The sequence below is a fragment of the Calliphora vicina genome, chromosome 3 (assembly GCF_958450345.1).
Source record: "Calliphora vicina chromosome 3, idCalVici1.1, whole genome shotgun sequence".
NCBI classification, from domain to species: Eukaryota; Metazoa; Arthropoda; class Insecta; order Diptera; family Calliphoridae; genus Calliphora; species Calliphora vicina.
The window spans coordinates 77,073,562-77,217,740 of NC_088782.1; the positions used below are offsets into that span (position 1 = coordinate 77,073,562).

Below are 144,179 nucleotides of genomic sequence, written 5' to 3' on the forward strand. Positions count from 1 at the left end.
GAGAGTGATCGATGTTTTCTGGTGTTCTTAACGGTATGTTTTCCGAGCAATGTGTACAGCGGTATTTTTTTATTTGAGCCAATTTATTCTTGTGCCTGCCATCGCTAAATTACCAGTCGGGGATACAATTTCTAGGGGGCTCAATAAAGTAATAATAGTGGGTGAGTGATCTGAAGATAGTTCAGGCGAGGATTCAACTTGAATCATTTCTCTAGGGATATTTTTCATCACGCTAAAATCAATAACATCAATAACAAATAACATGCAAACCCATTTTCGAAATTGACTCGAACAAAACACGACCTTTAGGGGTAATCAGTCGTGATCCCCAGAATGTGTGCTTAGCATTATAATCGCCAGCAGCCAGGAAACGGGGGTCTAGTGATTTAAAAAATCTATTATATTGACTTTCTGTAATTGAGAAAAATATTCGAGTTCTTTTTGTGTTGGCGTATGCCGTTTGCATTCCAAAAACATATTCCTAGGCAGTTCATGGTCTGTTAAGCACAGCCTGCAATAACATTGATTGCATCTTAAGCATTTCTTGCATCATGTTACTCATTGAGTTTGTAAAGTTATTTACCGATTGCACAAGAGTTTCTATTGTAGATTCTAGTCGGGTAAAATTTAAAATTGGCGTTTGCTCTCTTACCTCTGGGTTCATATTTTGGTTTTGTTTTTGACGGACTTGCGTCTGAGTTTGGTTGTTTCTTAATATATTTGCATATGTTTCTTTGTTGTCATTACGAGCCCTTAGCGCCAAATTATCGTAAACGACATTTTTAAAATTTTTGTTTTATTGCAGAAATTAAAATTTTATGGACCGACTGATGTTTTAGCGTTCTCAGAATATCAAAATTGTTAATAACATTAAAAATATAGGGGGTAAGATTTTATCGTAAGTCAATGTTTATATTTTACAGTAAACAAATTTTATCGTAAGCGACACATAGTGGTATAGAAAAAAAGAGGGAAATAAATCTGTAACTTCTAAATGGTTAGATTGGTTTGAATGAAGTTTTACGTGCGCAAAGAAGTGTTTAAGTTTAAGTTTTGAACGTGGACCTCATGGGCCCACCAGGGGCGCGACCAAGGGCCCTCAAAGTAGGAGACCTCGGGTATGTTACATTTTTAAAACAATATTATTTCTTGGTTTGAGTTCCGATTTCAAAAACATTATACATGTAGAATCTTCTCATCGAGCACTACAAAAAACCTCGTCGTAGCTATCAATTATATATTATAGCTTAGGGGATATTCGCATTTGAAAATTAAATTTTCAACATTTTTACCCACCCTACTCCAGTTTTTTGAGAACAGCGTATCCAAATATTTCCCGATTCTCTCCAGTTCAAAGTTATATGCATTTGAATTTAAAAAATGTTTTAAAAGCTATTTTTTGGGAAAAAATAACTTTTTTTCTTTTTCTAAGAGGATGATAAGGCATTTCGACTTTCTGAAAGCTTAGTCTTCATAAAATATTTTAAAGGAAAACCAATTTCAAAATTGTTGTTACCGAGGGGACCAGGTCCTTTCAAAAAACACATATTTTTTATGTAAAATAAAACTTTAGGCCAAAAATTCTCAAATCGCGTATCCGATATCAAAATATAGTAACCGGCTATAGGTGGATCAATATGTTTCTAATTATTTTGTAAAGGGTTCCGATAACCCCGACCCTGGTATGGATATTATAGCCAAAAAACTAAAAATTTGCATTTTTGGAATTTTTCAACACTTTTTTGGGAATTGCGGGATTGCTGATAATAAATTTCAAAATTCTTTTTTATTTTTCCATTGTAAATAGAAAAATCTACATAAGACCCCTTTCACACTAGGCAATTTAGTTGCGCAAGTCTCTTGTCCAACAACAAAATAGCATGCAAAATTATCGTCTCCTTAACCCGACATTACCTCTGGCATCAACAAACACAAGAGACTTGCGCAACTAAATTGCCTAGTGTGAAAGGGGTCTAACTGTGAAATTTCATTAAAACCTGTTCATAAATAAAAATTTAATTTCAATTCGAAAAATTTGTATCTATGCAAAAATTCAATAAAAATAATTTTTTGTCATGTTTTTCTATAAAGTATTCCATGAATTTTTAATTGTCAAAAGTTATAAATAGTTTTGAAAAATAGACAAATAGCTTGAACGAAATTATATTATATCGCATCATAACATTTTTAATTCTATGTATAAATTTCAAAATAATCAAAAAATAACCTTCTCCTGTAAAATTTGTGTTTTGTCGCTTACGATAATTTGGCGCTAAGGGTTCGATATGTCTGTTGCAATGGGGGGTAGTTAAAATTTATGTTATTTAATGGCTGAGCGGGGAAAATCTTCGGTTTCTGGCTTTGTGATTTTTTAACAATGGAGTAGACAGGACAACGCCTGTAGTTTGCTGTGTGGTTACCTCCGCAATTGCTGCATTTTTTTATTTTAGGATCATCTTTGGATTTGTTACATTGGGATGTGTTATGCAACTCCCCGCAAATAACACATACTGGTGGCAATTTGCAATATGCCTTGGTGTGTCCATATTCTTGGCAATTCATACATTGGACGGGGCCAAATCGTTTGTGTGGTTCTTCTACCGTAATTTTACGATGTAATAAGTACTTCCTTCAGGTTATATATGGGATGTGTTTCATTTTTTCAGGTTGAGGTTTTTATTACAACTTGTAGACCCTTGCTTCCTTTCAGCTGATAAGTGTAAAAACTTTTCTTTTGAGTTTCAAATTATGTTACAACCTTTCTATAATCGTTTTCACTATTGACCTGTATTTTAGTTTCATGAATCGTGCCTTTCTTGATTGGGATAACGTAAAAAGAGTTCTCTCCTATTAATGAGATCAGGCTCACTGGTTCAGAGTGATTTGAATTATTTTCTCTCAAGTAAATAGGGGTGGTTTTGTAGAGGTAATTTTATTTACTGGTTCATCTGTTTCACATTCCAGAATAGAAAAACGATTTTCATTGTTTAGTCTAGCAGGTTCACTATCCTTATTTATATAATTTAGCCAAGGGTGCCGCTTTCGAAGACTTGGGACTTCGTGCCCGTTTTAATACTGTAACATACCGGTCCATTCCAACCTGTATTTGGGATTTATTATCTTTATTTAATGGTTGACTAATCTTGGGTATAGCGCCGCTTAATGGGTTAATTTTAATTGTTGTCGCTGTGGTGGATTTCGTTTCTGAAGCTGATATTGCTAGTATACTTTCAGGCGTAAATAAAGTATTTGTATTTTTTGGTAACTCCAGATTAACAGCTGTTGGGTTTTCTTTTGTTTGACAATCATTAGTTGTTTTCAATGCGGGGGAACAAGAACGAGCACGGTTAACAGGCTAGGCGGTTAAAAACAAGTTGTCATCTATTCTTCTGTTTGTTTTGTTTATATTTTTTTCATCTACATTAACTGTAACGTATGCATTTCTGCCGTTTACACTTAACCTTCGCTCACTGTTTTCGTTAAAGAGACTCATTAACCCAGATATGCCGACTGTACTACATGTAGTACATGTAGTTCTTGTTTACAGGATACGTCACGTTTATCAAAATACTATTTTTTTTGTTCACATACTTAGAACTCACCAATACCTTATGGGAGATTTTGTGATCGCATTATTTTTTCTACTATTTTTGAGTTATTGAATTTTTAATTTGTGATATTTTCATAATGGCTTATTCAGTCATTATGAACATATCTCGTTTGTACGGAAAGTAACATTTTGTACATTTACAAGTGAATAAATACTATATTTTTTGGAATTTATATTTATGAAGAGTATCTTGATTGTTATATGCATGAATGTTTCATTACTGCATTTTAGTTTTGTTGTTGTGACCCCAATGTCCTGTATATTGGACGACTTAAAAAACCACTTATTTCAACAAATTTTAAAAAAAAAACTCTAATTGCATTGTTTTTTATTTTTATTTTCATTTGCTTCCAAAATAATATAAAAGTAATTTTAAAATGATCAAGCTCAAGCAATCGGCATATCTGGGTTAAAGAGTATTTGTAATTACTTTCGTTAACACTCTTGATCTTTATTTAATAGTCAATGCACAAAAAAGGTTCAAAAAAAATATAAAGAATTTTCTTTACTTATTTGTCTTTTAGTTGTTGTTTTGATTTTTTTATTTAATAATATTATTAAAATAAAAGCGTTCTTTCGCGTAAATAATAAACAGGTGATATTTATAATTATTTTCCGATAGATACATTAAAATAACGAATTAACTCGGAGTAAAAATAAAACACGTACGGTTTCAATCACGATCAATTTAATTGGCATAAATGAAATCTAAATAATTAATTTTTATTAAAGTGCAAAACACTCTATCTGATCATTTCGTACATACACATTGAATATTTTTGAAAAGCAAAACCCTCTATCATAAAGTCCACAATAATGCAAAATTTTAAAAACCAATTGTATGTGAGATTCAGTAGTTGCTTTAAAAAATATTGTAGAATACCGAATTTTAATAACTCAAGTAATACGCGAAAAAACTGTTTTTTGGCTCTCCTGAAAAGTTGTGTTTTTCAAAATAGAGGGTTTTGATTATAGGCCCTCGATATGCATTTTTAAATTTTGTATGTTTTTTTATTTTAATTACTAACAACTACTTTTTCAAACTAAAAAAAGGTACTTCATTAAATTTTCCTAAAGTAAAAACGATTTATTAATTAATTACTCAAAGCGTATACGTTATTTTGTTTAAGAAAATCATGTACTTGATGATACTTTAGTTTCAATTTTGGTTATAACTTGGTTAATTATGATAGTAAAAGTTTAAAATTTTGTACACATATGAAATATGATGTAGAGAATCATAATCAATAATAAAATCAATTTCGAATTTTATGATACGTTGTTTTGCATTTTAGGTGACGATATATTAATGCAGAATGCTATGGTTTACAGTATACTTCCAATTGTAATAAAGTTCTAAATTAAATGTCAAGAGTCGTAAATATTTATTTTAGGCTAGATTTCAATATAACTTTCAACTGTTCACTTCTCTGCCATAGTCTTACTTTTTCTTGTTGGTAAGAATCCAGATTTCAAATAATTTAATAAATAATTAGAAAATTCCTAATCCTTTTGTTTTATTCATTCCTTTTTTTATTCTTTAGCTAAACATTATTTGATAGTTTCATTGTGTGTAACTGGCAAATTCATCGCCCTCTTCTAGTTAGAATTATTGTAATGGTTCAAAATTTGTGTCGAAAGAACTTCATATATCATAAGTTTAGATGTTAAATCAGACCAAATGTTTGATATTGTGTGTATAACAATAAATATAAATGAAAAAAATCACCGAAACATGAAATTCATTGATTTTAGTGCCATATTTAAAAATCGGTTAACAGAATGATAAAAACCATGTTAACCGAAAATCAACATTTTAAATTAACCGGTTCACTTAAAATAGAAATTTTAAAATCGTTCGGTTAGTTTCCTTCCCAGTTTTATTTCAGGAATATGTAAGCCCTTTCAATGGATAGCCGATATCATAGAGAATTATACATACAGGATGTTCTGCATATCACATTTTATAAAAGTGGTTTGAAATCACATAAAAGGTGTTCTGTGTACATAATTTTGTGATTTTAAAACGTTCAGCAAAGTCACTAATGTTGTGACTTTGTCTAAAATATGTATGTTCAATATCTTTAAATTAATTATAGAATTCATCATAAAATTTATAATATTTGTTAGATTATATTATAATTTATCAATATGTGTTAAGTTTTTGCGCTAATTGGAAAAAAAACTGCAACAAAGTTGAAGCACGGTAACCAAAAGCAATTGTGTACAGTGGCAGCATTGCTGTTTTGTTCTATTTTTGACATAGTGGTTGAGCTTGCGCCATAGTTTTTGCAAAATTTTTATAAAACGTAATTCCATTCTTTTTAATTCCATTAAAGATATAACAGAAGCTCCAGACAATTTTTATTTTCACTTTAATATTACTACAAAATTATTTGCAAAACAAAACATTTAAAATAAACGAATCAGCTGTTTTCCTGTACTTTCGAAAATTTAACCCAGTAATGCCGACTGTACTAATGTAGTTCTTGTTTACAGGATACGTCACGTTTATTAAAATACCATTTTTTTTGTTCACATATGTAGGGTGGATTCCAAAATGTATGTATGCAATGCAACCTTAAAAAGTCGAGCGATTTTTGACGCAACCGTGTAAACTTTGATAATGTTTCATATCGCAAAATGTATGAAAAGGTGAAAACAGGCAGCTTTGTCTTGATAAAGTTATGGCTGCATTGCATACATACATTTTGGAATTCACCCATACTTAGTACTCACCAATACCTCATGGGGAATTGTGTGATCGCATTATTTTTTGCTACTTTTTTTGAGTTATTGAATTTTTAATTTGTGATATTTTCATAATGCCCATATTCCCTCATTTGGAATTTATTATTGCGTTTTGTTTTTGTGACCCCAATGTCCTATATATAGGACGACTTAAAAAACCACTTTTTTTCAATAAATTTTTAGAAAACAATAATTGCACTGTTTTTTATTTCTCATCTGCTTCCAAAATAATATAAAAGTACTTTTAAAATGATCAAGCTCAAGCAATCGGCATATCTGGGTTAAAATCACACCGAAAAATACAATAACGATGTAATTTACGGAACAGGCACAAATCACACGTGTGTTTTTTGAAATCACGTGGATTACAGAACATGCCTGATAGACGAGACACGCCTAATTGTCAAACAAAAATACAACAAATCATACGTCAATCTAGAGATAGGTTTTTGACAACAGGGGCCAAATTACCGCATTCGTGATCGAATGAGCTATCGTATCGAAAAATGATTACGATATCGAAATTATGATAAAATGTACTAAATTTCTAGCTCGATATCGAATGCCATAATCTCAAATAAGAAAATTACGATCAATTTTACTCGATATCGAATGCCGTAATTTGGCCCCAGACTTAGGTTTTCAAAATTACGTCTCGTCTCTATGTTACCCTATGGCCGATATTATATGTGTTGTTTTGGGAGAAAATACAAATATTTTCAAAAAACTGGGATAACAAAATCACTGTGAGTCGCTCTAATATACATAAATTAACTTAAGTTTAAGTGTTCACCTAAATTAACTCGTTAGTATTTAATATTTAAAATTGTGTTAACACATGTATGTATAAATATTCTTCAAACATTGTCCGAATAGCTCTCTTTAGATTATTTGGATATTTTGGCGTAAAATGGTCGGTATTGAATTAGTTATATTCATTAATTTGTTTATAAAATCCTTTCACATTTTTTTATTTCTATACGATGGGGTTAACAAAGACAAAGAGCATCGGGTTAAGCTAGTAGAATATAAAAATGAATAGAAATGTTTTTTATAATGATAACTTTGCAAGAATTTATTTATGTTTTAAATAAAAAAAGATAACAATTCATGCATATGTAGGTAAGATGGTGTTTTATACACATTAGAATAAATTTGTATTAAATAAACCTAAAATGTTATTTAACGAAATGCAAAAGTTAAAACAAAAAAATTATAACGAATAAATCCAAAAACAAAAATAAAAAAAATAGTTTATACAAATTTGAAGAAACATATAATTATTTAATGGCCCTAATGATAATAATCGAATGGATGAAAATGACAATAATTCAGTTTTTATATCAAAAGAAAAAATCAAGTTAATTTACAACAGTTAATCGAAATAAATATCGACATGCAGTTATTTCTAAATTTATGAATGATCTCAATAAGATAAGGAATTTTTTATATTGTATTTTTTTTTTATTTAAATTTTTTTTATATTTTATTTTTTATAATTTCATTATGCTACCTTAGGTAACTATAAATAATAATATTATTTAATTATAATATGTATATATATATATAGATATATATATGTATATATGTCTATATATTGTATGTATATATAGTAAATTTCATTTCTTTAAATACTATAAAATTAATATATTTTATAGGTTTTGTTGTTTTTGTATGTTTGTTTTAGCATTTGTGTTTATGTATAGAGTTAAATTATGTATTTAAGTTTGTTTGTTTGTATATATATATATAATATGTGTGTGTGTGTGTGTGAGTGTAATAAATAATTATAATTACTATAATAATTAAGTTAATTGTTTTATATATTTATAAATAAATAAATATATATGTTTGTGTGTATGTATGTGTGACTGTGTGTGTTTATGTATATGAGTGATTAATGTTGAATGTGAGTGTTGTGTAAATGTGGGTGGTTTCTATGTGGAGACTGGATGTGGGTTTGTTTGTGTACATATTTTATTCTTTTTTTTGTTCTTTATATTTTAAATGACTGACTTTTTTCTTTTCTAAATGGCACACAATTGCTGCTACGCATCTACTAGTTGTTTCTCATTCTCAATGCTTACAAGATTTCTTCTTTATCAAGAATCCTGTACTTCTTTTTGCAGTTTATTCTTTTGAATTGATCCTTCGATTGCATTATTGTAATTCCGATTGAATCGTATAGTTTAACTGATAGAATTTTATAGAATATATTTTCATTTGTCGACCTATGGATACATGTATGTTTGTATTTATATGAAAGCGTTCGTACATGTATATGTATGTATTTGATGATGATGATGACGATTATTGATTTAAATTTGTTGTGTATATGAGTGTGTGAGTTTCTTTTTTTTTCTCTACCTATTAAAGCCAATTTATTCGTATTAAATTAAAATTAGTTCATTTTATATGTTTTGTATGTCTCCCATATTCTATTCTTGTAATGTTTTGGGGAAAAAATAGGCCGGAAAATATAAAATATTGAATATACGTTTATCTGATTTTCAGTTTTCATTGTCCCCATTGAGAGGAAGAGATTTTTCTTCATTGATTTCTTTTACCGTTGTAGATTTTCTTCTATTGTTTTCTGCTGGTTGTATGGTTGTAATTTTGTATAATTATTGTTAACTAAACTTAATGTATTTTCTAGATTAGTTACATATTGTTTTTGTTTTGTTTGTATCTTTTTGTATTTCTATAGTTGTTTAATTAAACTTATGTTATTCTATATTAAGGTTTTTGGTATAGCGTCATTGTGTTTTTAATCCTCGATATTGTTGAGACAACCACGTCCTCAATATAAACGCGTGTATCAACGGGGCCGTGTTCCTTTATAATTGGGATTTGGATGTCGTCCTGGATGTCGCGGTTGAGCTGTTTATGTGTAAAAAATAATATAGTTAATAAATGTGTAAATTTATCTCAAACAAATATATATATATATCATACCTGGTATCATCATATTGACTGTGGGGTACATGCCAGCCATTTGTGCAATCGGAGGCCTCAAATCTGTCGATGGAGAACGGCGACTATTTGGTAAAGCTACGGAAGGCTGTGAATGAAACATAAAATATTTTGAGTACAATTTTCATACAAACAATTTCTTAACAGTCAGTATAAATTTAAGTTACCAAAGTTCTTTCCTGAGGAAAAAACTTCCGGTTGATCTAAAATACCATTGATTGATTGTTGGTTATATAAAAGAACATGTATCATCAAACATGTATAATTAGAGCCAAAAGTTTTATACAGACCTATAATTGATTCATTATTACATTTATTAAACAACACAAGTCCTGACATTACTGTTGCTATGCATTCAGCAGGTGACGTATTTCAATTAAGAGAAGCAACTAATTTACGTTGAAATCAAAAGCAAGCAACTATGTCTTCAACAGGAGCTGGTCATGCTTCATTGGCTGAAGCTAGTTACTCAAGAACTTACATGCTTGAAAATATTATTTAAAGATCATAATTTTAATATTACCGATATTACAAACTTGCTGAAATTATTAGACATCAAAAATATCCATTCTCGCACAAAACATTTTGATATGAAATTCTATCTTGTTCGTGAAATCAAAACTAAATATTGGTAGATCTTTTAACAAAACTATTATAAAATATCAAGATAGAAAATTTACAAAACGGTCTTTGGTTTTTTAGGTGTGTTCGCGTACTTTCTAGTAAAAATTATCCAGTAACTTTTAGAAAGTAAAAACAAATTTACACTTAATCTTGTATGTTTCTGTTTGTAAACATTTGATTAGTAATGCCCATTTCAAAAAACTAAAACGCTGTTGGATCTCAAAGAAACAAAAAGTTAATAATAAAATCATTTTTGATCAACAAATGCATATATGCAGTAAAAATAGCACTAAAAAGTAATTACAAATTTATTTTTGCAGTAAAACTATAAATTACAATTTTTCTTTTGTTTACCTTCGAAAATATATAATCATATGTTTTAAATATATGTTTCTGAAAAAATTGTCCAGAGACAAATATAAAGTTCTCTATCAACGACATTATGTTGAACTCTCGTTACAAGTTTAAAAAAAAACGGAATCGCCTAACTTCCAGTAATAATGTATACATATTATTATATATTATCAATTTCGCGAACACAACAAGTATCTGTTTAAGTTAGATTCGTTGTGAGTTCCTTTTTAGCGAAGAACTACTTTAAATAAGTTATACTATTTTTATCAACGTGTTAATGTGTATTGCTTCCCTTATTTGAATCGATTATTTCAAAAACCGTCTAGCAACAAATTAATGACTTTGAGTAAATCAAAGAAAACTTCCTAGCAACCTCAAAATTACTTTTACAAAATTTATATTTTATCCTATGAAAGTTATTCATCTGTGTAACTGCTTGGTAAACACAACACTTTTTTATCTATATTAACGTATATTCAAAAAATAATATTAATTTTGCATTTAACTGTTTTCTGAAACAAACAACCATCATACGAAATATTCAAATTTTAGTAGGAACTTCAAAAGTAAAATAGCAAATTAACTTTTTAAAGCGTTTAACATAATATTCGTATATATGGGGGATTTCAAGTAATAAGTTAAATGGATGAGAAGAAACACCAGTTAGCCAAAATGTCAAATTTTGACCCTCTTCTAACTCAGAGAGTTCTTGACCGATCATGTTGAAAAAATTTACTATCCAATAGGACTAACATTGGTGCTAATTTCATCTCGATCGGAAGACATCGATTTCAGTTGGTTCACTTGACATGAAATCCCTCGTATATAAATTTTTTCTGAAATAACTATTAGTCATCATACACTCGTTCTATAGTAAATTTTTTTGTTGCTTGATTGATTTTTGAAATAAAAGATTCATTTATGCAACTTATAGGGCCCATACACAACACCATATAATTGTGCAATCAAGTGCTTGTGCCAGCTGATTGACCGTGTATGAGCTTGTGGTGTGATTGTACCAGCTGCTGGTGCTTTATCATAAAATTAAAATCGTCATGGCAAAAACATCAAAAAAATAAAAAAATTTAAATATGAATGCCAAAGAAAAAATATTTTGGGGAGCATTTCTCGAACGTAAACAATGCCTAGCCTATGGGATGTTAAAAGTACGGAATGGTAGAACAATTAAAACAGGTGGACCAAGAAGCAGATAGAGAAAAAGAGGTAAAAAGAACAAATTTCGAACAAATTACAAGTTTTTCGACCAAAAAAGTGAAAAATCTGCTGCAGGAACAGGTGATGTATTTGAGTCTTCGTTGTGGTATTACGATAATCTCAATTTTCGGAAGATCAGGAATGTTCCAGAGAAGGAAAATGTACCATCATCACCTTCTGCGCTGATTGTCAATTCTTTTAGAAGTTTAGTATGTTCTAGTTCCCCTTTGTTTTCTATCCATTTCTTTATCCAAATACGATTTTTTTGCTCATTTTTCATTTTAGGATAATAGCAACAATAAGTTCACCACAAATTTTATCATTATTCATTATAACCGTTTCCAAAAAATTTAAAAAAAATTAATTTTGTACTAGCATGCACAATCACTTGATTGCTCAATAACGATGGTGTTGTGTATGGGCTCTATTAGCTGGAAGTTTTGACACATATTCTAGCAAGTTTTTCGTTAAAGTTTTATTTTCATAATCGAAATGTAAAAGATTTGTGGAGCATGAAAATTAAATGGAATGAATTCAAATAAAATTTACTTTTTCGTAAAGAATAATTGAAACATTTTTATTTTCAAATTAAACGCCGTATTTTTTATGTTTAATTTTTAGGAAAAAAAAAACAATTATGTATATTTTTATAAATGAATACGTACATGGGCAAAATACGTGTGTCCGTATTTGAAATACAATCCTGATGCACCCGGATTATAGGTACCCAACAGCGGTTGATGATGATGGTGATGAGCAACAGTAGCAGCTGCGGCTGCTACAGCGGCAGCATTTGCCACATCAGCAGCTGCTGCTGCAGCAGCAGCTCCACCTAAAGCAGCTGTAGCTGCTTGTTGGGGTACGCTAGCGGTAGCTGCCGCAGCTGCTGCCGGTAGAGCAGCACCATTTGCTGCTGCTGATTGTAAATGGGGTGGAATGTGTGCAGGTCCTCGAGCTGGTGCAGTTGTTATATAAAGCGATGTTGGATGTGTTGGAGCTAGTTCGCCTCCATTATTTTGAGCATTAATCATGTACGATGGTGCGTAACATCCAGCAGCAATGGGTGTGGCAGCATTGGAAGAATTGTGTATACTGTTGGGCGAATTGTTGTTGCTGTTGTCATTACTGCTGCTGGCATTTGTACCAGGCGAATTGCGCTGTGATGCCGGATTGCGACGATATTCCACAGCGGAGCCGCCGCCACCACTTGTAGTAGAGCCCTTTTGGCGGAACGCTGCAGCAGCTGCATTCAGCCGAATCGGTGGCTTAGAAACATTAACTATAGGAATATTTCCGGTGCCTATGTCGGCATTTGGAATAGCCTGATAACTGTTATTGTTATTAGTGTTCTGCATATTGGCACTACCAACAAAACTGGGCGGTCCACTTAGTAGCGGAGTCTGTGGTTTGTCATTGGATACTCCTCCGCCTCCTCCACCACGTTTTATTGAATGCGGTCGGGAGTTAGTGCTACTGCTTGGCGAAGCTCTAGTATCGTTGTTGTTATTATGCAAAGCAGGTGGCTTGCCGTTACCATTGTAACCACCACCACTTGTTGAATTTTGTCTGCTTAAACTGGCGCTCTGATACGAAAGAGGCTTCTTTCCTCCTCCACTGTTAGTGTTGTTTCGCTTTTCATACGAGGATGATACGTATGAATTGTGAGGGCTGTTGCTATTATTGCCTCCACCTGCATTTAGGGTAGCTTGATGCGAAATTTCAACATTTCCATAGTAATGAGGCGTAGAATTGCAACTACTGTAATTGCCTCCATTGTTGTTCATTATGGGTGGTGTGGAAAACACAGAAGGATTTCGCTGTGAGTGGTGTAGGGTCGACGAAGAAGGCATCGAATGCGGAGTGCTAGGAGCAGATTGAGAGGTACCTGCAGTGTTTCCACCGCCAACACCTCGACCACTGTATACCGAATTGTTGGCCGGTCCAAGTTGCGCTACGTTTGTAATCGTCGCCGGGTCCACTATGGGTATGGCAGACGGACCAGGAGCATGTATTGTGTGACCACCGGATTGTATTCCCGGATGCGGTGCATGATGATGTGTTGTGGTGTAGAAGGGCGTGATCACAGTATTTGAATGGTGAGGATTATGAATGGCGCCAGCTGTGGCATTCGCTTGACCAGCTAGACCTCCTGTAACATGACCTTGTGGATTGACAGGTGGTTGGATAATAGTTGTCTGAGGCGCCATGTTAGCGCCTGACTGCGGACCAATGGCTTGCGCAGCGGCATTTGTGGCATATGGGAACATATTTGCTGGAAATATTGTAGCATGTTGTGGTAAAGCGTACATGGTCGCGGTTGTTGGAGCTACACCACCGCCACTGAGATCTGTTGTTGTTGGGGCTCCGGCTGTGGCTTGAGGAGCTGCTGCCGCCAACGTGAGTGTAGGAACTGCATGTCCTAGTTGGTATGTGGCTGTCGTGACACCATTGGGTATAGACGCAGCAGCTAAAACCTGATGACCACCATTAGTTCCTGCACTAGTGAAGTGTGGAGGAGTGGGACGCTTGATTCGACCAGTGCCATAATATGTTGTACCACCACTGTGGCTGGAACCTACACCACCGCCAACTGTATGTACATGTGATTGGTATCCTGTTGTAAGGGAGCCATTCTGATGACTGGTATTCGGTGTGTTACCGCTGCCAGCATGGCCTAATGAATTATTCGTAGTATTCGAGGAATTGGTTGACGGTCCAGCCGTCGAATTGCCTCCATTCGGACCAGTCGTGTTCACGCCGCCTGCGACGTGACTAACATTACCAGGTGCTGATGGAGGTGGTGCAGCTAACAGTGAGGTGGCGGGAACAGCTTGTTGAGGTACATAGTATGTCATGGTTTGGCCCCAGTATCCTAGATTACAAGTGTGAAAATAACCAAAGAAATATACATCCAGGTATACATACTTGTATATATAAACTATTAGTTAGAAATATAATGCGGTTTCACTTACCATTGTATGGATATGGATATCCAATCGGATAAGTTGTCATTGGTATTTGCTGCAATTGGGCTGTAGCAGATGCTGGAGCTGTTGCCGTCAACGGAGCTGGTTGAAATTGTTCGCCGGAGTATATCACTTGACTGGGGTAAATCGGAGCACCATTAGTTGTGGCGAACTGTGTGGTCGGGTAAGCAGCTACGGGTACCATCGTTGTTGCACCACCCGCTGGATATATAGCTTGGGTTCCGGGCTGCAAAAGACCGGTGGTATCACTACGTTGTTGAGAGGGATCAAAAACTGGCATAAAATATCCTTGAAATTCCCCTTCAACTGGTGGAGGATAAGCGTAAATCATTCCTTGTGGCACTGCGTAAATGCTTCCATCAGGCTGAAAAAACATATAGACATTGCGAAAGAATAAATATAAATATTACTATAGAATATCACAACACATACCCCTTGCTGATATGTGGTAGTACAATAAGGATTAGTGGCGCTGCTATTGGGTGTGGCTGTTGTATGGAATACCGTAGAACCATCAGGAGCCTGGTAGCTTTGAGTCCAACTTGTCGCCCTCGGTTCTTCGGAAGAACGTTTTGTCAATGTATCACTATTGCTAAATGGCGTCGAGCGCGAAGAGTGTGGAGTTTCACGGTTCTGCGTCTGAGATTGCTGTGGAGTTTGTGATTGTTGCAATTGTGATTGCTGTGTTGGAGTCGCATTTATCGGAGTCTGGCTTGAATGCTAAAGATATAATTATTGAACATGTTGTCATACAATCAAATGTGTAATGTTTTATTTAATACCTCCCGTTTTACGAGATCATCCTTTTCATTAATGGGTATATTAGGACTAGTTGCTTGATTCTTAAACTTTTGAACTTCAATGCGATCGTAATTTTTAGTTGATGTAGTTGTAGTTATACTGAGACAACCATTGACCGAATTATCACATTCATCATTTTCATCCGGGTTACATAAATCTGAAATATGTTACAGCCATTAGTTAATGTGTTCAAAACTGACTACTACTACTATTCGCACTTACCGTCTTCTTGATAACTGACATCCAAGATGTTATTTGATGGAATTACTTCCTCACCGACGTTAATTGTTTGGGTCGATGATTCCGATACTGATTCGCCGCCACTATTTGTTGCTCCTGTAGTTGTTGATTCCATCTTGTTATACTGCTGTTGGGGCTGTGGTTGCATTGTATGTCCCTTGTGCTGCTTCTTTATGGGGTTGTGCATTGAATGCTGTTGTGGGGGCGAATTATTTTGATTTGTATGATAAATACCACCCCCACTGTTGACGACATTGCCACCACTTGCCAGCGCTTGTGCCGGCGGCATGTTAGACGGATCGTAATGATAAACAGTACTATAAATATTCCAAAAAAGTAAACGCAAACATTAATCTTGTTGTACAATTGCAGATACCAACTTTGAAAGGATTAATCTAAATTTTTTTAAGGATTTTAGTTTGAGTTTTATAGAAAAATACTATTCGAAGAAGAATATTTGGTCCTAGTATTGTATAATATTTAATAAATGAAGTCTAAGACGAATTTATTATATTAGAGTGACAATCATTGTATGGAACAAATGTATGTTCGAATTTTGAGGGCGGAATATTGTGACACTAGGTCTAAAACTTCAGTGCCGAAACGGACAATGCTTTGGGGGTGTGCATTGAGCTCAAAGTTCAGATATATAAAAATTTTACTATCTATAATTTGCATCAAATAATAAAAAATACTAAAGAACAAAGGAGATATAAGGGTTAATCTCTAAAAGATTTATTTTACTATACTTTTCATTGAAATAAATAAATCTAATCTGTAAAATAATGCAAAAAGTTACCGATTTTTACAAATTTATTTTATATAAATAAAAAATTTGCATATAGGTCAAAGGTCAGAACCTTTGACCTCGAGGCGCACTTAACAATGTCCCACTCGGCACACTTTGAAATCTAAAAAAAAAATCGGCTGTAATGCAGTACGCATGGAAATAATAGAGTACGTACTGTGAAAAGACTTTAAAGATAATCATTCATTTTATAGAAAGGCACAATTGTTATATAAGCAAGCACAAATAAAACCAAATTATACAAATTATCTCAAGCACATCTTTACTGTAATCGTTTTACTAAAAAGTCTTATTTTCCAAAAAACTGTTTTCAAAATAACCATAACTACCCAGCAAAAAATAATGGAAGTCATACTATACAAACGACATCTTAATTACATCCAAAGTAGCTAATGCATATATCTTTGCTTTGTTTGAAGTGAGCATTGAATCAAGGAAAACCAAAAATACATACAAAAGGTGATTTATGAATCTATCTATATTATAATTAATGTATGTTTCTTTATTTGTTGGGTTTGTACCTTATAGAAGGCCAAACCACTGAAATTTTTAAAAAAGGTAGGGTCTTCAAAATTTATCACCTCATAGCATGCCCGAAAAACTTAAAGTCCGCAAATTTTTTAGAAAAAATATTAACAGCTTTAGCCACAGTAGCCCTTTGATTTTTCAAGGGTTAATTGCTTTTAGATTTGTTTTATGAATTTTTGAAATAAAATATTTCAGTATGAAAATTCGTTTGTTTTAAACAATTTTAGTTAATTTTTATTCCATTTTAATTCATTTGAATTATACACTGAAAAAAAAACTAAATTAAAAAGTTATACAAAGTTATATGCGCGATATTTTTCGGGTATGTTGCAATCTAAACTGTTTTATATGCTTATTTTTCGCTTCAGCATCTTCCTCCGACAATTCACCTATTGACACTACTACATGCTTGCTTACCTCAGCTCCATGGATCAGATTTTTATGTACCGATGCAAAAATAAGACGGCGCACAGAGGGATTTTGGTGTCAAAAAGTCAATTTTTCAAACACTTAATTTCAACAATCAAATGATGCAGTTTTGTAGAGAAATGTTTAAAGATGAAATGTACACTTATAGTTTTAAGAAAAAATTTATTTTATTTTTAAAAAAGTCCATGCTAGTAAAGTCCTTGCAAGGGTGTTAAGCAAAAATTTACTTATATTTTCACGCAATTCAGTGGTTTATATACCATTTACCTTTAACATATTTGAAAAATATAACATTTCCACATCAATAAAAAAAAAAAATTATGGGGATACCATAACAGTTAAGAAGATATGCCCAAATCTATAAGTCTCTAATAATTATTGTATTTTTGATTTTCCATGGAGAAAAAAAATGTAGCCCCACTTTCCCCCAAGCTCTTTTTTTAATAAAATGAAAGGTGGGAGTGTCTTGTTTCGATTAATAAAAATAATTGTTTTCGGAAGTATTATTGAAACTCAGCATGAGTTCCTTTTTGGTTTCAATAAATGTATGTACCAAATTTCTAGACTTTTGCTTGGATATAAACAATTTTATGCGAAAAAATCAATTTGGATTGTATGGGCAGTGGGCGTTGGGGGTGGACGATTTTGATAAAATTTCATTTCAGCGCTCTACGACCACAGCTTATAATTTTTGCAAAAAAAATTTATGAAGCCATCCCTCTGTAGGGCGAGTTAGTATATTAAAGATTACACGCCCATCCGCAAATTTCCGCAACTAACTTCAGCACTTTTATTATCTTAAGAATCTGATAAATACAATGAAAAAACCCTACGGGGGAATATTGGGGGAACACATCTAAAACTTTAAGTAAACATAATGAAGTTATACAAAAAAGTAACAAATATATAGGTTAACTAAAACATTAATTTCACAAGAATTACAACACAAGTTAGTTTTATTATTTTCTAAAGATAAAATAAATACCTTTAACTTCAAAATTCATTGAAAATACTTTAATTTTGTAGACTACAGCAATTGCAAGACCGTTTTGAAGTGCATGTTTGCAAATCCAGCGTTCAGCTGCGCTTTGCAAATGAATATTTGCTCATGCTTTTAATTTTATTTTTAAAAAGTCCCGTTAGATTTCCAGCAAAAACCGGTTTGCCATTTAAAAGATTGGATATCTGAGAGACAATTTTTATGCATTTTGTCTAAATATTTTGTCATCGTTTTATTTATTTTTGGCCTATGGGCGGATCCACTGTGCAATGGGACGGATGGGAACGGGAGTTTTTGCACCTCCCATACAAAGTAAAAAGTTAATTTCGAATATCTGGAGAACTATAATTTTAAAAGTATTTAAACTTTGTATCAATCAATTTCTTATCACTGTACGGTTTTTATATTGGATTTGTGCAGATGTTTGTTACTCCCAAAAATATTAGTCTACCACCCACCTTAAAGTATACCGATCGACTCATAATCACTTTCTGACTACAGACAGACAAAATGACAAACTTATATATACCCTTCGCACGAAGGTGAAGGGTATAATAAATGCAAATGTATAGTACATACATACTCAATTTCACGGTAATAATTCGACTTGAACCAAAGATATTTAAAAAAACCTTCCATGTAAAATTTGAACTGAATGAATGAATATAAATAAATGAATATATATTATCAAATATCTGGATGTTGTTGTTGTAGCAGCTGTGGTTGATGAGGTGACAGCCCTTGGCGAGTGAACTTGAGTCATTCCGGTGCGTAGAACCGACTGACGTGGGAATGTCAAATATCTGCTTAATTGTATTAGATAAATACGTAAAACTTTGAGGGGTTTATTTCGTTAATATTGCAAGTAGGTTGACTATGTGCCTAATTGGCTTAGTTTCACCTTCCATACAATATATCGTCACCTTAAATGCAAACGATATAATAAATCAATAATAATAAAGTATACTTTCCAATTTTTTGAGTTTGAATTTCTTTAATAAAGTTGTAATTTTTGATCGCAGGGGTCTAAACATTTGTGTGAGCATGGAGTATGAGCATGATAAAAATAACCATATTTGTTGTGTAGTTACGTCCATTTGCATTTAAGGTGAATATATATAGTTATTTTCGAATATTTGGAGAACAATAATTTTGAAAGTCTTTAAGCTTACCACTGTACGAAGTTTAGCTAAAAATGTCCGAGATCGGAACAGGTTGGGTAACCCGTCCTACATTCGGTTAATTGTTTAATGGATATCTTGAATGTTTGATTCTCAATACTTTTCATTTGTTATTTTGTACATTGTAGGTAGTTGGTATGCAATTTGGTGGTATCAGAACTTACAAAGTAAATATATATGTACATAGTTATTTTCGAATATTTAAAAATTGTCATAGCTAGAGTCTTCTAACTTTTTATAAATTACTTTCCTATAATTTTAAGTAGTTTGACTAAAAATAAGTTGGATCGAAATTTACCCACTATATAAACATACGAAATTATAGCAGAGCGAATGTCTTTAGAAAATAATATTTATAATTTTATTCAATGTAAAGAGATGATAATTCCAATTTTTTTATAATTCTTATGTTGTATTACTTTTTATCACTGTAAAATAATAGATCAACTCAGAAAGTGAAATATTGATGGCTTTCACTCTGTCCATTTGCTGGCTAGTTGTCCGTTTAAACCTTATGGTCAAACTGAAGGTCGGAATTTACAAAATACATACAGGCCTGTCGCAGAATTCCATTCCGATTGAAAGTGGAATTAATTCCGTATTTCGCTTCTTCACAAAAAGTAATACGAAAATTTCTTTCGGAATGAAACCACTTTCAGTTTTCAAAGTGTAATTGTTTTTTCGTTTTAATAATTTATTTTTGTAACATTTTTAATCAATTTCTGTACCAAAATCTTCACTTTTTTAATATTAAAAACGCTGTTATAATTTCACTTTTACAAAGTTAAAATTTACAAAAAAGTTATGTACGCAGTTGCTTTTTTTATAAAAAAAAGTATTGCCATATTTATATGAAAAATTTTGAGGAATGCACAAGTGATTTAACTGAAAAGTATTTCAATGTTAAGAAAATTTACAATTCGTAATCAATTAGTGAGAAACACAATCATTGCATTGGTTAAAGCCAGGCAAAATTTGTTTAATTTTTAACTTAACAGAGTGTTAAGCTATGTCTAAATAACAAGAAAAAAACTAGCTCAGAAATCCGTAACTATCGCTTGTGACAAACAGCCCAGTTAGTCAGTCATGCCAATACAAAAAGCCGATGATTATTGAAGTCCCGAAGAATCCGAGATACGCATCACCAGAATCGTCTGCATCCGAACGCAATATCGTAGCTGTCAATAAGAAAGATATTATCGACCCCAGAAAGGGTAAATCAATTGTGTTATTTAAGTCTAACTGGACTCGACTGAACTGTCTCAGCCGACGACAAAACCACGTAGCTATACTATTTTCTGAATAATAACACTGTCCAATAGCATTTTTGGAACTGACTAGCGACCCTATAATTCTGAAAGGGCATGTTGAGTAGATAATTTTTGTAGAATAAACTTATAGTCCAGCTGGTCTGAATTTTTTTTTACAGTGGGTCAAAGTTTTAATTTTTTGATCGAAGGTAGCATTATACTAACTGAAAAAAATGTTGTAAGTTAATATCTGAGAGAATTCTTACTGTCAGAGTTATATTGTGGAATTTTATGGGGATCAAAGACACAAAAGTTAGAAAAAAGAGCCCTTTACGCTTAATTAGCAAAATTACACACTATATCGGGTCTCACATTTTTTAAAAATATCTCCAAAAATACAAGTATGATCCGAATGAGCTGAAATTTAAAATGTAAATAGTCCATATAGAGATCTACAAAATATATGTAAGTTATCTCTTTTAGTTCAAGAGATATTTAGGTTTATTTGTTTTTTTTTAATTCTGCTCGAAGGTTCGAATTTTTTTTTTAAATATTATCTATATTTGCTATAAAATTTCGAAAACAATAAAAAAAACATGCTAACAGTTATCTCATCCCTATAAAAAGTTACAAGCATCCAAAGTTGGAACATGAAAAAATGGCAATATTTTTTACGTTTTTTCAAAAACACATTTTGCAGGGAATGTATAAAAAAAATTTTAAAATATTTCAAAAGGGCGCAAGGTTTGTGGAGCTCCTGGTGAATAAATATAAGCTTTTTGTATAAGTGGTTAGTATTGTTGAAAACATTAGGACTTGAAGCTTAATAGTTTGGTGAAGTGAAACAATTTTATGAATTTTTCGGACGTCATTTACCTTAGAAACTAAAAAATTATAAAGTTTGAATTAATTTAAAATTTCAACGGTTAAAGATAATACATCAAAAATTGGAAATAGTGTAGATCCGAATGTCCTTAAATCAATGGCGTTACACTTTTTATTTTAAAATACCAAAATTCCTAAAACGGGGAAATTGTATTCCAAAAACTGAGTTTTTTAGAAAATACCCTATTGCGATGATATTTACCATGTGATAGCAAAATAACTTTGCACGTATTTGAGTAATATATTGGGCTATATAAGCATGATGCCTTTTTGAGGATCGGTGCATTGCCTTTTTATAATTTTTTACTGAAACCAATTTTTTTTTTTAAAATGTAAAAGTTTGGATAAGTCTGGAGGTGACTAGGTCCACTTAAGAGAGCCAAGTTTTACTTTACACGCTTTTGCATTAGGTTCTCTTTTCGGGTCATATACAAATTTTATATAGTCCCGAAGAAAATTTTTTTCTACAAAAGAAAAAATATAGGGACTTTTTTGGGAAAAAACTTAAAAAATATGGCCATTTTTTCATGTTCCAACATTAAATGCATGTAACTTTTTATAGGGATGAGATAACTGTTAGCATGTTCTTTTTATTGTTTTCGAAATTTTATAGCAAATATAGATAATATTTAAAAAAAAAATTTCGAACCTTCGTAGGTCCGCCATATCTAAAAAACCAAAAAAAGATCGAGCAGAATTAAAAATAAATAAATAAACCTATAACATATATTTTGTAGATCTCCTTATGGACTATTTACATTTTAAATTTCAGCTCATTTGGATCATACTTGGATTTTTGGAGATATTTTTAAATAATGTGAGACCCGATATGGCGTGTAATTTTGCTAATTAAGCGTAAAGGGCTCTATTTACAACTTTTGTGTCTTTGGTGACCCCCAATGAAATTTTACGGCAAAAAGTTTCGTAGAATATTTTTTGAAAGGACTTTTTTCGATTTTCTCGAAAAAGTGGTCAATTTTACCCCTAAAGATAGGAGATAGGGTGTTAAGATCTTCCACAAAAATTATCCCCATAAAATTCCACAATATAACTCTGACAATAAGAATTCTCTTAGACATTAACTTACAACATTTTTTCCAGTTAGTATAATGCTACCTTCGATCAAAAAATTAAAACTTTGACCCACTGTAAAAAAAAATTCAGGCTCAAAAAATTCTACTCAACATGCCCTTTCAGAATTATAGGGTCGCTGTTCTGTTCCAATCAAAAAGTATCAATTTGTTGGACAGTGTAATTGGCACTAAATTCCTAATTTCCGGGACTTTGTTCTTTCCCGGGAGGAAATTAAAAAATCGTTTCATTCCCGGGAATTTTTTAACACTAAATTAACCAAAAACCAGAAATTTTTTTCGAATAAATAAACTTATAATTTTACCAGGGTTTTAAAAGATGTATAAAATAACTATATCTGGTTGTTGATCCAGCCTTTATAAGGGTTTCTAATTTAATAGTTGCATTTGCTCGGTATTGTCACAGTCGTAGTTTTAATCAGTATAAAATCAATAAATTCTTTGTTTAATTAAAAACCTTAAGAATTTCCAACATGTTAATTGTATAAAAGATGCGTATTAAGAGAAAATTTTCAAATCTGATTGTAGATAAACAAATTTGAACGACTATTATTATAATTTTCTCTAAATATGAATAATAATCATTGAATATCCCTAAAAGTTGTAATGTTAGGCATCTTAATAATTCGTTTAAATTTGGTTCATCCTTAATAACGAAATTTTTCTGCTGTGGCTTGAGTTGAGTGAAAAAAATTCGGTTATTTCAACAGTAATATTTCTTTGCCAACTGACTATCTGTTGTTAGAACCGAAAAAATCTATGGATATGAATATTGTAACTTTTAGAAGAAAACTATTGAAGAAATTCCCGAAAATTTCCGACAAACATTACCCGAAAATTAACAAAAAAAACTTACGGGATGGCGAAGGTGAGAGAAAAAAATATTAAAAATAATTATTCTATCAATTTGGAAACCAGAGAATATATTATCTGTTGTTATATTAGGTTACAAAGCCATAGAATTATATGTATACTTAGGTAAACGGTTCACGAGTCATATACTGGGTGAAATTTTATTTTTTATTAATGGAGGTGGGTTAATGCATAGTAGAGCCGTTTTCATCGGGGGTTAGATATTTATTTACACATGCGACATACCTATTCCTGTTTATATCATATTCTAAAGAGAATCAGAACGAATGCTGAAGATCTCTGAGTTGATGTGTACTTTGTAACCCATCCTACCTATCCCTAAAAATTTTACCCTTCATTCGCAATAAAATGTTTACTTTATTTATGGTTTATAAAACAAATTCGGTATGGAAATTTAGCTTTTTTATCCTTTGATAAAATAAGAGTTTTATAATTAATATTGTCTTGAAACACTGTTCAATAACTTTTAGTATTACAACTAGAAAATTGCTCTATACATTTGTATTCCTTGCGAGTGTGGATACGTCATTAAGATAAAAAAAAATTAAAGTTCGAAAAGATATATATTATAGTACAAACATATGCAAATATTTAAAAGGTTGCTTTGTTGTTAATGCCGTTCGTTTATTTAGTGAGTATACATATATAAGCATGAAGATTTTTAGTAAGCCAAAAGCAGAATAAAAAATATATGTATTTTGTATTTATTTTGTATGTATTCATATGGAATGCAGTACTTAAGAAACAGATAATTTACGAAAACTTGTGAACAAACAATTTAATTTAATTTGAATATGCCAATTAATGTTAAATATTAAAAGAAAACATTGTAAAAATAATAGTTTGCAAAGAGTTTATATGTGAGTGGAAACATTAAAAGATTTGGATGTCTTTAAAAGTAGCAGGTAATGATAAAAGAATGGACCAAGTACATACAATATTAATGTTTGTACAAATTTAATAATTTGTTTATAGAAGTATTTGTATATATATTTACAACTATATTATGAATATAAACAGACATTTTTAAATGTCCAGCAGAGTGAAATAAACCAAAAAAAAATGTAATAAAAAAAAAGAAAAATATAAATTTTCCAGACTATTGCAAAAATGAACAAATGAATTGAGAAATTTCTGTGCCCAAAAGTATACGTATGTATGTATTTTAATATGTGTTATATATATATATGAAAATCAAATTAGACATTATAATGATCTTGTAAGCGTTGACGGGTTTGGAAAGCTCGTAGTGTGTAAGATAGAAAGAGAGAGGGAGAGAGAAAGAGTTCGAAAGAAAAATAAACTTTTTTTGCAAACTATGTATTTGAAAACTATTTTTTGTAATTAAAATTATAACAATAGTAATTATAATAAAAGTAACACAATAACAAAAGAAAAGTTATAAATTTCGACAATGTTGAAATGCGTATGCATATTCTCAATCGTCCAAATGTATAAATTGATTAGTGATTGATGAAAACGGAAGAACAGAACAGAATTTTGATTTCTTTTATTTTATTGTAGTGATTGGTTGGTTAAAGTTTTGTAAATTACCCGTCTGCATTTAGGATTGGCTGTAAGGTTTGCGGATTTATTAGAATGCTGCCTTTTGGCACATTCGAAATATCTGTGACGGCCCACACTAGTCCACTAGGAAGCGATGTTGTATCTTCACTGATCTCCCTGTTTGCGATGACTGAAGGATGATCTGGCAAATGGGGTTCATCACTGCCATAACCACCGGTTGGTGATGGCGTAACAGAATCGGAACGAATCGATTGCGTTTGGGTTTTATAGCTAAACAATTGAGTGTTTAAAAATAAGAATTTTATCTTCTTAGTTTATTCTTTATTCCTCAGAAATACAAAGAATGTGTAAAGTTGTTTTTACATTGAGTCATGAGAGAGGGAAGCTTCCAAATTTAAAAAAGAACTTACCCACTGCTTGATGGAGATAATCGCCACGATGTATTGGAACTGCCGGCCGAATCTTGTTTAGAAAATATCCGTGTTCCATTTCCACTGCCGGTGCCCATACTTTTATTGGAATTTGCCGAGTCACCGCGTATAAGTGGGGCTCCGCCCTGGCTGGGAGCACCATAATTGCCAAAGTTGTTATTCGATTTCTGAACAACACTGCCGCCACGGCCATCTGGAGACTGTATATATTATGTATGATATTACAATACAATTATTTAGGAATTTGAAAATATTTTGAAAATCCACTTACATTTTGAATCTTCAACACTTTTCCACTGGCACGTCCACGTGAAAATTGCTGCTGATCAACAGAACTGGTCCAACTAATGTAGTTGTTGTCATCGTCCGTACTACCTCCTCCGCCAGGGCATGATTCGGTTTGGCTTCGATTAAATATGCGCGATCGGGCACGATCGTAATCTTCTTCGCGTTCTTCAAAACTCTTTGCTTTGCGATCAAGCATGCCACCTCGGTCCGGGCACAAATAACTGCTCTGGCGAGCCTCATCAAAACTGTGCGTGTCGCGTTTCAATATAGACTTTCGTGAATCATCACGATTATTAATGACCAGTGTCTTAAATCGAATCTATAAAACATGATAGTAAATATTGCTCCTGCCAATCAATAACTCATTATTTACTTTCACTACTTACTTCTGGTATGCGAGTGTTTTTAGTCGGCGCTACAATAACGCATTGTTGAGTCTCGGTATCCACATTATGTTCCATGCCAAAAAAGGCAGCCGTTCTATGGATCAACATACGATTGTATGAGGAGGCTTGAGGAAAACGTATTTCACCTCGACTATACAAAATAAAGCAATCAATACGACCTTAGTTCAATGTATTAATATATTGTTTGAATACTCACTTTCCTTCCTGCACAAATTCAATTAAATCCTTTTCGACTTTCAACAAAAATTGACGATCTTTGACGTTCTTGTTTAGGGTCTCTTTGAAAAAACTAAGCAAATCGGTACCACCGTGATCTGTGTATTGTTCGTTGGAGTTTTCTGAATTTGTGAAGACTAAAGAAATAAAAATAGATACAATTTTTTATAAAACGAGTCGATACAAACCTCTTGAAATGAAGCCTGATGTATTGTTACTGCTATTTAGACTGCCATCAATGCTGCCGGATGCTATACCACCAGCAACAACACCTCCACCAGTACCCATGTTAGATACGCTGCCGCCACCTCCTCCACCACTGTTGGTGCTGCCCATATTCTTCAATCGAGGCTTGGATCCTTTTGAATTTGAATTGGTGCGATGTTTTTTACCGCCACCCGAACGTTGGTGATGCTGCTGTGATTGGTGTTGCTGCTGCTGTTGATGTGGTTGTTGCTGCTGCGTCTCATAATGCATTTCATCATTAGAGTTCATACTGTTCTGGCTGTCATTGCGTGGACAACGATTTTCCTTATCGTAAACGATATACGATTGTTGTTGCTGCTGCTGTTCACGGTTGACATCATTGGGATGCAATTGATAGTTCATAGGAGAATTGTAAATTGGAGTAGGCTGTGTATTATCAGTGACATTTAAAGCTTTCTGCAGTGCATTGCCAGCACTGAATTGCGGCTGTTGCGTTTGATTGTAATTTTTATTTACAGTCCCAGCGTTCATATTCACATTGTTAGTGCCTTTATTGTGCGTTTCATTACTAACACCTGCAGTATCACCGTTTGTCTTTTTATTGCTACTATTGTTGTTGTTATTATTATTATTAGTATTATTATTGTTATTGTGACCTTCCAAAGCATTATTAATACGTTGTTGGTTGCTATTGCAGTTTGTGTTTACACCAACACCACCACTACCACCGCTGCTACTACTAGAACTATTACCAGATCCTACTCCAGATCCCCCACCAACAGCACTACTGTTACTACCGCTTTTGGATTTGGGGGGGCTCAATTTTGGAAATTCAGTTTCATTACATAGAGCAACATTTGATTGTTGCTGTTGCTGTTGTTGTGGTGGCTGTTGTTGCTGCTTGTGTTGACTAGTTACAATCACAGTTGGTGTATCGATTATTGGTGAATTGCCGCGAGTGGCTGATGATTGTGTATGCAATTTATTATTGCTATTATTGTTATTGTTGCCCTCATTAACATCCATATGTTGCTGCTGATGTTGCTGTTGCTGCTGATAACCATTTGGTGATATTTGCGATGAAGACTCTGACGCTCGTGGTGTTGGAGTACGTGGCGGCGAAGTCGCCTCTCTCATAGCATGACTCCTCGTTAAATGTTTTCCTTTCATGTTGCCCTAAAATAAAATTAAAATTCATTTATTAATAAAATAATTACTGGTTTATTTAAAATAAAAATAAAACAAAATATTTTACAAAATATAATTTATTAGGCATATGGTAGGTAACATATGAGTAGGTGAAATGCAAAACTCGCTCTTTACACATAAACCGTATTTTGGAAAAACACGAAAAACATGAAACGGCTGATTAAATGGACCAAATTAGTGGAATGTTTTAAATTCTTAGATGTTCAACCATTCTTGACTAAAACTCTACAGTTGAATAAATTAAATAAAATAATTTTGGTAAGGAACGCATCTCACCTACTCATTCATATGTATAATTCTCTATATTATTAGGGTTTACTTAAAAACTATAGTTATTTAAGAAGATATCCATTAAGATATAAACAAATTATAATAAAACAAACAAGGTATTCATTTAACTATTTAGGCAATACATACATATTAAGTTTCCCCAAAATTATACATGTATGATAAACTTTTCTGTTTAAATATTTATTTAGTTTAAATGGGATCGTAAACTGATAGTGGATCAATAAATATATACATAAAACAAATGTAAATAGAAAAAATACTAGAGAAATATTATTTCATATGGCCCAACACCGTAATCTCTTCGGAACACATGGCCATCTATCATTGGTAATACGAAGAAAAGTTTATTTATACCGTCAATGAAATAACGAGTTTAAAAATTGACATTCCAGACATTTGTGAAACATGGCGACCACATTCAATCAACTAATTGTAATATGATTTATGATGGTAATGATTCTACGCATGAGGATTTGGTGTAATTGTATAAAAGAAACAAAGCGTTGAACAGTTTTTTATTCCATAATCTTACCGAACTCAAAATTTAATGCTTAAACTTATAATGATCAACATAACACAAATATAGGCAACGACTACTGATAGTGATCTCGAAAAAATTTAATAATTTCTATTTAAAACTTAACAATTTAAAAAAATTTAAAAATTTGGCAATAACGTAATGTTGAATGTTTAATCCAATTCCGCCAGGAATAAAAATCTGTCTACCAAACTATATTTTGAACATCATAAAATCTCCCCTAGAAGGTCATATACAGTTTGTTAAAATCTAGCTTCATAGTAAACAAATTACCCTAGAAAAACTCAAGAATGAATTAATCGATTAAAAATAACGATCATATTTTTTACACAACTGAAATATTAAACAAGAAAGAAAGTATAGTCGTTGAACCCGACCATATGATACATTATACCGAAAAGATAATTATAAACAGTTCTCTTTTTAAATTTATATGGGAGCTGGACCAATCTGGACCAATTTATTTGTATAAAATTTTATTGGAATACCAACATTTTTAAGAGTTTTATACTCGTTAAAGTGATTTTCGGAAGTGGGCCTTATATGACTAATTGTGGATCGATCGGCACAAGTTCGGTGCGAGTTCGGCTTATATAAAACTTATTTGTGCTGAATATAACTAAGATAGAATTTTGTGTGTATACCAAGAGATTAATGCACGTTAAAGTGATTTTTGGAAGCGGGTCTATATGGGAGCTATGACTAATTATGGACCGATCGTAACAAAATTTGGTGACATGAATTTCGTATTTGTAAAACTTATTTGGAGCGAAATGTAAAATGTAGTGTAAATAAAGTCCAATTTCGGGAGGTCATTTGTATGGGGGCTAGATGAAATAACGATCCGATTTCAGTCATTATAAAATCGACTCAGAAAGTGATTACAAGTCGATCGGTATACTTTAAAGTGGGTGTTAGATTAATATTTTTGGGCGTTACAAACATCTGCACAAACGCATTATACCCTCCCAACTATGGTGGTGTAGGGAGGGAGTGGAGATGGACACTAGGCTTGAATATGTCAGGTAATACACCATTTTCAAGTGTATTTCAGAAGTTTCTAATTGTATTTCAGAAGAAGAAAGTATTTGTATTTCTATTAGAAATTTCTGAAATACAAATTTAAAATTCTGAAATACAATTAGAAATTTCTGAAATCTAATTGGAAATGGTGTATACAGCTATAGAATTTGGATAAAGTTAGTATTGGGGTCATCATTGGTAATATAAAATTTGCCAAAATTAGATTAGTAGATGGTATAATGTCACTCCGGACTATTGAAAGATGTGAGTTGACGAAGAGGAGTTAGTAATTGACCACATAAATGTCACTGGCAGGGGTTGCATTGTCAAAGAATTTAGATAATTTCACAATAGATTGGAATATATCGTTGGCTGTAGGTTGGAGAATATCATTACAGTTAGAAATGTTCTTATGATATGGTAGTTATGTATTTCGGTTTTGGTGGCACCACCCATATAAAGTAAATAGTTATTTTCGAATATCTGCAGAACTAAAATTGTGACAGTCTTCAAACTTAATACAAATCAATTTCTTATCACTGCAGGAAGTTTAACCTGGACTACGTAAATATATTGCAAATCATATTTAAATTTTTCAATTTTATGAGAAAGAGATGCCTTTCAGATGGGAGTTTCAGCAGGACAATGGTCAGAAGCACTCCTAAAAATTGGCAAAAGACCGGTTTGCTGTCAACAAAGTACCTCTTATGGAATGGCCTTCGCAGTCACCGGACTTTAATCCAATGGAACACCTTTGGGGAGTGCTCAAGAGGAAGCTAGAGGGTTTCAGTCCGAAAAATAAGGACGAATTATGGGAACAAATCCAGGAAGAAAGATTTGACATTGACAAGGACGTTTGCATAGAAATTGGTTGATTCCATGAGCCGCAGATGCAATGAAGTTGTGAAAAACAAAGGTAGAGCAACAAAATATTAATATAAGATAGTTTTTAACAAAAAAAAAATAAAAATATGCCTCTAAAAGTAGAATCCAGTAAAAATATTGACTCTTTTCATTGTTAGTCATATAATGTATTAAAATATAAATGAAAAGAGGAATGATTATGTTTTTTCTTATGCTGTATGTCTGATAAACAAAACTGCATATACATTTTTTTTAACAAAACTAAACTTGACTAATACTTACAAAGTTTAAAAAAAAACCATTCGTTTCTATTATTTTTTCCAACACTGTATGTATAAAAGTGCAGTACCACCCGGGTGGGTATTGGTAAACCATGTACATAAAAAGCCTTTGGTAAAGCGAAGGTTAAATTTATTGTTAAGCTCTTCTTTTAACATTTTTTACATGTCCAGCCCGCTGCACATTTGGAACCTATTACGAAAAAAATGCCAGGTAAATTTACAGAGCAACAGATTGTTGACCTGCTCATGGAAAGCGATATTGAAGATATTGCTGATGATGAAGAAAATTAGGTGGAACAAAACTGTTTGACTTTTGAAGAGGAAAAACGGAGTACCATTCCTAATCAATCAATTTTCATCCAGGAGTATAATTATTTTCATGAATTTAAATACGTTTTTTTATTTCATTTGTTTACGAATGTCCAGCTGGCTGCACGTACAATATCTCAGAATCCTTTCGTCCTGTATGTACTCGAACAAATTTTTTATTCTATTGTTTATTCCAGAAGCATAAAAAAAAACTTTTTAGAGACTTCCTAGCTTGTTTTTTCCTTGGGACTATGGAGGATATGTAAGTATGTATAATCCGTAATCCGTTAATATCTGTATTATATTAATACATATTTAATCATTTTATATAAATCAATTATAATAACTTCGATCATTAAAATATTGTCTCATTTATTGTGTGTATTGTGTATTAGGTACCTACTCACTCCTACATAAGTATTAACATTCATCAAACATTCGCCCAATACCAGTAATTACTGGTGATGGTGACCTAATAATAAAAATTAAAACCAACTAGAAAAACCCATAGTTCTAGGTTTAACCTGATTTTCAACATATGTATGTATGTACCTATGTATGCATGTAATAACACAACGTCACACTGAGGTGACTAAAGCTATTTTACGATATCGAAAATGACGGTAAAGCTGTTCATATACAAAACTTACTTCCACATACATCTTAGCATGCTCACATGTACATACATATATTCGAAATTCGAATATAAAATATGCACTATTAATATACAAAAACAAAAAAAGAGAGAAAAATATAAAAATCAAAACATGAACATATTAAATGGAAAATAAAGCAACTAGCAAAGGAAAAACAAAGTCTAAATAATAAATAAACCTTGAACTCGAAAAGTACAAAATTGCGTAATTAAACGAAATAATAGTTTCTAGGAAACCCGTGTTGATTGACATCGAATTTCCAAGAATAAAATAAAAAAAATTAAAAAAAAACAAGAAAAAGGTATTAAATTGTTTGTTGCATGTGCACGAATATTGTATTTATTTGTAAGTTTCGTGTGTAGAGGAGACATGTCTCCATTGTAGAACAACTATTATTTCTCATATAGAGTTTCGATTGCTAATTTAAAAAGGATAGAGTAGTGGAGTAGAAGTTCAAACTGTATGCGTGTGTGTTCTTACCCAACAGTTCTTGATGACCGTCCCGAACTAGTGATTTTATCACATGCGATGACAACTAGTTAAATAAGTAGTCAGATGACTAGTTATTTTAACACGTGCACATGCATTGACCCTTTTTGATTACAATAAGCCCCATTATTTTCTCGAATCTGTGGTTATTTTTTAGGTTACTTAGATACACTAAAGTGACAACTGACTTCATGCTAGGTTACATGTGATGTATAAAGTAGCCAACTGACTTCTCTCTGCACTACATAGAACACATACGTATCCAATGGCCCAAAATATATAAATTGGAATCAGGCAAGTGATCAGACATTAATGACAATTACTGTCTACGAGGAATGCATTTACTACATGCTTAACTGGTGTGTAATCCTGTCACTGAAATCTTTTATAACATCCCAGCAGTTTTACAAGTTGTCAGTGTACCCTTAAGCTAGGTACTCTGTTCAAAATTTCGTGTGAATGCTGTCAAACTACATATAAAATATTTGGAATGAAATATATGCGAAATAATTTCGCAAAAAGCAGTACCCTGTTTTTATTGTGTGAAATACATCTGGCAACCTCCTTTTGCACGAAATTAAAACCAACAGGTAGCTGTCAAACAGCATGTAAAATTTTTCCATAACCATAATTTTTCGCAAATATGAACAGAGTACTAGGCTTTAGAGACAGTAATTGACAATACCGTGTTGCCAATTCTGGATGAAAAAAATTTTTAAATTCGTTGGAAAAAAATGGCTAAAAATTTATTTTTTAATTAAAGAAAAAAACAATAGAAATATTTATATAATCCTTTGTGATAGCTTAGGAATTATTAGAGCTTATTTGGATAATGGAATATATGGTGAATATGGCTCTCAAATAGTCCAGTAAAACTATTACTAAAAATAACACACGTCGTCACAGGCAAGAATACAACATGGAATTTTAATGCATTTTTGTTGCAAATAATATTGGGTGTATGACTTAAAAATGCGGAATTTTTTTCCAAATTTTCAGCTTTTATTTTGATACATTAGGTTACTCTGTTCTTAAGTGAAGGGTATACCAGAGAGATCGTTCTGCATCGATCAAAAAAATAGTAGTCGGACGGAGCAAGTTCTGGACTATAAGGCGGGTGAAGCGAAACTTCCCATCCACTTCATTCTAAACGGTTTTTTAACAGATATTGCAACATGTGGCCAAGCGTTGTCATGATGGTATATTACGGTTTCATGTCTGGCCGCATATGCTGGGCTTTTTTCGGCCAATGCTCGCTTCAAACGAATCAGTTGCTTTCGGTACAGGTTCCCTGTGATATTTCACATACGATCTTTACGCTTCGGGCTTTCGGAATGGATCCATTATTCATCGCAAGTAATAATTCAGTGCAAACATGATTTTCTTTTATAGCGTTCAAGCAAGTATCTCGGCTTCAATTCGTATGGTACCCAATTTCCCTGCTTTTGGGTGAATCCAGCTGAATAGCTCCCAATGATTTTGCAAGCTCTTGTTGAGTTTTACAACAATCTTAATGTAGTAATGACTCTAATTCTTGGTCTTTAAACTTTTTTGGCTGGCCTCGGCGATCTTTGAACTCAAATTTGACATCTACAAACACAAAAATTGCGCAGAAGGCTTGCACAACTAATTGCCTAATGTGACCCCATGTGCTGAATCCATTATTGTTTACTAATTCAACCTATTTAGTTAATATTTTTCATAATATTCCCAGGTAATCTAGCCTGAAATCAATTGTCACTTAAGTGTCTCTAAGTAATCTAGAGTGTAGTCACATTGATGTAAATTACATTGATTTTGTAATGCACAACAAATTGTGTTGTTATAATTTGCATACAGTTTATTTACATTTTGCTTACGTATACTTACATTCCAGGAAATCTAGAATGAAGTCATTTGTCACTTTGGAGTCCCTAAGTAATGTAGAAAGTAGTTATATTACCCAGTAGTTATCTTGAACTGTCTAGGAGGAAACTATTTACTCAACTAGTGGTCACCCTAAATTATATGTAAATTCGGGATAGTCACCCAGATCTACTGGGATGTAATTAGTTTCTACCAATACAAAACACACGTATACAGTTTATTTTTTTAATCGCTTACTTCATAATTTCAAGCTAGTGAAATAGTTATACCTACATACCATAGAGAAATTAAATAACTTGCTACTAATTGATAGAGAAAACTGGAGTCATAGGTCAAAGTTCATAAATCCTGCAAGTGAAGCACACACTTCATATAAAGTATTACGTAAAAAACGTTGAGGTTAATTATTCGATTTCCAAAAAAGGCACTACAAACGTGAACGGACACTTTAATCAGAAAAAACAAATTATTATATTAAATTTCGATTTCAAAATCAATGAAATCTTGCTAGCAACATAGTTTTCATACAAATTTGAATTGTACCCAGTAAGCTCCAAAGCCCCAAACATTCAAGCACTTGAACATTTTGTTGGAATTTGACTTGAATGCAAATATAAATATGTTTTAAACTTGAAAACTATTTGAAAAAATTAAATATTTTATGTTTCCTTTTTACTGGAGATTGCTATTGATATCAAATGTAATACAACTATAATTCAATTGCTTGACTATAATTCAAGGCTTGAATTACACTGGCTTTCAACTTGAATTCCAGTAAAAATGCTTATTGGGTATGGAAGTGTAGTGAACAAATGTTTATAAAGAATAATTTTAATTTTGTGTGTTTTTTTTTGGTCAAAATGGTCGCCGAAAAACGCACGTGAAAAAATAATTAAAACTTTTCAAAAAAACCAATATGGACTTTTAAAAAAATAGCAGAATATTTGAAGGTTCATCGTCAGCCTGTTTCAAAAGTCATTAACCTTCGCTTTACCAATACCCACCCACCCGGGTGACCAATTCGTTTTTATTGGTTTAATATTTTTTTTATTTTATATAGTTATAGAAGTGTAGTGTCACCCGGGTGGGTATTGGTAAACCATGTACATAAAAAACCTTTGGTAAAGCGAAGGTTAAACAATATAAGGAAGACTTGAAGACTAAGAGAAAACCTGGATCAAGTAATGCAAAAGAAGACGAACAACTCTTTCGAAGAACTCCGAACACTTCTTGCAGAAAAAAAGAAACTCGAAAAGTAAAATGCTCTGATTCGTTTGAGCGCAGAGCCAAAGCTAATGCTGGGTTGAAGTCGTATAAAGTTCCAGATCGCAATGCGGTAAAGAACTTAGAAGCAAAGAATGAGCGAAAAATTGAGGTAAAATTTTATAAAAATTATGTACTGGCAGACCTTTCACAACTTCCAGGTCAAAATTCCCATATTACAGAGTGTCCTCAAAAACGGCTTTTATGTTTCTTAAAACAGCACAGAGTGCCTTCATATTTCTGGAATGCTCTTTAAGGGAGGATTTCCGGAAAAAGTGAATAAATTTATAAATACCGTGTAATATGCCAATATTTTAATGCTTAATATTTGAATAAATGTACGTATTTTTGAGAATTTTTGGTATTGAACGGTTTAAGTTTTATTTAACTTAATTCAAGTATATCTTTTCTTCGACACACTCTTTAATATATTATATATTAAGGGTCCTCATGTAAACGCTTAAATACCTCGTAAACTGTGAAATCTTTGCATTTTTACACTCTCGCAAATGAACTGTCAAAAAATGTATGGAAATTCGTTTGCACAACTCCGATAAGTTTGCAAGACAATTTAGAGTCGCAAACTTGAATTTATTGTGCATTTGATTATTCAGCTGCTTTTGTTTACTTTTATTTATAAGAAATAAAAATCAAATAAAATACATACAGTGACTCAAACGCAAAATCGGACAAGAGTTTGTCTGATATAAATGTGCACTACACATAAAAGGATGTACCAAAAAATTTGTTATATAATATCTCTAAAAAATAACAAAAACTAAAATTTGCATAATTAAAACTGTAAACTTTTGCACAAAAACCAAAATAACTCAATTTCTTGCGCCAAACACAAAATCGGACAGAGTAAAAGGTATTCAAAAGTGGGCGATAAATATTTAGTTGCATATCCTTTGTTTTCTCGAATGACCTGTAATCGTCATGCTTCCAGTAAGAACTGTTGTCGCAGTATGCAATTTGCATTTTATAGATGGCAAAATGGACAAATTTGTCTATCTCAACTTTTAGAAGCAAAATTTAGAACAAAGTGCGAAAAAGTGGGACTTTAATGCAATTGAGCATATTTGGGAGGAATTAGCTAGGAGAGTGCATCAAATAAAATTTAACACATTAGTTCAGATAAAAGAGTCCTTACTGGAAGCATGGAACACGTTGCGCAAATTTGCAATTTTGCACAAATGAGAAACATAAGCGTTGAAATGAGTACCCTTATTATTATTTAAATAAAAGTAAACAAAATCAGTTCAAGTTTGCGAGTCTAAATTGTAGCGGAAATTTATTAGAGTTGTGAAAATGAACAGATTTTCATGAGGACCTTATATGTTTGTATTCATAATTATTGCGTGACTTACCCTCCTGTTTAAACCAAAACTATTTTGACGGCCCAACGGTTCTTCTGTATTATAATCTTTTTGTTGCTGACCAGATGATAGATTTGGAATATTTGTAGCGACAGCTACTTGCGATTTTGTGGAACTCATAATCACAGTCAATATATAAAAAATCTGCAATAAAACAAAAAAAAATACAAACTTTAACTCGATGTACATAATTGAATAATTCGTATATTTGGATATTTTTTTGTTTGAAGCTATTTTTAAAACAAATTATTCACCTTAAGGAAACTACTGCATTTTTGCCGTTTTTTACAGATAATTTAAATTTAATATATGTATATAAACTAAGAAAATAAGAAGTTTTTCTTATCACTTAGATTTAGATTTATTTTTGTAAAAAAATTATTTTTTTTTTTTAATATTTATGTCTTTTTTTCAAAATTTTATTATTGTAGAATTACTTGTTGATTTTGTTGTAGTTGTTGCTGTTGGTATTGTTGATGATGTTCTTTTGCGAAAGTTTAAAAGTAGTTTTTTATTATATTTGAAGAAAATCATTTTATTTATTAATAGTCTGGCAGTGCAATGAACCAAAATTTAGTCACTTTTGTTGTAAAAACACTTTTGTGCACTTCTTGTATTTTTTTATTTTATTTAGAATTTTTTTGTTTTAAAGTTTAAAAATCACATATTTTAGATTAGAAAATTGCTTTTTCAGATTAAAATAATTAATACATATAAAACGGCTAAATTAAGAGATCATTATTATTATTTATTCCAGAAGATAAACAAATTTGTTATTTACAGTATTTATTAAACATTATTTATTAATGAAATGTATTTTATTTGTTTAAGTATACAATAGTTTTAGATATCAAAGAACAAAATAAGACCCCCCATCTACAACAAAATTTGTTTAAGGGCAGATCAAATGTGTGTAGTTCTATATTTTAGGAACTCTTATACAGCGAATTCTATCTGCAGTTACCTCTGAATAAAGGCCCTCAATATATTAAAGAGTGACGCTACTGACTGCCTTATTCATCATTGCACACCCCAAAGGCCTGAAGCCAAATACCTGAAGTAGGTCCATCTCCCCCAAAAGTAGAACCACTGAGAAGGGAACTCTGGAAATTCGAATGTTCAGAGGGTAAATTTATATCTTCTAAACTAATTAGGTACAAAAAAAGTCAAAAATATTTGGTACTTTTGTGTCGAGCTATGTATCACAATGACTGATATCAGAATAAAAAAAACTGTCAATGCTGGCTATCGCCTAAAAGTTATATTGTTCCAAAAAAGATATTTAGTGCATTTCACTTGTACAATAAGCCAAATGAGTTTGAATCCTCAGCCAGGAAGTCTATGACACGAAATACCACTCCAGCAGTAGATAGAATTATTTGTAGGGCCATTAAGACAAGTGCATTTCTGTCTTCGCGATAAATAAAGGATACAATTGGACAGCAAATATTGTAGACATATCGACACGAGTCGAAAATTCGTGGGTGCATTACACAAAAAAACACATGCATAAAAAAACACTTAGTAAATGAGCAAAAACATTTTTTCTTTTAAAATTTCAATAATTTATATTCGTGAGTGATTTTCGAAATGGGCCTTATGTGGGAGCTATGACCAATTATGGACCGATCACCATGAAATTAGGGAGCTATGACTAATTATGGATCGATCATAATAAAAATTGATGACATGAATTCCGTATATATAAAACTTATTTGGAGCGAAATTTGTGTAGATATCTATATGAATTAAACATTTATCACGGATAAAATCCAATTTCGAGAGGACATTTGTATGGCGACTAGGTGAAAATAGGCTCCGTCCCTGGGCCGAAAAAATTTCATGTACCAAATTTTATCGAAATATCTTCAAAAGTGCGACCTGTACTCTGCACACAAGGTTTACATGGACAGCCAGCCAGCCAGCCAGCCAGCCAGCCAGACAGCCAGCCAGACGGACGAACGGTATACTGAGTCTATCGGTATACTTTAATATTTTTGGGCGTTACAAACATCTGCACAAACGCATTATACCCTCCCCACTATGGTGTGTAGGGTATAAAAATATTAAGATTCGAATACGGTTTGCAAAGGAAATGTTGGAATTTAGTTCTCTGGAGCGACGAATTTTAACTTGTAATTATAAGACCACTACAGTATGTTTCTGAGTAAGTTGGAGGAAACAAAAATTTAAAGCAAGGAGGAAGTGCGAATTGTGTTTCATTTGTGAAAAGATTTGCAATACGTTGTTTAAATTAATTAGTTAGTGTTTTGAACTGATCTGTCCACTATAGTGGAGTAGGGGATATACAAAATGTTTACGGGAAAATGATTTCCATTTTAACTCCTAGAAAACTTCGAATGTATCTAGATGAACATTAATATGTATAAAACAATAACTACACGAACTCTTCATGTATTGCGTCCGAAGGTCGAATAATATACATACAATACAATACAAAATACATGCTCGTATACATACTGACATACTAAAATTGACCCAATTGAAGTAAAAGAAAAAGAACATTTTCTACATACATAATACATCTTTTTATTTGAGGCATAAATAGAATTTTAAATAAATAAATAAATATTAAATTCAATTTTGCTATATCAATAAAATTATCAACAAAAACACGTGTAATATTTTAAAAAATTAACTTAAAAATCTGTATTTGCACTTTTCATTACTTTGTTATTAGAACTATAATATAAACAAACACATAGATAGATATTTTTATTAAATGTCAGTAAATCGATTTGTTTTAGTTTGTTGCATCAAAGAAAAGGTAAACAACTAAATCTATTTTGTATATCCGCAGTACATGTCTCTATGCATCTAATTTGCACACGCATCTGTACATACATACGTACACACGTATTTATGTATGGATATCTGTCTACACAGATACAAACATCCATACACACATAGATACATTCATGCATATTAAAATCATAATAAACATTTCAATACATACGTAAGTAAGTACGTACTTAGTAAATAGATACATATGTACATACATACGTAATGCAAAACAGGCCAGACGACCGACTGAATGATTTTGTATGTGGATATTTTTGTTGGTTGTATGCATGTGAAAAACTTAAAATGGGTGGACGAAACAATACTGGCAGGCACTTAAAACAAAAAAGCCAAGAGAACGACCAAAAACAAAAAAAAAAAAAAAGAATTTTAATAAAGAAAACGAAGAAAGAAAATATGTATGAACAAGTAGGACACTTGTACGATGACAATTGCAAAACATGGAAGCAAACAAAATGACCTGGCCAGCAGGAAGAGCGAAATAGTAACGGCACAGCAAATGTCAAGAGATAGAAATGCAATCGTTCAGCTGTGTGTGGCGAGAAATGAAATTCTACATATTAAGCAAACTGTCAATAAGAAAGGACTTGCGCTGTAAACAAATCGGAAGTACCACATTTAAACGGGGAGAGGGGGTGAGAAAAAGAGATTTCGAGAAATAGTGAGCAAAAGTGGCAGAGAACTAGATGGTACAAGTGCATTTTACTTGATGTAATTATTTCCTAAAACGGGGAGAGCTAGAATATTGGGGTAAACGGAGGAAAGAAACAAATAACGAAGAGTAAAGTTTAAAATTGAGCAATAAACAAAATCCTATTACTGACTCTCATTGTCTGAATGCAATTATTATGATACGACTAAACGATTTATACACTTCCTGATATCATTTCATTTGTATGTGCTTTATTCAATAAAGAAAATTGGGGAAATTTTATGATTAATATGTATAATCCATCCATCCATTCATTCGTACTGCAACAACAACGAAATCAAACGAAAATCGAATCTATTGGATACAATTTTTATGACGTTTTGATTTATTATTATGTAGCTGTTATAACATTTTTAAATGTTTTGTGTTGAATCACTATAAATAATCATATAATAGAATTTTCAAATTTCTTTTTTTTCGAAATTTTAAATTTTTTTTCTTGTTTTTTTTTCATTCTTGATAAAACAGGGCACTTTACGACGTCCGACGAGAAAATTTACGACATTAAAACAGCCTGTTTTGATGGCTGGCTATTGTTAAAGCACATTAACGAACGAAGAACACGAAAAACACGACATTATAGGTACTCGTATTTGAGAAATCATTCGCCACAGAACGTGTGGTTAAAGTTAGTGTGTATCTATATGGGCGAAAATTCTATATGTACACACACACACATACACACGTTTTCAGATTCACACACACACGTACACGTACACATGTAAATATATTCATATACATAGGTATATGTATGTGTGTATTTGAAGAATTTTAAAAATTTTCAATTCAATTTTTCATTAAAATTTTTCACAATCGCACCTTTTTTAATTGATTTCAATACACATTGATGATTTCGTAGCGTTATTTTTTGCATATTATACACAGATTATTTGCGAAAATCATAATTTTATTTGGCTTAAATTATTTCTATACTATACTATTCCATTTTTATATTATTTTTTCTTTATTTTATTTTTTTCTTGATTGGAACTATTTTTGCTGTTGTTCTTCTACCGTACACGACAACGACGATGATGTCCACGTATCTATGGCAGACATTATGGGAAAACGTACAAATTGATACTGGGCCAAGTATTTCTGGGTTGATTTCGTTCTTGTGCTACTAAATGGATTTAACATACAAAAGAAAAATCATCATCGTACGCTCGCTCTCATTGTCATCATCGTGAAAACATTTTCTTTCACACATACACGAACTTGCTCTCTTTCTCTGTTTTTGCTAATTCCTTCTAAAACTAAAAAAAAAACAAAAAAAACACGAAAATAACATAAAGTTGAGTGTGAGTTAAAATAAATGTAATGATGCCCCCATCCATCCATCGAATTAATGTATTCTTCTTTCCTATAAACAATAAATAAACAACTATCAAACCAACAAACAAACAACCAACAGAACAACAATTTGACACAAACAACAACCAACAACAAACATTCGCATAACATAAAATTGTATCGTTGGTACGACTGTTGTTGTGCGTAAAAGCTTAACTGGAACAGGTTAAGGTAAACATCGTATCGTATCGATGTTATTTTCGTTGTTGTTGCTGTTGTTATTATTGTCGTCCTCGTTCATTGTCGTAGTCGTAATAACAATAACAAAATAATATGTAGTATGCAGCGTTGTTGTAGTAGTATGTACGAGAATAGTCAGTCTTTTGGGGTGGAAGGTAAACATTTAAGGGTTGAAATAGACAGTGATGCCAACTTAGTACTCTTTACTTATTTAGTGCTTCTTTTTTGTGGTACGACAAATTATAAAATAACACTGTTATAGCCATAGAGAATTATTTATAGAGACAAGATTATATATAGAGACAAGACACTCCGATTTGTCAAACAAAAATACAACAAATCATATGTTTGATACAACAACAAAATACATTGACTAGCATGTATTTTGTTGTTGCTTAGGTTTTTGTCAATTCAGTCTCGTCTCTATGTTACCCTATGGTTATAGCGCTATATAAATATCCTAGTTCATCAATTGGTTTTCCGCGAGCATCTTGGAACTATCGAGCAAGTTAACCGTTTAACTGGAGAGTTGAGAAAATACTTGCTGCTTCCTAGCACTCAGAAATTACTAGAGTCTTACCTATCATTAGAAAAAAATCTAAAAAAGCTATTATAAACCAGTACATATTAATAAATTGAAATTTTAAAATGTATACAAGTATGTACATCTTTTCCATTAAATTATTCTTCTTTAAATAATTTTATTTGTATTCATACAAATTAAATTTTTAATTTCTGTATTTACAGTATTTTCCCAGCTTGGATTATATCCATAGATTTTTTCGATACAATAAACTAGAGTGATCAAATATTCGACACTAACAAAAAACCGGGTTTCGAATAATTCGAAAAAGCGTAATTTTTAAAAACCGGTTTTAGGGTTTTTCTTTCAAAAACCGGTTCGAATAACCTGTATTTGGCTTTTTTTTTTGTCAATTTATGAATTGAGCTTAAATATTTTTTTTATTAAAAAATAACTTAAACTTAGAGGGTGCTGTGGCTTAATTGGTTAGCGCGTTTGATCATTAAGCATGATATGGTATTTGTGGCCTGGGTTCGATTACCAGCCGCTGCCAATCAACAACATCAGTTTATAATAATTATTAGTTTACTAATAACTTATATTTATCACAGCGCCCTCCTTCGGTGGTATAACACTAAAACGCCACCGAAGTAAAATAATTAAATAAAGGTTGTTGGCTTGACTAATGTGCCATCTCACCACCACAGGCGGTGCAACCTGCACTAATAATAAACATAACGCGCAATTGCAGAGTTGTCAATTAAAAAGCTTTTCTTCTCCTTTCACCACCTTTTCTTCTACTCACTATCCCCTTTCCAAAGAAAGTAACACAATTATATATAGGCATATAATTGCCTGAGTGTTACTTCTCTTTTTAATTTCATATTTCTGGGTCCATTATTAAAGAAAATGCAAAATAAATCATAACCCGTCAAGTTTGAATTTTAAATTTGTGTAGCCTTTCCTATATTTGCGGTTTTGAAATTCTTTGGTTTTTTGGAAACTCTGGGTCCATTATTATAGTAAATTCAAAAAAGTACCTATGAGAACAAAGAAAAAGTACCAAGAAGTATGGCCTTGAATTTTCACTCACTTGGGACCATAGACGCCTAATTTCATATTTCTATGTCCATTATTGCAGAAAATTCAAAAAGTACCATTAGAATATATAAAAAGTACCAAAAAGCCCCCACTTGTGGTTTCCCTTAATTTCATGGTTTTAGGTTAATTGGTGAAGAAATTGCAAAAAGTCGAATAAAGAAAAAGTACCAAAAAGTCTCCCCCTAGAATTCTCACTCACTTTAGAACATATACGATTAATTTCATATTTGTATGTCCATTATTACAGAAAATTCAAAAAAGTACCAAAAATCAGGCACTTGTGGATTCCCACTCACTCCGGTCCATTTAAGCTTTATTTCATGTTTCTAGGTTCATTGGTGAAGAAATTACAAAAAGTACCATTCGAATAAAGACAAAGTACCAAAAAGTCTCCCCTACAATTCTCACTGACTTAGGACCGAGTATGCTTAATTTCATGTTTCTAAGTCCATTGTTATACAAAATTAAAAAAAAGTACCATTATAATAAAGAAAAAGTACCATGAAGTATCCGCTTGAATTTTTACTCACATAGGACCATTTATGCTTAATTACATATTTCTAGGTCCATTATTATAGAAAATTCAAAAAGTACCATTATAATATAGAAAAAGTACCAAAAAGCAGTCACTTGTAGATGCCCACCAAATCTGGCCCATGTAAGCTTTATTTCATGTTTCTAGGTTCATTGGTGAAGAAATTACAAAAAGTACCATTCGATTAAAGAAAAAGTACCAAAAACTCTCCCCCTAGAAATCTCACTGACATAGGACCGTGTATGCTTAATTTCATGTGTCTAAGTCCATTGTTCTAGAAAATTAAAAAAAGTACCATTATAATAAAAAAAGTACCATGAAGTATCCGCTTGAATTTTCACTCACATAGGACCATATGCGCTTAATTTCATGTTTCTAAGTCCATTATTATAGAAAATTCACTTGTGGATTCCCACCCACTCTGGCCCATGTAAGCTTTATTTCATGTTTCTAGGTTCATTGGTGAAGAAATTACAAAAAGTACCATTCGATTAAAGAAAAAGTACCAAAAAGTCTACCCCTAAAATTCACACTCACTTAGGACCATATATGTTTAATTTCATGTTTCTAAGTCCATTGTCATATAAAATTCAAAAAGTACCATTAGATGAATAAAAAAGTACCTATAGTTCAGTTCTCACATTTTGGTACCTAAATATTGTACCCTATTCCTAACACAAACTTCACTCAGATACATATCAGCTAACTTTAATGTCGATAAGTGAAATAATTTAAAATATTAAAAAAAGTACCATTAGGAGAAAAGTACCAATTTCCCTTTTCTTCCTTGAAACAATCAAGTTCGAACTTTAAAAATATTTCATTTTGCCAAAATTGTTTATGCTACAGACATGTCTCAAACGATTGAAATCTGTGTTAATGTGCCCAAGAAAAAATATGTTTTAAAAAAAGTACCAAAATGTTTACCCGGATTTGGCCCAATATACACCTATTCACTCGAGTTCCAAATAACATCCTGTTAGTTAATTTTTAATATTAAAACAATTATCAAAATTGGCTTAATAATTTCAAATAAAATGTATTTTCCCGATTTTATCCCCTTTTTGGTACCATTTTTATCCCCATTGCGGTGGTAAAATTTTATTCAAATAAAAATCTGCGTCGTGGTGGGAGTTCATAATAAAATATTCGTATGTCTATGTCAAATTATAGAAAAACATATTTTATGAAAAAGTACCAAAAATAAACACAATTTTTACCCTTAAGGGTTCGAATTTCCAAAAAGTACCAAACTTATATTTTTTTTATTTTTTGTTAATTAAAGAATACGATTTAAAATTTGTTTCTATGTTTATTGGTTTAAAATATACATAGGGTGCAAAAAAGTACCAAAATACAGTTTTTACCCGTTTTCTCCCCTAAAAGTTTCGAATTTCCAAAAAGTACGAAACACCTGTGTTTATTTTTTAAATGGAGTAACATGCTATTTTAAGTTTTTTTGTATCTTTATTAGTTTTGAAGATATAAGGTTACCGAATTTACGTTCGAATTTCCAAAAATCCCTTCTTATCGGATCGTTTTGGGGAGGGAGGAACCCACAGTTAAAATTTCGTGATTCTAGCTTCAGCCGTGCGATGATGAATCAGTCAGTCAGTCATTCAATCATTCAGTCAGTAACGTTACTCTTTTATATATATATAGATTAAAAATGAAACAGGACTAACACATTCAGTTGAAGTGGGATTAACTTTTATTTTAACTTTTTGAAAATTTTTCCAAATAATCAAAATCGTGTTTTAATTCGCTAGTTGTTGCAATATTAGATCTTTTGTGTGGATTTTGAACTTCTTTTAATGTTTAATGTTAAACTAAGCTGAGCTTTTAAATCAGATGAACTTTCATTTAATTCTGACTGTTTAAAATTTCCAAAAAGTCTATTAAAAAGTTTTATTACAGGTGAATTTGATATGTTTTCTATCTGCCAAAGTTTGTTTTTTTAATTTAAATATAAAATAGATTACTAGGTTATCCCACGTCGACGCAAGAAATACCCTAGTCGACATATATCTTCGTATAGGAAGCAAGAAATCTTAAACCTTGTCAAGAGTTATAATGGTATTCCACCAGTTCATACATCGATAATTGGTATTCCATCAGTATCAATGAGTTAACTTATGAATAAAAAATATTCGATTTTCTCGAATAATTCGAGACAAAAAACCCGGTTTGTCGAATACTCAAAAACCGTCCTTTTGAAAAAATTGGTTTAAAAAAACCGGAAAATTCACCACTCTACCTCCAAGGAACACAAAATCATTTGATTAACAATAAATTCCGTTACAACTAAAAAAATTATCTATCGAATCATTGGATTGGCAACAAATCACAATGAATCTGTGCTGAAATAATACAGAAATACAGAAATTTCCAAACTAATATTCCCGACAAGTTTTTCCCGAATAGGAAGCCTAATCGGTATGTATATATGTATGTATGTATGTATGTATGTATGTATGTATGTATGTATGTATGTATGTATGTATGTATGTATGTATGTATGTATGTATGTATGTATGTATGTATGTATGTATGTATGTATGTATGTATGTATGTATGTATGTATGTATGTATGTATGTATGTATGTATATGAAAAATGTATAATGCAAATATTTTTCATAAACAAGCAAATGGTCACAGAAACCATTGCCCAAATGGCAATTTTAGAAATGTATAGGGAAATAGTTGGTCTTTTGCTTATTTTGTAAATTTTTTATAAATTTTGCCAAATTTTTATATGAGCAATCCCATTATATCGAACGGGACCGTCGCACAGTGGCTCAGAATGGTTTTTCATCGGCCAAAACTCTGTAACTTTTGAACCGATCGATTTATTTTAAAAGTTTTTTAATGGAGAGATATTTTATTGATTTTATTATTTATTTCTGTTGAATTTTAGGTTTATATCAACATTTTTAAGAGGTCACATGTCAACAAGTATACAATATATATTTATATTGAAAAAAGTCAAAATAAATCGGAATTTTATTTGGACAAAAAGCTTAATTTATAATTTTGGACAAGTTTTAATTTTCATAAGTAATTTTCGCAAACAACAATTCAAATGCCAATTTCAGAGTAACCTGAGGCAATATTTCAATGTGAATAATTTTAGAATATTGTGCATTGATGTCTCTTAAAAATGTTTTTTATTTTACGCAAAAATTAATTATACTTTTTTAAATTAATTTTTATCACTGTCATCATGATATTTATGTAGTTTCTGCTGCTTTTTTAAATTAACAAAAGTATTCAATGTATTTACTTCAATAAAATATCATCAAACTAAAAACTTAACAAAAACATTTAATTTGAATACTTTTCAAATATTTAGCATACAAATAAATGACGTTTGTTTTCAACACAACAAGAAATGCTTTTCAATCTGATCAGACAACATAAGATGGTGTTGTGCATATTAATATGATTTATTTTATTTATGTAAGAAAAAATACGTTTTTTCTTCAGGAGAGACAAAAAACTGTTTTGTTAAAGCTTAAGAAAGTTTTCTTTAACGGCTAATACTAACATCTCATTTTGCACAGATGTTTTTTTCTTTTTTGGCAGAAGTACCTTTCAAAATATTTGATTTCCTTTTTGAGGATGTTGGAAAGTAGGTGCACTCAGTCACACTATCATCGCTATCACAATTTTCCACTATCATTCTATTTACACGATACATACCTTCCAAAATGAGGTGTCACTGTGTATATTTATTATTCGTGTTAACTGATCACAAAATGCAAGACTATTTGCAATACTCCTTAGTTGTGAGAAAATTCTGGTAAATAATCCAATATTTCCTGCAGCTTTTTTCAGATAAACTAGCGGAACCGACGAACTTCGCATCGCCCCAACTTTAAGCACTGAATTTCAATTGATTGTAATGCTTTTATCGTATATGGATATAATGCGTGATTTACGACAATCCGCAATCAGTTTAACAATACACAAAACTCGTATAAATTGCAGCAAGAAAAATTACAATGCCAAAATGACACCTGTCAGATTGCGCAAAGTCTAAATCAACGTATAACGCCATCTATCGGATTATGGCTGAGAACTTTCTATTTTTCATTTGGAAAGCCATTAAGGAATAATTTCACACAAAATTTCATACAAAAACTCGATTTTCGATTTTCCAAAATTTTCGTAAAAACCTTCTCCTCGAAAATACGAACTGACAAAAATGTTTACAGAAATCGGCCCAGTCGTTCTCATTTTATGAATTACTATACATTTTTTACACCATTTTTATATATACAGTTACGGACAAAAAATAGGGTCAGTAATATTACACATAAAATTTTCGAAATTTAGAACAAAATTATGATGTTATTACGAATATTTTTTTTAACAATGATTAGAGGTTCTAAATTAGCATCTGACAATGCTTTGCAAATGAAAGCAATATGATGTATCGTTTTACATTACAAATACCATTCGTTAGTACAGACAAAAAAATAGGGTCAGCTGTATCCTACAGTTATAAAAGCTTAAAACCTTCAAAAATAAAACGTGTTTTTGTATAATAGTGCTTTGTAAGTAGTAATTTCAGAATTAAAAATATAATAAAAGAAATATATCTCTAAAAATATCCGTTAGTCAAAATATGGGTCGTGCAAAGCATTGTACATACGCTGAGCGTTCCATCATTAAAAATTTAAAAAATAAGGGGCACAGTCAACGTCAAACTGCCAAAACTATTTAATGCTTTAAAAGGTAAAGAAAATCATTCAATTAGAGGCAGACTACGAAAGACTTCCGCAAAAGAAGATAACTATATCAAGCTGTTGTCAACTCCGGATCTGCTGCAGCCATCAAAACTGAGGTAGGAGTTGAAGTTTCCACTAGGACTGTGAGACGGAGGTTAGTAGAAAAAGATCTATTCGGAGATCTTCTAGGAAAGTCCCTATTTTGAATTGTGATGATTCCATACTAGAAAAAAAAATCGCGTAACGTCTTATGGTCAGACGAAAGTAAAATAAATTTAATTGGTAGTGATGGAAAAACGTGGGTTAGACGTCCCAAAAATAAAGAACTTTGTTTCCGTTATACAACAAAAACTTTTAAGCATGGAGGAGGTAGTATTATGGTTTGGGGATGTTTCTCCTGACATGGCGTGGGACCACTGTACTGGATTAAAGAAAACATGGACAAAAACTTATACTGTCACATATTAAACGAAGTGATGCTACCATATGCCGAATGGGAAATGTCAGTCAAATGGATATTTCAGCAGGACAATGATCCGAAACACACTTCGGGTCTTGTGAAAAAGAGGTTTCTGGATTACGGTGTGAACGTAATGCAACGGCCAGCACAATCCCCGGACTTAAATCCAATAGAAAATTTATGGAAAATCGTAAAACAAAAAATTGGACCACTAAAATCAAAAAATATGGAAGAGTTGTGGGAGAAAATAAAAGACGCTTGGAATTCTATTCCAAGATTTGGTGGAATCAATGACAAGAAGGTGCAAAGCTGTTCTTAGAAATAATGGTTACAGTACAAAATATTAGCTTTTGAACCAAGATTTTAAATGCATTTTAAGTTTTTTTAATCGTTTTTGTTAATGACCCTATATTTTTGTCCATTAGAAATCAATGAAATTTACAATATTTTTTTTTTTATTTTTTTATAAGAGAATTATTTTGAGTTTTTAGTATAAATCTCAAACGAAATTGTTTTTATCTCAGTTGAGGACAGCGTTGCCACTCATAAAATATTTTTCCTACCAAATTTCTAATTAAAAACTACCAAAACCTACCAAATTTAAAATATTTGAGAAATGCTATATGGATTCGTTTCAAAATAAATAGTTAACTTAAAATTATATTATTGCTGCTATAAAATTATCCAGAGGAAGAAAGTTATTTACTTACACTACAATCATAAATATGTTAAAATCGTTCAGTTTTCGAGATTTTATTTTTGAGTCGATTTAACGATGTCCTTCCGTACGTCTGTCTGGCTGGTTGTCCATGTATTTCACATAGCCCCCATATAAATGTCCTCCAGAAATAAGACATTATCCGTCATAAATGCTTGATTTATATAGATATTAAATAACATTTTTACAAATAAATTACACCTAAAAATTCAATTCATAATTGACCATAGCTCCCATATAAGGCCCCCCCGAAAATTACTTAAACGAGCATAAAACACCTAAAAGTGTTGGTATCCCGAAAAAATTCAACACAAATAAGTTTCATATAGAAAAAAAGTACGCGTTCTAATTTCCATATTTGGATATTTAAAGTGTCAGATGAAACTGAAATATTGAAGCAGAGTTTAACACATATTATTAGAAAATAAAAGTTTTGAGAGCCCATTTTGGCATTTTTTGAACTCAACACTACTAAATAAATACACATTTACCTGACTAAACTAAATATTTAAGAAAAAGCGATCTTCATATTTTGCAAATATGTAGTTTTATTATTTTAGCATAACATAAGTAGGTTTTTCGTTATTATTTTAATTATTTTGTTCTTAAAAAAACTTATGTATTCAGCAATATCGTAGCCTACCAAAATACGACAAATATTGGAACAAACCAATCAAACTACCAGAAGTCAATTTGTTAACTTGAAACTACCAATTTTGGTCCAATTGGACCAAAGCGGCAACGCTGGTTGAGGAGCTCGAACAAAATGAAAAAAAAAATCCCGGGTCGGGATTTCGGGATTCTTTACCAAATCCCGAACCCCGGGATTTTCAAAAATCAGTCCCGATTAGCATCTCTAACCATGGTGCACCCGTCATGGTCCTAAGAACCTTCAATAGCACCCTCTGTATAAGTTCAATACTGGAATTACTTGCCGTTCCCCACAAATGGATTCCATATGTCCAAAATGGGTTTAAAGCTCTTTTATACTGGATGACTTTATAGTTAAGACTTAATTTTGATTGGTCATTGATTAACCAGTGATTAACCAGTGAAAGAGCCTCTCTTAACTTCATGTGAAGTAAGACGTCTATCCAAGTAAATACCAATGTATGTAACAATAACAGTCTGTGGAATGTTAATGCTATTTAGTGTGATAGATGGACAGTCACACCTTCTGAGAATAAATGTGACGTGTTTGCTCTTGAGTTCATTTACTCGTATTCTCCAGTTGTTCAACCATATCTCCACGAGTCCTAGAAAATTGGCCAATTTCATAGAAGCTACCTGTGGATTTGTGTGGGAGCTAAGTATTGCCGTATCATCAGCGAATGTCGATATGGTAAGTCTATCGCACACAGGCAAATCAGAAGTATATATCAAATAAAGTGTTGGACCGAGAACACTTCCCTGTGTAACACCAGTTTTAATTTCAAAATCTCCTGTTACATAATCGCAATACTTTACTCTAAAAACTCGATCTGATAAGTATGACTCCAGCAATCCATGGGTACTTGGTGGCAGTTCCTTGTCGAAGGACTGGGCAACGTCCAAAAGGATAGCACAGCAGTATTTTTTATTTTCAAAAGAATATCATATATCTCCAGTCAATCGATTAACTTGCTCAATGTTTCCATGTTGTTCACGAAAACCAAATTGATGAACTGGGATAACATTTCGGTTATTTAGGTAATTGTATAATTTTCCATTGTAATACTTTCTCAAATAACTTTGATAAGCAGGGCAGTGACATCATACATACATGGGTCTGTATGAAGATGTCATTGTTAAATCTTTTCCTGGCTTAGGTATCATTATAATCTGAGCAATTTTCCAATTTGTTGGGAAGTCGCCTAGTCTTATGATCGCAGAAAACAATACAGACAGCACGATTATAGCTATATTAGGAAGATTTTTAATCATGGATGGTGTGACCTTGTCATAACCTGGAGATTTTTCTGCATTTATGTTATTCTTGATGACTTTTCGAACGTCTTCGTGCCTGTACTTTGAATTTTAAATCAATTAAAAATTATATTTTTGGCATATATGACAAGTAGGCGTTACTTTGATCCGATTTTTTCTTAACTAAGGTATTTTATATTGGCTACCAAATTTCCAAAGTCTACGACAACTTCTATTTGTGCACCATCGTTATATAGGGACAAAATACAGTGCGTCATACGTCGCGACGTACGATATTTATTTTTTAAATTTCTGAAATCGTATTCAACTAATATTGAATCCTATGGGATGTCTATCTCAACTTTATTTATTTTGTTAAAATAATTAGCCAGATTTTCATAAAAAATTTCATTGTATTAAGAAAACTTGTGGTAATCCATTGTATAATTTTTAAATTTTACTTCTCAACCCTGATCACTTATATTCTCATACATCTCATATGCCAATGCATTGAGAGAGCACAAGAGCAGAAAGTTGTATAAATAATTAAATGTTAATCTCTATTCACATGCATTTGTTTATTTGAAAACAGTTTGATTTTGTTATACACACATGCATATCGCACTTGATCAACAAGAGGGTATTAACTCAAAATTTTTTAAAATTTCACTTTTTGTAAGAAATCAACTAACAACATCAATATCTATCTGCTGTAAAAATTTCAACGTATTCTGATTACTCTTTCATCTCGAAAACCACATTTGAGACCATTTTCGTGATAATGTAGTGACTACCTTTTAGGGTATTCACTCGACTAATGATCGTTCGATTAATCGAATAATTTCTTACGAATAATTATTCGAACAATTTAAAAATTGCCATTTTCGAATAACGAATAATTCGAACAATTTTATGTAGAATAATCGAATAAAACGAATAAATGTTCATATATATTTAAATTTATTAAATTGCTTAAAATTTTTCATAATTTCAAATTTAACTAAGTAATAATGACTCACAAAACTTGTATTGTTTCTGAAATTCTAGAAATAACTAAAGACAAAGGGACTTTCGATCACTGTAGATAGCTCCTTCTATAAATATATAAATATTACTGCAAGAAGTTACAATTTTAAAAACTAATTTTTCCAAATTTTTTATCTCAGGACTTGAACCAATGAAAAAAAAGGTACGGAATAAAATATTTGTTATTTAGCTGATGGTCGTCGAAAGTGATATTGAGGATGACATTTATAATGATTACATTGAAATAGATGAAGGCATGATCTTAAGTGATATTAATAATAAAATCGAATGATAAACACAAATATTGCAAACTAACGTGTTGTTGCAAGAAAAGCATGGAGTTCGTCTTATACATGATTTTGACCATCGTTGAACATCTTTGTCTAACATGGTAATAAACTTTTTGCGTATTTATAAATGCGTCAATCATACACTCTCTGACTTCAAATTAGTGATGTTCACTGACAATGATATCAAACTTTGTACAGATTCCCTTTATTGTGTAATTCTCCAAGACCACTTTATTAAGCAAAGATTCGGCAACGTTGATAGAGCTTGTGGGTATAATACAATTTGTTATAAATAATTTAGAAAACGTGAATAGTTCATTTACTAAAGAATTAGTTACTCAATTTAGAACCCGAATTAATGAACGGAATAAAAATGTTCTTAATACGTACTTGAATTCAGGATCATGTCCAACTAGCTCAAATTTTTTAAAGCATAGCTCCAGAAAAAAATTTAAAAAAAAATTTAATTAATCGAATAATTCGATTAATTTTAAACGTGTGATCGAATTATTCGAACAAGTTAAAATCTCTTATTTGAATTATTCGTTTTATTCGAACAAGAGAAAAATCGAATAATTCGAATACCCTACTACCTTTATATCTACAAAAAGCTATTATTTTGAGTTAATACAAAAGTTGAAATAGAAATGCATCGTATATTTCCATAAAAAAGGTATTATTTTGATTTGAGCCTTTATTCAAGTTAAAAATACTCAAATTGTTTTATTTAAATTTAGTTGTATTTTGAGTTGAAACTGTTTTGTTGATAAAATTTGTTTTAATTTATTATTTTAATTCGAAATGTGACTCTTTTTATAATAAAATTATTCACATTTTTTTTTTTCAGAAAAAGGGTATACTCAAAAAATGGATTTTTTTTTGCAATAATTGCAAAAATTTAAAAGAAAAACAATGTAAATATATTTTTAAATGGAATTAGCTTACTATGATGTATTCGGATTTTCAAATTCTTATAAAATGTAACCACAAACAGTTTTTAACCTCTACTGAAAATTTTAAAATTTTGAGTTAATATCCTCTTTTTGATCAAGTGCGATATGTACATTGGAGAGCGAATTTTGGTATTGTAGAAACACGTTGTGTAAAATTTTAGGATAACGTTAACTGGTGCCGCAACGACGCTGAAGTTTTGATGTGCATTTACATGGGGAAAAATGCAATTTTTTAAATTTTTGTAAAAATGTTGCCATTAAATATTTACCTTTGCAATTTAATAAATATGCACGTAATTATCGTTATAATGTTAAAGTTATTAAAAATTCCGCAGGCCATTAACTAGTCTCTGGCCACTAGAACAAGAAATGTAGGAACAAAATTGATATATTTTGAGAAATATTAAAATAAAAGCTCATTTTTACTTAAAATATGTTCATAGTTAATAGTATATGAGTTTTTGTCTTCGTAGGATACCGTTAACCTATTCTACGGCAGTTTCAAAACTCCATTTTAAAATTTTTAAAAATTTTGTTAAACAAATTTCAGAATTTTTTGATCATCTCATTGGGATTTATTGAGAATATAATAGGGAATAATAATATGAAAAAATTATGAAAATATCTGCTATAGTTTTTCCGTACCTGCGATTTAAATTTTGAAATTTTCGATAAAAACTAATTTATTCAGAATATTACAATACAAATAATTACAAATATACTCTGAAAGTTTTACTAAAATTAGAAAACGTGAAACCTTAAATCGTGAAGGTCAATTTTTCAATATTTGGAATTTCTCATAGAAAAATAGCGAAATTTTATATATTTTTGGGTCGAAATTCACCCTTAAGACACTTGGGGGGGATATATTTTAACCAATATATAACCAACCGATTTACCTAAAAATTTTTCAGGATGATTTTTTACCAATGTTTACCAAACATTCGTTAAGTAAGGGCCACCCTAATGTATACACTTTGCATCTAGCATGTTTACCGTTGCTATTTTCTTCCTAGACAATAAAATCCAGCGCCTTCTAAATTCACCGTAACATTCTTAGTAATCAGTACAAATGCGTATACATTGGGGGAAATTTAATAATCCAAAGCTTTAACACTTTTGCTTTTTGGGTTTTGCAGTCAAAACTTTTTCCTTTCCCGATTATTATGAACAAAATCAACATACATCCAAATATTTGTAATGTACAGTGGTGGCCAGGTAATTAAGACAAAAATTGTTTGCTAAATTCCATGTAATTGTCAATTATTTTTTCAAATATTTCCACAAATATGTATGCATGAGGACTGTTTTAACACACAAGTGTGTTTTATTCGACTGTATCAATTCATACATATTCACCACGAACTCATAAGATTTTTCTACAACTTGACCAAAAAATTTTTTTTTTAAATAAACATATTTTCTCACATTTATATCATTATATTTTTATTATTATAAAATATTCTGACCAAATTTCGTATTTTTAGTTCCATTAGTTTAGGTCATATCATGTTATTAACAGCGGATGTTCGCTGAGGTGGGTCAACGTATTTCCACATATATTTGTCCATATATGTTTTACCGATTTTTTAAAACATTTTTGAGAAACTAGAAACATTAATAATAAATTGCATACCCTTAGAAGTCCTTTTATTTTGGCTCTAACGCACTTAAAATTCAGTTGATGAAAAAAATTCAAGTATTTGTCTTAAATTGGTGGCCACCACTGTATATTACCGCAGTTTATTTACATTTTTAATTTTTTATTTATTTTTAAATATTTTATTTGAGAATTATTAGGAATTTATGAACAAATTTACATTTTAATGTGAAATTTATTTTTTTCTATTGTAAAATGTCATAATTAATAATAATAATAGCTATGTTCAATAACTAAAAGTTGTTACTAGTTAGTAACAATTGTTACTGGAAAAGCGTTCATTAGCTCAAAAACTTGCAAGTAGAGAAAAAATTAAGAGCGTATAAATTTTAGAGAGTGTTCTCTCGTTGCAAACTATTACAAGTTCTATTTTGAACTCATAATAGTTAGCAGCTTATATTTCATATGTTTTGTGTTATTGTTTATTTATTTAAAATTTTATTTTTGTGGTGAAAAATGCCAAAACAAAAGAATTTTCAATAAAATTAAAGAAAATGTGAGTAATACATTTTAAAAGGAATAAAATAAGAAAATTTTGTGTATAAAACAATTGTTACTGGAAAAGCGTTCATTTACTTTTTACTATTTTTGAGAATTTAAGGGAGTAATTTTGTAAATTTTGATTTTATTCTCTCGTTGCAATTATTTACTGGGAAAGTAAATGAACAGACCTAATAATAATCTACCATTTTTTCAATTGCTATCACCGAATTTAATTTACATTTTACACAACGGAATTTTATAAATTTTCATAATAACAAAATGATTACTGTAACTGAAAATTTATTTTTATTAATAAAGATTTGATGATACAAATTTTGATAACAGGGGGCGTTGTTATGATTACTACAGTTTGTACCGATTTTAGTTGCCACTTCTTTATATAGAATTAAAATCGGTTGTCTATGCCGAGTCTGTTAATTGTTTTTCATAAATGTATAAATTGGTTAATACAACGACTAATTGCATTATGATTATGTTAAGTTTTTTTTAGTTTTAAATATGGGGCATTTCACGTCAAGTGAACCAACTTTTGAAATCGATGTCTTCCGATCGCGATGAAATTTGCACCAATGTTAGTTCTATTGGATAGTAATTCGGACACCATTTTTCAACTAGATCGGTCAAGAACTCTCTGAGTTATAGGAGGTCAAAATTTGACATTTTGGCCAAACAGGTGTTTTTTTTTATCCATATAACTTATTACCTATTGTTCTTAGCAAAATGTGTCCCAAATAGTTTAGATAGCTATTTATGCAATCTTTCGAAAAAAAAATTAAAAAAATTTAATAAAATATTTTTGATTTTTTTTTTTTAAATCAAAAATATTTTTGACTTTTTTTTTCAAAATGGGCCCTTTTTATTTTTTTTAAGAAAGCTTAGGTCTTTTCCTAAGCGACCTATATGGTCGCTTAGTGGGATGCGAGTGGGATATCTATCAAAAAAAATATTTTGTAACTCAAGATTTAAAATTTTTGATTTTTTTTTGCAAAATCAAAAACTTTGTTGACTTTTTTAAAAAAATGGACCCATTTTTTAATTTGTAGGTTATCTCCTTCAGTTGAAGAGATATTTAGGTTTATTTATAACTGATTTCCGTATGTCTTCAGAATGACAATAAATAGTTTTTTAAGATCATATAGGTAGTACGTTTTAATGAATGAGTCTAAAATCTTTTATTAGGGTGCAAAATCAAAAACTTTGTTGACTTTTTTTAAAAAAATGGACCCATTTTTTAATTTTTTTTTGCTCAGAAGAAAGCTTATGTGTTTTCCTTTAACACCCTTTTTGTCGCTTAGTGGGATGCGAGTGGGATATCTATAAAAAAAATGTTTTGTAACTCAAGACATACAATTTTTTACTTTTTTTTGAAAAATCAAAAACCTTTTTGACTTTTTTTTCCAAAATGGACTCTTTTTTTATTAATTTTTTTTCTCAAAAGAAAGCTTAGGTCTTTTCCTTTAAAACCTTTTTGGTCGCTTAGTGGGATGCGAGTGGGATATCTATCAAAATAAATGTTTTGTAACTCAAGACAAATGTTTTTAAATTGATTTTTTTCATATTTGTGTGTAAGTGTTTCTAAAACCTTAAAAATAAAAACCACAACAACTGACCGATAATAGCCACTGGAGGGGTGCAATATGAGGCCGACCGCTATTAATTTTCCACCCCCAAAATTTGTCTAAGTTTTGTATCTTGCGGCTTTTTTAGTCAATCCTAGAGGTAGTTTTCAGCGTACGTGATTTTCATTGTTAAAATATCAGGTGCCCCAGAAACAAATTTTTGGAATCAAGTGGAAATATTTTATGGCCCTTCTCCGAAGTACCAGTTTATTTATTATTTTATGACATTTGACTTTAAGAAGTGGGTGGAGAGGTAGAAGTTGACAGGTAGGTTATTTATATGGTGGTTTATTTTTATTATTATTTGTAACATTTGGTTAAACTAGGTACTTTAGTATGTAAGCCCTTCTTGACCCTAATAAAAGATTTTAGACTCATTCATTAAAACGTACTACCTATATGATCTTAAAAAACTATTTATTGTCATTCTGAAGACATACGGAAATCAGTTATAAATAAACCTAAATATCTCTTCAACTGAAGGAGATAACCTACAAATTAAAAAATGGGTCCATTTTTTTAAAAAAGTCAACAAAGTTTTTGATTTTGCAAAAAAAATCAAAAATTTTAAATCTTGAGTTACAAAATATTTTTTTTGATAGATATCCCACTCGCATCCCACTAAGCGACCATATAGGTCGCTTAGGAAAAGACCTAAGCTTTCTTAAAAAAATAAAAAAAAAAAATAAAAAGGGCCCATTTTGAAAAAAAAGTCAAAAATATTTTTGATTTTAAAAAATCAAAAATATTTTATTAAATTTTTTTAATTTTTTTTTTCGAAAGATTGCATAAATAGCTATCTAAACTATTTGGGACACATTTTGCTAAGAACAATAGGTAATAAGTAGGGGGCGGATTTTCATGCATTTATTATTGGAAAATATGCGCCTAAAATATGCTTCAAAAAAATCAAAATATGACCTAAAAATTTAAAAAATATGCACTTATATTTTTGTGCAGAAACATAAAATAATTAAGTATAGATTTCGAAATGTCTTAAAAATACACAACACTGTTGCCAGCAGTTAGAACTCTTTAAATTATACTAGGAATTAAACAATTAAAGTTCTAAAACTATTTTTAACATAACTTTAATTCTAAAAAACGATGGATATTTATATTAATTTTAATATCTTGGTATAAATACTTGTTTAAAGCCATAGAGCTTTTATATTGTGACTTTCCCTTTAAAATCATCAATATTTTGATCGTGCTGTAAAGTAGCATCCAACCTTAATTTTTATCTCGTCAATTGGTTACTTTATATATCCCATGTAATCTAACATAAAGACAATTGTCACTTAAGTGTCTCTAAGTAATCTATAGTGTAGGGACTTTAAACGTTAATTGTGTAGTGCATTTGTCTCTAAGTTATCTAAAATCACTAGTTTACGACAGTCTCGTAGAACTGCTTGGAAATGACTGTCAGAAGCGGTTACTGTGTAGGTGAAGTTACAAAATCTTTCGATAACGAAATCTCTTATAAATCGAATGTGCAATGAAAACAAATATGAATGTTTTCGACACATTTAATGAATTTTTGATACTAAAATTAAACTTTTTTGAAGAAAAATGTTTTGAAATGATAAATTTCAATTACTGATACAGAAATGAAGAACTTAATGCCAGTTTCTCGATGTCGAAAGAAGTTAGTCGATAAAATTTACTGATATTTCTATAACAAATTCGACAAAAAAAATTTTGTCGAAACAATGTATTGCCCATTAACTACAAAAAATTATATTTTTATTAAAAATTGGCATAATATGCATATAAATATGCATTTTGAAGTAAAATATAACAAAATATGCATTATCAATAAAATATGCAAAAATATGCACTAACAAATCGATGCCATTTTGCAGCAAAATGTGCGATTCGGATAGACAATTAGTCTACATTGTATTTGGACGTTCGAGAAAAAACATGCATTTGCATATAAATCCGCCCCCTAGTAATAAGTTATATGGATAAAAAAAAACACCTGTTTTGCCAAAATGTCAAATTTTGACCTCCTATAACTCAGAGAGTTCTTGACCGATCTTGTTGAAAAATGGTGTCCGAATTACTATCCAATAGAACTAACATTGGTGCAAATTTCATCGCGATCGGAAGACATCGATTTCAAAAGTTGGTTCACTTGACGTGAAATTCCCCATATATAAAAGCTAATCTCCAGAATTTTAAAAGTTGCCTTTTCTTGTTTTGATATTTTACATTAGGAAATGATTTTATCATACAAATTGCTTACGCTTCCAAACGTTTCGTTTTACAAAATGAGGCGCTAACAAACAATAATTTTATGAGCAGACTAAGCTGTTTTAGATAACCCAATTGTTTAACAACAATTCGCATAATTTTGTGTGACAAAACTAAAACCGATGTTTTACTTTACTGAAGGTTTTAAAAGATTTGGTTAATATCAGGAGATATAGCTAAACAAAATTTAGTGGGTGTGAAAAAAAAATAAGTTAATTAAATCGTAATTCTTCTTTGTCAACTGTCTTTCTGTTGCTAAATAAATAAATTCTTTCTTACTGATGTCAATTATAAAGTGATAGTTTTCTTACAGACCACAACTTAAGAATTTTATAAGAATAAGATAGCATTTTCGTCGACGCACCCGTTACAAGTTCGATGTATTTTTATATGGGAATCGTGCCAAAAAAGTAATGTAAACTATAACGAAATGAACGAAAACAACAAAGTTTCCCGGGACGGACAGCAAACAATAGAGAACGAGATACAGAAATAGAGAGGGAGAGTGATCTATATAAATCAAATACGTAAATATATAAACAACAAAAAACTATCAGTATCTGTATGATGATGAAGAATGTGATGATGTCGTCAATATGTATACGATATTAACACATACAGTTCTTTACCACATTCACAGACAAACACTTACACACCGACTTAATAAAAACAAACGGTAAAACTAGCGACAAAATCGGAATCAGGTTAAGAATCTGAAAATAGAAAATACTATGTGTGCGAATAATTCAAAGAATTTTACACACAGAAAAAAGATTAATTTTGAAATTGATTCATATTACTAATATTTAATTAATAAGACGAACCGACAGTTAATAGTTTTTCAGTAAAATACTATAAACGTTTCAGATTTTATATATTTATAATTGCAAAAGCATAATACGTATTGTATTAGTTGAAATTATGTTTCAACAATTGCAAAATTAGTTCGCTTAATAGAATATAGCTTTTACTAAAATGTAGTATGTTATTAAATCGTCTATTGAACCAAATGGAGTTCAGTGTTGACTGCTTCATTTATAAATATGTATGTATGTATTGGTATTTGTAATAGAAAAATTCAATTATAATATAACATAGTAAAATTCGGTATTCCCAACCGACTGCAAATTACGTTTCGGTTAACTTATTTGACGCTTGTAAAAATATTTATTTCAAGGTTGGCAAGCGAAACGAATAACAGTATTAATTTTATTATTATTTCGTATTTAAATTATATCGGTATACCGATAAAAAACTAATATATCGGTATTTATACCGGTATCTTCTTATATATAAATAGGCCACATGTTTTTTGTGGTACACTTTTATATATGTTATTGTCCACCAATATTGATGAAACATATATGATTTAAAAGGTTATTTTCTCTAGATATGCACAATATAAAAAATTGTTTCCATAAAGTGGTCGAGTTTCGGCCACCGGTCGATCCTAGTTTAAATTAAATGCAACAAACCTAACAAAAAGTTTAAAAAATCGAAATTAATAGTAATTTCGAATATCTAGAGAACTTCATTTGTAAAGTCTTCATACTTTACATGATTCAATTTCTTATCAGTGCCATGAGGTTTAACATAAAATGGGAGGGATCGCAACTGTAGGTGAGTAACCAACCTCCCATACAAAGTAAATAGTTATTTCTAAATATCCCGAGAACTGCATATAATTGCTATATTCTTCAAACTGTCCGAATAGCTCTCTTATCATTTTACATAGTTTGGCTCAAAATGGTCGCGATTGCATTAGTGGGCGTGGCACATCCCATTCAAAGTAAATATTTAATTTCGAATATATGGATAATAATAATTGTAAAAGAATTTAAATTTTGTGTGAATCAATTTATTATCAGCACGGAATTTAACTAAAAACGCATTTTTTCCTTATCACTGTACGAAATTTAGCTAAGAAATAGCGAGACCGGAACAATGTGTGAGGGACCGCCATTGCACCAAGCAAATTGTCTTTAAACTTTGTCTGAATCACTTATACTAGAACTTCCGTGCATAACAACCGATAATGGAGTATCCTACATGTAGTTGTTCGTGGGAGACTAAGGTTTAATGCCATGTAAAATTTGTTTGCAAATAATTGCAAACTCATGACTTAATGCTGCTTTTGCAAAAGATAAGTTCATATGGGAACCCCACGAAAAAACTGACACAACTTTCATAATTTTGTCCAAGGATTATAGAAATGTATCTATCAAATTATAAAGGGGGAGTTTTAGAGAGTAAGCATTAATTTTTTTTTCGAAAATCCCCCTGATGGACGACCCTCTACAAAAAAGGGGGGCGTGGACTGCACATTTTTACTCAAATTGAATATTGGTGATGTTTCCTCCTATACAAAGGTAATATTCATTATCGAATATTTAAATTGATTTGTTGACAGTATCCGTTGTTTGTATTTAAGTGTTATTAATCCTTAACCGTTGTCGATATTTCCGTAATTGGTATCGGGGTGCGCAAATAGACACCATTGAAGAAATTAAATATTTACTGTTCTAAACATATTTTTAAAATTAGTTTGTTTATATTTTATTAAACAACATTTTCTTATATAGAAATGAAAGTTTTATTAAATCATTTTGTATAGAACATAACTTTTTTCTTATATAAATAGTAGCCTTTTGTTTTTAAGTTAAAAAATACAAAACCACCCCACGATACCAGTTAAGGGTTAAAGGATATCCGGAGATATATAATAGTGTGATTCTCAATATTTTGCTTGAGTTATTTTCATACCATTGCTGCACTATAGGTCCAATGACCACTTTTTCTGCTCAAAATTAATAACGACTACAAAATCATGGTATTCAAAGCAAGACCTTAAAGAAGTTCATAAGTAAGAATAACTCTATTAAAAAATGGAATTTAACCCACTAACGACCCTTTTGCAACCATTAATGCAAACTTAATACATTATTTTTTATTATCTTAATCACACTAAAACTTTTAGTAAAATTTAAATCAAAAAGGTCCTCTTCACTTTCATTAAATTCAGCGTCTTGGTGGCTAAAAAGAAATTCTTCCATGGGTTCACTGCAACATAATAAAGAAGTGGCCACTTAAAATCCGTACGGATTAAAGAGAGCATAACTTTTAAATGAAATAAGGTATGGTAACATTTTATACATGAAATTAAAGGTAATTTATTAAAATATAACGGTGGGTTTATGTGTCTTTATTGCGAATAAATTTTCTGACTTTTCTTCTTATGCCTCCCATTAATAGTTGCACGACTTTTCTTCCCACTTCTACCGTTATTCCAGCATATTTATTCCACTTTGTTCTCATCAAAATCTGGTTATTTACTGTACCTGCACTCTTTTTCCATTTACGTTTAACAATTGCCCAATATATCTCGATTGGACGATGATTTGGGCAATTTGTTTAATTGATGGGTTTTGGTAAAACATCAATATTATTCTCATTATACCACTTCATAGTTGTATTTGAGTAATGACAACTTGTCATTGAGTAATGACAACTTGGCTAAAACTTTGTATCAGATGTGTGAAGTCTTATAAATGACATGTCATTGTCAACAATTGCTTTTCCAAACTCTCTTTTTATATATAATTCTGAAAATTCTTTAAAAACATGTCTGAAAAGCTTGACTCTTCAAACCGCAGCTGCGGATTGCCTGCCAAATTAATATTTTTGTTCAATTTTACGTATTCATATTTAAAGGCCACACAACATCGAGCTGCCGAGACGTAAAATTTTTCATCTGATATCTGTCGAAAATCAGATTTCGGCTATTTTATAACCCGACAAAGTCGGATTTTCTAGATATTTGTGCATAATCTTTTCTCTAGCTTTTTTTTTCCATTGTGTGTACACTTTTTAAAACTAAACATAATGACTTGCAATTCATTGTAGAATAATGGTAGATTTGTTGTTAATAATATATGTAAATCTTTTTCCATTTTGATAACAGGGGCGTTGTTATGATTACTACAGTGTGTACGGATTTTAAGTGGCCACTTCTTTAGTTGAATTACTTCAGGTGGAAATGTGGAACGTTTCCGCTTTTGTAAGCGCCTATTTAAAAATGATGTGGAAATTAATGGATCTGAAGTATCGACAGCTTAATATTAATTCGAAGCTTAAAAAAATAATCTTCTCCGCTTCCATTACAGCTAGAAAAACGTCTATAAAAAGGATTGCAACGAAACTTTGGCAAGGGTATCATTTGCTTTTACCATTATTCTATTAAAAATTCAATAATTTATATTTTTGAGTGATTTTCGGAAGTGGACCGTATATGGGAGCTATGACCAATTATGGACCGATCGCCATGAAATTATGTCGTGTGATTAATTGCTATATGAAAGTTATTTCTGTTAAATTTTATGTGCATACAAACATTTTTAAGAGATTTATGCACGTTAAAGTGATTTTCGGAAGCGGGTCTTATATGGTAGCTATGAGTAATTATGGATCGATTATCATAAAACTAGGTGACATGAATTCCGTATATATTGTTACGAAATTGTACTTGAATTCAAATATAACGATTTTAACGGCTGATTTAAAAGTTGCATAATGCTTTCAAATAGCAGTGCCCAAACTTTAACATATCTGTGGGCATTATTAACATTGAATAAAAGCTTTCAGTTGACCATTGATCGTAAGTATGGCAACGCTGTTTGCTGCGACCGTATATTCGAATTCGAATATTCAGTTAAAGAACATTGTAGAAAGTACACCACATATGGCGTATGTATTAGAAAGCTCTAGAATATACGAGCTTTGACAGTTAAAGAGCAATCTAGAGTGCAGATGGCAGTGTTATAAATAGTGGCAGAGGTTGCAGTCGTTAGTGAGTTTATCAGAGACGCTATTTGAATAAACATCAACTGAATGCCTGTTTTTCAAGTGAATTCGTGTACATCTTAAAGTGTGTCTGTTTTTTTGAGAATTTATAAGCGTGTATAAAAAACATTGAGTGACTATTTAATTCTGTGGTTGTTGTACATTTTAATAAATAAAGAGTTATTACAATTTTTAAACTACTAAACGGCTTTTATTTGCAATCAAAAGTATCCTGTTTATTTAAAGGAAATAAACCAGCGTTTTAAAAAGTTTAAAACGTGTAGGTACCTACAGTGGGGAGCTCAAATGAGTACATGTTTCAATTTTGTGCACTTCTTATGGAATAAAAATAAAACTAATAAAGCAAATCCAAAAATTTTTTCTGCCATTTATTTTATGTTTAATATGTAACAAAATGAATTACAATTCAAAACAAAAAACATCCAGTTCTAAATAAAAAAACAGACAAAACTAAAATAACTCGCATGTACTCAATTTTGCACCCCACAATAACTTTAGGGAAGAATTGCATTTTTTAAAAAAAATTTCAAAATCCTTTATTACGTAAATCAAATTTTACACGCATTGGCATATTTTCTATAAATTTTTCATTAACTTTTTTTGGAATACTCTCTCTCTCGTGCTCAATCCGCTGTTAAAGCTCGTACAAATTGGTAGGAGTTAATCGGTATTGTTTCAACCGCCAATTCACGATTCACTAAAAATTCTCAATAGGATTGAAATCAGGACATTGAGCTGATAACTGCATTAATAAGAAATTTTTCTAGGAACACCATTCTTTACGATTTTTGACGTGTGTATTGGGTCACCATCCTATTGAAAAATTACTTCTTCTGCAGGATAAGCATTATAATTTACAAAGCCAAAAGATGAATGTGAAAAATACAAAGATGATTACGTATTGAGGTCGGTATATCGAACTGGACACTATTTCGGTAGAAATTTTGCTCACTAAACCATTTTTCAAAGTTTTTGAGGAGTGCTTTAATTCGCCGTCCTGCTGTAAAATAACTTCTTCGACTGACTGGTGCTCTTATCTACAAAATCGGTATGGCAAGTCTATAAATTCGGTGTGATTAGTCTTCAATATACGCAGATAGTCTTCTTAACTCATTATTTCGCCGATTTTTTCAAAATTGGTGACACAGTAAGGAAACAGTAAAACACGGTAATGATATTGGGTTGCTTTATATGGTGCCACCTTGGACCAATGCAATGAATCAATGAAATAATGGGAAAAGAAAACCATCTGCGTATTTTGCAGACTCACCATACCGATTTTGTAGTCTCATCATCACGTTTTTGTATATAAAAGAGGAAATCCTGCAGAAGAAGTAATTTTTCAATAGGATGGTGACCCAATGCACACGTCAAAAATCGTAAAGAATGGTGTTCCTAGAAAAATTTCTTATTAATGCAGTTATCAGCTCAATGTCCTGAGTTCAATCCTATTGAGAGTTTTTAGTGAGTCGTGAATTGACGGTTGAAACAATATCGATTAACTCCTACCAATTTGTACGAGCTTTAACAGCGGATTGAGCACGAGAGAGAGAGTATTCCAAAAAAAGTTAATGAAAAATGTATAGAAAATATGCCAATGCGTATAAAATTTTATTTACATAATAAAGGATTTTGAAATTTTTTTAAAAAATGCAATTCTTCCCTAAAGTTATTGTGGGGTGCAAAATTGAGTATATGCGAGTTATTCTAGTTTTGTCTGTTTTTTTATTTAGAAAAGGATGTTTTTTGTTTTGAATTGTAATTCATTTTCTTACATATTAGACATAAAATAAATGACTGAAAAAATTTTTGGATTTGCTTTATTAGTTTTATTTTTATTCCATAAAAAGTGCACAAAATAGAAACATGTACTCATTTGAGCTCCCCACTGTATATAAATTAAACATTTATGACCGATAAAGTCCAATTTCGGGAGGACATTTGTATGGGGGCTCCGTCCTTGGTGTTAGACTAATATTCTTCGACATTACAAACATCTGCACAAACGCATTGTACCCTCCCCACTATGGTGGTGTAGGGTATACAAAATGTATTGTTTGCGTGATATACTTCTCCACTTCATCTGAAAATATGTTAACTTCAATTTTGTCAACTACATGTTGGAAAACATCATCAAATTTTTATTTTTTCGTTAAGAAATTGCTTTATAATTTTTTAAAAATACATATTCATTTGTGATTGCATTCAATCCACCGATCTTCACCGAAATTTTGAAAGCTTCCACGAAGTTACATTTTGAATACAGTCGCAACACTTTTAAGGTTATGTTAAAAAAGTGGCCTTATTTCAAGAAAGTCAAACAAATTTATCACATTTTTTAACAAAAAATATTAACAGCTTACTTAATTTATTGTTCTCCAATTTCACTTTCTTCTTTATAGCTCGCGAAATTATTTAACCCTTAAATGCATATTGTGGCCAATTGTCTACATTCCAGTTCCACTTAATTTTAGACGAATATAAGCTTGATACTAATTCAGATTCTCATTCCGAAAAATCAAATGGATTACAATAAGTCTCAGCTAAAGAAATTATAAATCAAATTAAAGCTATAAGAAATATAATAAATAAAAATCAAATAAATATTTGATAATTTATAGAAAAATAAAAGAAAAAATCATGCATTTAAGGGTTAAACAAGCAATTAAATCTTTGAAATCAACAAAAAAAAAAAAAAGAAAAAGCTTATTTAGTTAGTTTGACTCTTCTTTATAAAATGGCATTAAGACAAGTGCAATATTTGCATTTGAAAAATTGGACTTTAGCACAGTTTTGGTAGCCGTTGTGCACTGTACGAAATTTAGCTAAAAAATAGCGAGACAGGAACAATATGTGAGGGATCTTTAAACTTTGTCTGAATCACTTATATTTTTACGATGTTTGGCTGAAAATGGTCAGGATCGGCTTAGTGGGAATGACCCATTTCATATAAAGGAAATAGTATGTAGTTATAAATTAAGAATTATAGTCGTTATAGTAAAGCTTGACATGAGTTATTTTTGGACATAAAATATATAGAAATGGGTGGGATCAGCACTGTGGAGTGGTATCTCACAAACCAAGTTAGTTTCTTAATTTCGAATATCAAGAGAACTGTAATTGGGAGAGTCTTTAAACTTTGTGTAAATTACTTTGATGCCAGTTAAATCACCCAGCTCAGTCATTTGATCTCAACCAGATTGAGCATCTATGGGACCACTTGGAAAGAAAGATTCGGCAGCACAATATAAAGAGGAACGATCAGCTAAAAGCCGTCATAATGGAAAAGTGGTATAAAAGAGATTCCCTGACCACAACAAAGCTAGTCCATTCCACGCACAGCCATTTAAATGCTGCAATTGCTAAGAATGGAGGACCTACCACATATTAAATGCAAATAAGTTTTATATTGGGATTCCTTGCCTTAAAACGGTTAACTGTACGGAGACTTTATTGGTGATACTTTTCGTACAATTTTGAATTTATGTAAATGTTTATGTTTTTAATGAAAATGTTTGTAGTTTTTATACCCTACACCACCATAGTGGGGAGGGTATTATGCGTTTGTGCAGATGTTTGTAACGCCCAAAAATATTAGTCTAACACCCACCTTAAAGTATACCGATCGACTTAGAATCACTTTCTGAGTCGATTAAACGATGTCCGTCCGTCCGTCTGGTTGGCTGGCTGGCTGGCTGGCTGTCCATGTAAACCTTGTGCGCAGAGTACAGGTCGCAATTTTGAAGATTTTTCGATGAAATTTGGTACATATTATTTTTTTGGCTCAAGGACCAAACCTATTGAAACTGGCTGAAATCGGTCCATTATTTCACCTAGCCCCCATACAAATGTTCTCCGAAATTGGATTTTATCGGTCATAAATGTTTAATTTATATATGTATCTCCACAAATTCCGCTCCAAATAAGTTTTATATACACAAAATTCATGTCACCAAATTTTGTTACGATCGGTCCATAATTAGTCATAGCTCCCATATAGACCCGCTTCCGAAAATCACTTTAACGTGCATAAATTGCTTAAAAATGTTGTATACACACAAAATTCAACATAGTTAACTTTAATATAGACTTAAATCACACGACGTAATTTCATGTTGATCGGTCCATTATTGGTCATAGCCCCCATATAAGGCCCACTTCCGAAAATCACTCAAAAATATAAATTATTGAAATTTTAAAAGAAAAATGTTTTTGCTATTTTACTTAGTGTAGGGTATTATATGGTCGGGCTTGACCGACCATACTTTCTTACTTGTTTTATGTTGATTTCTAGTTTACAATTATAAAATGAATTAAAAAAATTGTAAATATGTATTGAAAAGTGACCATAAATAGTTATATTAAGAGTTTATATTAAGAGTATGTCTGTACGGAGACTTAACCCTTTCAGACATTAAATAGAATTAGTTGAGATAAAAAGCTGAAATTTCAGTGTTGGCTAATTTGAGGCTGCTAACTAAGAATATGAAGTCGAATTACAGGTAAATCGTCACACGTGCCTGTCAGATGAAGTCAAATATGTATATTGGGCGAATTTTCTTAAATGACATGTATCTCATAAATAAAATTTAAAAAATTAATTACTGAATCAATTAAAGGGTTAATTGATTCAGTGTATAGAATACAGTAATTTTGACTTACCTGCACAACCAACTTTGCAAGATATTTTGTGCAGGTAAGTTACAAAATTTCGTCGTGGTTATAATACCACTTCACTTTTATTAGGTCTAAAAGATTTTATTAGAAAGATTGTTGATAGGAATGATTTGGTTGTCTTAGTATCGCTTGATTTGTCTAAGGCGTTTGATCGTGTTAGTCATTCAATGGTAATATGGAAACTCTGTGATTTTTTTAAATTATCTTTTGCTGCTTGTAGGTCGATATTTTCCTACCTTTCAAATAGAAGTCAGTTTGTTCAGTGTGGTGAGCGTCGTTCTATATACTCCTTGGTCACAAGTGGTGTACCGCAAGGTTCTGTGATTGGTCCGTTGTTATTTTTATTGTATATGAATGATCTTATGATTGTTGTTGAAGGATTTTCTTGTCAGTTGTTTGTTTTTGCTGATGATATTCAGTTATTATTTCCTGGTGAACATCAGTTTACGGATGTCCTAGAATGTGTTGTTAATACCGTATTGTCTTACATTTCTGACTGGATGAATTGTGGACTTTGTGTTAATCCTGATAAAACCAAGGCGATGATTTTTAAGTCACCTAGGACAGATGTGAATCTGTCTATTATGATTGAAAATGTAGGTATTGAGTTTGTGGTGTGTATAAAATGTCTTGGTGTCTATATTGATTGTCATCTTAGTTTCGAAAAACATGTTGATTGGTTATGTAACAGAATTAATTATAAACTTCGGAGAATCTTTACTTACCTTTATATGTTAGAAAGAATGTTGCTCATGCATTATTGATGTCTAACATGTTGTAGAGTAACTTCGGGTATTGTGGACTATGCGTCTAATGTGGACCAGTGTCTTTTTTCAGAAACTATTGAAGGTATGTTAACACTGATTTGTCGTACATTTTACAATTTGTTTTAAACGAAAATTGCACATGAGCTTTCATGAGTAATTGATATGTTGGCTATTTATTCTTGTATTGAAATTAATGCGGGAGCTCAACATTTTTTTCGGCCCAAGTAAGAAACAAAATTTGGTACAGTTACTTGGTAGAATTTAATGTTTGGTTGTTTTATATAGTTAAAGTGGACACATTTAGATTATTAGGTAAAAATAATTGTTTACCACTGTAGCCCAAGTTCGTCTAATGTGGACCACTTAAATTACTTGAATATGTACTAATGATCCACATTACCCGACAATAACTATGTACTTTGTAAGCAATCTATCTAAGCCAAGAACGCGAGTTTTTAGTTTGTATTAATAATTTATTAAAATAAAATTTTTTAATCATTCATGATTAGCTGGTTCATGAATTGTATGTATTAAATACTAGTCCACATTACCCTCTTATGGTTCATGTGGTCCACATTACACTCAAATTTTTTTAATGCTGGTTTTTGAGTTCCTTACAATATTTTCTCATAAATTTTTTATCCTTTGACGGAAAAAATTTTCAACAGCAAAAACAATTAGAGATTACATTAGCTAATTTATTGCTTCACAACTTTTTTAATATCCATATATATTGTGACCGAAATTTAGAAAATACAAAACGGTAGTCCACATTACCCGAAGTTACTCTATTGTGCTGCAGTTTTTACTGGGTTTTGTGGTGTTTTGATGCGTAGGTATAATCTTCTATTCAATAGAATTATACGATTTGTTTCTAATCTTAGAATTAGATCACATGTTTCTGATTATGTAATTAACATTTTGGGGTGTAAATTTAGTAGATTTATAGAGATTAGGCTACTTATGCAGTTTTATAAGATTATTGTAGCGGATACCACTGAGTACTTGGTAAGACCTTTTGAATTTTCGAAATCTTTAAGGAATCCACAAATAATTTATCCTCGAATTAACAGTTCAATTTATGAGAGATCATTTCAGGTTCGAACTACAAGGATTTGGAACATTCTACCCAAATCCTTAAGAAGATTTATTTTATTAGATAATAACTATAGAAACAAGCTTGTAGAATATTTTTCCGTTAATGATCATTAAATTGAAGATAACTAAATTTATAAATATTCCTATTTTGAACGTAATTTATAACATATCTTATTTAATTTATTATTATTTTTTTTTTAATTTTCATGTTTAATTTAATATCTAGTTTAGTGTTTCATATCCAAATTGTTTTAAGCGATTGCAAATTTATGTAGCCATATTTGGGCCATATTTGGCCCAATGGGCTTGGTTAATAAAATTGTATTAATTTAAAAAAAAAATGTAAAATTGTTCTTTTTTACATACATCCATGTTTTTATATTATTTTACCGTTTTTAAATTGTTCCAACATATTAAAAGCTTACGCTATCTGATTATTGTAACACTTTATGGGAACGCAGGATAATTATATTTTTTCAAAGTATTAACACGTGAAACTCACTAATATAACTAATATAAATATTGAAAACATTTTACATGAAGTAAATTGTGTAAATCGTATCATATCAATATTTTAATTGCGATTCAAGCATTTTTAGTTATTTCTGGATGTAAATGTGTTAAATTTTTTATTAATTATTTAATTTAAAATTCTATTTTAAAGGCCTTATTCATAAACAATTTTTAAATTTAAACAACGTTTTAAAATTAAATTTTGTATGGAATTTTTGCTTTAAAACATTGCACTATGAGTCCAAAATCCAAAATTGCAGCAAAAATTATTTCCAAGGGATCTAGTAGCATTATAAAAATTTGTGTAGAGACTGTTTGGCGTTTTCTTGGGGCTCCGCTATAAGTAAATTTTGGTTAGCAATTGTGTATGTCTTTGATATTCCCTATCGTTATAAAACTTAATACATCAAGCAATCATTCTTCGGTAAAAGTAGTTACAACAAATTTTAGTATGTTTCTAGAAAAATTAAAATTATTTGCGTCGGTGCAGTTAGTTGCAAAAAATGTTAGTATGGCATGAAGACTGATCTTCCCACAAATAACCACATATCGCTGGCTTAACATGCAAAGGCTTTAAGTCCATATTTTAAAATTTTACAGGAGAGACAAAAAACATTCAAACTTTTTTTTGCGTAAATATTTTTGAATTCTGTAAACGCAATTTTTTTTTTGTATTTTTCTTTGTTTTCTATGCGCGTAAAAGCAAAATGATAAAATAAGTATTTGCCTTTTTCTATTGCTTAGTTTGTATTTTTTGATGGACTTAGGTCTTTTTCTTAGAACTTGTCTTTCATTTCTTATTTACTACTTTTTATACTCTTCACCATGAGCGGCAAGGATTTGTCATTCACTTTGTAATTTCTACATTTTTCATTTGCGACCCCACAAAATATATATTCTGGATCGTTACAGATAGCGAAGTCGATATAGCCATGTCCGTCTGTCAGTCTCTATGATTAAATCAACTTTCTGTAGCCCCTAAATAGCTTACATACATGATTCATACATAAATATATCGGGAATTCTTCCGGCTCGATTGCTATTAAAAATCGACAACATCGGTCCACAAATGGCTGAGATACCAGGAAATACCAGGATAACCTAGATTTTTGGCATATTTTTGATCAATATCTGGATTACTAAGTCATTAATATAGACAAAATGGGTATCTAATGATAGATATGTCAAAGTCCATTGAAACGATGTATATAAGGCTATAATAGTAAGTTGGACCTAAAATGGGTCAAAATCGTTTTTAAAAATTATCAAATTTTTAAAAATTAAAAAAAAAATTTACAAAATTTGGAAAAAACTTTTTTAAAAAGGGTATATAATGTTCGGCACAGCCAAATATAGATCTCCTGCTTGTTTTTCACTAATAATTTTAAAAAACCAAAAAAAAATTTTAAAAAAATTTGAATTTTTTTTTTAAATTTTAAAAAACTATTTTGAAATTTTTTTTTAAATTTTGTATACCTAAAAAGATATTTCGATAAAATGTGGTACATACACATTTTTAGGCCTAAGGACGAAGCCTATTGAAACTGGATGAATCAGTATATTTCCTCTAGCTTCCAACAAAAATACTAAAATCTCAATTTCTAAAAAAGTGGACTTAGAGCCTTTTCATGTTAAGCCAGCGATATGTATCATTCCTTGGGCAAATGCAAGCAATGCCAGTTCTATACTACAGAGGACAAAAACCTTTTTCGTAACTTCACAAAAAACATTACTAATAAAAGCACGAAATTTTATAAATAATATGAACATTTAGTAAAATATTTTATGTTTTTTTTTTTTTAAGTACACACCTCCGGTATTGTAATCCATTTTGGTAAAATCTTAGTTATAACTAATTTAAAAAAAAAACACTTCCTTAAGTAGTTTTTACTTTTTTCAGCTTGAAAACTTTATTTAAAAAATGCAATCTTTCACAGCTGATTATATATACACTGAGTGGCAATTGGTATAAGTTTTGGCTTTTATATCGTCAAAGTGTTAGAAATTGAACCGTCATTTTTTTTTCAATAAGCGAATGTTGAACATTTGAATTTTTGCCGCAAAAATTGGAAATGGGCACATAGTGCATTGTTTAAATTTAAATTTTTTTATGAATATGGAGGTTAATGTTTAATATTTATTTATATATTTATTTTTATACGAAAACTATGGCAAGTGAGCTTACTTGAAAATAATAATATCATTATATAAGCTTGAATGACATTTCTGTTTACTTACACACAGCTTCAAATATAAGTTAACAACACTAGTGAATTATTTGATTTTTTAAGATAATGAAAATCATAAAATCTATTCATCGATTAAAATTTAAATGATTCAGTTTGTTGCTGATTAGGCTGAATATTAGGTTCGGTTTTGAAAAAAAACGTTTAGGTCGGACTTCAATGTTTTTCATTATCTTAAAAAAATCTAATAATTCACTGGTGTTTACTTACTTTTGAGGCTGTGTATAAGAATGTCTGAGAACAGCATATAAATTAAATAAATATTTACTTACTTACTTACCAATTAATTGTTAAGCTGATCAACAGCAGTACTTGATGACTTGTTGTGTTTTCGTATAGTTCGGAATAGTCCTTGCACTGTATTTACATTATCGTCTAGCAGTTTATCTTCATCGTCTTCTTGCACTTCTTAACCAGTCTTCACGACACTGAGCATTTATGAAAACAAAAGAAAAGTTAAATTAAATCAATTATATTTTTACAATATTTATACATGTAGATATAATTGTATGTAAGTAGTATGTATGAATGTTGTTTAGATAGATATAGTATGTAGATGAATTCAATTGCATAATAGTGACAATAAATTATAACATACAACTCACATAAACATGGTACAAAGCGTCGATTTTTTTCTGGACACAATCTTGATGATTCCTCTTCTTCTTTGACCAAGGACAACTTACAGACTAGACGTTTAACAAAGTCATTGACAAATTGTAATTGTACTATTATCGTACTCGTCGTTGAATCACTTTCGCAGTTCATGGCATTGAGACAATGAAGAAGAATCAATTGTCAATTGTTTTGCGTTGTTATAGAGTTTAACGGTAATCGCACTCTGTCTATTCTGTATTCTCGTCTTGTTTATTAGAATTGTCTATTTCAGATAGAATGTAAACACAATGCTCGATAGTACACTTTTAACAATAAAATTAATAAACTTGTTTTTGCCCTAAGCTGTGAACAAATCTTTTCAAAAAAAAATAATAAATACAAAATAAAGTTTTTAAAATTATACTAAAAATGGGATTAAATTTTAAATTAAGACAGAAAAATAATAATTGTAAATACGAAAATTGGTGTGCAAATAAATTCATTTATTTTAATATCGTATCGACTTTCTACTCTAATGCACGTACAAACAGTTGCATATCGTCAACTTAAATGCAAACGGACGTAAATGCACAAAAATTCAAAATCAATTTTATGTTATGTATAAATTTTATATAGGAAAAAACGAGACATTACTTGTTAAAATCGGTTTATATTTCCAAAAGTTATTAAACCTTTTCAAAGAAAGTTCAAAACATTTTAGGTTGTTAATTAAAAACTGTACATTAGGGCTATAACCTAATTTTGGTCCTAGCTAGCACCACGCGATGGCAAATGTTGTGATATATACGATAACATTTTTTTCGGGTTATTCTCGAATAAAAACCTCACCCACAATAACGATTTTTTAAAGTGAAATTTTTAATTTGTTTTAATAGTAAAACATCGGATTTTTACCGCAAATTTTAAATATAGATTCGTGCCAGGTTGATATATTGATAAAAAAAAAAAAACTATTTGAGTTTTTTGGATAAAAAAAATAAAAAAATTATCTCCAAACTTTACCGCGTTTTGTGGGTGAACTTTTTTGACAACCACGAAAAAGTAATTCAAATTTTTTTAAATAACTCTCAATGTGCTAGTCGACTATGCTAGGGCCATTTTGATATTTACAAAACATGTAAAAAAGTTATAGCCCTACTGTACAAATATTTTTGTTTTTTTTATTCATATGTACCGGTAGAGAAAATACTAAAAAAGGTGTTAGTGAAAAGTTGAATAACTTTTACAATTTTCATCCTGTTTTGTTAAGAACAATTTTTTTTTTTGTATTCTTTAATTATTTTTTTAAGAGCCTAATACCTTTTCCCAGGCCGAATTTCTTGACAGTTGAGTGGATTTGCCTCGCGTGGTATAAAATTGAAATTATTATGAAAAATCGGGCCAGAAATATGAAGGCACTCTGTGCTGTTTTTAGAAATTTCAAAGCCGTTTTTGTAGAAACTCCTCAATATACAGTGGTGGCCAGGAATTTAAGACAAAAATTGTTTGCTAAATTCCACGTGATTGTCAATTATTTTTTCAAATATTTCCACAAATATGTATGCATGAGTATTGTTTTAACACACAAGTGTGTTTTATTCGACTGTGTCAATTCATACACATTCACCACGAACACATAAAATTTTTCTACAACTTGACCAACAATTTTTTTTTTAAATAAATATATTTTCTCACATTTATATCATTATATTTTTATTATTATCAAATATTCGGACCAAATTTCGTATTTTTAGTTTCATTAGTTTCGGTCATATCATGTTATTAACAGCGGATGTTCGCTGAGGTGGGTCAACGTATTTCCACATATCTTTGTCCATATATGTTTTACCGATTTTTCCAAACATTTTTCAGAAACTAGAAACATTAATAATAAATTTCATACCCTTAGAGGTCCTTTTATTTTGGCTCTATCGCACTTAAAATTCAGTTGATGAAAAAAATTCAATAATTTGTCTTAAATTGGTGGCCACCACTGTATACATATTTCAGTGTTTATCGTGCCTGATTTCATAAATTATTGGCTTCTATTGTCACAACTGCAAATGGCTTGCCATACAATAAACATCTTTGGGAAATTTGTTTCTTTTTTTTGTCCAGTATTGTTCTTGAACATTACCTCGTTCATTAGCCACATAAAAATCTTGACCCGGAAGAAGTCTACCAGTACACAACAGGTGTATATTTTTATATAATTTGACTTCAAGTTCTTTAATGCATTGGGATCTGGAACTTTCTCATCTTTATACGACTTAACCCAGCATTAGCTTTTTATCTTTAAGAATTACTTTTAGTTTATTTTTTTAAATGTCTTTTAATCAAGACCTTTTTAAAATATCGTTGACTTTCCGATTTCTATGTACTTTTTTGATACACAATTAGAAAATTCTGGAATATAATTGGACATTTCTTCAATACTTCTGAAATACAATTAATTGCAAATGGTTTAGTCTTCAATATTACATGCATTCTAAAAATTTCGCGATATACACTAAAGAAGAGATGAACATTTTTTAAAAGCACTTTTCTGAGCTCTTATTTGAGTTTCATGGTCTTATTTTTCTCGCTTTTTATTTTAAATAATCTACAAAAACTCTTCTATTTAAAAAAGTCTAAAAACTCTCAAATTAGTTTTAATGATGGAACAGTTTAGAAGAATTTTCTTTTTAAAAACATGATCTCTGATGTTTCTTTTCATGAAATGATTAATTTTGTGTACACATTTCATAATAATTAATTAGAATTGATGGTCAAATCAAATTCCAAAAAAGTCAAAATTTTCAATTTACATCTGATTGATTAATGATTAAGATCCATATAAATTTTGTTTTTAAAAAAAATTATGTTCTACTTTGCACATCTTATCAATAATAGGTTTATTTACTTCCAAAAAATCCACTGCTATGCCTTTCACTGCCACTTGAAGTAAAATATAACGAATATATATAAAATATAAATGTTTGCAAATATATTTTCAAGATAGTTCTTATTTTGTTAACATTTTGAAATAACTAAAAGCCAGATTTTTAAATGGGGTTTTAAAGTATTAAGGCAAAACATAACGTAATTCAAAATAAGTCCTAAAACACTAATAGCCCATGTACTTTTTCTTTGGCCAGTGTCAAATTTTTGTAGAAATTTCGCATACGTTATTAATAGATTAAAAATTCTATATTGGCATATATGTAAATAACATTACTTATTGTTGTGATTCAGATTGGCATAAATAGTTTTGAATTTAATATTTTAACAAAAATAGAAATAATATAAATAGTATTACATAGCATACTAATCAGTAATTAAGGCTATATGCATAAAATAAACGCATAGAACAGAAGGAGAGAGTAAAAAATTACTCTGTTTTCACACATACGGGTGATACAAAAACAAAATACATGCAATACATGCAATACATTCTCATGAATTAGGTTTTTGACAACAGACTTAGGTTTTTGGCTCTCAGTTACCTATCTAGTTATTGTCTATGGCTATATGTATTTGTATAAAGAATAAAAAGTATTCTTAAGTATTCTGAGAACTTCATTGAGGCAAAGGTTAATTTAAATTGCATATAGTATTCCTGCTATTTGTGTTGTTCCTGAATGCTCTACCATTTAAATCGAGTATTCAACCTCTCACAACGAGCTGAAAAATTAGACGCGAAAATCGGTGTAGCATTATAATTAATTAGGGAGCGCTTTTCATGATGAGAATTCTCTGCACTTAATATATATTCGTCGTGTTCTTTTGTTATCATTAAGTCAGCTATTGATATCCAATAGGGTATTCGAATTATTCGATTTTTCTCTTGTTCGAATAAGAGATTTTAACTTGTTCGAATAATTCGATCACACGATTAAAATTAATCGAATTATTCAAATAATTTTAATTTTTTAAAAAAGTAAAGAAAGAAGTTTTGATGTCGGTTTTTTAAAATTTTATTGTTAAAGAAAAACAAAAAAATAACATTAAAGTTAACAATTCAAGTAGTGATAATGTTAAAAAACATTCGAAAACAAAGTCTATCATTAAATTTTCAACAGATATATTCCGATCAGATTAACTCCCGAACAATCTACAAAACAATTGATTAGCAAACCCATTAGTTTCCGTTTTGGAGCTATGCTTTAAATAATGTGAGCTAGTTGGACATGATCCTGAATTCAAATACAATATTCATTAATTCTGGTTTTAAATTGAGTAACTAATTCTTTAGTAAATTAATTAATCACTATTTCTGAATTATTTATAACAAATTGTATTATACATCAAGCTCTATCAACGTTGCAGAATCTTTGCTTAATAAAGTGGTCTTGGGGATTTAAACAAAAAAGGGAATCTGTCATCCTCAATATCACTTTCGACGACCGTTTCAAAATCACATTCTCCATCACATTCAACTCCACTTTTATCTAAGTAAATATTTTGATTATTAATTGCAATTCTTCTAATAGTTCGCCAGCTAAACAACAAATATTTTATTCCGTACCTTTTATTTTCCTTGTTTCAAGTCCTAAGTTAAAAATTTTGAAAGATTTGTTTTTAGAATTGTAACTTTTGCAGTAATATTTATATATTTATAGAAGGAGTTATCGGAACACTCATCTACAGTGATCGAAAGTCCCTTTGTCTTTAGTTATTTGTCGAATTTCAGAAACAAAGCAATTTTTGTGAGTCATTATTACTTATTTAAATCTGAAATTATGAAAATTTTTAAGCAATTTAATAAACTTAAATATATATGAACATTTATTCGTTTTATTCGATTATTCTACATAAAATTATTCGAATTATTCGTTATTCGAAAATGGCCATTTTTAAATTGTTCGAATAATTATTCGTAAGAAAATATTCGATTAATCGAACGATCATTAGTCGAATGAATACCCTAATATCCAGTATGTATGTACGTGCAAATTGGGTTTATTATCAAAAGGCGTAAATTGTAAACTTCAACAGTCAACTTATTAGCCAAACAGCTTGATCAAGAATATGTCAGAATGTACAATGCCTAAAAGCTATTTTGCTTTATATTCACGATCTTTAAATGGTTATCGAGTAATTTATCTCTTTTAGTACACACCGTACAATTTTCATTTTTTAAAGAAACATCTACCATGAACCATATTAACAAACTTTTTAAATTTATTTTATTCAGAGATCGAAAATAACTCGTCCATATACCAAAAAACCGAAATTGTGATTTATATTTTTGTGATAAAAATAAATCACTGAAAATAACAGTTATAAAATGATTTTTATTTAAATGGTTTGGTATGAGATAAACAATTCATTTGTTCTTGTTCTTAATATAAACAGTTACTTTCTCTTTTATTTACATACAATAACATATTATTAGTAATTGTTAACAAATTATGGAAATAATATGATAAGTATGAAGTCTGAGTAACAGAAATGAGAATTTTGTTTTAAATTGTTATTAATCTTTTGATAAATTTTATATATTTAAGCGTTGATTTGCATAAAATGCATTTTTGCGATTTATTTTCCATGTTCGCAAATAAAAGTCACAAGCTGACCTTTACGAAAAAAATAAATTATAAATCACTCATCCAGATTATTTGTGTTTGTTATACATATCATAGATATCTATTAATGAGTCTGTTGCAATAATTTCATTATCGGAATAGAATCAAATATTACCTTATGTTCATGTTTGACTATTTTGGAAATTGACAATAAATTAGAATGAGGATCACTAATTCATTACAGAATTATTGGCTGTAATAATTGCAAATTCAGAACAGTTCTTTAATTTTCGAACAAACATTGTTACACATGTGGGACGTTGCTCCTGAATCGAGCTACCAATCAATTGATAAAGATAAAGTTTTTTTAACATAGTTTTCTTTGTATTTTATTATTGTTTTTATTTTTAGGGTAAAGTTTTCCTTATTTTGAGTCTTTGCTACATGTGGCTTAGTGACAAAATGTGAAGATTTTGAGTTTGTAGATTTTATCTTAAATTTTTCACGTAATATCCAGATATTTGCATACTGGAATTTAAATTCCCATTAACATTAGTTGAGAATAATCTGGGTGAACCGCCAACGTTAACATGCCGTTCCGTTCATAAGTAATTTCCATAACAACACTAGAAAGAGACCCTTGGACTTCCAAACCTATATAGTGTGTTACGTGAATCATTTCAAACATGGCCATTTTTACCAATGATCCTCTATAGAATTTGTTTTCGAAACAGACATCCAAATTTGTAAATATTTTAGTTATTTCATTATTATAGACCTCATGGAGTACCACTAAAATATTGCTTTTGGTCATGGACTTGGTTCCTTTCTCCTGTATTAACCACCTAAATATACTACCTTTTATATACTAAGGCCCGTTTTCTACAAAACACCTGTTACTAAATGCCGATAAACTGTCCGTTAACAATTTTGGTTTTCTCAATATACCGACAAAAAACATTATTTTCAGATGGCAATATCTCTCAAGTGACAACATGATTACATAAATCAGCTGTTTAATGTGGCCATCGACAGCCGGAATCTTTTGAAAAATTCATTATCCTGCATGTCTGCCAGGTAGTTAGGCCTGCCATGATAAACTCTTTCAGCATTCATTTGGAACTCATGTTCTTCGAGTTCATCCTCCATCAAATTAATGTTAATTCCTCTATTAAACTTTTTTTTTATAAAATCTATTTAATTTCGTTTACAAACACATAAAAACTATGAACAACAGTCAGCTGATTGAGAGCTAGTTTCTGGGATAGAGATAATCTACATTCTTCGCTTAAACCTAAATTAAATTAAAAATTGTGTTTCTCACTTATTGTTTATATGCTATATAATCTCGGTTTAACTGAGCATCATTGGTGAGTTAAACCTAAGTATAAAATGCCAAAGCACAAACAGATGGAAAATAAAATAAACAATTCAGCACAGCAGCTCTTTGTTTGTATTTGCTTTATTAACATCAATATAATTTTTAATATACATTTTATATACTTTTATGTCGCTTTTTCTTTTAGAAAGTTAAAATTTACAAAAAAAGTTATGTAACGCGGATGCTTTTTCTTATAAAATGTATAGTATTGCCATATTTATATGAAAAATTTGAAGAATAAACATGTGATTTGACTGAAAAGTATGGCAATGCTAACAAAATTAATCCACTAGTGAGAAACACAATCATTGGTTAAATTCCGGCAAAATATGTTTCAGGATTAATATAACAGCGTGTTAAGCTGAGTTTAACTGACAAGTAAGAAACTAGCTCTGAATTTATCAGTATATATAAATAATTGGCAGATGAGGTCGGGTTAGCTTTGCGGCAGAATAGAAGCAAATGAGAAAACCAAATTTCTTTAATCTGCAATTTTTCGTTGGGAAAAATGATAATCACCTAGTGAGAAAACGGCCCCAACTCTGTTAAATGCATAACAGTGCACTGGTATGCATTACAAAATGTGGTTTGTATCTCTACTAGTTAAATACGAATATATCTTCTTCACACACATAAAAAATCGAAATTTTATTTCTCTAGTTTCAATGAATAATTTCCTATTAGTGCATATTTTTGCAAACATTACACATTTTATAGTGTATTTTTCAGTTTTAGTAGATATTTCTGAATATTTTTTGATTTATAGTGCAACTTTTATGTGCAGATTTTCGATTTTTTGTGCTCGATTATCTCAGCCCTGGTCATAAAATTCGTACATTTAGTTTTTGAGCAAATAAAACATAATGTGAAACATTATACATGAATTATATTCGCGCAAAGACCTTAAATATTTATTTCATGTACATACATAGGTTTTTACGTTATTTACTTAAATGTTTGTGATTACTTTTAATACATAATTGAAAATACTAATTTGCTAGTATGTAAATGAAAGTTTCAGACCAACCTCGTATGATATCGATTATTAAATTTTAATTGGAAAACTTTATTCAAAAGGAGTACGTACATACATATGATGTGATTAATTTTCACTTTCAAATCAAATAGCAACTATTGCAAATGTTTCAAATTTTCTTGAATTATGTTTGACATGAGTTTAATTTTAATAATTTATGATTATGTTTGGTATGTTTAAGTAATGAAATTTCTAATTACTAACAAAAGATAAAAGTGAATATAAACAATTATTATTAATAGTAGATATTATTATTAGGAGGGTGTTTACACACACACACGCAAACATCATTCCATACATACAAACATACACACACAGATACAAACATTAGCACAACAAATAGAATCTCGTAAGAAAACTTGGCTAAAATTTAGACACAAGAGGTTTATATTATTATAATTTTAACATTATTATTTAATTATGTTTTACGTGTGTAAGTATCCTGCAAATATTTGACATAATAATGTATTAAATTATTTCATTTGCGCCCGAAATAGCAAGAAAAAACACAAACAAACCGACACACAAATATTCGTATGCAACAAACACTCTATTATACACAAAATGCTGAATGCACGACAAAATCATACATGAATTTTCTTTCTTCTGTTTTACTTTTTGTCTGCTGCTCTTTTCGCCTTTTTGTTAATTTATATTGTTTATTTTCACAACCATTTTAATAACTGTTTATAAATTATTTCATTCTTCCACTGTCTTCTTGTTTTTCAAAACACATTCAATTAATAACAATTTCCAGATGAAATTTTCGCACTGATTTTAAATGAAGTGAAAAACACAACTCCGAAAGGAAAGACAAGAAACGCATAACAAAAGCAAATTGCAACACTATAGAAAATGACAAAGAAAGTACAAACAAAATTATGACATTTGCTTTTTGCTCTCTTTCTTACATGCGTGTGAAGAAATAAAAAAGTGCAAATCAACCGCAACTAAACTTATTTTTACAAACACCTGCATAGCTGAACAAAACAATAACGGCTATATGCATAAAAAAACGTTATTGTAGATTTACGGTTATATGCATAAAAAACCTTATTGTAGATTTATTTAAAACACAATTTTGTTAACGAACACTTTCTGCTATATGCATAAAAAAACCTTATTGTAGATTTAAAACACAATTTTGTTAACGAACACTTTAGCTTTAAAAACCATTTATAAAAGTGTTGTATTCATAAACGTTTGTTAAAGGCACAATTACTAATGTACTGATTTTTGTCTAAGCTGGCAATGCTTCTCATTTATTTCCCCTTTTTCGTTGTTAGTGTTGCTTTCAATTAGGATAAAATATTCGTTAATTTTTTTTTTTTTCATTGAGTATTTTTAGTAATAATACATTTTTGAAGATAATAACTATTTTTTAGATAAAAAATGTATATTTTATTCTAGTAAATTTATATAAAGCTAAAATGTATTAATGTACAAACTTTTTTATATAGTTTATTTCAATTATAATTTAAAGTATTCGAATGACGAATATTGTGTGATAAAATAAACATCACTGTTTTATAATTTGTTTTATTAATTTATTTTTATTGACATTTTGTTAAATTTTAACAAAATTTAATGAATTTCTATGTGGAAACACATAGTTTTAATTCCGGAGTGGGTATATTAGATTCTGTGGACCTTCTTCCACAATGTTTACACATTTTATTACTATATGGCGTTGCAGGTTAAAAGTAAATGACAAAAATGCCGATCAAATTCACTTGTGAACCTCATATAGTTCACTGCCGGAGGAATATCAAACAAAATCATATACTAGTAAAATGGAACTTAATCGCCAGCGGAGTGGAAATTGTGCTTAGCAATTGCAATAGTATCATCTATTATTCCAAATTTATCTTTAAAATCCTCTTTTTTAAGATAAAAAGTAAAAATAATTCCTTAAAGTAGGTTTAAAGTAGGGTTGAACCTACTATAAAATTTTTACATTTAACAATTGTTTATCAAAGGTATTTTAAGCTACTAATCGTTTATGAATACAACTTTATGAAAATTTTCCTATAATTGGTTTATAAACCTTTTGTAAATGTTTATGCATATGGCTGGAAGACTTTAGTAATTTAAAGTCACAAAAATATATTTTGAAGGTGTTTTTTTTATTTTCTAACTTCCATATTCATAAACAATTTTTAAGTTTGTCAAAGGATTATAAAACAAATTTTGAATGGAAATTTTGTTTTATAAATCTGTTTATGCATATGGCGGTAAATATGTAATTGTACATACATACATAAGTAAATAGTTATTTTATAATATGTGCGAACTATAATTGTGACGGTTTTCAAACTTCATACGAATCAATTACTTATCACTGCATGAAGTTTAATCAAAAATGGGATGGGCCGGAAAAAATGGTGAGTCGCCTCCCATACAAAGTAAATAGTCATTTCTAAATATTTTGTGAACTATAATTGCAAGATTCTTCAAAATGGCTCTTTTATAATTTTGCATAGTTTCACTGAAATTGTTCGGGATTGAAATAGTGGGCGTGGCAGTTCTGTAGAAGTTCTGTAGTTCTGCAGAACTATAATTATAAAAGTGTTTAAACTTTTAGCAAATTAATTTCTTATTACTGTGCAGAGTTTAGCTGAATATAGACGGAATTAGATTAGAGGGCATAGCATCCAAAATGGGAGGGGTCGGATAAGGAGGTGAGTCACCTCCCATACAAAGTAATAATTGCAAGGTTCTTCAAACTTTGTCCACATAGCTCTCTTACCATTTTACACAGATTGGCTGAAAATGTTCGGGATTGCATTAGTGGTTGTGGCACAAAGTAAATAATTAATTTTGAATATCTGGAGAACTATAATTCTAAGGGACATTATTACAACTTGCCTTTAAGTTCGTAATAGTAAAAGTTAACTTTAAGGGTACCTTTTTCTTTTACTTAAAGTTAGCTTTTACTATTATTAACTTAAAGGCAAGTTGTAAAAGAATTTAAACTCTGTATCAAGCAATTTATTACCATTCTACGTAGGTTAGCTAAAAACTAATTTATTCCTGTTCCCTGTTCGAAGTTTAGCTAAGCATGATCGGCTTAGTAGGAATGACACCTCCCTTATAAAGGAAAGTTAAAGTAAAGCTTGATATTTACATAAAAGGTTTAAAAATAGGTGGGATTAGAGCATTGGAGTGGAGTGGTATCTCCGATACAAAATTAGTTAGTTATTTTCGAATATCAAGTGAACTGTAATTGAGAGATTTTCAAATTTTGTATGTGTTATTTTCGTATTTCCATTCATATTTTTTTAATTTTACTAGGTTAGGGGTATCGAAGTGCAGCCGGGTTATGCTAGTATATATAATTCTTTTCTTAATTAAGTAAAAAAATATATTTTTTTTAACACTAATTTGATTTACATTTTTTATTATATTAGCAACACTATTTCTGTTTTGAAGTTGACAAAAATAGAAATTAGCCTAATTGGGCAGCAGCAGCAAACGAAGTCGCAAGGCGAATTTATACAAGGTGGAGTCAGTCAAACAGCTGATAATTTTTTTTTGCTTTTTTGTTCTAACAACTGTCAAAGCTTGTTTTTATATTTAAATATCTACATATTCTAAACTTATTAACAAAATATTTATTGTTTACATAAATAAGTAAAGCCCTCACTATTCAATTATCTACACTATATTAAGTTTAAATACTCATTTGTTTAATTTTTCATTTTGGTTTTTTGACATTTGTTAAGACCAATCGTTGTTTTTGTAGAACTGACACCATCTTGTATGAATTCGCCTTGCGATGTCGTGTAGTCGTGACCCCCTGTCTATACTTGACAAATATTTATCATTACAATTAACAAAGTTGTCTGAGCAAAAGCACTAACAATTTTGTCATAACGTAGCAATAATACTAATAAATGGAGACTATACCTAATAATTTTTTATCTTGACAACCATTTTGAAGTTTATCATGATAAAAATTTGTCAGGTATAGACAGAGGGTGAAGTTGTGCTGTCGTCAAAATTATCGTTTTCATATAAACGTGTGTATTCTATTTTTGACCAAGATCCGGCATCACTGTCAACGACAGAGGAGGTTTTTTTTAGCGCAAATTTTATTTTTTGTGTATTTTTCAATTTAATTTTATTTTGACGATTTTCCGAATATTTCGGGCACACTTTTTGCAATAATTGCGATAGTGGAACCTGAGGTAACATGGACGAGGACGGTACGGATGGCGACAGTAATGTCAATGGCCAACAACCAACAATATTTGATGAGCCATCACAGGCAAATCTGAATTCTAAACGTAGAAGATATGATGGATCTCCTACCAATATTGATGTCTCCCATCTGGGTGAAAACAGATTTGCTTTATTAGCTGGTTTGGAAATTGAGAACAATGAGGAACAGCCCAAGCGGGGAAGAAATGAAAAAGCTGAAACAACTACAACAAAGAATACGCCATATTGCCCACCAATATTTTTATACAATGTAAATATAAAGCGCCTAGTTGAGCAATTAGAAGCGAAAACACCAAAAATTAATTTTAAAATAAGAAATGTCAATAAACATAAAAGCAAGCTTTATTTATCAGATGCATTGGTACACACTGAAATGATGGCGATCTTACGTGAAAAAAATATACAGTCGTACTCTTACACACCAAAAGAGTTGAAGCAAATGTCATTTGTCCTAAGAGGTTTATATTTCGATACCGAGGATGATGAAATAAAAAACGCTCTGGATAAAATTACTCCAGATGTTGTTACAAAGGTTAGTCATTTTACAACTCCACATTCGATCAGAAATGCTTACAACACCGGGTTGTTTTTGATCACGTTAAAACCGGGAAAGACACTTAGCGACATTTCACATATTAAATATCTGCTTAGTCAGTCTATCACTTGGGAAAGACCGAAAAGTAAAGAAAAGGAAACACAATGTCACAGGTGTCAGCGATGGGGCCATATAGCAAAAAATTGTAATTCTGAGTACAAGTGCGTAAAATGTGATAAAAAACACATTCCAGGCGAGTGCCAAAGATCAAGGTCTGAAGGCTCAGATCCGTATTGTGTGAACTGTGGGGAAAGCGGCCATCCTGCAAACTGGAGAGGTTGTACTGCCTACAAAAAATTTATTGATAGTCGACAGGAGCGAATTAAAAAATCTCATGAGGAGAAAAATATGGCCAAAAACAATGTAAACAAAATCATAAGCAATTCGCAATATACCCCAGGAAAATCTTTTGCAAGTTTATTTCATGCAAATACAAACCAGGAGCCAACACAAAAACCACCAATCGTCATGGACTTTTTGAAACTTGCCAGCTTGTTTTTAGAATCAACAGAATTGTCGTTAGAAGAACAAATCAATAATTTCTTAAAAGAATACAAAACAATGACAAAACATGAAGCCAAAACAGAATTTTTGCGCCTCCTCAACAAAATTAAAGCTGAATATGGGCCATAGATTCATAAATTTTGTATCTTTTAATGTCCGTTCTCTTGTAAACACCAGTCGACAAGCTGAACTCTCTAGTCTGCTTCATCAAAATCATATTGATATTGCCCTTTTACAAGAATGTCACCTACATAAGAATAAGAAAATTACTATTCCTGGCTATAACGTTATATATGACTACTCACCTATAGGAGTGGCTATAGTACTAAAAAAATCAATTAAAAACAACAGAATTAATATTGCTGGAACATCGCTCAGTAATGTTTTTATTCAAATAGAACTCATTGTTAATAATTACATCAAAAAGTTTTTAGATGGTTCAGTATACGTACCTTGCATTCATGCGTCTCAAGAGCTACACAACGACCTAAACAAGATTATTGATGTGTCCAGAAATTTTGATGGGTTTGTAATTGGCGGCGATCTAAACGCTAAAAGCACTACTTGGGGAGACAGTTCAGATAACGGTAATGGGAGAACAATCCGTAACTGGTTACAAGGTAATTGTTTAGACGTGAAACGAGTTTGCGATGTATCCCCTTCCTATCCCAATGGTTCGTCCTACCTTGACCACTTTTTATTAAGCACGAACATAATAGACAGTCTACATCCTAATTATCAAGTCAAAAGTCTTCCAACTTTTTCAGATCATTTTCCACTGAATTTAAAACTGGAATTCGGATCAGGAAATCTACATCTTAGAAATCCGTCAGTAATAACATCTTACAAAAACACCAATTGGGACTTATTTCGTAGAGACCTTGAAGCTGCATCCTGTGATATTCTTCCACCTACCATCTGTAATTTAAATAATGAAAATTTGGACTCATTAATTAATGCATTCAACTCAACAGTTGCTACAGTACATAATACTCATTCGGAAAAAATGGAAATCACTGATCGCAAGAGACCTTATCCAGAAAACATTAAAAAATTTTTTAAAATAAAGTACACATGGCAGAAGGAGTTGAAAAAAATCTTCCATCGGAATGGCAACAAACTTAATCGTGAGTATAGAATATTGTCAAATCAAATCCAGCTGCTCAAAACAATTATTAATGAACTGGTTAATATGGAAGAGACAAAACGATTTAGCAATAGGTTATCAAAAATCCAACCTGGTCCAACAGCATTTAAAGATATATATCAAATTACTGGAAAGTCTAAATCGCCTTTTTGCCATCAAATTATTAATAATAATGGTATAACAACAAATCATTCAGAAATTGCTGTTATTTTTAAAAACCACTTCTCTAATGTCTTTAGTGTGGTAAATCCTGTAAGGTCTGCCTCTAACGTTGAAAATCAAATTGCAATATCCATCAATGATCTTCCTAGTAATATTTATTCCTTTGACACAAATTTTAAAGCAGACGAAAATTCTGATACTCTTCATTTTATAAATATTGATACCATAAGATCCCATATTAATAATATTAATTGCAAGAAATCATATGGGCTTGACAATATCTCAAATTTCCTAATTAAAAAATTCCCTGACACAACGCTAAAACTACTCACGATAATCTTTAATAATTGCATTAACAATGGATATTTTCCAAATGCCTGGAAAACCGCCAAAATCCTGCCTATCAAAAAGAAAAGAGACAGTAAGAAGCCAGAGGAATTTCGACCGATATCCCTATTGTCTAATATTGGCAAATTATTCGAGCGTATACTGAAGGAAAAACTGGAAAAGGAATTCATCATTGAACCTATTCCAGATTTCCAATTTGGGTTCAGAAGACATCATTCAACTCAACATGCTTTGCTAAAGTTTCATAATGACGTGGTCCACAATCTAAGGGAGAAAAAATGTTCTCTAGCTATCTCATTGGATATCGAAAAGGCTTTTGACTCCGTCTGTCATAAAAGTCTAATATACAAACTTATAAATCTTAGCATCGATCCTTATCTTCTGAAAATATTGAATAGTTTTTTCACTAAAAGAGAATTCTGCGTTCAAATCAACAACACCACGTCAGATACCAGCTTCGTCAACATCGGAGTTCCTCAGGGCAGCATATTAGCGCCACTTCTTTTTAATATATTCCTCCATGATTTCCCACATCAGTACAACAACTCTAAGGCGATTCTCTATGCCGATGATTGCCTCATTTATGCTCATGACATCTCACCATCAGAAGCTTTGAACAGGGCAGCTATTCATCTTGGCATAATAAACAATTTTTATAATGAATGGGGAATAAGAATTAATGCTGCGAAGTCGGAAGCCATTTGTATCAGAAATGCATCCGGCAAATGTGCAAAGTTTGTGGTCCCAGAGAGCAAATCACTACAACTTTCTCTAAACGGTGTGGAAATTCCTCTTAAAAACACTATAAAGTACCTGGGAATAAAATTTGACAAACTGTTAAAATTCAATGGTAATGCGAGAAATCGTCTGGAAAAGGCAAGGAAAATATCAGGAATGTTTTCAAGCCTTTTGTACAACAAATACTTACCAATAAGGACAAAACTTCTAATTTATAAAGTTGCAATCAGATCGGTCCTCATCTACGGGTTTCCCATTTGGTTCACTATGTCGCCAACGGTGGCCAAGGAGATTGAAATCTTTGAACGTGTAATACTGAGGAAGTGTATTGGGAAAAATTACCAGAATGAGACAAAACGATTCTCAAACAATTACATATATAAGAATGCAGATATACTACCTTTTTGCCGATATGCCATGGTACAACAAAAAAGTTTTGTTGAAAAGCTTTCAACACATGACAACATTCTTATTGAACAAATCTTTCAACAAGAGAATCTGACAACTTGGACTTCCTTTCCGTACCTCTCTCCGATAGGAATTCTCCACGAGAACATCAATAATGATCCGGATCCTTATGCTTTGCCATCATTCTATTTGAAATCAGCACCTGGTGTACACAGAGGCTGAAAATATTATTATAAGATTTTATTATTTGTAACTGTTACTATTATTATTGTTGTATATATATTATTATTTTTTTTAATTAATCTGTGATATTTATAATATTTACCTTTTATTTTGACTATATGTTCCGTTCTCATTGGAAATTATTGCATTTATATGCTTTCGTATTTTTAACTTACACACTTAGCTACATTTATGTTTTGTTTTGATACACAAATTCTGCATTTATATGCTGTCGTCTACAATATATTATTTACATTCTGTTTGTCAATGTTATTAACAGAATATTTGTTATTTATGTTTTTAAGTGTTATTTAGTCTTAAGTTTGTTATTTACAGACATTCGCTCTGTTAGCCAAAGTAAAGACCGAAAGCAAGTCTTGTTTGTTTTCATATTCATTTTGTAGAAAATACATATCCTATTTCATTTATCTACATTGTTGTGTAATATCCTATTTTTGTTATTAGAGTAAGACAAATATAGCTCTAAGAATTATATTGTTCTCATTGTATGTAAGACACGAAAAATGTTATCGAAAAGAAAAAAGACTTAATAAAAATTTACTTACTTACTTACTTACTATTTTTGACAGATTGAAGTCGGAAGCCTGCTGTCTTCAATGTGTTTAATGCATCACTTGCGAACCCCATGTAGCTCTCTGCCGGAGGAATATGAAACAAAATCATATATTATTAAAGTGGGATTTATTCCCCGGCAGAGTTAAAATTATGTTTAGCAAATGCAATAGTATCGTCTATTATTGCAAATTTATAAACAATTACCTTTAAAATTACATTTTTTTCAAGATAAAATGTAAAAAGAATACCTTAAAGTAGGTTTAAAGTAGTGTCGAAGCTACAATAAATATTTCAAATTTATGAATGGTTTATAACACACTTATAAGACTATTAAACGTTTATGAATACAAATTTTAGAATTTTTTCCTATTTACGACTTATAAAGCTGTTTTAAGTTATTATGAATTAGACCGTTAATATTTGTTTGTAAATCAACCGCATTATAATTTGTTTGTTGTAAAAACATAGCAATAAATGTAAATAAAAATTGACAGATATATCGGTATGTTTGAGCCTCTACCAACGCGACAGTTATGGCACAAAGTAGTTTTTTTAACTTTTTGTCTTCTAAAATCTAAAAATCGAGCAGTACGTAAAATTTAAAAACTGTAACAAAGGTTATTTTCGAAAAATTAAGGGAATATGGGCTACACCACAACAAATTTTGAAAATGATCCAAATTGCGTAAATTTCTGTTAGCAAGTTTTTTTTTTATTTTATTCAGAACTTTATGGAAAATGTAACTGATATTTAAAACAAAATTCGAACCTCCGTAGGTTCGTACAGTATAAAATAAAATGCGCAATGAAGTCAACATTTAATTCAAACACTGTAAAGGTGCAATCAGACGATATGTGCTGTCAAATTTTCCATCTTTTTGGTTAGACTTCGTGCACTGATAAGAAATTGGTTCATATAAAGTTTGAAGACTGTCACAATTATAGATATGCAGATATTCGAAAATAACTATATACACACTTTGTATAGATGGTACCACGCCCATTTATCCAATCATGCCTACTTTCAGCCAAAATGCGCAAAATAGTACTGAAGTAAATCCAGCGAAGTTTTGCGGCTATCACAATTATAGTGCACCAGATATTCCATAATAACTATTAACTTTGTATGGGAAAACAAAAAGCAGCCTATTGTTCCGTCCAGATATAGCGGAACATACAGTAAAAATTTCAAGAGGATCGGTCCAGGCATACATTAATTTTTTTAAATAAAGTATACACTGCAGTTTTCATGTGGAATGCTATTTTATGATACATCCCAGCGGGAAAAAGATGCAGTAAAAAGGCATTCTTAAATGCCTTATTTTGCAGACACAAGGACACCCAGCCGCATTGCAAAACCGTTTGAATTTTACACGTCGCGTCATTGGGAGCCAAGGCTTTGCATACTCACTGCTGTTAGAGTGATGAGAGAAGGCCTACATAAGAAGGCATATTAGAAGGTCTTCCGTTATAGGCCTGTAAGGAGACTTGCCGCGTAATGCTTCTCAGAATGTCTACATATTAACATCTATTAAAAACACTGAATTCAGCATATAACCTAAAGAATGGACTTTAAAATATCACGTGAGTAGTTTTATATACACTGTCTCAAACAATTGTCCGTACCCAATGCAGCTGAAAATGTATTTGATTATAATTGGAAAAATACTTACCCGATTCGAATAAACTAAATGTTTTTTAAAAGTTCAACAAATGATTATAAAAATTGCCAATTAATAGTAAAATAAAAAAATTTTCATATTTATTTTTAACAACAAAATTAAAACTAGTTCAAAATATTAACTCAAAAAATTGTCCGTACCCTATAACTAAATTTGCATATCTATTTATAAAATGCATATTATGATGATGTCCTTAATATTGAATGTGGTGTCCATTAGCAGCAATTAAGTCTCTTAAGAGATTTTTTATTGATAAAGCCAGTTTTTTTGTAGTTTCTGCACCAGTATTCCACCATTCTTGAACGATGACATCTTTCAGCATTTCCTTATTAGTTATTTTATGCTGTCGAATTTTTTTCACCAAAATAACTCATAGATGTTCTATGGGGTTTAAATCTGGGCTATGGGGATGGTGACATTGTAGAGGAGTCATTCTTGCAAAACCATAATTTGTTCATTCTTCTGGTTTCATGTAACTATCTGTAATAAAGAGAGCAAAAAACATTTTATTATAGAGAAACAACATATAGGAATAATTGCAAAAGCAAGCACGTTGGATTTTGCAATGCAGTTTTGAATGTGTGTAAATTTTTTTGGAAGGAGAAGCCCTTCTGGAACGTCTACTGATAGCAAGCAGAGTGTAAACAGTAGGGTATTCATTCGACTAATGATCGTTCGATTAATCGAATAATTTCTTACGAATAATTATTCGAACAACTTAAAAATGGCCATTTTCGAATAACGAATAATTCGAACAATTTTATGTAGAATAATCGAATAAAACGAATAAATGTTCATATATATTTAAATTTATAAAATTGCTTAAAATTTTTCATAATTCCAAATTTAACTAAGTAATAATGACTCACAAAACTTGTATTGTTTCTGAAATTCGACAAATAACTAAAGACAAAGGGACTTTTGATCACTGTAGATGAGTGTTACGATAGCTCTTTCTATAAATATATAAATATTACTGCAAGAAGTTACAATTCTTAAAACAAGTCTTTCAAATAAAAGGTACGGAATAAAATATTTGTTATTTAGCTGGCGAAATATTAAAAGATTCGCAATTAATAATGAAAATTTTAACTTAGATTAAAGTGGAGTTGAATGTGATGGAGAATGTGATTTTGAAACGGCCGTCGAAAGTGATATTGAGGATGACATTTATAATGATTACATTGAAATAGATGAAGGCCATGATCTTAAAATATATGTTTATAAGTGATGTTATTAACCTCGTACTTAAGTGTTGCAAAATATTTCATAAATCGAATCATAAACACAAATATTGGAAACTAACGTTTTGTTGCAAGAAAAGCAGGGAGTTCGTCTTACACATGATTTTGAACATCGTTGAACATCTTTGTCTAACATGGTAATAAACTTTTTGCGTATTTGTAAATGCGTCAATCATGCACTGCCTGACTTCAAATTAGCCACGTTCACTGACAATGTTATCAAACTTAGGACAGATTCCCTTTATTATGTAATTCCCCAAGACCACTTTATTAAGCAAAGATACGGCAACGTTGATAGAACTTGAGGGTATAATACAATTTGTTATAAATAATTTAGAAATAGTGAATGATTAGTTTACTAAAGAATTAGTTACTCAATTTAAAACCCGAATTAATGGACGACATAAAAAAGTTCTTAATACTTTTATATTGTATTTGAATTCAGGATCATGTCCAACTAGCTAAAATTTTTTAAAGCATAGCTACAAAACGGAAACTAAAATGTTTGCTAGTCAATTGTTTTCTAGATTTTTCGGGAGGGAATCTGATCAAAATATTTCTGATGAAAATTTAATAATGGGCATTGTTTTTGAATGTTTTTTAACATTACCAGTACTTGAATTTTTAACTTTAACGTTATTTTTTGTTTTCCTTTAACAATAAAATATTTAAAAACCTACATCAAAACTTCATTCTTTACTTTTCTTAAAAAAAAAATAATTATTCGAATAATTCGATTAATTTTAAACATGTGATCGAATTATTCGAACAAGTTAAAATCTCTTATTCGAATTATTCGTTTTATTCGAACAAGAGAAAAATCGAATAATTCGAATACCCTAGTAAACAGGTCTTTTGGAAGGCCTACAAAGTGAAGACCTAGAATTTGTTTCCCTCTGGGATGTTATAGCTTTTACCAAATTATAGTATCTACGCACAATGGCGGAAATGAAAAAAAAGTGGAAATAAATCTGTAACTTCTAAAACGATAGTCCGATTTTAATTAAATTTGAAAATTATAATTTCAGGTTCTTTACCTACCTTAGTCAGGATTTTTGCTAATAGCGGATCCAAATCTCTCCCGATTTTTTCAAATATATATTTTTTATTTAACAACAAATTGATTAGTACATATTAGGAAAAAATAATTATTTCAAAATTGATACTAAGTCAAAAGTTATGTTCGAAAAGTTGGAAAAGATCGAAAAGTCGATTTAAAAAAAAAAGGTAAAATTTCGACTCGTAAATTACACTATGCAACAAATGAAGACTTTTGGAAAAACACAAGATCATGACAGTATAGGTTCGACTCTACTACCAAAGGGTTGTAAAACCCTATACTCACTTTGTCCATTTTGGTGACCGATTTTTTTTATGGGCCCCCAAAGTTTCTGAAAATCAGTGGGGCCTCAAAAAAAGGTGTCATCAGTTTTTGGCTAATAGGGGGGTCAGACGGCATGTATTGCTTGTGTATTGGGACATGTATTCGATACATATGGAATTCCATGTGTATGGCAAAATTCACGTTATACATACGATTCATAATTTCCACGTTCAAACGTACATATGTAATTGCATGTGACATAACCTCTATTAGTTTATATGTTTGTTGTTTTTAACAATATATTTATTTAAAACATTTTAAAATCACAATACATATATTTAATGCAATGAAATTTATTTTGTTATGATTTTTCTTTACTATTTTTTGTTTTGTTTTTTTATTTTGCACTCACACAGTGTTGTATTTCAAAATACAACGCTGTTATACACACGAAAATAGAACATGCTCTAATTGCAAAAAATGTCACGAGTAATACACATGTATTTTACATACACAAAGTTTCATATGGATCACACGGTATGTACATGTTTACATATGGAAAAATGTCCCAATACATGGCACAAAACACAAGCAATACATGCCGTCTGACCCCCCTTTAAGAGCTAATTCAGACTTTGTGATACGGTTGTTTTTTTCACTGTTGCACTGTGTTATCAAAAGCCAACTCTACAAAAATTTAAAAAAGTCGAATGTTTGAATTTTAAAAATCGACTTTTTGTCTCAAATTTGATACATATTTGGCATGGTAAAATACATACATATGTTCTGACATTGATACATAGATGTCACTACTTCTAATAATAATAATAATAAAATTTTATTAAAATAATGCTGCAGCATTCAGGCGCTATTGGGATATTCAGATGACAAAAATTACCTGCCATCTACTTTTTAGTTCGATTATGCCCTATTGTAACATGAAATTAAATATTGTTTATTTATTGCTAAAGTTTTAATTACACTGAAAGTAAAATTTTTTCGTAATGACACAGCATAACGCCGATATTCCCAGTCTTAATTTTGGGTCGTAGAATCGAACATAAAAATCGTCCATATGTACTTTCTATCTATAGTAACTTGATAAATTGACTTTCAAATCATTCGGAATGTATAAATAGTACGACCGACGTCTACTGTATGAATATACATAATAGAATTTAATATCCTATATTTGTTTTGTCACTCTGTGTTGAGATAATGCAGGTTTTAATTATATGATAATGCAGTTACCAATGAAGTGTTGGATATGAAAGCTAGATGGCACGTCTAATAAATATCCAACTTTATCATTTGGAAATGAAAACTAGATGACACTAAACGGAAAGTAATAAATATCCCATTTTATCCACATATCAGAAATGGATAAAGTGGGATATTTATTACCTTCCGTTTAGTGTCATCTAGTTTTCATTTCCAGAACTTTATTAGTTTTATAACTGCATTATCATACAAGAATTTTATAGACACAAACCTATTAGAGATGATATAAATTGATAAAATCAAAGTTGTTAGTGATTGCACAGTCACGATGTGACTTTATTACTTTTAAATCTTTTTGGCAAAAAATTGGCAAACTTTTGCTGCATGTTTCTAGATTGGTAAAGAAATATTTTCTTTATTTGCGTTCAGTCAGCTAATATTTTCATCAAGAAATTACTGATATTGGGTGGATAACATAAAAATGTGAAAGAAACAACAAATGACGTATCTTTTGAACGCGGTTTTGTTTTTGTCTCTAATAACTTATATGTATGTCATTTTGAAGGGTACATACATATGTACATATCTGTTATTTATTCTAATTTACTAACAAACTTTATTTTTGCTTCGAAAATGTCGAATTTTGTGCCAACAAAGCGTTATATGATGGACGTTTTGCTTTACATCCATGATTTTAAAAAAAAGTGCGGCAGAAGCACGCCGAATCTTATGGTGAATGTGTTTCATCGGTTTCAACGTACTAGATATGGTTTGTGCACACCAAAAAAAAAAATAACCAAAAGCTGCTGAAATCTGGCCAGAACATCACAGTGAACGTGTACCGAAAGCAACTGATTCGTTTGAAGCGATCATTTTCCGAAAAATGCTCAGAATATGCGCTGAAAGATGGGAAAAGACCATAAATTTATATTGTACAACTGTTTCAAAACAAAAGCTAAACATTTTAAAAATCCCATATTCTCTTTATTTTTATACCCTTCACCATGAGTGGCAAGGGCATAGACAACAACTAGATAGGTAACTGAGAGCCAAAAACCTAAGTCTGTTGTCAAAAACCTAATTCATGAGAATGTATTGCATGTATTTTGTTATTGTATCACCCGTATGTGTGAAAAGAGAGTAATTTTTCCATATATGTTACTCTCTCCTTCCGTTCTATGTGTTTATTCTATGGGCAAGGGCATGATAAAAATATAGAAGGTAGTTTCAATCAACATTTTTTTTTAAAATAAGGTTTTTTGAAGTTTCCTTTTTTTGTGAGCATTATAAAAAGCGTTGCCACATTCCAAAAAATGATTATGATTTTCGAGAATTTTTTTACAAAAAATGTGTAATTTAATTTATTATTTAAATAAAAATGTATTATGTTGTGTTGGGAGTTATTGATTCAATTCCTAACGTTCGATTACTTATTAAAACACGTTGACTATTTTTATATGTATGCATTTTCTTCATTTTTTTTATCACTATGTAAATATTTTATATCTTTTAAATGGAGGTTTAATTATAAGAGACAATTAGCACACGGAAGAATGTATTTTCAAGATCTAGCAGAGCACTCTCAGAAAATATAAAAATTCTTTGAAATCGGATGGAAAACAAAAAATGGCACGCGTTTATCAATTTTACATGTCGAAGGTGCCCTACTTTGGGTCCCATAGCGCCGCCATTGAAGTATCTTAAACTCGAATATTCCTTGGGTACGCCGTTTAGAAATACGAGATTTATTTTCAAATAATTTCGATTCTACTCCAGTGTGCATAGTTAATGGATTATGATCGGTAATAATCGGTGATATATATCCCAAAATATGTTTACATAATAAATAGTATTTTGAAGTTACCTTGTGTTCATTAGGACAGCATTCATATCCAATCTCACACGCTTCGTTTTAACTGAAATATTACTTTTAACTAAATGGTCGGAGCACACCATTGGCTGTTTTGGCAAATCTTCTTCGCAAGCTTTACATATATCCATAAACTGTTGTTGTTGTTGGGTAAATATTTTTTCTATTTTTTTAATAATTTTCAAATTAATGAAAATTATTTTTCCCAAAGGGAAAATTTGAAATTGATATGGCATTACTATTTTAACGAAAACGTCAAAATCCTTAAGCATGTCAGACGTAGAAACTAGAAAAAAACTCAAACAAAAATATTACTCAAATTAATCACACATACGAGTGTTGTTTTTGTTTTCACATAGTTTTATCTACTAATACATTCTCACCACTTAGGTTTCTGACAACTGAGTTAGGTCTTTGACAGCAGAGTTTCCGCTCTATGTCTATTCTCTATGTATATGACTATCTCCCGTATTCATAAAAAAATATTAAATTTAAACAATGTTTTAAAGCAAAATTTCCAAACAAAATATGATTTTATAACGTTGTTTAAATTTAAAATTGGTTTATGAATACGGCCTCAAGCTACGTTTCCGTTCGTAATTTCTAAATTTTTCATTTGCGACCACATAAAGTATATACATATATTCTAGATCGTTTGAGAGTTAGATCATAGAGAAAATATACATAGCGGAAACTAGAAAAAAAATCAAAAAAAAAATTACTCAAAAAAGTTACACATACGAGTATTGTTTTTGTTTTCATATAGTTTTTTTTTACTAAAACATTCTCACCAGTTAGGTTTTTGACTACTGGTTAGGTCTTTGGCTGGATAGTTTCCGCTCTATGTATATTTTCTCTATGAGTTGGACATCTATTAAAATAAATGTTTTGTAACTTAAAAAATACAATTTTTGACTTTTTTTCAAAATCAAAAATTTTGTTGACTTTTGAAATGGACACTTTTTTAATTTTTTTTCTCAAAAGAAAGATTGGATATTTTTCTTGAAGCCCCCTTTGGTCGTTTAGTTGGATACCTATCAAAATAAATATTTTGTAACTCAAGACATACAATTTTTGGCATTATTTTTTTTTTTTGCAAAATCTAACTTTTTTTCAAAATGGGCCCTTTTTAAAATTGTTTTTTGCTCAAAGGAAAGCTTAGGTCCATTCCTTTAAGAGGTTTTCGGTTGCTTAGTGGAATGCAAGTGGGATATCTATCAAAATAAATGTTTTAGCACACAATGTCTTGAGTTACAAAACATTTACATATTTTGATATACATATATCCCACTCGCATCCCACTAAGCGACTGAAAACATCCTAAAGGAATAGATCTAAGCTTTTTTTATATAAAAAAAATTAAAAAAGTTTTTGATTTTGCCAAAACAAAATCAAACATTTTATAACTTCAGTTATAATACATTTATTATATATCCCGCTCGTATCCCAATAAGCGACCAAATATGTCTTAAAGGAAAACAACTAAGCTTTAAAAAAAGGGCCCATTTTGGAAAAAAAGTTCGATTTTGCCAAAAAAAAATCAATAATTGTATGTCTTGAGTTACAAAATATTTATTTTGATTAGTGTTTATAAATCGGTTAACCGAAAAACCGGGTTTTAAAAATTTGGGACTAAAATCAATAAATCTCATGTTTTGATGAATTTTGTATACACATTATACCAAACATTTGGTCTGCTTTGAAACCTAACCTGCTGATATACAATATAAAGCTAACAAATTTTAAGAATTACAATGATTCTAAATAGTAGATGACGATGAGTTTACTTAAAAACTTTTTCAGAATCAGTTACACATAATGAAACTATTAAAAATTAAAATTAAACTTCGCATAATTCTATAAGTTTAGGCTAAATCTTACTAATGATGCATTAAAAATGTAGTGCTGATTTTACAAAACATTAAATTCAATTTGAAGTACATATCATTGATGTACAGTCAGAGTCGAATTTTGGAATACAACACGCATTTTCATCTATGATGCTAAATATTTTAATTATAGAAATAAATATATAAGTTTGATTAAACTTGAAATTAAATTTAGAGTTTAATCTTTTATTATTTTAAAAAACTTTAAAAATTAAAATCGATTTCGTGGAAAATTTATGAGAAAAATAGAAAAGTACCTAAAAACAACAGTCAAAATTTAGTATACAGTTGATGGGTAGCGCTCTATTTTATATCACCAAAAGCCGAAAATAAGAAGTTTATATTTTGTTGGTCCCCATTACCTTAATTATGGCCTCTAGATACCTTTTCATAGAGTTTCGCCCTCTCTTCTGTTAAAGAGGGTTCGGAGTTCGCCCTTAGATGAAATGCTTCGTTTTCCAATATTCCGGTCTAAAATTTCCGACAGGAACTCTATTGAATTAAGGCCTTTATATTGCACAGATGAATATAAAAGCTTAGGCACGTTATACAATAGTCACTCCTTTACAATTATTGCAGTGTGCTTTCGGTCATTGTCTTTCTGAACGACACATGGTGTTACTGGACCTAATTTTCCAGCACTTACTTTCAGATTGTCCTTTAAAATTTGTAAGTAGTCTCGGCTGTTCATTGTAATTGCAATGAATACAAGATTGCCAGGTCCTGCAGCTGACATACAGCCCACACCATACCCACACCATCGGATTCTGTTATATTCACCTTCGCAATCTCCAGGCCTTAATTCAATAGAGTTCCGTCGGAAATTTTAGACCGGAATATTGGAAAACGAAGCTTTTCATCTAAGGACGAACTCCGAACACTCTTTAACAGAAGAGAGGGCGGAAATTACTAAAAATAAAACTGAATATTTTGGAAACTCTATGAAAAGGTATCTAGAGGCCAAAATTAAGATTAAACTCTAAATTTAATTTTAAGTTTAATCAAACTTATATATTTCTAATTATAATTAAAATATTTAGCATCATAGATGAAAATGGGTGCTGTATACTAAATTTTGACTCTGACTGTACATTAGAGTGACAATCAGTTGTATAGAAAATTTTTTTTTTTTTTTAATTTTGAAGAGTGCCGGGTAAATTTGACATTTTGGCGAATCAGTGTTTTTTCTCATCCATGTAACTTATTCACTAGAGTAACAGCCGATTTTTTTAGATTGCAAAGAGTGCCGTGTGGAATATTGCGACACTAGGCCTAAAAGTTAAGTGCTGAAAGTTTGAGCCAAATCGGACAACGATATCTGGACGCGCATCGAGGTCAAAGTTCAGAAATGTGCAAAATTTTATTATTTATATGAAATAAATAGGTGAAACTCGTTAACTTTCTGCATTGTTTTCTAGAAATATGTAGATTTATTTATATTAATGAATATTACATTAAATTTTTTTTGGAAATTAATCGAAATGTGTATGTAATTATCGTTGTAATGAGATATAAATGACAAAATTTGGTTAAAAAATGTTAAAGTTATTACAAATTTGCCATACCATTAACGTGTCTCAGGCCACTTGAACAAGAAATTTAGGAAAAAAATTAATATATTTCGAGAAAAATTAAAATAAATGGTAATTTTTATTTAAAATATTTCCGTATTTAATTGTGTATGAGTTTTTGTCCTCGTAGGATACCATTAACTTGTTCGCAGGTATGGCCAAAAAATATTTTTTTAACGGCCGTTTCGAATCTCCATTTTCAAATTTTTAAAAATTTTGTTAAACAAATTTCAGAATTTTATGATCATCACATTGGAATTTTAGGAAAATTAGGGAATAAAAATATGAAAAAATTACGTAAATACCTCTTACAGTTTTTCCGTACCTGCGATTTTAATTTTTTTCTATTTTCAAGAAAAACTAATTTTTTGTCCATATTTTGGCGAATGAGCCCAATTTCCTTAATGTTATAAATTTTAAGTAAAACCTATTCATAATATTATAGTCCTGGTAATTTCAAATATGGTCTGAAAGTTTTACTAAAATCGGAAATCGTTAACCTTTAAATCGTTAAGGTCAAAGGTAAAATTTTTCAATATTTGGAATTTCTAATAAAAAGATAGCGAAATGTTATATAATTTTGGGACGATTTTAATGAAACTTGAGGACTTTATTTAGTAGTAAAATTTTTACAAAAACTGAAAAATTTGCATTTTTGTTTAATGTAATATTCATTAATATAAATAAATCTATATATTTCTAGAAAACAATGCAGAAAGTTTCACCTATTAATTCCATATAAATAGTAAAATTTTGCATATATCTGAACTTTGACATCGATGCGCGTCCAGAAATCGTTGTCCGATTTGGCTCAAATTTTCTGCACTTAACTTATAGGCCTAGTGTCACAATATTCCACACGGCACTCTTTGCAATCTAAAAAAATCGGCTGTTACTCTAGTGAATAAGTTACATGGATGAGAAAAAACACTGATTCGCCAAAATGAAAAATTTTTACCCCCTCTAACTCAGAGACTTCTCCACCGATCTTGTTGAAAAATTGTATTTGAATTATAGAACTCACCTTGGTGCAAATTTCATCCCGATCGGAAGACATCGATTTCAAAAGTTGGTTCACTTGATATGAAATCCCTCATATGTATATTTATTATGTACGTGTGTAGTAACTGAACTCCTCCTTAACGGCTGGGCCGATTTGGATGAAATTTGTTGTGTGCGTTTGAGTGGGTCCCTGTAATCTGTTTAACAAAATTTTTAAAAAATTGAAAATGGAGTTTTGAAACTGCCGTTAAAAAATTAAATTATTTGGTTATACCTGCGAATAGGTTAATGGTATCCTACGAAGACAACAACTCATATGGGAACTCATATACAGAATATATATTGTTTTATTATAAGAGAAAAATCGTTCACGTACAGTATGTCACATACGATATTAAATTTTATTTATTATAATATCATCCAGAGATTGTTTTTATTTAAATATAACGGATTGTAAAGGAAAAATATTTCGTTTAGTTTAAGAAATTAAAAGAAAACATAACGCCTCTCACGATTCGAAAATTTTCGCATATTTCTACATGTACTTTAAAATGACTTCCGTTTTATGTCACGTACGATATACTCTTATTTCGCTCGATATTTTGGACAACAATGTTTCGAAAGAACTTTTTATTATTTTAAAATATAGTACCCTCTGAATGGAACATAAAGACCAAATTATTATTCAGATACTCTTATTTTTGCAAAATCTATTCCACTCTATAGGCGTACAAATGTCACGTACGATGATATGGAATTGCCCATATAAAAGTAAATATGGATATATTTTAAGTAAAAATTAGATTTTAATATAATATTTCTTAAAATATGTTAATTTTCTTCATACAATTCTTGTTTTAGTGGCCTGAGACACGTTAATGTCCTGGGGAATTCTTAATAACTTTAGCATTTTGTAACCAATTTTTTTCTTTTATACCTCATTAGAAGGACAATTACGTACACATTTTGATTCTTTTAAATTAAATTGCAAATGTAATTATTAAATGGCAAAATTTTTACAAAAACGGAAAAAATAGCTTTTTTCTTCTTGTAAATGCACCTCAAAACTTCAGCGTCGTATCGCCACCAGTTAACGTATCATATCATCCTAAAATTTTACACAACGTGTTTCTACAATTCTAGTGGGGGAGGGGGCCGGCCTGTACCTTAACATTTTTTTCCATCCATCTTGCAGCACTCTATTGTACATATATGTATATGTATTTTTTTTTTAAATTCGAATTTTAATAATCTACAATGCATATAAGTATGTACACATAAAATGCAAAACCATTGTCACAATAAGTTGGGGAGCATTATTGATTAATTATTAGTAATGCTTCACATATATTTACATTAGGGTGGCCCTTAATAAACGAAAGTTGGATTTTGACCATTCCCACTCCCCAGTTTGGTGAACATTAGTAAAAAATCATCCTGAAAAAATTTTAGGTAAATCGGTTGGGGTTAAGACGTGCCGTGCCGCATGCCCTCTGAAGTTTTGAGGTGCGTTTACAAGGGGAAAAATTAATTTTTTTCAGTTTTTGCATAAATTTTGCCATTAAAAAAATACTTTTGCTATTTTATTTAAAAGAATAGAAATGTGTACGTAATTGTCGTTCTAATGAGGCATAAAAACCAGAAATTGGTCAAAAAATTTTAAAGTTATTAAAAATTCGACAGACCATTAACGTGTCTCAGGCAACTAGAACAAGAAATATAGAAACAAAATTAACATATTTTGATAAATATTACAATAGAAACTCATTTTAACTTAAAATATGTCCATATTTACTTGTATATAAGTTTTTGTTTTCGTAGGATACCGTTAACCTATTCGCAGATATGACCAAAAAAATAAAAAAAATTTAAAGAAAGTTTCAAAACTACAATTTTAAATTTTTAAAAATTTCGTTAAACAAATTGCAGAATTTTTTGATCATCTCATTGGAATTTATTGAGAATATAATAGGGAATAAAAATGTGAAAAAATTATGAAAATATCTCTTATAGTTTTTCCGTACCTGTGATTTAAATTTTGAAATTTTCGAGAAAATCTAATTATTTGGCCATTTTTTGCGAATGAGCTCTATTTCCTTACTGTTATGAATTATAAGTAAAACCTATTCAGAATATTATAGCCCCTATATTTCTAAATATACTCTGAAAGTTTTACTAAAATTGGAAAAGGTTTAAGGTTTAACTTAAATTGTGAAGGTAAAATATTCAATTCCATATTTGGAATTTCTAATTTAAAGATATAGAAATGTTATTTATTTTTGGGCCGATTTTAATGAAACTTAAGAAAAATATAATATAAACTATAGGGTTTATAATAACAGCACAAGAATGGAAATTACCCCTTAATGGAACTTGGGGTTAAAATCACCCCAAACTTTTAAAATCATAATTTTTTTGTGGTTTTAGAAGTTTGGGGTCATTTTTATCCCAAGTGCTATATAGGGTTAATTTTAATTTTTCTGCTGTTTTTGTAAATACTAGGCTTTGTGTTATATTTTTGTTAAGTTTCATCAAAATCGGCCAAAAATATACAACATTTCGCTATCTTTCCAAGAGATATTCCAAATATTGAAAAATTTGACATTTGGCCTTCTCGATTTAAGGTTTAAAGTTTTCCAATTTTAGTAAAACTTTCAGAGTATATTCAAAATTATGTTGACTATAATATTCTGTATAGATTTTACTTAAAATTCATAAAAGTAAGGAAATAGAGCTCATTCGCCAAAAAATGGCCAAATAATTGGTTTATCTCGAAAATTTCAAAATTTAAATCACAGGTACGGAAAAACTATAAGAGATATTTTCATAATTTTTTCACATTTTTATTCCCTATTACATTCTCAATAAATTTTAATGAGATGATCAAAAAAACTCTGAAATTTGTTTAACAAAATTTTTAAAAATTTAAATTGGAGTTTTGAAACTGTCTTTAAAATTTTTTTATTTTTTTGGTCATATCTGCGAATAGGTTAACGGTATCCTACGAAGACAAAAACTCATATACAAGTAAATATGGATATATTTTAAGTAAAAATGAGCTTCTATTCTAATATTTATCAAAATATGTTAATTTTGTTCCTACATTTCTTGTTCTAGTTGCCTGAGACACGTTAATGGTCTGGCGAATTTTTTAATAACTGTAACATTTTTGACCAATTTCTGGTTTTCATGTCTCATTAGAACGACAATTACGTACACATATCTATTATTTCAAATAAAATTGCAAAAGTAGTTTTTTAATGGTAGTAGTTTAAAAAAATGCATTTTTTCCCCTTGTAAATGCATCTCAAAACTACAGAAGGCATGCGGCACGGCACGGCACGTCTTAACCCCAACCGATTTACTTAATATTTTTTCAGGATGATTTTTTTTACTAATGTTCACCAAACTGGGGTGAACTTTCGTTTATTAAGGGCCACCCTAATTTACATACATACGTGTGCAATAACAACACAAAGCTAAAATATAATTTACATATGGGGGATTTCATGTCAAGTGAACCAACTTTTGAAATCGATGTCTTCCGATCGGGATGAAATTTGCACCAAGGTTAGCTCTATTGGATAGTAACTCAGACACAATTTTTCAACAACATCGGTCGAGAACTCTCTGAGTTATAGGGGGTAAAATTTTGACAATTTGGTCAAACAGGGGTTTTTTCTTATCCATGTAACTTATTACCTATTGTTCTTAGCAAAATGTGTCCCAAATAGTATAGATAGCTATTTCTTCGATCTTTCGAAAAAAAATATTTAAAAAAAAAATAAAAAATTTTTAATATTTTTTTTCCGAAATCAAAAACTTTTTTGACTTTTTTTTAAAATACGCTATTTTTTTTTTTTTTTTCTTAAAATAAAGTTTAGATATTTTCCTTGAACACCTACTTGGTCGCTTAGTGGGATGCGAGTGGGATATCTATCAAAATAAATATTTTGTAACTCAAAACATAAAATTTTTGACTTTTTTTGCAAAATCAAAAACTTTGTTGACTTTTTTTTTTCAAAATGGACCCTTTTTTAATCTTTTTTTTTAGGTCAAACAAAAGCTTAGATATTATCCTTGAAGACCCTTTTGGTCGCTTAGTGGGATGCGAGTGGGATATCTATCAAAATAAATATTTTTTAACTCAAGACTTACAATTTTTGACTTTTTTTTTTGCAAATACGATTTTTTTTCCAAATGGGCCCTTTTTTTAAAATTTTTTTTGTAGTCAAAAGAAAGCTTAGGTCCATTCCTTTAAGATATTTTTAGTCCCTTAGTGGGATGCGAGTAGGATATCTATCAAAATAAATATTTTGTAACGCAAGACATACAATTTTTTAATTTTTTTTTGCAAAATCAAAATTTTTTTCCAATAGGGGCCCTTTTTTAATTTTTTTTTTTTGCTCAAAAGAAAGCCTAGGTCCATTCCTTTAAGATATTTTTAGTCCCTTAGTGGGATGCGAGTGGGATATCTATCAAAATAAATATTTTGTAACGCAAGACATACAATTTTTTAATTTTTTTTGCAAAATCGAAATTTTTTTCCAATATGGGACTTTTTTTAAAAAATTTTTTTTGCTCAAAAGAAAGCTTAGGTCTTTTCCTTTAAGACCTATTTTGTCACTTAGGAAGATGTGAGTAGGATATCTATTAAAATAAAAATGTTGTAACTCAAGACATTCAATTATTGACTTTTTTTTTGCAAATTCGAATTTTTTTTCAAAATGGGCCCTTTTTTAAAAATTTTTTTTTAGTCAAAAGAAAGCTTAGGTCCATTCCTTTAAGATATTTTAGGTCCCTTAGTGGGATACGAGTGGGATATCTATCAAAATAAATATTTTGTAACTCAAGATATACAATTTTTGATTTTTTGGCAAAATCAAAAACTTTTTTGACTTTTTTTTAAAATGGGCCCTTTTTGTAATTTTTTTTTTTGCTATAAAGAAAGCTTAGGCCTATTCCTTTAAGATGGTTTTGATCGCTTAGTTGGATGCGAGTGGGATATATATCAAAATAAATGTTTTGTAACTCAAGACATACAATTTTTGTGTTAAAACATTTATTTTGATAGATATCCCACTCGCATCCCACTAAGGGACTAAAAATATCTTAAAGGAATGGACCTAGGCTTTCTTTTGAGCAAAAAAAAAAATTAAAAAAGGGCCCACATTGGAAAAAAATTTTGATTTTGCAAAAAAAAATTAAAAAATTGTATGTCTTGCGTTACAAAATATTTATTTTGATAGATATCCTACTCGCATCCCACTAAGGGACTAAAAATATCTTAAAGGAATGGACCTAAGCTTTCTTTTGACTACAAAAAAAATTTTAAAAAAAGGGCCCATTTGGAAAAAAAATCGTATTTGCAAAAAAAAAAGTCAAAAATTGTAAGTCTTGAGTTAAAAAATATTTATTTTGATAGATATCCCACTCGCATCCCACTAAGCGACCAAAAGGGTCTTCAAGGATAATATCTAAGCTTTTGTTTGACCTAAAAAAAAAGATTAAAAAAGGGTCCATTTTGAAAAAAAAAAGTCAACAAAGTTTTTGATTTTGCAAAAAAAGTCAAAAATTTTATGTTTTGAGTTACAAAATATTTATTTTGATAGATATCCCACTCGCATCCCACTAAGCGACCAAGTAGGTGTTCAAGGAAAATATCTAAACTTTATTTTAAGAAAAAAAAAAAAAAAAAAAAAAAGGACCCATTTTAAAAAAAAGTCAAAAAAGTTTTTGATTTCGGAAAAAAAATATTAAAAATTTTTTATTTTTTTTTTAAATATTTTTTTTCGAAAGATCGAAGAAATAGCTATCTATACTATTTGGGACACATTTTGCTAAGAACAATAGGTAATAAGTTACATGGATAAGAAAAAACCCCTGTTTGACCAAATTGTCAAAATTTTACACCCTATAACTCAGAGAGTTCTCGACCGATGTTGTTGAAAAATTGTGTCTGAGTTACTATCCAATAGAGCTAACCTTGGTGCAAATTTCATCCCGATCGGAAGACATCGATTTCAAAAGTTGGTTCACTTGACATGAAATGCCCCATATGTATATGTACTTAAATGTAGGTTTATATTTTTGTTTATTTAATAAAATAATCAAATATATTATGTGTGTATGTAAGTACATACATACATATGTATATGATGAATAAAGCAAACAAAACAATTAATATTTTATTTATCAACTCTAAGAAATAAAATCCAAACAACAAATATAAAAACGCAGCAAAAATAATTTTAGATTAACTGACGTCATTTGTCCCTGAAACTTTACGAAACGTTAACTGAATCATAAATAAATAACAAAAATATTATTATTTTCAATGCACTCTCCGAACAGTTCAGCAACCTATCATAAAATTACTTTTTGAACAAATGAATAACAAAAAAAAACAAAAATAACAACAAATAAGAAATCTTACCGTAATCATATAGAAGGTTAATTGTCAAAAATTTAAGTGGCTATCTCAAGTCAATATGCATGTTCTAATGGCAATGATTCTATAAGGGACATTTCCGTGGCAAAAATTGTGGCACTTAGCTAAAACTCACATGCTGAAAATTTGAGCCAAACCGGATGACTCTAAGCTTTTGAGGTCAAAGTTTCAATTTTTGGAAAGAAAAATCAGTGGGCGTGGCACCCCATACAAAGTAAATAGCTATTTGCGAATATCTGTGTATCTATTAAAGTGAGAGTCTTCAAACTTTGTGTAAATTACTTTACTTAATGGTCCAGGGAATTTTTAATAACTTTAAAATTTTGTAACCATTTTTCGTCATTTATATCTCATTTCAACATAAATTACGTACACATTTCGATTATTTTGCATTCAATTGCAAAAGTATTTATTTAGTAGCAACATTTTTACAAAAAATTAAATTTTTTTTTCCGAATTTTAGCGATTAGGAGACAGTTAGGAGATACAGGGTTAATCTCCAACAAATTTTTATACCCTTCAGCTTCGTGAGAAGGGTATATATAAGTTTGTCATTCCGTTTGAAATTTCTACATTTTTCATTTCCGACCCTATAAAGTATATATATTCTGGATCCTTATAGATAGCGGAGTCGATTAAGCCATGTCCGTCTGTCTGTCTGTCTGTTGAAATCAATTTTCTGAAGGCCCCAGATATCTCCGGGATCCAAATCTTCAACAATTCCGTCAGACATACTTTCGAGAATTTTTCTATTTAAAATCAGCAAAATCCGTCCATAAATAACGGAGATATGAGCAAAAATCCGAGACAACCTCTGAAAATTTCATCAAAAACCACAATGTATTGCATGCTTTGACAAAAAAACAACAAAACGTATGTTTGGATGTGCAAGCTTTGCGTATTTTGTTTTTTGTGTGTTTTGTTTCTTTTGGCGTTGTTGTTGATTTTTATACAACTAAACTTTTGTTTGGTTGTGTGTTGGTTTTTTTGACAAAAAAGCAACAAATCGTATGTTTGGATTTGCATGCTTTGCGTATTTTGTTTTTCTTTTGTGTTTTGTTTCTTTTGGCGTTGTTGTTGTTTTTTATACAATTAAACGTATGTTTGGATGTGTGTTGGTTTCATTGCCTTGCGTATTTTGTTTTTGTTTTTTCTTTTGGTGTTTTGTTTCGTTTGACGTTGTTGTTGTTTTTTGTGTTCTTGATAAATTTAGGATGCTGTACGCTGAAAGTGGGCAATGTACATACATATATACTAATTATAAAAAATAATAATGCATCCACAACAAAGGTGAAGGGTATATAAGATTCGGCATAGCCGAATATAGCACTCTTACTTGTTTTAAAGTAATTTTCATTAATATAAATAAATCTACATATTTCTGGAAAACAATGCAGAAAGTTAACGAGTTTCAACTATTGATTTCATATACATACATATATAGTAAAATTTTACATATATCTGAACTTTGAACTCGATGCGCGTCCCGAAATCGTTGTCCGATTTGGCTTTTATGTCTAGTGTCACAATATTCCACCCGGCACCCTTCAAAATTCATACAAAAAACTGATTGTCACTCTAATATACATAATCTCAAGAAAAACACTAAGGTATATTCATTTAATAAGTATAAGATCAATAATGAAATACTTCTAAAGTTTTACTACACCAATTAAAAGATGTGAACTTTGAACTTCTGCAAAAACCAAATTAATGCTCATTTTGATATTGTAAAGACCATCAAATTTGATCCATTGGAAATTTTTTCCTATACTAAAAGTGATGATATTATTCATTACTAATTTTGAAAATCTTTAGGAGGATTCCGCGCCTGTTTGATGAACTATAGTATTTTACTTGTTAATACCCTGCCAGCAATTGGAAGTTATAAGATACACTAAAATGTTTCTACTTCGTATTAAAGAAATATAAACAAAATTTTCCAAAAACAAATTACAATTGTAACAAATTTTTAACACTAAAACTTGTCTTTGTTCGACAGTTTAAATTTTAAAATTAATAAGAAGAAAAACATGATAATAATCAGTAAATTTATGAATTTTAAAGTGATCGGACTATATAACTTGTGTATTGAACCAAATATACTTTAAAAAATTTAATATTTGATACATATTGATGTGTGTGCCAGTAAAGAAAGTTTTTTTTTACAAGAATATAGGGTATATATAAGTTTGTCATTCCGTTTGTAATTTCCACAATATAATGTTCCTCAATAATAATTTAATATATTCTGGATCCTTATAGATAGCGGAGTCGATTAAGCCATGTCCATTAGAGTGTCCCAAAAAATTTGTTTTCGAATTTTGGAACGCATACCCTCTATTTTTATACCCTTCACCTTCGTGAGAAGGGTATATGTATATAAGTTTGTCATTCCGTTTGTAATTTCTACATTTTTCATTTCCGACCCTATAAAGTATATATATTCTGGATCCTATAGATAGCGTAGTCGATTAAGCCATGTCCGTCTGTCTGTCCGTCTGTCTGTTGAAATCAATTTTCTGAAGACCCCAGATATCTTCGGGATCCAAATCTTCAATAATTCTGTCAGACATGCTTTCGAGAATTTTGCAGCAAAATCGGTCCACAAATGGCTGAGATATGAAGAAAAAACCAAGACAACCTAGATTTTTGACCTATATCTGGATTACTAAGGCATTAATATAGACAATATGGATATCTAATGATAGATATTTCAAAGACATTTGCAACGTATATAAGACCATAGTAAGTTGGATCTACAATGGGTCAAAATCGGAAAAAAAAAAAAATTTTAACCCGAATTTTCTTTTAAAAAAAAAAATTAAAAAACAAAAAAAAATAATTTTTAAAATATAAAAAAAATTTTAATTTAAAAAAAAAAAATTTAAATTTAAAAAAAAAAATTTAAATTTAAAAAAAAAAAATTAAAAATTTAAAATAACAATCGAAAAAAATTTGTTTCCAAAAAATTAAATTTTGTTTACCTAAAAATATTTAAAATTTTAAGGTATAATTTGGTGAAGGGTATATAAGATTCGGCACAGCCGAATATAGCACTCTTACTTGTTTTATATACGGGGCATTTCACGTCAAGTGAACCAACTTTTGAAATCGATGTCTTCCGATCGCGGTGAAATTTGCACCAATGTTAGTTCTATTGGATAGTAATTCGGTCAAGAACTCTCTGAGTTATATGAGGTCAAAATTTGACATTTTGGCCAAACAGGTGTTTTTTTTTATCCATATAACTTATTACCTATTGTTCTTAGCAAAATGTGTCCCAAATAGTTTAGATAGCTATTTATGCAATCTTTCGAAAAAAAAATTAAAAAAATTTAATAAAATATTTTTGATTTTTTTTTTTTAAATCAAAAATATTTTTGACTTTTTTTTCAAAATGGGCCCTTTCTATTTTTTTTTTTATTTTTTTTAAGAAAGCTTAGGTCTTTTCCTAAGCGACCTATATGGTCGCTTAGTGGGATGCGAGTGGGATATCTATAAAAAAAATGTTTTGTAACTCAAGACATACAATTTTTTACTTTTTTTTTGAAAAATCAAAAACCTTTTTGACTTTTTTTTTCCAAAATGGACTCTTTTTTTATTAATTTTTTTTTCTCAAAAGAAAGCTTAGGTCTTTTCCTTTAAAACCTTTTTGGTCGCTTAGTGGGATGCGAGTGGGATATCTATCAAAATAAATGTTTTGTAACTCAAGACAAAGGTTTTTAAATTTGCACTATTTTAATTTTTTTCATATTTGTGTGTAAACCTTAAAAATTAAACTTATGCAGAAAAACTAGACACATTAGCCTTTCCGATGGTATGTAACATACCCAACTAAAATTTCATAGCCTCGATACTGTAATACCCATAATATGTTAACCTCAGGAATAAAAATCACTTTTTTTCTATGGAAATGTTGAATAATTTAATTTTGTTATTTATTTGTAATAATAATTAATTTAATATATAATAATAATAATAATAAAAAGATGAATAATTTAGTAAAATTTAATCTTAATCACAATAGATCAATTTATATAATAACTATTTTTACACTTAATTTATGAAGTTTTTAAATTTTCAAATATCCATACTTTTATCCTCCTTATTTGTCACCTTTATTGGCTGCTTTTTTTTTGTCAATCCTTTCTTGGCGTTATTAGATTCAGCTACTGATTTCGCTGCTGGCTTCTTTTTTGGCTTTGGAAAGAAATCGCATTGAGTAGATGCAGAAAACTTTTTTAATTTGAGTCTTCCATCGACAAGCGGTATGAAAGCATGGTATTGAGCAGTGCCATCGATTGTTACCGCAGCATCGAATCTGCTCTTTAGTGTTTTCAATGTTTCCTCATGATCCTCTTTGCTACTAAAAACTATTTTAGTTTCTTTACAATAATTCTTTGCCCAATGGAATAAAGCAGTCGCATATAAGATGCGATCTTGATGAGAGCACTGGAAGCTATACTTCGCTGCATTTCTTTTGAGGTTTGCTCCAATACCATCACATGCTCCTTTACCATGAGCAGTAGGATGAAAATGCCACTCAGCTGGCATTCCAAAATCTTTTTCATGAGCTGTAAGATTTGCGAAGCTACTTTTGTTTTTAAAATGTTGACGAGCTCCGTCCGAAACGTAGTATACCTTTTCTACTGTAAATTTTGATTTTAGATAATTTAGTATTATCTTCTGGTACTCATAAACTGCAACGGTGTCATGTTTTAAATCGTCGGATATGATTGATATGATTTTGTGTTCCAGGTTTTCTTCTTTCATGTAGTAAATAACTACTGTGAATATAGTTGCTTGGTCGTTATTGAAGTGGAATGCTTGTATGGAATCCTGAAGAACATATTTATAGTTCTCTGCGAAATCAAATGAAATAATGAATTCACCAGACTTCAAATGTGTTTTCAAGTCCTTGAAGAATGACCACTGCTCTTTGACTAAAAAGTCATGGGTTCTCAAATTTAGCAATCCTCTACACAGTTCTTCCACAAAATCATCCACATTTAAAATTATGGTTTTCAGTGTGCATCTTTCAGTCTGAAGCCAAGATTCAAATTTTAACTCCTCAATACATTCTCGATCAAAAGAGTTGATTAAATTTTCTTTGATGGATGTGGTTTCCGGGCAATTCGAACATTCACCTAAGTGGCAAGAAGTTGTAGCATTAGGGCACATAGTCAATTTAAGGCAATCGCGGTAATGGTGTAAATCATCTGATGAATCATCTTTTAAGTAATTTAAGTTGATTTCCTTCAACATCAATTTAACATTTTCATGGTAAACACAAACACATACTGTGTGAGTTCCGCTGCTTCCTGCCAAAACGCAATGTTTTGGCCTCAGTTGTGTAAATTTTGTGAATCCAATTTTGACATCCTCGTATTCAGATTGAAATGTTGCGAATAATTCATTCAGGTTACAGAGAACCATTCTCTTCTGCATTTGAACTTCCTTGCCATCGATTCGTACAGACATCCAGTCTTTCATCCCTGGCATCAGGCGATTCATATCATCTCGCTGATAAAACTGAGTTATTAGAGATTTAGTATCGCACTCCAAAGTTTTTCCCTTCTTTTTGTTTGGGAGTGTGAGAATCCCATGCTCAGCAACCAATTGTTTAGCAATTCTTGCTTTTCGTTGAGACGTTCCAAACTCAGTCATTGTTTTTGCAGAACTCCATGTTCTTGGAGCAAGCGTGAGAAGTTGAATTCTTTCAGCTTCACTCTGTGACGTTTTGTATTTCTCTTTTATTTGTTCAAGAACTTCTACTGCATCCTTATGGTATTGGTTTCGACACTCATTCGTTGAATTTGAAAAGTTAGAATAACCATCATCATCAACAGTTCTGTCTTCATTCTCGGAATTACTTTTGTCTTCATCTGGAATAACTTCAACGCAAGGCTCATTACTATTCAAATTCGGTAATTCGTTCAACTTTCCGAGCTCTTTCCTGCATGATCCACAAATTTTCAATCGTTTTGACAGCGTAGGAAATTTTTTTAATAAGCCGTCGGAAATATTTCGCATATCTGATGATCTGTGCTTCATTTTGTTAAAGGGATTAAAACAAAAAGACGAATAAATTTCATTTTCAACCTTAGCCTTTTTAGAAGTCGTAGACATTTTAAATTTTGTAAGTATTTATGTAAATAACACACGTCTTAACTTTAACGCTGTTTCTAAAAAACTGATTTCCGTATGTCTTCAGAATGACAATAAATAGTTTTTTAAGATCATATAGGTAGTACGTTTTAATGAATGAGTCTAAAATCTTTTATTAGGGTCAAGAAGGGCTTACATACTAAAGTACCTAGTTTAACCAAATGTTACAAATAATAATAAAAATAAACCACCATATAAATAACCTACCTGTCAACTTCTACCTCTCCACCCACTTCTTAAAGTCAAATGTCATAAAATAATAAATAAACTGGTACTTCGGAGAAGGGCCATAAAATATTTCCACTTGATTCCAAAAATTTGTTTCTGGGGCACCTGATATTTTAACAATGAAAATCACGTGCGCTGAAAACTACCTCTAGGATTGACTAAAAAAGCCGCAAGATACAAAACTCAGACAAATTTTGGGGGTGGAAAATTAATAGTGGTCGGCCTCATATTGCACCCCTCCAGTGGCTATTATCGGTCAGTTGTTGTGGTTTTTATTTTTAAGGTTTTAGAAACACTTACACACAAATATGAAAAAAATCAATTTAAAAACATTTGTCTTGAGTTACAAAACATTTATTTTGATAGATATCCCACTCGCATCCCACTAAGCGACCAAAAAGGTTTTAAAGGAAAAGCTTTCTTTTGAGAAAAAAAAATTAATAAAAAAAGAGTCCATTTTGGAAAAAAAAGTCAAAAAGGTTTTTGATTTTTCAAAAAAAAAGTAAAAAATTGTATGTTTTGAGTTACAAAACATTTTTTTTATAGATATCCCACTCGCATCCCACTAAACAAGTCAACAAAGTTTTTGATTTTGCAAAAAAATTCAAAAATTTTAAATCTTGAGTTACAAAATATTTTTTTTGATAGATATTCCACTCGCATTCCACTAAGCGAGCATATAGGTCGCTTAGGAAAAGACCTAAGCTTTCTTAAAAAAAATAAAAAGGGCCCATTTTGAAAAAAAAAGTCAAAAATATTTTTGATTTAAAAAAAAAAATCAAAAATATTTTATTAAATTTTTTTAATTTTTTTTTCGAAAGATTGCATAAATAGCTATCTAAACTATTTGGGACACATTTTGCTAAGAACAATAGGTAATAAGTTATATGGATAAAAAAAAACACCTGTTTGGCCAAAATGTCAAATTTTGACCTCCTATAACTCAGAGAGTTCTTGACCGATCTTGTTGAAAAATGGTGTCCGAATTACTATCCAATAGAACTAACACTGGTGCAAATTTCATCGCGATCGGAAGACATCGATTTCAAAAGTTGGTTCACTTGACGTGAAATGCCCCATACATATATAAAACTATAGTTAAATATGAAATTTTGTCTTTCTATCATGATTGTAACGAGAGATGCCAAACGTGGAATCCCGTTTCCGAAAATCCCGGGGTTTTCGGGATTTCTTAAACCCCGAAGCCCGAGATTTTTTAATTTTAAATCCCGGGATTTTCCAAATCCCGTTTTTCATAAATAAATATGTAGGGGAAATTGTCATTTTTGTGTGCCTTTTTGACATTCTACATGTCCGAATATCGCAAAGTGATGTTCAGCATAGTTGTTAAGCTCAACTCTTGCTACAACATCTATCTTCTATATATATAAAAACGAAATGGTCCATGTATGTAATGTCATCACGTGAGCACGGCTGGAGCGATTTTTCTGATTTTTTTTTTATTCGATTCGAAATTTTCAGGAGATGGTTTGTAAAGAAAAAAAATCAAAAATTCCGGGTAAAACTCGGAATTTATTTTTTTGAGTCCAGTCAACAGTAATAAAAAAGTTCCCTAAAGTATGCAGTACAAATTTAGATATTTTATTTGCAAATAAATAAGAACAGGCGTATGTGGGTTCGAGAAACTTGAAGAACTAACATTAGTAAATCCTACCGGGCGACTAGTAGTTAATAAAGGAAAGCTGTATTTTTGGTTTTCCTAGAGTGGGGCTCTGGAAAATCAATTCTTCACATTTTTTTGTAAGTTATCTAACAAAACTCAATTTAAATCCTCTTCAAAGGAAATTGATTTTATCTCAGATGAGGAGCTCGAACAAAATGAAAATATTTCGATTGCTGAAAAGGCTAAAAGTTATTGGCCCATAATCATAGTCAAACACTAAAGTCGGTTCTTTTTAAAAACAACTTTAAAATAAAATCAGCTTTTTATTAATTTGCAGCCATAGTCTAAATTAAAGTATGTTTTAAATTGAACCGACTTTAACTGGGTGCCACCGCAAATGTAGAAAATGTTTTCATCTATCTATATATATAAAAATGGATGTTTGTATGTGGGTATGCATGTATGTATGTTCCAAAGGAACTCAAAAATGGCTCCACCGATTTTGATGAAATTTTCAGGGAATCTTCAGAATAGCCTGGCGGGTAACACTGTAAAGTCAGATTTTTTATTTTCGGTCTGTGGGCGGAGGGGCGTGACATTATCAAATTTTTACATTATACCGCTAATACCATCTATATATATAAAAAACTTCTGGACCGATTTTGATGAAATTTTCAGGGAATCTTCAGAATAACCCAGCGGGTAACACTGTAAATTCAGATTTTTGATATTCGGTCTGTGGGCGAAGAGGTGTGTAAAAATCTAATTTTTACATTATACCGTAAATGCCATCTATATATATAAAAAACGGCTGGACCGATTTTGATGAAACTTTCAGGGAATCTTCAGAATAGCCCAGCGAGTAACAGTTCATAGTAAGATTTTTGATATTCGATCTATGGGCGGAGGGGCATGTAAAAATCCAATTTTTCACTATATTTCATAAAAATGGATGTGTGTATGTACAGTTCCGTATGGACTCAAAAATGGCTGGACCGATTTTGATGAAGTTTTCACGGAATCTTCAGAAAAGCTTTTTGGGTAACAGTGTAAAGTCAGATTTTTGATTTTCGGTCTGTGAAGGGCCAGCAACGCGGACCGGGTTCAGCTAGTAAGATATAAAACACAAAAATTGGTTAAAAATGTTAGGCGAATACCTGCGAATAGGTTAACGGTATCCTACGAATACAAAGTAAATATAGATATGTATATTTTAAGTAAAAATAAGCTTTTATTTTAATATAACTCAAAATATGTTAATTTTGTTCCTACATTTTAACTTTTCTGCTGTTTTTGTAAATACTAGACTTTGTGTTAATTTTTCTTAAGTTTCATCAAAATCGGCCCAAAAATATATAACATTTCCCTATTTTTCCATGAGAAATTCCAAATATTGAAAAATTTGACCTTTGACCTTCACGATTTAAGGGTTTTCCTTTTCCGATTTTAGTAAAACTTTCAGACTATATTTAAAATTGCATGGACTATTATATTCTGAATAGGTTTTACTTAAAGTTTGTAACAGTAAGGAAATTCGGCACATTCGCCAAAATATGGCCAAAAAATTAGTTTTTCTCAAAAATCGCAAAATTTAAATCGCAGGTGCGGAAAAACTATTGTCATAATTTTTCATATTTTTATTTCCTATTATGTTCTCAATAAATCCCAATGTGATGATTAAAAAAGTCTGAAATTTGTTTAACAAAATTTTTAAAAATTTGAAAATGGAGTTTTGAAACTGCCCACTATAGGAAATTTTCTCCATTTTTTGGCCATAATTAATTACAGCCAAACGGCTGGACCGATTTAAATAATTTTTTTGGATTCGAATTTTTGAAGACTCTTAAAAGGGAGGGAGGACCATTAAAACTTTTCCATACACTGAAAAAAAAATTTCAAAGATTTCAAAATTAACTAAAAATTTCTTCCAAACTGTGTTTACCGGGTTGTATGTTCCTGGATCCAGTCCATACCTGTAACACTTAGGTATTTGCCTAAACTCTTTTCTTCTATTTTATTTTTTGAGTGTAAACTAACTTTGGATAATAAAACAAACTTAGTTATGTTTAAAATTTTAATTTATTCATCAATTTGATTTTATAATTCTAAATTATAAACCATATTTAAAAAACAAGGGTTCAAAATAACGCTCGATTCTATTTCTTCATCTTCACTTTCCGATTGCTCTTCATCTGTTTTGTAATTTTCTAAAGAAATAAGATAAGATTTCAGCATATTGATTACTTCTGTAGGAAGCTTTAATTTCTTCTGTTTTTTAATCCGTTTGTTCAGAGAAATACTGGAAATGAAAGGATCAGATGTATCCAATGCTCTATTAAAAACGTCGGTCAAATTATTCACACGGCTGCTTTTTCGTGCATGCAACAATCTATCAGATTTATATATTTTATGACGCGATTCAGAGGCGTCTTCACCGAAGCATCCAACGGGAATGCACAAAACATTCGTGACTGCTGCTCTAAATATTGATTTAGATTTTCTGAACAATCACTTTCATCAATATGTGACAAGAAATATGCACATATAGCGGTTCTTTTTTCATTTTCACCATATTTCTCATGCCATACATTAAATAATTCTGAGTTTTTCATACTGTATTTACCTGAAAAAATGCGTTTTTTGAAAAAGTATGCAAATATATGCAGCTGAAATATGAAAAATTCTGTAGGTAATTGACTGTCCTAAAGAACTGTTATGATGTTATAACTAACATCTGCTAACATTTTTTTGTAAGTCCAAATAAAATTCAGTTTCATAATTTTATTATTTCATCGTAAGGTCACTTTAATCATGATTTCTCTATATATTAATAAAGTACTCACTTTCAACATTATTTTCCATTTTTTAATTTTTAAAAACTCTATATATTTATTATGAAAACTTTTATTAGAAATTGTATCAAAATTTGCTGCACTCAATCGTTATATGAAAACTTATTTAGAAATCGAACATAAAACAACTGATAAAGTGACAAATAATCAACTTTTTTGCAAAATTTAAAAATATATGTTTACTTTGTTATATTTTTATTTATACTAAAGCATAAAAAATGTATTTTTCAAAAATTTAAATTTTACATTTTGGCCAAGAAATGGGGAAAATTTCCTATAGTGCTGCCGTTAAAAAAATATTTTTTTGTCATACCTGCGAATAGGTTAACGGTATCCTACGGAGACAAAAACTCATATACAAGTAAAATGGATATATTTTAAGTAAAAATAAGTATTATTCTAATATTTCTCAAAATATGTTAATTTTGTTCCTACATTTCTTGTTCTATTGCAAAAGTAATTATTTAATGGCAACATTTTTACAAAAACTGAAAAAATTGCATTTTTTCCCCCTTGTAAATGCAATTCAAAACTAAATCGCAAGTCGGCACGGGTTGCAATCATGATATATCTATCTATATATATAAAAATGAAATGGTCCATGTGTAATGGCATCACGTGAGAACGGGTGGAGCGATTTGGCTGTTTTTTTTTTTATTCGATTCGAAATTTTAGGGAGATGGTTTATAAAGAAAAAAATTCAAAAATTCCGGGTAAAACTCGGATTTTTTTTTGAGTCCAGTCAACTGTAAAAAAATGTCCTAAAGTATGCAGTACAAATTTAGATATTTTATTTGCAAATAAATAAGAACAGAAAAACTTGAAGAACTAACATTCGTAAATGCTGCCGGGCGAAGGCGGGGCGGTCAACTAGTATATATAAAAAAATAGAGGATATGCGTTCCAAAATTCGAAAAAAAAATTTGGGACACTCTAATGTTCGTCTGTCGGTCTGTTGAAATCAACTTTCCGAAGCCCCCAAATAACTTACATACCCGATTCATACATCAATATCTCCGGAATTCTTCCGGCTCGGTTGCTATTTAAAATCGTTAAATCGGTAAACAAATGGCTGAGATATAAGGAAAAAACCAGGACATCCTCGATTTTTTACCTATTTTTGACCTACAGTGGTGGCCAGGAATTTAAGACAACATTTTTTTGCTAAATTCCATGTAATTGTCAATTATTTTTTCAAATATTTCCACAAATATGTATTCATGAGGATGGTTTTAACACACAAGTGTGTTTTATTCGACTGTGTCAATTCATACATATTCACCATGAACACATAACATTTTTCTACAACTTGACCAAGAAATTTTTATTTTGAATAAACATATTTTCTCACATTTATATCATTATAATTTTATTATTATAAAATATTCGGACTGAATTTCGTATTTTTAGTTCCATTAGATTCGGTCATATCATGTTATTAACAGCGGATGTTCGCTGAGGTGGGTCAACGTATTTCCACATATCTTTGTCCATATATGTTTTACCGATTTTTCCAAAAATTTTTCAGAAACTAGAAACATTAATAATAAATTTCATACCCTTAGAGGTCCTTTTATTTTGGCTCTATCGCACTTAAAATTCAGTTGATGAAAAAAATTCAAGTATTTGTCTTAAATTGGTGGCCACCACTGTATATCTCGATTACTAAAAAAAATTTAACCCGAATTTTTTTTTTCGCTAAATATTAAAAAAAAAAAAAATTTAAAAACCAAAAAAAAATTAAATTTAAAAAATACATTTTTAAAAAACAATTCAAAAAAATTTGTTTCCTAAAAATCAGAGTTGGGGGTAGTGCATTGAATATTTAGTGCACTTAGGTTTCCACTAAATCCCACTATAGTGACAACATTTTGATTTTCCACTATTTTTCATCAATATAGTGGTAGTGAAAAAAATTTTAACTACCACTAAAAAAATTAGTGGTAGTGAAACATATTTTAACTACCATTAAAAAAATTAGTTTGCACTACAATAAAATAGTGCAAATTTTTAACAGTCACTACATGAAAGCTCTAGTTATATTATATGCACTAAAATCTCAAAAATAGCGTTTATAGAAATATTCCAAACAAATTGAAAGTTAGTCAAAATATTTCCATTGTATTAATTTTTATTGTATAAAAAATATAAAATAAAATTTTAAGTAAAGTAAATTTCAGGAATTAAAATCAATTTAAAAAAAAAAAAAAACTTTCTTGTATCGCTATTGCTTAGTGAGGCTGTTATTTTTCAAAAACGGTTTAGCTTATTGAATAAACTAAAAAACAAAATTCCGCAATAATTCGAAAATGCAGCTACGCTGTTAATTTTTTCTACTCGCATAGAAAACAAAGTTCCACAACTTTTATACACAAAAGATAAAACAATCCGCTAATAACATTTTAACATTTTTATTATTTTGTTTCTTTGATTCCCAGGAAACGAGACCACCTGCGAGAAGAAAACAAAAACCAGATTGAGATTTTCTATCATTCACATCTTGAGCCCAATTTGCATCACAAAAGTCAACAAGTGGTAAACCACATTTTCTATATGTGAGCACCGCATTTTTAGTATGACTTAAATATCTGATGATATAATATGCTGAATTAAGATGTTGTTTACGTGTGTCCTTACAAAATTGCGATAGCATATTAACAGCACACGTTATATCAGGTCTACTAGACAGTGACAAATAAAGTAAAGATCCAATAATTTCTTGATAAAACTTTTCATCAACTTTTTCTGCTTCTCCGGAAATTGTTGGTTCTTTTTCCAATTTAATACCTGGATTCATCGGAATTTTTACAGGTTTGCAATTCTCGAAACCGTATTTCTTAATCAAGTTTGAAATATATCCTGGTTGGGAAATTGAAATTTCTCCATCCTTTACATTTACATCCAGGCCAATACAATGTTTTGGAACTCCTAAGTCTCGAATATCAAAATTATATTTTAATTGACTTAAAAAATATTCTATAAAATTCGTATTATTACTAGCAATTATAATATCATCGACATATAAGGCGACAATAATTATTTGTCCATCTTTTTTAACAATGTAAATACATTGGTCATATTTTGATTGTTGTAAACCAAAATCTTTTATAACAGAATCGATTCTTTTGAACCACTGCCTTCCAGCTTGCTTGAGATCGTAAATGGCCTTTTTTAATTTGCATACTTTTTCTTTTGTCTCCTTCTCAATAAAACCTTCAGGCTGTTCCATACATATTTCCTCTTCCAAATTTCCATTCAGAAATGCAGTTGATATATCTAATTGACGCAATTGTAAATCATGTTCAACAGAGAGAGCATATAACAATCTGAGTGAGGTTTGACGAACTACTGGAGCAAATGTGTTTACATAGTAGGGTATTCAATTAATCGGGTTTCTGGTTTAATCGGTTAATCGAGCAAATAATTAATCGAGGTTTAGATTTATTCGGTTAATAATCGGTTAATTTAAAATTATTCGATTAACCGAATAATTTCTATTTTCATTTTAAATTGAAAATACAACAACGAATTTTGTGTATAAAAACATAAAAAACAGCAAATAATGTATTTGAGATATTTTTTGTAAACATATCGCATATTTGCTGCAATAACGTCATAACTCAAAATCCGTGTTTTATGAACTGAGTAATACAAAATATGCGCTTTCATATAGTTTCATCAGTTTTCAAAAAGTCAATTATTTTTTGTGTGAGAGTGTTTTTTTGTTGTAAACGTCAAAATTAAAATTCATGTTTTCTCGCATATTTGATAAGTAAAAATTTGGGTTAAATACAGATTAGAAAGATATTAACATCTACAATTTATATTTCTGAAATCGCATGATTTGTTGAAAATTTATTTAAGAAATTTTTTCTCGAAACGATTTTTTTTGAATTATGACGTTGTTGCAGAAAATGAGCGATGTGTGATTTTTTTAGGGTTTTAGTGAGATCTTCTGAAATAATCTTTTATAAAAAGAAAATAATTTAAACGATTTTTTCTTTAGATTTAATAAAAGTTTTCTTGGAATATGTTGGAGATTGTATATGTTGGAGAAATCAAAAGCATGATAAAGAATATTCCTTTTTGGATTGTTTTAGATTTTGGTTAATTTAATAGTTTCGTTTAGTTATGATAAAACTAATTTCAAAAGAAAGTTTCGTCTATACATGTAAATACACACAAAGTTTCAAATACATTTGAGTTAAATATGCCAGTTGTTATACATACTCACTAATCATGTTTATTGGATGTTCAAAAAATATCTAATTTTAATTTGAAATTTGTATTTGAATTGAAACGGAAAAATAAATACAAAAAAAAATTTAAAGTGCAAAAAAAAGGAATTTCGGTTAATCGGTTAATCGACACAAATTAATCGGTTTATTTGTTATTTGAAAATCGGCAATTTCAAATTATTCGAACAGTTAACCGTCCAAAATTAATCGGTTAACCGATTACGGTTAATCGATTGAATACCCTACTACATAGTCTAATCCAAATTTTTGGGAATAGCTTTTAGCTACTAGCCTGGCTTTACGTTTTTCTATTGTTCCATCAGGTCTCATTTTTGATTTGAAAACCCATTTGCATGCAACTGCGCGACGCCCATTTGGCAAATCTGTTAAACACCAAGTATCATTTTTATACCCTTCAGCTTCGTGAGAAGGGTATATATAAGTTTGTCATTCCGTTTGTAATTTCTACATTTTTCATTTCCGACCCTATAAAGTATATATATTCTGGATCCTTATAGATAGCGGAGTCGATTAAGCCAGTCTGTCTGTCTGTCTGTCTGTCTGTCTGTCTGTCTGTCTGTCTGTCTGTCTGTCTGTCTGTCTGTCTGTCTGTCTGTCTGTCTGTCTGTCTGTCTGTCTGTCTGTCTGTCTGTCTGTCTGTCTGTCTGTCTGTCTGTCTGTCTGTCTGTCTGTCTGTCTGTCTGTCTGTCTGTCTGTCTGTCTGTCTGTCTGTCTGTCTGTCTGTCTGTCTGTCTGTCTGTCTGTCTGTCTGTCTGTCTGTCTGTCTGTCTGTCTGTCTGTCTGTCTGTCTGTCTGTCTGTCTGTCTGTCTGTCTGTCTGTCTGTCTGTCTGTCTGTCTGTCTGTCTGTCTGTCTGTCTGTCTGTCTGTCTGTCTGTCTGTCTGTCTGTCTGTCTGTCTGTCTGTCTGTCTGTCTGTCTGTCTGTCTGTCTGTCTGTCTGTCTGTCTGTCTGTCTGTCTGTCTGTCTGTCTGTCTGTCTGTCTGTCTGTCTGTCTGTCTGTCTGTCTGTCTGTCTGTCTGTCTGTCTGTCTGTCTGTCTGTCTGTCTGTCTGTCTGTCTGTCTGTCTGTCTGTCCGTCTGTCTGTCTGTTGAAATCAATTTTCTGAAGTCCCCAGATATCTCCGGGATCCAAATCTTCAACAATTCTGTCAGACATACTTTCGAGAATTTTGCTATTTAAAATCAGCAAAATCCGTCCATAAATAAAGGAGATATGAGCAAAAATCCGAGACAACCTCTGAAAATTTCATCAAAAAACACAATGTATTGCATGCTTTGACAAAAAAACAACAAAACGTATGGTTGGATGTGCAAGCTTTGCGTATTTTGTTTTTTTTTTGTGTTTTGTTTCTTTTGGCGTTGTTGTTGTTTTTTATACAATTAAACGTATGTTTGGATGTGTGTTGGTTTCATTGGCTTGCGTATTTTGTTTTTGTTTTTTTCTTTTGGTGTTTTGTTTCGTTTGGCGTTGTTGTTGTTTTTTGTGTTCTTGATAAATTTAGGATGCTGTACGCTGAAAATGGGCAATGTACATACATATATACTAATTATAAAAAATAATAATGCATCCACAACAAAGGTGAAGGGTATATAAGATTCGGCATAGCCGAATATAGCACTCTTACTTGTTTAATAATGATTTGTATTCATCTTCCATAGCTTCTTGCCAATCTTTAGAACAATTCGATGACAAAGCTTCTGTTACTGTTTTAGAATCTACTAATTTCTTCTTTACTATTTGAGTTGTCTCTTGATTTTTCCTACTTCTTAGTCGATTTTTAATAGAATCTTTTTGTACTTCCTGTTCGGGTCTGTTATTTTCTTTTATATGTTCTTTCCGATCACTAGGCTCTGTAGATTTCTTATTTGATTCTTGTTCAATTGTATTACTCATATTTGGGTCATCTATAATTTTATCTGATTGATCTCGTATTATATCATTAGGTACAAACTCATAAAAACATACATCTAAAATATTTTACATCTGGTTTTTTGCCTGTCCACAACTTTTCTGGTGTTTTTGATATATCCCGATGTATTAATTAGTTCGGACCATAGACTCATAGGTAAACCAGATTCTATCATAAAGCAACGCGCCATTTCAACTAATGTTCTATTCATTCTTTCCGCGATTCCGTTTTGCTGTGGTGTGTAACTTGCTGTTAACTGCCTTTTGATTCCATTGTCTTTGAAGAAATTTGTGAAATTCTGACTAACCAGTTCTGCAATATTATCACTTCGTAAAATCTTGATTTTCTTTCCTGTTTGTGTTTCTGCCATCTTCTTAAATTCTTTAAATTTGTCTAAATACTGACTTTTGTGTCGAATAAAATATAGAAATACTTTTCGAGAATAGTCATCAATTAATGTTGCAAAGTACAAACTACCACCCATCGATTCAGTCCTCATTGGACCACAAAGATCTGGATGAACAAGCGCAAGTACTTCTGAAGTTGATTTTTCATTCTTATTAGGAAATGGTAAACAAGTTTGTTTAGCACGAATACATGGAACACAATTTATTCCAATATTTTTCAATTCAGGTAACCTTTTAACCATCTCATCTGTCTTTAGTTCTCCTAATTGGTTCATATTTAGGTGACCGTATCTTTTATGCCATATCTCTGTTTTTGAATCACAAGATATTTCGGTTGTATGCATCATATTTTCATTATTAAATAACTTGACATAATATAGGTTATCCTTTTTATTTACTTCAATTATCTTGACTCCTTCCTTATAAACTACTACTTCTGTTCCTTTCATAACAACCGTACAACCATTATCAGTCAATTTACTAGTTGATATAAGATTTCATCGTAAGTCGCAGACATATAGAGTTACATAGGCCTATGTCTTGCTTTTTTCCATTTGCATATACTGTTACTTTGACCTTTCCAATACCTTTTATGTTTAGTTGATTGTCATTTTACCATTGTCTGATTTTACCATTATACTGAGATATATATTTCAAATAATGATATTTGGGTGCCCCTTTGGGGTGTCCCAAAAAAATTTTTTTGTTGGGTCTCAAGCATAATTTGAAAGCTTATAGGGTAAAGTATTTTTGAGATTTTTTTCAGATTTTTCAGAAGTGGTTTAGAGGTCGCTCAAGTCAAGTTTTTGCCAAAAATCGGGTTTGTCGGCCTTTTTTTGAGTTTTCTTCATAACTTTGTCAAGACCCACGATTTTCATTACTTTTGAGGACACAGTGTAAAAGAAAAATGTGCATGCATTTTATCTCTGTGCAAACATTTTTAGTTTTTGCAATGAATTGGCTTACTAAGGTGCCCTACATTACAATTTTTCGTAATTTTTCCATAAATTGTGTCAACAAGGCTTTATAACTTTTAACATTTTAATGAAAATGAAAAAAACTAACAATGCAGTTTGAAATATCGATTAATTCTTAATAATTTAGGGACAACAACTTTCTTTTAACAGTTTTCTTTTAAAATGTACCAAGATTTTTTAGAGATTTGTGCTTGCTAAAATGATTTTTGGAAGTGGGCTTTGTATGGAAGTTATGACTAATTATGGACCGATCGTTATTAAACTTGGTGACATGACTTCTGTATATATATATAACATATTTGTATTGCATTTTATTTGAAAACGAAAATTTTTAAGAGATTTATGCTAGTTAAAGTGGTTTTCGGAAGTGGACCTTATATGGGAGCTATGACTAATTATGGACCCATCACCACAAAATTTGGTAGGAGCGAGTTTAGCTTATATAAAACTTATTTAAGCTCAATTTGGTTTAGTATCTTTATAACTAAGATATTTATGAGATTTTATTTATTTTTAGATAGGTAAATCGTATGGGGGCTAGTAGAAATAATGGACCGATTCCAACCAAATTCAATATGCTTCGTCTAATTGGCAATATAATAGCTTGTATCAAATTTTATCTTTGAAATTGAGACTTGTAGTTTGATTACATTACGGTGTTGTAGGGTATAAATATCATTTTGTGCACACAAAGGTTTTCGTTTGCTTTATATAACTCAGGAACGGTAAAAGCAAATTCAAAAATTGCTGTCTCCAAATTATTAAGAATTAATTGATCTTTCAAACTGCATTTTTAGTTTTTTTCATTTTCATTAAAATTTTAAAAGTTATAAAGGCTTATTTACAAAATTTATGGAAAAAAATCGAAAAATTGTAATGTAGGGCACCTTAATGAGCCAATTCATTACAAAAACTAAAAATTTTTGCACACAAAAATAAAGTTCGGACATTTTTCTTTTAAACTGTGTCCTCAAAAGTGATGAAAATCGTCGATCTTGACAAAGTTATGAATAAAACTCAAAAAAAGGCCAACAAACCCGTTTTTTGGCAAAAACTCGATTTGAGCGACCTCTAAACCACTTCCGAAAAATCTTAAAAATACTCTACCCTATAAGCTTTCAAATTATGCTTGAGCACCCATGAAAATAAGAAAAACTACATTTTTTGGGACACACTAGTGCACATATGAGATGACGCACCACTATCTATAATCCAAGTTTCAAATGAACTAGTGAAAAAAGTTGCTTCTGTCCTGGTTACCAATACTTCATTTGATATACTATCTTTGGTTTCCTGTTCAACATATCGAGCGTTTTCACTAGTCTTACAGTCTCTAGCTTTGTGACCTTTTCTTACACATCGAAAACATTTATAGTTAAATTTATCTTTGGACATACCTTCTTCTTGATTTTTATATTTATTTTGTTGATTATGGGATTTCTTTTTAAAAAACTTTGTCTCCAAATTCTAGTAATTTTGATTATAAAACAGCTACTTTTGGAAATTCATTTGCAGTATCCACTGCCAAAAAACGATCTGGTAAACCATCAAACATTACAACCACAAGAAGATCTTCATCAATCTCAATTCCCATTTCCAATATACATGAAGCACATACACATACATCAAAATCAATTAAAAATTCTGAAATAGATTGATTCTCTGACATTTTCATATTCAATAACTTACGGTAACACTCTATTTTTTTCCTTATTGACTTACGATCAAAGGTTTCTTGAAGATATTGCCAGACATCTTTGGAATTTTTCAAATTTTTTACCATTGTCACAATATTTGTCTCTATGGCCATTAATATCCTTATCGATATACTGCTGTAATTCATTCATTTCTCGTTCAAACTCACGTTCCTGTTCAGCCGTTGGATTTTCTGGAAGTTTTCTTACTCTTGGAGCCTTTTCTTTACCTAACACGATATTCAGCAATCGGTTTTTGTGTAATACCGCTTCCATTTGAGCCTTCCACGTTCCATAATTTGATTCTTTAATAATGGAATTCTACCAGCCATTGAATTCATTATTGGATTCCTGAACTCCGTGTTGAGAAATTAAATAATTTTATATAACCAGCCTCTTAATCTCTTCAATTTAATTTTCTTTATTGAATCCTTATGGGATCTGTGCCCATAACTATTGTAATTGAAACAGCGATACGTTTATCCAAATAGATACAATCAGTATGAAAAGTATATTTGAAGTGATAGAAAATTTTCATTTTACAAAAAACATATTTAACAATAAAAACTTGATTAAATTCATTATGTTGAATACAAAGTATTTTACAGTATACAACAACAAGGGGATATTCTTTTGTATTTTTTGTGAATAAAATCAAAAGTTGTGGGGCTTGTTTGTTTAACAGCATAGCTGCATTTTCCATTTTTTATGCCGTTTTAAAAAACAAAAATTTTGAAATTTTAACATAACAATTTTATTGTGGAGTTTCGATTTTTAAATTTATTCAATAAGCTAAACCGTTTTTGAGTTAAGCGAATATATCTTGTAGAAATTGTTTGCAGAGCAATTACAATTTCTATCGGAACACTCAAAAATTTAACATAAGCAAAACAAATTAGCGTTCACTGTATTTATTTATCTCTTACACGTTTTTTTATTTTGTTTTTGCCAAATCAAGTTTAACACATTTCACAACAGCAATAACATGCATATTTCTTTGTTATTTTTTTCTCTCTTTGTTGTTATTGTGAATGTGCACATAGTTCATTACCATACCGGACTGGACCGGGTCCAGTGGTCTTTGCATTAAGTACGAGTACGTAGAAAGTGATAAGAACAAGTTGCTGAATTTCTTTACTCGTTTTTATTTGGACTTTTGTTTATTTAATTGTATGTAAATTAGGGTTGCCAGTTTTATTTTTATCAGAATATGTGAAAATTGGAGGGATTTTCATAATTTATGCGTGACAAAAAATAAGAAAACCATTATAATAATACTAGCCTTTAACCAGCTACGTTGTTAGCGGAATTGTTAGAATAAAACAAAATAAAGCAATTGACTAACTGACAATAATTTAATTTCCTTTTGATAAAGCACGACATTGATAACTATTCACTCAACTGGGCGAAGTGAATCGTTCATCGTACTGAGCGTCTTCAGCTCAGCACTGAACGGTTTTAATATTTAAAATCGGTTGAAAAAACTCTTTTATCAGTTACATTTAATTGTTTTATTAAATAATATTTTCAACATAAATGAAGTATTTTCTTCAAGTTAGTTCAAATAATTATTAAGTTAGAAAAATCTAGAATAAGCGAGTCTCGGGGGGAAAATCGGCACATTTGGCAACACTGATGTAAATACATATGTATGTATGTACAGTATCGGTCAAAACATCTCGGACAAAATTCTCGTTGTAACTTTTTTTCAATTTCAAAGGAAGTAAGGATTTTAAAAACAACAAATGCTATCTAAAATAAATATAAATTTTAGTATTTCATATTGTTACGAAATTGTACTTGAATTCAAATATAACAATTTTAACGGCTGATTTAAAAGTAGCCTAATGCTTTCATATAACAGTGCTGTAATAGCAAACTGTAACATATCTGTTGACCATTGATCGTAAGTTGGCAACGCTGTTTGCTGCGACCGTAAATTATAATTCGAATATTCAATAACATTGTAGAAAGTACACCACAGATGGCGTATGTATTAGAAACCTCTAGACAGTTAAAGAGAAATCTAGAGTGCAGATGGCAGTGTTATAAATAGTGGCAGAAGTTGCAGTCGTTAGTGAATTTATCAGAGACGCTTTTCGAATAAACATCAACTGAGTGCCTTAAAGTGAGTGACTATTTAATTCTGTTGTTGTTGTACATTTGAATAAATATAGAGTTATTACAATTTTCAAACTACTAAACGGCTTTTACTTGCAATCAAAAGTATCCGGTTTATTTAAAGGGAATAAATCAGCGTTTTGAAAAGGTTAAAACGTAACAATATGATATTATTAAAAAATGTGCAAAAAGATAAAAAAATCATACAACAAAACATATTGTATTATACATATAACATTAGAGTTTCGTGTTCGGTTTTTTTTTTGTACGGATCCTGATGATGCATTAATTTTCTCTAAAATCAAATCGATTTAAAAATATCATTTCATTTCTCTAAATTATTTTACAATAATTGCTTGACACCATTCGGTGTCAATAGTGTGTCAACACTGTATGTGTACAAATTGTACACGAACGGTGTCAATTTGACAACGAAAAAATTACTCCATTTCGTAGCAGAATTAACACCATCCGTTGTCGATTTGACACCGTTCGTGTACGATTTAATAACAGACCGTTGACGTTTTGTCACCGTTGTCAATTTGACACCATACGTTGTCGATTTGGTAATTAAAATAAATAATAATTTCTTTATTTAAGAATAAATACTTAAATATAAAATATCGTTACGTTTTAACCTTTTCAAAACGCTGGCTTATTTCCTTTAAATAAACCGGATACTTTTGATTGTAAATAAATGCCGTTTAGTAGTTTGAAAATTGTAACAACTCTTTATTTCTTTAAAATGTACAACAACAACAGAATTAAATAGTCACTCAATGTTTTTTATACACTCTTATAAATTCTCAGAATTACAGACACAATTTATAATGTACACGAATTTACTTTGAAAACAGAACCAACACTTAGATGATGTTTATTCGAAAAGCGTCTCTGATAAACTCACTCACGACTGCAACCCCTGCCACCACTTACAACACTGCATTACCATCTAGAAAGCTCTTCAACCGTCAAAGTTCGAACATTCTAGATCATACGCCATCTGTGGTGCACCCTCTACAATGCTCTCTAACTGACCATTCGAACCCGAACACAGCGCTGCCAACCCACAATCAAATCAACTGAAAGCCCCCATTCAACAATACCCACAGACATGTTACAGTTTCACAGCACTTTTACCCGAAAGCATCATGCTACTTTTAAATCAGCCGTTAAAACCGTCATACTTGAATTCAAGTACAATTTCGTAACAATATGTACATATAAAACTTTTTTGGAAGCTTTTATAATAAAAGCTTCCATGTTTAAATGTGGCAAAACATTGGTGTCAATTGTCGCAGTTCCTATATGTGAAATTTCAAATAGCATCCATAATGGTGGCACTGCTTCCCTTGTAAAAATTGTACACGAACGGTGTCAATTTGACAACGAAATTTATAAATTTGTAACGGTATTTTTTATTTTTTTATACCCATTACCATGAGTGGCAGGGCTATATGAGCAAATACTAGGGTATTCAATTAATCGGGTTTCTGGTTTAATCGAGCAAATAATTAATCGATGTTTAGATTTATTCGGTTAATAATCGGTTAATTTAAAATTATTCGATTAAAATTTCTATTTTCATTTTAAATTGAAAATACAACAACGAATTTTGTGTAGAAAAACATAAAAAACAGCAAATAAGGTATTTGAGATCATTTTTGTAAACATATCGCCTATTTGCTGCAACAACGTCATAACTCAAAATCCGTGTTTTATAAACTGAGTAATACAAAATATGCGCTATTCTATAATCTTTCATATAGTTTCATAAGTTTTCAAAAAGTCAATTATTTATTGTTTGAGAATGTTTTTTTTGTTGTAAACATCAAAATTCAAATTCATGTTTTCTCGTATATTTGATAAGTAAAAAAACATCTACTATTTACATTTCTGAAATCCCATGATTTGTTGAAAATGTATTTAAGAAATAGTAAAATGTCATAAAACATTCAAAGACGTTTTTCTCGAAACGACTTTTTTTTAATTATGACGTTTTTGCAGCAAATGAGCGATGTGTGAGTTTTTTAGGGTTTAAGTGAGATCTTCTGAAATAATCTTTTATAAAAAGAATATAATTTAAACGATTTTTTACTTTAGATTTAATAAAACTTATCTTGGAAAAAAACTCTCTGGCTGATTGTATATGTTGGAGAAATCAAAAGCATGATAAAGAATATTCCTTTTTGGATTGTTTTAGATTTTGATTAATTTAATAGTTTCGTTTAGTTATGATACAAGACTCATTTAAAAAAAAGTTTCGTCTATATATGTAAATACAAAGTTTCAAATAAATGTAAAAATCACTAATTTAATGTTTATTGAATGTTCAAAAAAAATCTCATTTTAATTTGAAATTTGTATTTGAATTGAAACGGAAAAATAAATACAAAAAAAGTGCAAAAAAAGGAATTTCGGTTAATCGGCACAAATTATTCGGTTTATTTGTTATTTGAAAATCGGCAATTTCAAATTATTCGAACAGTTAACCGTCCAAAATTAATCGGTTAACCGATTAACGGTTAATCGATTGAATACCCTAGCAAATACATGTCATCGTACGTGACATTTGTGGAATATAAAATGTAAAAGTATCTGAAAAATAATTTGGTCTTTATGTTCCATTCAGATGGTACTATATTTTAAAAATAATAAGTACTTTCGAAACATTGTTGTCCGAAATATCGAGCGAATATATCGGCTATTTTGTATTGTAATTCACAGTGGTGTACTCCGAATCGAATGATTTGGTGTATGCGAAGAATTTTTCATATCGTTCGATAAAACAAGTAGGCCGCAGTTAATAAGATGCAACGTTGTACAATAAAATTTCTTTAATATTATTCAAATAAAATTTGTTTTCATTCATAAGTTAAAGCCGCAGAAACATAAAGAGAACGCGAATCACGACTTCAACAAATGCGTCGCAGTGTATCTTCATCGCTGCAGAGACACCCCAAAAGCATATCGAAACGCTAGAAGTCAATCGCACGCGAATTGCTCGATCAAGAGAAAGAATCAATTTGAAGTTGGCGGCATTTCATTACAATAAGGATGATGACTACAGTAATCACAAGGACGTACTGATTGAATGAACAAACTTTTTCCAAGCTCTTCTTTCAATTGCTCTCGTCAACAAGCTCAATTAGCAAATTCGATTGAAACTGTCTGGCGAAGCAATGAAATACAAATCGATTGGCACAGTAATGAACGAAGAATAAGTCGTCAATTGTCCTGCCGGAATGCCTCCAGATGTATTTACATTGAAGGTTGGATCACCGATAATGCTTCTTCCCGTTTCGTCATTCCTTTGATATAACCATTAACAAAGCGTAAGGCCAATTTGGGTTACATTTGGAAAATTCATGTTTTTCACAAGGTCAATTGTATTTGGCTTGCTCCCGAGTTGGTACACCAAATAATTTATTTATTTTTACTCTAAATAAAAAAAGAAAAAATATTGTATATCCCCTGGCCCTAAGATGAATTCATAAATATAATATATTTATTTTGCCTTAAATAAATTGGTTTCTTTTTTTAAGGGCATAGCATGGCAGCAGTGTTGCCAATTTAGCCCTTTTCAATCTTGTTTAGCCACAAAAAAATTAATTTAGCTTTAGCCAATTTTTAATTTCATTTAGCCATTTTTATGACTAAATCAAAACTTATATATTTACTCTAATGATATCATATTTTGCTGTTGAAAATTAGTAAAATCAGTTAAAAACAAGTAAGAGTACTACATTCGGCCGTGCCGAATCTTAAATACGCTCCACCTAAATATGATGGTATAACAACTGAAATAATATGACAATTGTTAGATAGACTAGTTTACACAGAAGATATTTTATTTGAAATGTACAAACAATTTTATCTAATTCAGCAATTTACAATTGAAATTCCTATTAGAACGTATGAAATTTAACAATTTCTATACTTAATAATTAGTTAATACGTTTGGATCAACATTTTTCCCTGTTAACCTCAAGTGAAGAAACAGAGTATAAAAAAGGGTATACAAATATATTTGGTCAAATTTCAAAATATTTGGATATGGGACTTATATGGGAGCTATGACCTATTATGATTTGATTATCATAAAATATTTTAACGTGATTTTTATGTACTTATATGGGTGCTGTGGCCAATTATGTACCGATATTCACAAAATTCATGATTTTTGAATACAAATTACTGATCTGTGTACTATTTTGGTTCAATATATGGAAGCTATGACCTATTATGGTCCTAAGTATTTTTTGAGGGCTATTTTTGTAGAACTTCATATAACAAAAGTGGACCTTATATGGGAGCTATGCCGAATTATGGACCAATATTTAAAAAATCTTGTAGTACGATTCTTGGATACAAATTACTGATCGTTGTAAAATTTTGGTTCAGTACAGATTTCTTCGGATATTTGTGCAGGTTAATGTGTTTTCCTGAAGTGGTTCTTAGATGGAGGCTATGATCAATTATGGGCCTATCATCATAAAATTTGGTACATTTGATTTTTGTATACATTGAATAAATTTGTTTCGAATTTCAAACTGATAACTATATTTGTAAGAAATTTATGAGGATTTTAGTGATTTTCGGGAGTGGACCTTATATGGGAGCTATGGTTAAATAAGGACCGATGTTCAAAAAATTCTGAAGTATGATTACTGGATGCAAATTACTGATCTGTGCATTATTTCATTTTGATATCGATATGTTTTAAATATTTTTTAAGGTTAATATCTTTTTCGGAAATGGGCCTTATAGGGGAGCTATGACCAATTATCGGCCACTCTAAATACAATTTAGTACAGTGATTTCTATGTATATGAGTATTATTTGTGTAGAATTTTAGCATGATAAAGATATTTATAAGAGATTTATGAGTACTTAACTGATTTTCGGAAGTGGACCTTATATGAGAGCTATGGTCAAATATGGACCGATATTCACAAAATCCTGTAGTATGATTTCTAAATATAAATTATGGATCTGTGTAAAATTTTGTTTTGATATTGATATTTTTTAGATATTTATGTAGGTTAATGTGTTTTTCGGAAGTTTTCCTTATATGGGAGCTATAACCAATTATCGGCAGATCTTCATAGAATTATGTACAGCGATTTTTGTATTTATGGGCACTATTTATGACGAATTTCAACTTAATAGCGATATATATAAGACATTTATGCTTATTTAAGTGATTTTCGGAAATGAACTTTATATGGGGGCTACGGTCAAATATGGGCCGATGCACAAAAATTTAGTGTTGTAATTTTTTTAAGCACGAAACTTATTTTTCCTGAATTTTGTGTGGATACTGCAATTTTGTAGGCATTTACAGACCATATAACCATGTTTCGGGAAGAAATTTGTATGGGGCTAGGAGAAATCATGGATCAAAAATAACGTGTGTACAATTTTATGGTATTATCTGCAATATATTTGCACAAATAACGAAAAATATGTTAAAATTATCAAGTTTTTTTTTAGGTTGTCTCACATTTTGGTTCATAACTCTGGTTCCACTGAACCGATTTTGCTGATTTTCAATACCAAACTGCTTAGGAGAACAATAAACATTTTTTTTGCAAGTCTACCAATTTTGTTTGCCTATTTTGCACGTGTTTTACACAGACAGACAGACAGACGGACATGGCTCAATCGACTTAGAATTTCATAAGGGTCAATAACTTTGTTGGGTCTCAGATGAATATTTCTCAATGTTACACACGGAATGACAAACTTATATATACCCTCATTCACCATTTATGGTGGTTTAGGGTATATAAAAAAAAAATAATACTTGGGTTAAAAGATTTAATGAAAAACGTATATTAAGAATTTTACGATCTCACTCCTTATATAATTTTTGTTTTAAAAAACATGGAATTTGTTTTCCCTATAGAAATAGTATAGAAGCGTATTTTGTCAAATGTATTTTGACCGACACTGTATATGTTTTTATGTGTGTATTTGATATGTGGATGTATGTATATATTTTTATTAATCAAATTCTGTTTTAGCATTTTTATTTTTGTTAATTTTATTATAATTATTTTTTAATATTTTGTATACGATAGCATAGAATGTGTTATTTTTAAATGTAGATTATTTTTATTGTTGTTGTTGTTGTCTTTGTCGTTTATGTGTTTGTTGCTACACAACGAATGACCTTGATCTTAAGAAATGAAAACAAACCATTTTTTGTTAAATAAACATTTTTCTATTTGTTTTGCTTTTTATCAACAACAATTTCATTCGAAATTTATCTAATCGAATTTGTTGTACTATGTATGTACATTGCACATACATATGTACGTACTAGGCTGATCGGCCCGGTTTTTAATAACCGGTTTTTTGGTTAAGTCGGTAAATTTGTTATTTTGAAAAGCTCACATTTCGAATATCGAAGAAACCGGATTTTTCTCCTCGAATACCCGGTTTTTTTAAAAGTGTATTTTTATAAGTTTTAGTGTATTAAAATCATTAAAATCCAAAAAATGTTTAAAACAAATACTCCAACTATTTTCGAAGACTTTTTATATTTATATAAATATCACAAGCGATCTGAAAGCATAAAAACGCACTCAATGCTTTGTTAACTATATGTCCTAATAGTACACTGAGAAAGATCATTTTTATAAAAACAAAAGAAAAAAATCGAGATATTTCTTTTGGCCAATTTGTGTTTCTAAAAACCTAACGTAGTTGTTAATATTTGCAATTAAATAAAATTCATAAAATATCAACCACTCACTTTTAGAAAAAATTCAATTTTAATTTCAGCATGTGTCAAATTTGATCCGAAGACCTTGAGAAGGGTAAAAGAAATAATCAAAATTAGTATTAAAAAGTTTTTAAGCATTTTAAAAAGGATAATTTTTTGTTATATGATCTCATTTTTGTTGTGTTATGTTTTTCCATGAACTGTTTTTGTTTTAATAACTATTATTTTAATAAAAAAATCTTTATTCTTCTTATATCTATGCGTTTCAATATTTTTCCATAAAAACCGGTTATTATTAAAAAAACCTAAACCGAAACCGGTTTATATTAAATTGCAATTTTTCGAAGAAACCGAAAACCGGTTTCTAAAAAATGTCGAAGAATCGATCACCCTAGTACGTACGTAGAATAATACCATAATTATTATTCAAAACTGAACTTTAAAAAATAAACATTCTGCTCAATAATACATACTATGTATTTAATTAATATGTCAACATCGAAATATCAAAAATTAAGAGTTGGTGAGTTGTGCAAACTCAATTTTTTACTTAAGATACTTTCACATTATTAAAATATTTGACGAAAAAACGTAACCAATAAAAGAACGATATTTCACTTTCCTTTCAACAAATATTTATTTAGTTTAAAAAACACCACAATATAAGATCAATATTATTATGTTGTTTGACATTGTTTGCTCTTATAAGAGACAAGGAAATTAAATATTTGATCAGTGTGAACTATGAACATTTAGATTCTAACTAAATGTATGTTGGTACTCTTTAATTACTTTAGCAAATTATTATTATGAAGGACAAACCCCATTGAAACTATATACACAGCGGAAAAATTAACTCATCCCTGTATGATTTGACATCATTCGGTTTCAAAAGTGCATCGATCATAAACTTCATCAAAGAACTATACACGGTCTCAAACATTAAACCAAGTGTGTAATATACTATAAAATCTTTATAAAATAGCCCACTGTATTACTAATTTACGGCCATTTTCACAATGTACGATTATTTCATTTTAACCGGGAAATTAACTAACTGTCGGTTTGTTTAACGGGCACCATTTAACCAACGGTTACCGATTTACGTTTCACCATCATTTGATTACTTAACCAAAGCATTCAGTAGAAAGTATGGCAATAATGCATACATTTGTTTACGAAAAATAGTGTAATGAAAGATTGAAATATAAAAAATTGTCTAAAAGACGGCATAAAAAATAATAGTTTGTGTTTTCTTAGTGGTATAATAAAAAAAACGTATAAAACTCAAAAATATTAAGGTACCTAACTGTAAAATTTACAGAACAAACTGAACAATAATTACTGAAAACCAACAAGCAAAAGTGCACATTTGTTGTTTGGTTTGTAAGTGCAATATCCGGGTGGTATATGGATCACCCCGGCAAAATTTACTTTTCTTCGCTTTACACTTTTAAAAATTATAAATATTACAAAAATATAAATGTTTTTCCATGTTCTTTTATTATATTTCTTACAATTAAGATGCTAACCGGCGAAATTTGTTCGGTTATATTTAACAGCAACTTTGTTGTTAAATAGTGTCAATTAAGAATTAATCGTACATTGTGAAATTCAAATTAGCCTAACTTGCGGTTAAAGTTCACGTTAACTTTTAATCGTACATTGTGAGAATGGCCGTTAATGTAACAAAAATTTAATCATATTGTTACGAAATTGTACTTGAATTCAAATATAACGATTTTAACGGCTGATTTAAAAGTTGCATAATGCTTTCAAATAGCAGTACCTCTCAAAGTGTAACATATCTGTGGGCATTATTAACATTGAATAAAGGCTTTCAGTTGACCATTGATCGTAAGTATGGCAACGCTGTTTGCTTCGACCGTATATTCGAATTCGAATATTCAGTTAAAGAACATTGTAGAAAGTACACCACAGATGGCGTATGTATTAGAAAGCTCTAGAATATACGAGCTTTGACAGTTAAAGAGCAATCTAGAGTGCAGATGGCAGTGTTAGAAATAGTGGCAGAGGTTGCAGTCGTTAGTGAGTTTATCAGAGACGTTTTTCGACTAACATCAACTGAGTGCCTTAATGTGTGCTGTATTTTTCAAGTGAATTCGTGTACAAATAAATTATGTCAGTATTTCTTTAAATAAAAACATGTATAAAAAACATTGAGTGACTATTTAATTCTGTTGTTGCTGTACATTTTAAATAAATAAAGAGTTGTTACAATTTTCAAACTACTAAACGGCTTTTATTTACAGTCAAAAGTATCCGGTTTATTTAAAGGAAATAAACAAACCTTTTGAAAAGGTGAAAACGTAACAGTATTCATATACTTTTGTGGCAGTTATGAAGAAATTTATATACAGGTGTTGGAAATACCGATGTTTGCACTTTTCTAAGCTCTTATTTGAGTTTCATGGTCTTATTTTTCTCGCTTTTTATTTTAAACTAGTTGACCGCCCCGGCTTCGACCGGTAGCTATTTACTAATGTTAGTTCTTCAAGTTTCTCCAACCCACATACACCTGCAAATAAAATATCTAAATTTGTACTGCACACTTTAGGGGGCATTTTTTATTACAGATGACTGGAGTAAAAAAAAAAGAAATTTCCGAGTTTTACCCGGAGTTTTTAGATTTTTTTCTTTACAAACCATCTCCTCAAAATTTCGAATCGAATAAAAAAAATCAGCCAAATCGCTACAGCCGTTCTCACGTGATGCCATTACATACTTGGACCATTTAATTTTTATATATATAGATAATCTACAAAAAGTCTTCTATTTGAATTTGATACCGACGGGATCAAATTCAACATTAGGGCAAAAATTCTCAAATCGCATACTCGATATCAAAATATAGTCACCTATTTTAGATGGCCCAATAAGTTCTTAATTATTTTGTAAAGGGTTCCGATAACCCCGCCCCTGGTATGGATATTGTAGCCAAAAAACGAAAAAATCCCATTTTTGGGATTTTTCAAGATTTTTTTGGGAATTGCGGGATACTTGATAACAAATTTCAAAATTTGTTTTTATTTTTCCATTTTCAATAAAAAAAATCTATATAAGTGTAAAATTTCATTAAAAAATATTCATAAATAAAAATTTTATTTCAATATGAAAAATTTGTATCTATGCAAAAACTCAATAAAAAGCATTTTTTGTCATATTTTTCAAAAAAGTATTCCATCAATTTTTTAATTGTCAAAAGCTATATACATTTTTGAAAAGTAGGCAAAATCCTCTATCCATTGATATATAATATGTCTACCTTATGTTTTTTACGTGTCAAATAAATTAAACAACTCTTTTATTTCCTTAATTTTTTTTTTAAATCGTAACACAAACGAAGAAATAGGATAATTTTAAAAATTGAACATACCCGAGGTGTCCTACTTTGGGAACCACTGGTCCCGCTCCTGGTGGGCTCATGAGGTCCAAATTCAAAACTTAAACTCGACTACACTTCCTCTTTGTGCATGTGAAATTTCATTCAAATCGGCGTAAGGGTTTAGAAATTACAGATTTATTTCCCTCTTTTTTTATTCTCATACCACTGTGGGACGTTGATTTTTCAACTGAATTCGAATTAGTCGCCGTAGTTTTTTTAATAATATAAAAACAATTGTTTTTAATTTAGAGATACATAGCTGGAATAGCAAACTTTTGTTTAAGACAAAAAATGTATCAGTACACTGAAAAAAAATTGCTTAATGCATTATGTATGTGAAAATGAAAAAATCCCAACTTAATATTTCAAATGGCACTGAAATGATTAAAGGCTTTTATGCAAAAATTACTCGTTCTAGTTTGGAACTTCAATATCTAAAATTCTGCTTGAAAAACTGAAAAAATGCAAAATTCTTAGTTTTTTGACATTTCGCTATAAATATCTTAGAAACTAAGCATTTTATCGTTAAGAGGAACAGAGAAGTTTTAGATATTGAAGTTCTTGCCCAGTGTGCAAAGTTTCGAGCAAAACTCTTCAAACTTTCAGAGATGATAAATAATCGATAAACGAATACATAACTTGATAATGTAACAAAATCGATTACTCGGTTTTTAAGTTATTCGGTGTTGGCAAATGTGCTCCTATGGCAAATGATCCCCCTTCTACCCTATAACGAAAAATTTAAAAAGGCGTGCCCTTTGTTTGCCAAAATAAAATAACTGCCTTGCAGAAATACTTTATATTAAGGGTACCTATAAAAAAATTTGACTTTTTTTTGCAAAATCAAAAAGGTTTTTTAATTTTTTTTTCAATTTGCAAAAAAATCAAATAATTTTAATTTTTTTCGAAAGAAATTTCTGTGCAAAAAATGGCCGCAAGGTTGTGGTAATAACATTTCTCTTATAAATTTAAGAAAATACTTTTTATTTGGATTTTTTTCGGTGTTTTTACATTCCGAAAAAATGTAGACCTAACACTTCTAGATAAAGTTGCGGAACATTGTCACCAAATTTTTTGGTTTTAAAGGTCAAAAAAGCGACTTTCTGGGATAACATAAAAATAGCGATATCTTTTCAAAAAATTCAGAAATAAAAAAGTCGTAAAACAAACATTGTTTTTGATACCCCAGAGATTAATTTTTTACAATAAAAAAGTTCTTTTTCGCAAAAAATCGATTGTGAAATATTGCTAAATGAGGAGCCGCAGAACACGTTTTCGAATTTTTTTACAAATTGATTTTTTGGTATTTTTATAATATTTGGGTTAAAATCTTTTAGAAAAAATCAATTTCCCAATATTTTTAAATTTTCAAAAAATTACCTTTTGGTTCTGCGGCTCCTCAAATATATTAATTAGAATTGATGGTCAAATCAAACTGAAAAAAAATCAAAATTTGCCATTTACATCTAATTGATTAAGATTCATATATATTTTTATAGAAAAAATATTATGTTCTACTTTGCACATCTCATCAATAATAGGTTTATTTTATTTACTTCCTAAAAAATTCCACTTCTCTGCCTTTCACTGCCACTTGATGTAAAATATAACAAATTGTTCCCGATGAAAATAGATAAAATATGGAAACACTTGCAAATATTTTTTCAGCTAAAAGCCAGATTTTCAAATGGGGTTTTAAAGTATTAAGGCAAAACATAACGTAATTCAAAATAAGTCCTA

At 30.5% G+C, this 144,179-nt stretch overlaps 1 protein-coding gene and 1 long non-coding RNA gene across 10 annotated transcripts; both read right to left on the reverse strand.

Moving 5' to 3' along the window:
• Positions 1 to 7,803: 7,803 nt before the first annotated feature.
• enc (encore) lies at positions 7,804 to 83,672 on the reverse strand. 9 transcript variants are annotated; one of them, XM_065506276.1, is made up of 17 exons: positions 83,472 to 83,672; positions 74,966 to 75,332; positions 74,641 to 74,788; positions 36,836 to 36,988; positions 26,658 to 27,852; positions 26,450 to 26,591; positions 26,233 to 26,383; positions 25,830 to 26,165; positions 25,538 to 25,758; positions 25,155 to 25,397; positions 15,538 to 15,872; positions 15,297 to 15,472; positions 14,947 to 15,234; positions 14,500 to 14,878; positions 12,193 to 14,399; positions 9,317 to 9,422; positions 7,804 to 9,241 (listed from the first exon to the last, which is right to left on the reverse strand). In XM_065506276.1, the coding sequence occupies exons 4-17, from the start codon at positions 36,962 to 36,964 to the stop codon at positions 9,180 to 9,182; spliced, it is 5,970 nt and encodes a 1,989-aa protein (XP_065362348.1). In that variant the 5' UTR covers positions 36,965 to 36,988; positions 74,641 to 74,788; positions 74,966 to 75,332; positions 83,472 to 83,672; the 3' UTR covers positions 7,804 to 9,179. The 9 variants fall into 9 exon arrangements, with proteins under 9 accessions (XP_065362348.1, XP_065362342.1, XP_065362350.1 ...); XM_065506270.1 differs by having other exon boundaries at positions 26,450 to 26,606; XM_065506278.1 differs by lacking the exon at positions 25,155 to 25,397.
• A 5,309-nt stretch (positions 83,673 to 88,981) lies between these two features.
• LOC135955052 (uncharacterized) lies at positions 88,982 to 91,418 on the reverse strand. The gene is made up of 4 exons (XR_010576279.1): positions 91,333 to 91,418; positions 91,000 to 91,225; positions 90,790 to 90,914; positions 88,982 to 89,122 (listed from the first exon to the last, which is right to left on the reverse strand). It is a non-coding gene; the product is annotated as an uncharacterized LOC135955052 (long non-coding RNA).
• Positions 91,419 to 144,179: the final 52,761 nt, after the last annotated feature.

What these genes read in the sequence shown, in the direction of transcription:
- enc (XM_065506270.1), bottom strand. Translation starts at nt 36,964, where the DNA reads ATGAGTTCCACAAAATCGCAAGTAGCTGTCGCTACAAATATTCCAAAT. An exon ending in ATCAGGCTTCATTTCAAGAG is followed by an intron (nt 26,607 to 26,657) that starts GTTTGTATCGAC and finishes TTATTTCTTTAG; the next exon opens with TCTTCACAAATTCAGAAAAC. An exon ending in AGTCAATATGATGATACCAG is followed by an intron (nt 9,242 to 9,316) that starts GTATGATATATA and finishes ACACATAAACAG; the next exon opens with CTCAACCGCGACATCCAGGA.